Below are 144,179 nucleotides of genomic sequence, written 5' to 3' on the forward strand. Positions count from 1 at the left end.
CACATTGTTATAGTTCCAAAATATAATGATTCAGTCCAGATATTTGTTTACTTAGCATAACTTAATATAGAATTCATTCACTCGACTCATCGCATCAAGACAAACAGAGAAGTCTTTGGATGATTCTCACAAAATAAAAAATTATTCTCAAAATAGATTTAACTAATGAATATTGGCCAATGACCATCAATCAATGAGGCATCAAGATCATTAACGACTTTCATAACTCAATTTGGCAAATACCAATTTATAAAATCACCAATGGGATTTATCTCAACCGGAGATTCATATTCTTTCCGGCCTTCCCATTCAAAATGTTATCGATGATATTGCTTTTGGAGGAAAAAATCTTAAGAATTTGGTTTGTTTATTAATACAAGTATTAGATCGATGTCGGAAGTATAAATTAACGATTAATAGTAAAAAGTCCATTTTTAATATCACGGCAAATTAATTTCTGTAGATCCTGTATGTTACAAGGAAAAAACTTTGTTAATCCCAAGAAAGTATCTGCAATCAAAGAATTTCGCACCCTAGCCACTAGGACTGACCAAAGGTCCTTTATGGGCCTTGTTAATCAATTGGGACAATTCTCAGAAAGAATTGCTTCGCCAAATGGTCCTTAATGTTAACTCTTGAAAGTTAAGAATGAATTTCAATAGACAGTAGATCACACCCTAGTTATTAAAGACGTAAAACTATATTTAGTAAAACCTCCAGCTTCGAGTATGTACGATTGCCAACATCCGACAGTTCTTCAATATGATGCCTAAAGGAAGAATGGGCATGGTGACGTCCTAGTTCAAACACAAAATGATATTTGGAAAAAATAAAGTGCTGTTCTAAATTTCTTTCAACTGCAAAGTCAAGATATGCAATGATAGTACTTGAAGCCCTCACAATTCTCCGGGCAGTTAAACATTGTCATCTTTACCTTATTGCACAGAAACCTTTTACTGGGATAACTAATCATAAGCATCTCTTATCTATTTTTAATTTACAGATACTTAACGACATCGAAAATGTAAAATACAAGTTTATCATATTAGATTAAAAACGTATAACTTAACATAAGAATGGCAGAACTATTCTTGATACTTGATCTCGAGGTCCTTTATTAGCTACAGACGAATCTTCTCTACACACAAATGTTTGTAATGTTCTAAAATCTTCTCAATGAAGACAAAGGAAGGAAACGTCGATCTTTCGCTCGCAAACTTACATAAATCTGCTAAATCTGATGAAAATTATTCAGAATTAAAACGAAATATTAAAAAGATAATTTGACAAATTCAACTTATCCTTACGTAAGACAGTTCTTGAATTTGTTAAATAGTCTCTCTATTGTTGGAAAATTTGTGATCAATGGTAAACAACTGTAAATCCCTCCTACTGAAATTAAGAAACTACTTGACATTGAATTTGCATCGTGTGACCTTCCCAACCGTCTGAACCTCTCCTTCAAGATAATAATGACACATATCCCTTCCAAGAAATATCTGCCTGCTTCTTTTGCATTCCTGGAAGAGAATATTTACTTATGGCAGATTGATGGGCCTCAAGTATTTCTTGAAAAACTAAATTTTCTTCAGAAAATATTTTTCCTTATCATCATCAATCCAATGGGCACACCGAATCTCATATTAAATTAAATTGAACATCCTCCTGTAAAGACCCAAGGTGATTTTCAGGGATAAAACTTTCTTTTAGTATTTTTGGAATTACTAACACTTCACGCGAAGATGGAAAAGCTCCTTTGGAAAACTAAAGCGAATTTTCATTCCATGTCGACACCCTATCCCTGTGTTAACATCTGACTGCATCAATGTCGAAAACTAGGGGAATTTTTTTTGTTTTTTCGATAAACATCTCATACCTTGCAAACTTTACCACTCTTTACATTGATTGTAGTTCAATCACCTCAATCCAAGAGATGGAAGAGTGGTTGCAAAATTTTGATGACTCTTGGACTACGATGTCTAATTCAAAACCTATATTTCAATGCTATTTTTTATAGAAACATAAAGTATATATCTCTGAACTCATCCAATGAGGATGTGATGAGCTCCAGGAATATATATTTAACAAATTAAGGAATAGTCCAATAACAATTACGCAATCTGCGAAATGCACATCATAGGCTTATAATTCAAGACATAACTATGTATAACTGTATGTTATTAAATTTAATATGTATATATTAACCTGATTTTAATCTGTTGTTTATAAATAAGATACTAAGTTGTAGAATAGATCTATTAGAGTATAGATGTACCAATGTAGTATATCTGGTATATCCGAACCTTCCACTATGACTCGACCAGGTAGCACTCTAGAAACTAAAGTACTCTCTAGTTCATCTGTCATAACGTCATATTTAGTCATAAATATTATTCTTTCATTCTTGAGGAAAAAAATCTAAGTATTAAGTAATTACGGGTAAGTATGCTCATAAAAAATGGTGAGTAACACTGAACACTTCTTGGGGAGTTATTTTTATATTATTAAAGCAATTTTTTTTTTGTTCGACGCATTATTACTTTGAACAATGCCAGATACTCCCCCTAGTATACAATAAACTAGTTAAATTTCCCAGTATTAATTATTTAGATCTTATCTTATAATTTTAATGGATAATTAAATTCTCAAATTGGTTTTCCAAAAATTGAAAAACCCTCATTTAGAAATGTTTGTTTCTCAGAAAAAAAAAATAGATATAAGAACACAAATAGGGAAACTATATGTAATGGCTTTAATAGAATAAACTGATGTATCTCTAGGAGCAAAGGCTTTGAAAAAATTATTGAACCAATTAAATGTATGTTAGCATTAAATTATTAAAATAGCTATTTTTGAGCTAAAAATTGCCATAGGAGTCAAAGTACATATTAGTTTATGTAAAAAATTCTGAATGGTTTTCGCTAGATATCTTTGTTGAGCTATTTCTCATAATTAATATATTGCATCAAAAAAAGCTAAAGTATGATGAAGGTTAAGCATACCTTTCAAAAAAGTTAATTTACAATTTTGAATTTGGTGAAGTCAGTTGTGTGATACAGCGTTTGAAAACGTAAGTAAAAAAATAGAAAATTCGTTACATTCTTCAGTATCACTACAGGCAAGGTGAAAAGGCGGAGCAGACTGCCAAAGAAATTGTGTTGTTTATGTACCCAATACAGTATCGAATGCGACAGCAAAGTGATGGTTCCAACGGCTCATTGCGGCATTATAGACATTGAAAATGTCGATGGCAATATCTTCAATTAGACAATCCATTTGTTTGTAAAATACCAAACGGTCATCATTTTAAAGCGTTTTATAACGTTTAACCTGAAAGACCTCTCAAAATGCACATCGAATGCTTCGAAGGCTTTTATCCTTTTTAGACTCGGAGGGCACGGGACTACCTCCGATGCTAAGCAATAGAGTTCGCCATTGGCAATGCAAAGATTCTTATTGTACAGAAGATGACAATTTACGAACCGCTACAGGCCTACGAATTGAGGAGTATATTACTGGTAGCTCCAGCGTGCTATGCAGCTTTATTCCTTAAAATAACTTACCTGGAATAGGAAGATTCTTTGACGATGGCTGGGAAAGAGATAAAATAATTTACAAAACAATAAAAATATTATAAGGGAAATTTAAAAAAAGAATAACAATTCCATATTATGTTTTTAATTTCTCAGTTGTTTTTTTTTTTTTTTTTTAATGTGTCGCAGAAATTTTAATTTTACATTGTGATATGAACTTTACTCTATTTTTACAAACTAATTGAATTTTGTATTTTTATTCAGACTTTACTTTTATATGTACCAACCTTGAATTTTGATGTACTTCAACCCCAAAGCTAAATTTTTTAACTATAATGTCTATTCATATATCTGTATATACGCATTAACTTCGGGTTATATATTCACATAATCAATAGAAACAATTAAAAATATGGAATAAGCCTAAATATGTAAATTTTATTGTCAAAATAAAGCGATAACTTTTTACTTCAAGTATTGAATAGTTAATGCATGAAGTTGTAAATACAAAGTGTCCTTTTAGCGTGCAAGTTTTGTTATTGTTAGTAACCTGAAGAGCCCTATAATCTACATTAATTTAACAAAGTGTGTCTTCTTGTCGATACTTCCTCTTTGAATGTGCTATTTATATATTAGAACTGAATGACTACTTGATCGATGAAATAACAATGTAGTAGTGCGTCTGTGCAGCTTAAGCTCAGCATGTTTCGCCGCCTAATGATTCCGAGCAATGTCAAATACTCTTGGTTCTAGAGGCCGTAAAACGAACCTAGAAAAATTTTGTTCAAGAGAATAGCTCAATACCAATCGTGTTCTCTTCCGAGCTACGTTGTTCCATAAAGAATTATGGAATTTGGTGTTCATCCAACCAGTATGGGAGACTTTTAGAACGATACAGTCTTGTAAAAACGTTTTATTGTTTGAAACAAAGTTAAATCATTATTTTATCAATGCATCTTCGTTTAATATTCTTGCATATTTGCAAACTACAATCGTTTGACGATACAATCCTATTACCAATTGCTAAGTATTGATGCCTTTACCAAAAAGAAGGTCCTTTAAACGAAATAAAGAAGTCAAATATGTAAAATCAGAAATTTATCTCTTAAAATTTGAAAGAGACAGAGTCAAGAAGACGAAATATATATAAATGAAACACATGTTGGCTAAAATTATACGTATGATTGATGTATAAAAACATAATATGGAGGTATAAAAATAAAACTTTGATATATTTTTTTTTTTATTTTAATTCAATTTTCTTAGATGACTCGAATTTATACATAAATAAATTAACCAAATAAAAAAATGATTTTAAAAGCTGGATGGTAGGATTTCAGAATTATCATCGTATGAGAACTCTGAAGTTGAGTCTTTGCATATTGTTTTATTGTATTTAACTGACTCCGAAGGTTGTTGAACGATTTTTTTTTTCAATTAGCTCGAACCTGAGACTCAATGCTGGAATAGGAAAAACAATTATCATGTTACATTATGCCGGTTATTAATCCCTCGAAATGTAAAAGAAGGGTTCAGAAAAAATATAAATAGACGAAGAGAAATAATTATTTCTATGCAACAGATGTTTTGTCTTTTACCTAAAAATCCAAATTTATTATAGTTACATAGGCCATAAATGACAAATTCCTTAGGTAATTAGGGCCAAGACTCAAAAATTATATACTCATTTCAAGAATTTCATCTATTGAAAAGGTGAATTTTAAAAAAAAACAATGATGTTTATGTCTCCAAATTTGTAAACATATTCTTTGACTATTTTTATTATAGTAAGTAAAATAGCAATATAGTGTACCTGAAAATAAATTTAAAAAATTGCTGTCTTAGTTAGATAGAAACTGATAACAACTCATTGTATCGAAAATAATTTTCTTTTTTAATAAAAAATTGAGCTACAAGTCTCAGATTTTGTACACATATTCCCAAACTACTTTAATATAAAAAGATAAAAAAAAGTATGTGTAAAAAAAAATGAAATGTATCCTTACGCATATTTTTATACATAAAGAAGAATAAAAAAGTATGTTACGACGGTGGTCTAAAAAGTTTCTCAACGCAACGTGTAGGTAACAGCACCCGTAAAAAAAGATAGTCACATCTATTTAAGATCTGTTGACAGTCACTCAAAATAGTTTCAGTCATTTTTGACTGCAGTTGTTATGTAACAGTCGTTTGAGGGAGTTAATGTGAGTATGTTTGTGATTTTTTTTTTTTTTTTTTTTTTGTAAATATTTATTTTTCAACATGGTCTCCTTGTTACTCTACACAAGTCTCACTGCAATGATTCCATCTCTGTAGCCCGTCCTGCTTTTAGATTTGATGGGAGAGGTGTACACCACAAAGAGACTACCAAATCCAAATTTGAACGGTAGGTTCCATTCTTCATTCTTTTCAAAGATATCCGAAACTAGAAAGTTCAAGGAATTTTTCACAAAAACTTTATTGTTAAATTGGCATCTTTTTACACTTAAGGTATAAAATAACAACCAAAAATTCGTAGAAATGGCATCCTTTATAACAAACGATCTCGACAGCGTGGTACTCCAGCCTTCTTCGAAAAGAGCTGTCAATCGGTTCACCAGTGTCAAGGGAGCATATTTAATTTAAAAAAATTGTAAAACGTATCAGAAATTAGATTTGAGTGGTCTTTTCTTGATTCCATCAAAACTACAGTGTTTTTTATGTATGGTGATGCTATAGCAAGTAATAGGTTATAGATTATTTAGTGATGAACTACGAGTTCTTTTTCATTACAAAAAATGGAAAAACAATATTCTTCATAAGATATTATCCATTCTTTCGTCCGATAAGTTTTCAATTTTTAAAACATATTCGTCATGAATTGGCACCTTCAATTTACTATTAAAAAAATACAAGTTTTGATATGTTTATAGAGAGAGTTTATGTACTATCAGACCTTATTTATACAGGTACAAATCCATGGTAAATAGCTATAAAGGTGAATATGTGATATTACACATCTGTACCATTTAATTAAAAAGATACCAAAAAGCCCCAAGTTAGCCGTGCAACAGTCTTTAGGTCCATAAACACTGACTTGATCATGAAGTCATGCCGCCTCAACAAAAGATATGTCCTTACAGACAAAATGAAGAGCACTCGAGGTGCAAACGGAAGAAAATTGCTGTATTTTTTTTTTAATGCAATATTCTCACTAACCAGTTATCAAATTAAAAAATTAAAACCTGAATCTGATTGTTTTAATTTAATAATATCAATTCTACCCTCAATTACAGTCTCGTTGCGATCAAGGGAAATACTAGTCTAGAAACAATTAATTTACTTAATATTTATAAAAAGCGAAGTGAACTCCAACGTTCGTAAATAAATATCAATGAAGAATTATATAGTTTTTTTAAATTAAATTATAAATGGAATTTAAATAAGAGCAAAGTTCAGAAGATTAAAAACAGACAATTTTTAACGTTCAACAAGTGTGGAAAACAAGATGTAGGGGGAAATCCTCTCCAGCAACGTAATTGAACCCACAAACATTTTCAAAAAATGAGGCGTTGTAGAATATACAATTAATTCAAGGAACGATACCTACATTTTGAGTAGAGAAAGAGAGAAGAAGATGTTTCATGAAAGCGAAAAACAGAGCTGCACTTTTTTCTTCTTTTACTCTTTCCGCGTCTTTGGAACAAAACTAAGTTGTTTTTAGGATTTTTTCTCTATTTCTACATAGTGCAAAGTATCTTTTCAAACATTCCTTTTTATATCATCAGGGAAATTATATGTGCTATCTATTTTTAACAAAATATATATGTTACATATTTTGAAAGTAACAATTTTTCAGTGTCTATACAACCCCTGGCAGGATCACACTTTTTGACAGAAGAGGAACATTATTTGACATTTGAAAAGTTTTGATATGAACAATTCCATTTAGACAGGTAAGCGTTGTTAATAATATATGAACGTCTTGAGAATCTTCCAAAAAAAGTATACTATAGGGCGAAGAAGTCTTCATATTTCTATGAAAATATTACATTTTTGATATTAGCTTAGAGATTTACGACCAGAGATATATATGAAAATTTGACCAGTTCAGCAGCATTATACCATAAAAACCATAATATTGGCAAATAAATTATCAATTATGTTCAAAGCACTTTTACATAATATTATTTTAATGGATAATTTATAACAGTAATACTCAAACTTTTATTATTATTATTATACGCCATAAACACTTACATTATTTAATATAAAATACGTAGGTAGAGAAATTGTGTTATAAGTAACAGAAATATACATTTTAGTTTAAAATTATTCGCGTCCCGAACAACCTCTGAGTGCGTACTAATTAATAAAACAGGATTAGATGTAATAATTCAAATAAAGATAAAATATGACGACTAAAACGATGATAAATAATAAAACAAATAAAAAATAAAACAGTCTAGAGTCTAAAATTCATATTCAAAACAATTACTTCCCGAATGTTTCATATGATTTAATGATTTCTTTCAAATTGTTCAAATACTTTCCTGATATCTTCGGTAGTATCGTTCCAAATCTGCCCATATTTCCATCCATAACCCAACATATTTGAAATCCTCAACGAGAAGGCCAAGTATCAGCCTGCAGAAGATATTGTATAAAATATTGTTTCCAATTCTTGAACTTCGAGTGGTTGATAGCTGCATAACGGGTTTGCGATAAGGGATTTGGCATTAGATAAAGCCAAATTCAATGCTTTTAAATTATCAGAAGAAGTCCTACTATTTGATACTTCAAAATATATCATTTCTCTTGTTAAATTCGATTCGATGTTTTCTTGCCCGTTGACATTCAATGATATGTCTCCCTTTCAAATCCTAAAATGAAGACAATCAACAAAGGTATGAATTGTAGAATTAAAAGTTCTCCAAAAGTCTTTGTATGGAGCGTCGTAAAAAAATAGGATTTGCTGATATTTGAGGTTGTGCTGTGAACCAATGTCATCGTTTATGTGGAGCAACGAGCCTTGAATTATCTTATGCCAGGGCTTAGGTAAGTCTACAAGATTCATATAATAACCACATAGACTATTAACACTACTTTCTAACTGTTGCTCATAATACATTTCAAATTTGAGAATTTTTATAGAGGAAAACTAAACTTAACTCGTACAAAGAATGAGGATGGTTGTTTATTAATATCATCAACTGTTATAATCTCATAGCGTAAGGCTTGATAATCCAGGAAAAGAGGTCCCACTGTATTTTGGAAGAAATACTTTTTGATATATTTCTAGCGACTTATGTCAAATCAAATATGTTAGATTAGTGATACATATTTTAAACAACTATAATGTACAAATTAATTTTAAACGCAAATTATGTTCTCATATGGATTTGAAGGCCTGTTTTGGCGTTCATTTTACCTATAAGTACTTGAATTATGCTCTGTCATTGATTTTAAAACATTTTAAACATTTACAAAAATAATAATACTAGTGCCGTAAACTTCTTGTAAACAAACTTATGTCATTAAAGCACAGATATTTGTTTAAAAAAATATTTAAACAGTAGTAAATGTAGTAATTTTATAGTTCCCATTGGCATCACTCACGGTAAAAACGGCCTGCATATGTTGACTGTATATTTACCAGCTTTTTGGTAATAATATCAAATTTGGATGAAAATACAAATTAGCCATTCTATTAATGCCAATAAGGCGATTTGGCGTTAAATCTATAAATAGCAAGTATATATATATATATTTGATATGTAGATATTTTTCAGGCTATGATAAAAAAATCAATTAAATAATTTAAAAAATATCTTCAATTTGTTTGTAGCGTGACATATTAGAAAATATCACTCGAAAGTCTACTCTCACAAAGTAAAGTAATTCATATATTGATTAGTTTTGGTCACTATTGATCATTCCATCAATAGATATAAGTTGTCTTGTACATCCAGTAATAAAACTATGCCAAATATTAAGCTAACTTAATCAATCTTTGTGAGCTGCCACTCTAAATAATCATTTATTTTTAGTCTTTTTTTTATATAAAACGATCATTTAGTAAAGTTAAAGTAAAATAGTTAATCCATTTATGTCAATCAACTTTATGTTATCAGAGAAAAATAATTACTGGTATTATTTAAATATTTACTAAAAATGTTACAACAATCTTTGGAATTATTGTAAATTTGACAGGTTATACAACATAGCTATAATGCTTATAAATTGACAAACCCTATAAAATAAACTCACAAAACCCCAAATATAGCTAATTTGGCCGATAAAAAATTTCTCTAATCTCTGTATCAAAAAGAATTTCACAACAAAGTTTCCGAGAAATGATATACTATAATTTATCTTTCAATATTTTGTGAGATGTTGATTCAGTTTTAATTTATTGATGACTGATGTGTCCTCACATAGGATTTGGGTATGTTTATTAGCTTTTATATAAGAAATGATCAATAATGATCGAAAATGGCCACATCCAAAACGTTGAGGGCTTTAATATTTGAGTTATTAAATATTTAAATCTTCTTTTTGTTGACAAAATAGAATCTAGACTTTTAAGGATTTAAACAATAGTTAATAAACGACAGCTTCGGCCGACTTATACATGTAAGTCGACTACAAAAGTTAACTGGCATATGATCGGAATTGAAGATATACTTATATTTTGTAAGTTTGTTATAAATATATTAAATGCCATAGCCATCAACATGACAAACTAAAACCCAAATGATATCTTTATAATATTTTTATCATTCATACATTTGGATTGAAAATGAATCATTTGAACTATAAGAAATATATTATTAATGATGATACAGGTAGGCTATTAAATGAACTTACATTTGAGTACCTATATGCAAAACATCCACAATGTTGAAATACCACTATACCAGCCGAAATATAGACCCATGTTTATATAATACTTACCTACAAAAATATTTCAATTGTATTTTTCAAACAAAATGATGAATTAATAGCTTTTTTATAGTTGAATAAGAACAAAAGTGTACTAGTTAATTCACACCTTTAAAAGTGTCGCTATCAAAGTAATGATAAATTAGAATAAAACTTTTTTGTTATGTATATAAAACATTTTTTGAGGTGAAAACAGAAAGAAAAACTGTGAAATATATAATTTTATCACAATAAATTAGTTTTAAAATAAACCAAAACAAATTTAAACCCAATTTTATTATATGTTGAATACAGGGAACTTTTACGCATGTCAAATATCAAAGTTACTAATTTGATGTGATTGAAACTTAAAATTATTTTTTTTAAGCATCAAATATTCCAAAGTTATTGAAAGGATGGGGTAACAATCCCACATTATAAATTAAAATATATAATTTTTCCTGTTTAAAAGTCCTCTATTACAATATATCTTGCGATTAAATGTTAAGACCTTCAGGAAGAGGAGTCATTTTTGTTCTACAAGCTAATAGTGAGTGTCTTTGCAAATATTGCTTCGACTTCTAAATCATTCTCTCCTCCTCAATTTAAGAGCAATGAGCTAGTTTGACACTTTTAGAGCGATGTCAAGCCTATTGGTAATTATATTCTGCACCATAATCAATAGAGGTTTCACTGGATCAGAGAAATAAAATAGGTGGAACGAAAATTCTACTGCTTCTTCACAGAATAATACCCACGTTCCGTTTTATTTGACTTTCTGGTGTATATGGAGGATGTCACCAGCCTGTACCAAAACCCCTTATGTGACCATGTTGTAAAGATGTTTGAGTGTATTATTTTTGGATTGATTGCTTCTTCTTCCATATTAAGTTTCTTACAGCGTTTTGCCACCAACAAGCTTGGTTGTGATTTCCTTTTTATTTCGGTCATGATTTTTTTTCCTTTCCACTGAACCAGACAAAGAATATCTTGGAGTAGTATATTATCTTGCATGTTGTTGTTGTCTTTTTTGTAAAATGGTGTATATTTCATGTATTGATGCAATTTTTGGATCGACCAATTTGTCCCAGATTTGGAGTTTTTTTAATTTTGTAATATTCAGCGAAATATATCTGTTGGCTTCCTTTGTCTCTGTCTCCACAATTTTTTCGTTATTCTCTTTAATTGCATATTCTTTGGATATCAGCAAAACCACAATGCTAAGGAGAATACATGAGTATGCGTGCCGAAATTTGGGAAATGACGTTTCAAGCTTGTTTTTTAGAGAAGTGACTAATTCTTTTTTAGTTATGTTTAATTTCAATCCTGATGTTCCTTCAAACTCAGCAAGCTCATCTATAACATTTATTCAAGATATTTGTATATCATTTTGTGATCCTGTTGTAAAAATTGTGAGATCATTTGCATATTAATCTATCATAACCTATCATAAATTTGTAGGCCTTTCACGAGATTAATCGATCGATTCTTCAATAAATATCGTTAATGGTAATCAGAAACAACGCATTTGTGAAATCAAGTCTTAAGAAAGAGTCTCTTAGGACACAAGATAGCATACTGATGAATGTAGGAGGAAGACCACTACTGTATAATGGATTATTATGAATTCATGACTAATGGAATCAAAGGCTCTTTCAAAATCGATTAGCAAGGCAGCAAAGTTTATTTGGTTTTACTTGGCTATTTCGATAGCCACTTTAAGGGATCTTGGAATGCCTTCTGCTAGCCGGCTTTTCATAAAGCCCTTCTATCCTTTAGGTATGGACTACATAATAGTTTAAATTAATATTTTAAATTATATTAGTATTAACTATTGCTAATAAACTGCCTTAAACAATCAAGAAGTGTAAATATATAAAATTACAGTAGTTCAAATATACATATACATTAAAGGGCGTATAGAAACAGTTTTCAGCAACTAGTTCATGCCGCCTTTGTAAAATAATTTCCTGGCTTTAGAGCTGAAAGGAGTGCACTGATAAGATAATAAGTTTATATTTATTGATTAAATATTATTAGAAATTTCCTCATTGCTTAATGTACGGTTCTTATTTAAATCTTAAGATAATTATAAATTATGATTTATTTAGATGATATGAGATATTTTGCTGTTTTTGTTTATTTTACAGAAATATGTTTTGAAAAGAGGTGGTATTTCTCAAAAATAGTAACAAAATGGAGTTATAGGCTTTGATTTAATAATATAGATGTCTTACATGAATACTGATAAAACTCCAAGAATAACAAGCAAAAAAAAATATTCTTCAATATAATACCCCTTTGAGTCTTTATTTAAGTATATTCAATACTTTAACAAATTTAATTTGGATATGGGAGAATGAGGTCTAAAAGTATTTTACAAACTAAATGATGATATAAATTATTTGTGTCTAAAAAGACTATGAGCTGTTCTAAAAGAAATAAAAAATATTAATAATACAAGAAGGAGAGAGAATTGACAAGCGAGCCCTAATTAATATCTCCCTAAAAAAATTCCAATTGATCTCACAGAGTGATTATAAACAATATCAATATTTTATATATAATAGTCTTAGTTCTACTCCTTTTTTGTCAAAGACTGGTCCAAGTTCGAACTACGAGTCTGTCTAGGGCTAAGGGAATCTTGGATCTATTTGAGAAGGCAGCATATAACACTCGCTAAACTTTGCTACCATAATAAAACCTATCTTAAAATAGTTAATCGTAGAGGGCATGTCATCACAATCCACTCTGCCATAGACAGGGTAACGTTGAAGGACTCTTTAATACGTCCTTCAAAACTTTACAAGAGTAATGTTTGGATTGGAGAAGCTGTAGCTCTTCCCCCCTCAAAAAATTATGGATTGTTTGCTTTGGTCAGCGGTTAAATAATTTATTTAAGGATTTATCTTCTAAAAAGGTTATTTGACTAAACTATGTAACGGAGGATTTTTTTTTTTTTTTTTCATGAAATAAAAAACCCAAACCAAGTTTATTAATTATCATTTATCTAATAATGTATCTACTAATTGTTGATGTCACTGATTGCAATAACTTATAATGTATATCTAAAGAAATACAGTTAAATATGTGAAACATCAAATTAAGTTTCAATCATAGCATTTCTCGTTCGTCCGGAAATTATAATTTTTCTCTTTTAAAGATTTCTATCTCATTTATTTGTTGGCTAAGGATTCAACTGGTATTAGTTGGAATATGTACATGGCATAACATATTGTACATATACTTTTTGGATATGTGTTTACATACTGCCAATTACTTAAATTGATTTGGATATTGAAACAAATTGTTTGTAGCATGTAAGCAAATATTTGCTTTCGTAAATTTATTTACATCATATAATGGATGAGAGCCAAAATAACAGTTTGATAAATCTATGATAAACATTTGAACACTATTTGATGGATTGATCGGTATGGTATTTTCAATTTTTTTCTTACCATAAGATAAAAAAGGAATAAGTGGAATTTTCTCATACTCGTAAATTCCCTTTAATTTTTTTAAAATCCTAAATTAGTTTTCTCATGTGTACAAGGTGTTCGTTTTTCTAATGTCCTTGAATTGTTCAACTGGAGTTGCACTGATTACGTATAAGTAAAACATTATAGTTTTACAATTACTCCATTTCACCTGGAAATCTTCTTTGAAGTCCATATACATGATTTATATGTGTTTTTCTATGAAAAATTGGGGTGCAAGCCTACACAAATGGAGTTCAGCAGAATATTTTTTCTATGACGTGTAGTCTATTAAGCTACGCAGAACATATGAATTCACATAGACTCTCTGAATAAAGTTACACAAGTTAAATTCCAATTATAAGTTATGAATGTTTCATAATGAAATAATATTTTAAGCTTATATTTTATATTTAATGATCTCCAGAATTGTGGTATGACTATAGGGTAAGAGAATTGGATTTCTTTCTAAGATATCCTAAATTTCAAGTGAAGAATAATCTAAAACAGGAAATAATATTATACTGAGTTATCCTGGTGATTTGAAGGGAATCAATATTAAGCATACAATAATAGTTGAAAAATTCTACCAAATAATCGTAGAAAATGTACTTCTGGAGACATTTGCAAATACGGTGAATATATAAAAAAATATGCACCAACAGAGCGATACATGATTTTACCCATTTTTACAGAAACACTCATCTACTTGCTCAAGGCTCTGTTTACATGACAACTAAAAGCTCAAAAGGGCTAAAACTTTGATGACCCACTGTCAAACAAATAATAGATATATGTGACTTGCTTTAGGTGAAAATTGGAAACTTTTCAGACCATCCTTGTTTAATAAAGTTGTATTAAGATTTCCAGACTCTGATTTAAACTCGTGTGAGACGAAAAAATGGTTGCTTCGTATAAAAAAAGCTAGCATTGCTAACACTCGCGTATTAAATTTTTTTATGCCTTCTCTATGGAGCAGTTTGCACGTAAGAAGTTAAAAAAATAATATTGAGTAAAAATGATAAATATACTTTCTCAACGACTAGAGAAACCAAAGACTGAAGATGGATGAAAACCTTGGAATGTAGACAAAAAGATTTTGATGCTATTGATGTGATGAGGGTAGTTACTGTCACCGAAAAACAATTCAACCAGTCAATTTCCTTTAATGAGGCCTCTTAAGAATCAAATGTATATGATAACCTACAGAAACAAAATGAGTTGTTCTTTTTTCTGCGTGTAATGAACTTACAATAAAAACGAAATTCACAAAAAAAAGTAATATTTTGATATAATATAAGTATCAACCTGTAAATTAGAAGTGTGTATAAATATATATTAATATATGAAATAAAGAGTCAGTCTGTTCTAAGTATTTGAACTGTATTTATTAGATCGTTCTAAACACAACATTGCTCAATTAGTAGGATTGTGAAAATCGAGTTGACGGAAAGATTCCAGAATGCCAACGAAGGGTAAATATGAAGAAGAAAATCGAGGTTTGATAGAGAAGGTCAAAATGATAGAAGGAAATCTAACATTGGTCAATAAAAATAAGAAGGATGATACGACCATGAGAATGATGACGATCTTGATGGAGGAACAAAAGTGAGCTCCTGAAGAGTCCATCAGAAGAGATGAACAGCACTATAAAATGGTGGAAATAATATTTAAAGCATTTAATAGTAAAGATTCTGACAGAGTGGAAGAAGAACCATTGGAGGAAGAAAGTGTCACAAAAATGAATCAAGATATGAAAATACTTATAAAATGTCCACCTCAGCTTGAACAAAACATGAAACATAAAATATGAAATTAAATCTTCTTTTAATTTTCTTTAATAAATCAATGAGACAAAATTAATTAAAATCAGTAGATTTGCTAACAATTGAAGACGACACATTAAAATGGTTAGATTTAAATAGTATCCTTGATGATTTTGCAACGTAGGAAATGCAGACAACAATTATTTGAAAATATTGCAGCTGTATAACGATCATGCGAAAATATCTGTAAGTTTTTCTTGTATTTTATTTATATATTTTTTTCTTCAATGAAGTGTTTTGTAAACTATAAAAATAAAGTGAACGTACATTATTTACATATTTAAGATAAAATTACCTCACATTCTGTCTTTAGCTCACACCCTATTCTCGATAAAACTGGATTTGCGTTAACGATCCAATGGCACGGACTAAATTTATTTATTTTAAAAATAAAGACTTTGCATGATCCCAAATATTTATCCTTCATAGAACCTATGTGACTGACATATTTATGATTGTGATCTTTGTAGCACCTCTCAGTCTTTCTGAAATATTCATTTAATTTCCTTCTGTTAGTAATTTCCGTCCATATACAACAAACATTTCTTGTAACACAATCTTTTTAGGTAGAAAAAGAAGATTGTGAGAACTATGTGAAGATTCAATGTACAATTCAAACGATGTAGAAACCTACTGGAATTGAGAAATTGTACAATATAATTTTTAGAACGTCGTACATTTTTTTTAAACTTTATGTACATCCTGTCATTACTTTTATTTTCACATAAAAACTCTCCTTTTTATTTAGTAAGTCAGTTATTGCCTTCATTTCCTTTTTAAATTCTTATATTTATCACTGCTTATACTTTTACTCCGTTATAATAATATGTATGTACTAAACAAGAAAAATATTTTGATAGTATCCCCATTATGATTTGTACTAATTTTATAAGTAGTTTTTTTAGATTTCATAATCCCTTTTTAAGTGTATATCTTCACTACAAAGTAAAATATGTCTTTGAGATTTCAACTGTTTTATGTACTGATAGACGATGATATAATAATTGTAAAATAGCTTCTTGCTTTTTAAATATTCAAGGAATTTGGAAATATACATATATTTTAGTTTTATAATTTACTAAAATGATTTTATTACTTTATGTATTACGAAACATCAAAAATATCATATTTCAATAAGTTCACTTTTGGTTTCCATGTTGTAGGTTCTTATAAACTATTATTGATTATCAACTATAACAAAGATAAAAACACAAATTGAAAACTGATATAAAAAATTTTTATATACTCAAAATTTACAATATAAACAATTTCTTTTTTTTTTCTATTTGCTTATGTGTTTTTTTACATTACAATTATGGCAACAAGAATAAAAAATACTCTGAGATACCACAAATATACAAGGTAAAAAAAAATCGAAGGATAAAAAAAAGACAGAGCTGTTAAGTAAGCGTTCATCCCTTTTTTTATAAAGTCCGATTGATCGTTAAGAGACAATGTAAAAAAAACGAAAAATTAATACAAAACCCTGCATTAATGTGAAGTAAAAAAACATAAACATAATTTTATAGTATTCTTTCCTCTTATCTACCACCTTTTTGCTCTACCCCTCCGTCCGTCCATTCTCCTGATCCAATCGAAGCTACCTTATATGTGTAATATATTAGAACACGGATCGACTACTTTATATATTTTTTGAAACTGCCCGGGGTCCCCTATCTGGATCGCATAAAGGATTGAATGGACGCTCACAACCCCAACTTGCAATTTTTCTGGAATTTTATTGCCAGCTCGACGTCACTATGAGCCAGTCTAGGAATCTAGCTTCACCCAGTTTCCTTGGTGAACACACCTGTTCATGGTTTCTCTAATATTTTGAATCTTAGAACACTTGCAAAACTATATGGTAAATTACTTTAAGACAATATATAAATGTTGATTGACCATCACAGAATTGGAAAAATCATTGTATAAAATGTTTTTTTTTATTTTTTGGACTAGTATAAAAAACTATATATCAAGGTGATTTTTTTATTGTAGTTTTTTTAAAGTAAAAAATCTATAATAATTTTAAATAATACAAAAAAAAAAATGAGTACTTGTAAAGTAAAAAATTTCATTTTAAATAGAGGCCGGTTGAAGATTAATAAGTGCACTTTTTTTTGTCAAGTGGAAGCAAGTAAATGCCTTATTTAATGCGTACATTGCTTGTTTCTCTTTTTTATTTGAAAAAATATGACTTATAGTATCTATCAAAAGTGCAACAACCATTTCACATTAATTTTTAGAAGGATAAATACGTCGAGGTTGTGTCTGAATATTATTGTAATTCCACAATAGCAGCAAATAAGAAGAGTAAATAGGAAAACATATACAAGTAACACAAAATATATTACAAACATAAAAATGGACAACTTTTTTGTTTGTCAGCTGTCGATTGAACTACTCGTGTCGTTTATCAGTGCTCGGAACTATAAATTGTTGAAATCAAATTGAATTTTGTTAGGAGATTCCCCTACTCTCAAACAAGGAGTATTTGACAAGAATGGCTTAATTGGAAAATTACGATAATTTAATTTTGAACTATTTCTCATATCTCATTTTGGTTGAAAAGTTGAGAGGCACATCATTGAAGAACATTTTTATAGATACAACTTGTATAATTTCAATTTATCTCACCAACTTTTGAATTTTAGGTTTTTTGTTCTTTTTCGAAATACTTTTCCCCGGCAACATTACTGGCGGTATCAAAATGGGTAAACCATATTTTGTGTTTGGTTGATTATAATAGTAAAACACTTTATAATTGGGGATTGGCTGCAGGTATTTTTTTCTCCAAGACGAATAACTGAGTGTAATTGAGCCTTAAATCAAGTTAGAATCAGGACGAGGATAGAGAAGCTAGTTGTCACGAATTTCTTTTTTCGGCATATTATTGAACTTTTAGAAGTGATGGAAAATGTTTTTAAACGGATTAAAATAAAGTAGACGGCACTGTCCATACTACTTCTACTTAAATGAATGCAAACAAATATGTTTTATACCAGTCCACAAAAAAAATCTTTAAAATTATAATAGCACTTGAAAATGTGATCACAAATATCCCATAATATTTTTCTTATAAAGTTTTATGTGCTTATATTTGATAAAGGATCATCCAAACCTGAGAAAATACAATTAAAGTATAAAAAAACCACCATATTTTAAGGGTACTGTTAAAAAATAAATGAAGTCTTGGTCTTTCAATTGCTTTCACGCTAAAGGAACTTATTTTGGTATAAATGAAAATGGATTTTTTTCTTCTTCTAAATAGTTTGATATTCTGGAAGGTCTAGTTATTCTGCAATATTTATTAGATTTTTTTTAAAGATGTTGGTTTTTTAGCTATTAAATTGCATTTTCTTAGAACTAGATAATCGCAGATCAAATATAAGCACATATTTGAAATCAATATAAAATTTTGCGTAAATAAATTAACTTTTAAATCAATGACTGACTTTCTCATAACCAAAAGTTGCCTGAAAGATACACAAGAAAAGGCTTGAACTCAATTTGCGTTCGATCCCAGGTGATTCCTAGAAAGAAAGAAATATATAAAAATACTTGATGTATATGGATTTCACAAAAAGTTTCCTAGTTTAGATGGAGTAATTGTAATACTATAATGTTTACTTATACTGAATCAGTGCAACTCTATCTAGCTAATTAAAGGAAAATTAAAAAAAAAAAAAAAAAAGGGTTTTGAAAAATTTCAAATTGAAAACTCTTAAAAGTTAGATTTAACAGGAAAAACTAATTAAAGATTTGCGATCAACTGTTCAAGTGTCAAAAATCACTTAGAACGGAAATTTCTCCGTATTAAGCAATTATTTTGAATTGAAGGATAACAGTTTTGTGGTCTCTATTATGTATATTCAATAATGTTAGCAATAATAAATTATAAGAAATTTTCTTAAAATATGCGAGTGACAAAAAAAAGCATTGTTTACATATAATATATTAGTTTGTTTACAAAACGATCTGGAATGAAGCTGTTTTGTGGGAAATAGTACGAATGCTTAATAATATTGTTTAACATATTTATTATTTGTAAATACAAATACAATATTATTTTTAAGGCATAAGAAAAATGGATCAATAACCAATATACAGAAGTGGGCAAATGTATCCGTACAATGTTTTCTGCTAAGTTTTAATAATAATAGATAGATTTTTTAAAACAAAATGAAATTTAACTATAAGTTGTTTTTTCATTCAATATGAGTCCACCTCAGCATTTAATACCAACTGTAAACAGGACTTAGAGGCTAAGAAGGCCTTTATTACATCTTTTTTGTTGATGAGGGCCATGTTCCTCTTCAGAGAGAGCTTCAAGGATCTCAAGGAGCTATGGGGATGGTTGTTTACCTTCTATCTAATCTCTCACAACAAATTAAAAATAACACAGGTTAATTTCAGGGCTATTGGAAGCCTACTTATCAGCTTTGATGACGAATTGATAGTGGCTGTCGAGGTAATGCATGGCAGTTTTGGTAACATGACAAGGCACTGAGTCTTGAATCCACAAGAATCTTGTATCTGGAGCGTATGTGGATTCCATCCATGGGATTATGACATTTTTAAGATGTTTCAAGTACTCTATAGAAGTCAATTTGAGACGGTTGTCAAAAATGTGAACCGGTATGACATTCCCGTTACTGATGATTAAACCAAACATTATTATCTTGGTCTTCATCACAGGAGGAACATTACTTCTGTCCTCTGCCTGCCAAAGGTTATTATTTGGCTTGTAAGAAGGGTTCAATGTGAAGTTTGACTCATCAATGAATAGCTTTATGATGCCTGGATTTGATTTTCAAATTTGGCAAAGATTCTTGCCTCTTAGCAACCTGATGTCCTTCATCTTCGTGGTAAGAAGATGACGCCTTCCCTTGATGAATGACTTCTAGGTAGGGTCGTCAACTATAGATCCAGCCACCTTCCTCTTACAAATAGATCTCCACGAACCATGAATAGCCATTGAGACGCCAGGATTTGCTTTGAAAGACCTCTTGAGACCAGTCAGGAAATGGCAAGTCCACTTTTTGGCTTTGTTGAGCCACATAAGGAATGAAAAGGCCCATTTCCCGCCTTTTGTCGCTTGCAGACTTCGTATATAGTCCTCCTGGCATATTTTGTTACTTTTAGGATTGCAAAGGTGATAGCATTCTACTATCACACGAGCTCACAAGGACGCAGACATATGCCTTCTGAACAGTGTTCTGTGGTAGACACAGCTCGAAGAAAACCGAAGCCATACATTGTTAAGCCAATGGACGGAACTAACTTCTACTATTGAAAGACCCATGCAGGAAACCACAAAGTTACCAAGGCACGAGTTGTCGTCGGGGATGGAATCAACTGGAAAAAATCAAGAAAGTCACAAAAAATTATGCACTATCTATTTTTGTAATGTGACACGCAACGAACGGTCTCTCTGAACTGAGTCTGTTTTTGTATTTTGAAAATATTGTGCATGACCCAAAACCATCATATATATATTTGTATACTTTATTTATAATTGAGTTAAGATATTAATAGTTACATAAAGCAGCTACGTATTTTTGCTACTTTTAGTATTTGGAGTGTTTATTGTAGTACACATCCAACATTATAGCAATATACAATCAATGTGGTTGTGATGTTTTTGTGTATTAAGTTACATATTTATGCACAATTTGAAGATTTAATACAATATTTTTAATGAGATTAGTGTATCATTTTTTTTTGTATAATATCTATGGCATTTCCCATTTAAAGTAAGCAATATTGAGAATGCATTTTTCCTAATGATACTGTTATACGTATTTTTACTTACATATACCCATGCTTAAGTGTATGGAATATTATTATTTTTTGCAATTTAATATGGCAACAACTTTTTAATCCTGCAATTAAATTGATAAATTTAAATTTCTCAAAATTTATTTTGTTTTCTATAATACTCAATTATAATTTAATACTAAAGTCGAATTGTCACAGGTCCAGAAAATGAAAATACACGTTTCAAATGAGAAAACATTTCGTAGACTTGTAATATATTGATAAATTTGCAAGGATAACATACCCGCTATATCAATTAATATTTAGCAAACATATATAGCAGCGAATAGATGTTTCACTTAAGTGTCACAAAATTAATTAATTAACCATATTCAATACTCATGTAATATATACATTAATTATTAACTACTTATCATTATTGTTTTGTAATATTTTTCTTAGTGGTAACATTGAGTTCTAGGTATATAATAATATAAGTTACACATATATGTATATATATATGATAGTGTAACTGAGTTTTAATATTAATGAATAGCTATCTTGGTATGATCTGAATAGTGTTGTGTTTTACATATTTAGCAGTCTCTTCCAATTCAGTCTTAGTTCAGTCCTTCAAAATTTTAAAGTTTGGTCCCCATTGGCGTAACTCAACATTATTTTTACATTGATAAACGAGTTCTAGTACCGACAGCCTAAATACCGACAGTTTAAAATACAAGTTCTAAGAAAGGACTGAACTGGAACAAATAAATTAGGACAATACAACACTAGATCTAGGTTGGAGAAAAAGTAATTTCATATTTACCGCCCCATTTTTGTTACTAAATATATTTTGTTAATGTTTGGCCACATTGGATCATATGATAAGGCATTGCAAAGTTGTGAGTGTATGATACAAACGTTTTTGGTGCAGTATTGCGCTTGTCCGGTTCAGTCGTGAATTATGGAGTATTGAGTTATCAAAGGAAGAAATTCGTCATATATTACGTTTTACTTCCTGAAAGGGAAAAAATCATCGAAAGTGACAAAAAAATGCTTGATATATACCGGAATATTCGTTCTGGAGTAAGATCTTTCTCTCACATACTCCTCACTACTTGATCCTTTACTGTAAATATATCCACCATTCAACGGATAAATACAAAATACAACTCAAATAAGAATATTTTTCCGAACAACTGCGCCCTTTGAAGCTGGGAATCGAACCAAAGCAGCCAGCATTGGTGAATAGGAGAAAACAAGACATCATCAGTACAACATCAGGCTGCACGTATCTTTGATGACTCACTAGAAGCTCTGGGTGTTCTAATGCATCGATCTTACAGTCCAGACCTGTGTGAAAATTGTTTTTCCAATTTTTTCCCACCTGGGACAAGGTCTTCTACGAGAAGGGCATTATGGAGTTGGATTCTCGTGGATAACAAGTTATCAAATATAATTGGGCATATTTGAATTAAATCGGGTGTTTGTAACATTTCTTATAAAGCATTGAAATAAAGTGAAAATATGTCTCGGAAAACAAGACACTTTTTTTGTGAGTGTTAAGGATATCGATTCCCTTTTTTCAATATGTATATATAGTGATACACATATGACTGTTTGTGTATTTTTATCTTCTCTGCCTATATTTTTATTTATTCCAACACATAAAAACGAATAGTCATACTAAAATCAGTTTATATGTATACATAAAATAAATGGATTGCTAGACAGACTACCAGTGTCAGTCACTCTTCCCATAAGACCAACGATTATGGGAATAAAGTACACGAATGAGAGAGCCATCCGGCAGCTATATTGAAACACAAATATATTTTAATCTGCTTCAGCAATCGAGCATCTTGCATATAATGCAAAAAAAAAAAAATCCAAGGTAATAATAATACCAGGAGAATAGGGATTTAATTTTTAAGAACGAAGTGTTAGACAAGTGAAAATTTGCAACTTTTCACTATTCTAGTTATCACAGAGTTTAATTATTTAATTAAAAACATTTAGTTTGCTTGGTATCAACTAAATTTGATTTAAAACAGCTTCTGCATTATCAACAGTTGATATTCTGAGTATACTTTCTCATATATTTGTGGATTGATAGTTTGGTTGAAAGTCTGTCCATGACTCATTCTTTTAGGTTCAGTATAGTATGATTTATTTATAAGAATTTTCTAAGGTCCTAACCGTGGTAAAAAACTGTGGAACAAAATTAAAACTGCTGGCTGAAATTTGAGCAGAATTATATATATATTATAGAAACTATCCAGTTGCAGGATTTTCAGACCGAAACCTTACACAATTACTATCTTTTGAGAATTTATTTAAAATCTTAAAAAGGTAAGTGTAATCTTTAAAAAGTTATTAATATAACAATCAATGTTAAATCCTGTCAGATATTGTCGTAAGTATCATGATATTATCCTGGTAAAATAATACTTTAATGTGTATATTTTGTCAGTTTTTTTTATAATATCTTGCCAAGCTAGTATCTGTATTATGAATTAAATGGATAATTGGGCAACAATTATAAAAAGTTTTGCATATGTCTAAATATCAATACCCTTATAAAGCCCAATAAAGCCTTTTGTTTTATCTTTCAAGAATAAAAGTTGGAGATAAAATGAAGATATTCCTTTTATCAACAACCTTATAGGTAGAAAAGTGGAAAATTTACTTTATAAAATAGTATATTCTAGACGTAGGCTGATAAATCGGATACAAGTCGAAAACCCGATATATCGAGTAGAATATCCAATATCTGCATTGTGTGCGTGTTCAAAAAGTTCTCAGATGCTTGATACTTGCACAATTTGGTAGGTAAGGAAGCCTTAATGGACGGAGTACTCATACTTAGATAAATAAATTAATGCATGTAATATGACTTATGTACATCTTAAAAGAGCTCGACGCTATGTTTGACTCTCTCGTCATTACACTTGACAAAAAATCCAAATTAAGATTAATTCATTTATGGTATACGGGTACATCTAACCCAAATATAAGAAATTGAGCGGTCAAATTAAATTCATATTTCGATAATTTAATGCATAAACAATTATTTACAACACAAACAAAAAAAAACTGACTTCTATAGATTACGTACAAATTAAGAAAATGACACATGAACGTGGTCGAAAAATTCTACACCGTCACCAATTCCGTAACACTGGAGAGGAAGAAAGGGCCTGTCAAAAACGGGAAAACTGGATCAGGATGAGTTAAAGAAACCCGCTCAGGTCAATACCCTCAAGTCTATGAGGGTCATGGAAGAGATCTTGGGGTTCCAAACCAGAATTTTCGGAGATTTATAAAAAAAAGTGTGTAGAAAGAGCCGTGTGAGGGTAGGGAGACTAGTTTTGATATCAGTAATAAATTAAACACATCTCTTCCGTAGCAAAACTCTTTTGAACTCCTTTTTGTAACACTCTGGCACCCCTACAACCCTGATACTAACCACATAGACTACATTTATGGGTGCACATCGAGGGGAAGGAATGAAGTGTACGTCATACAAACACCGAGGCCCTCGAACCCACTTTCATACAGCAATAAGACGCCCTGATAGAGGACTACATCTTTAATGGGTGCCCGGCCTTCATCCGCCGCCTGAAAGTTATCATTACCTCTAAGGGTGGTTACATTAATGATTAAGAGAGCTCAGACACACATCTATTCATAGTATTAATTTTTTTTAAATTCTATAGTTCATTAGTAAATTATATGGTATCTTGTTGATGCTTAAAATTCAAGGTCTTTAGATTTTAATGAACCAATCGGTATCTTTATGACATTTTACAAGTATTTCTGTTGATATTTCTAATCTTATTAGTGTGGTTATCAATGATCTAGAGAATTCGAACTATATACTGCCAAGCTGTGATCAAATTCTTACTGTTACTAAATATAGTGCATTCAAACAGTTGCTGACAATATAACGTAATTGAAGGGATACAAACTATTTTCAGATATTTATCTGTCTATTTCTTGTGGAATGGTTGTTAAATAATAGAATGAAGATGTCACTATTTAATAGCCTACATATTATGCGTTCAGTATGATATTGCATCAATGTCAGAAAGTAAATGAAAATATACGAGTATATAATTCAAATCAAGACAAGACGTTAAAAGCCTTTGAAAAGTTACTCATTCATTTTGTTCGGATTAATTTTCTAATATAAATCATAAATTTATTTACAAACATAAAAATGAAGCCTCAGAAATTGATTTTACTCTCTTACTTCCACAATGTTAAATGAACCATTAATTATATCTCATATTCTACTATTAAAATTGATATATTGTCATAACTTGATGAAATTCTTTTTCGTAGAATTTATTCACTTTTGAAGGAAAGATTAAAAGCTCGTGGTTTGTAACGACTAAAATGAAAAGTAGTCTATGGAAATAAAGATTTGCCAAATTTTTCTATTTTTTCCAAGAGCAAAACATAAATTAGATTTATTCTTTCTTATGCAAAAAAAACCAATAAAGCATTAAGAGCAATTCATTCGTAAAACAATCTTTTTCTATTTTTCATTTAGTGTGCATGTAACTTTATAGAAAGCTAATTTTATTTTATTTTCATTCAAGAATTAAAACTTTTTAGGAATTGAATCAAACTTCTACAATTTTATTTCGTATCTATTTCGTTATTTAGTGAATAACATAATTCATTTTTGTACATGTATCTGTTCTATATTTTGAAGGGTATTTTCTTATTATCCAAAAAAAAAAGTGCTTATACATCTGTATCTATTTATTACAAATCATACTATACCTCGTTATTGAGCTCATTTCTCGAAAAGCTTTCAAAATATAAAAACTTCAAAGAAAAAAAACCCTATTTATTTGGTGCAAGTAGCTATGTTTGTCATGATGACGAATAACTTCTTAGTAGCGCATAACTATTATTCATGTTCAAGTCTTGTATCCACTCTCAACCTCAACTGTGGAAAGGGAAAATAAAAATTTGAGAAAACACATGGTGGCTAGCTTTCTAAATTTTTCTTATTGCCGACTATTAACAATTATGAGTGGATTTATTATTCAGATATTATCATGGAATGAGAAATATTTGGTTCACAATATACATTGATTTATAAAAATAAATTCTGGAATTTCAGATTGGACCAAGTATACGGTACAATTTCAAATTTCCACAGACAATATCAAATTTTATTATCCGTGCAAAAGACTGCAGTTTTAAAATCAACTCTACCCAGCACACTTTTGCTGATTGGACAGTTTTGAGAGTAGTCAAATATTTTATACAATACAACGTTTGTGTGACAGAAGAGATGTTTACTAACTTAATAAAGGTAAATATATTAATTGGAGCTTATTGGAGAAATAAAAATACTTATCTTGCTCACAAAGCCGTGGAGTTTGCTTCATTAAACATTAAATCTTTGATTGCAAAAAAAATTACCATTGACTCTCCTTTACTTGTGGAAGAATTAAGAGCTATAATGATAAGCACAGCTGCTCGATATTTAGAACTTTCCATCAAAATCCCTCTGTCATTATCGTCGTCGTGGGCATGGGCTGGATATATCATCAAATTTCTTCCTTCGAGGTCTGTCAAATATTTTAATCTCATCAAGTCAAGTATAAGAAGACGTCGTCGTTTTTATTAACATTAACTGGTGTGTAGGCATTTTTTGAATATTATATCAGGTTATTTTACTTTAGGACATAAATATGTTTTTTGAAACGTAATTGTTCTGTTGCTTTTTATTTATTTGATCTACTTTTTATCCTTATGTGTATTTATTATTTATACTGTTTGTATTGTTGAATATATAAAAAAATACTTTAACAAAAAAATACTAATTTCACTGTCATACCCTTTTAAAGTTCGTAATCCGTAGAGTCAAACAACACGGTGTTACCCCGCTAACAAAAAAATATACATTGTATTTTGTTTTCAGCTATTTTTGCTTTTATAAAAAAAATTACGGATCGATTTTGATCAAACTTTGCACTAAGATTATATATGGTCACAGTAAAAGGCCATTACATTTTTAAGAGGTCAATGTCCAAGGTCAAGATCACACCAAAAAATGACCATAGGCGGAATTTTTTTCTCTACCAAATGCCCATTCTTATTTTAATCATAAAACAACTCTCAAAATTCATTTTTGTATTATTTTAGACACACGGTTTAAATCTGTGAAGAGGTAAATTCTTCAAAACTTTGAAAAGCGGTAAAGCCCTCCAAACGAGCACATTTTATTTTTCACTATTTCCATAATTTGTATAAAATTACGCAAATTTTAATGCCCCTTGTGTTTGCATAGGTCAAAAAAATACATTAACGGAACACCCTGACATACATATATGTATGTATTATGTATTACTTAAGTATTTATTTTAGAGAATATTATAGGAGAACGGGTGAGGGTTCTATCAAAATTCGTATTGGTGTTATATTTATATAAAACTACTAAATGAAAAAATAAACTACTTTATTAGAGCTACAAAAGTAGAAGAAAATATACACTAAAATATTTATTCATTTTTTAGTTAAACTTAATCCATTGGCAGTACAGGAAATCAATTTTGAATCAAAGTGGAGTAGTGTTTAATTAATAGTACCATACGAGTTGTAATATAATTTGCCAGTCTATAAGTTTTAAAAAAAATTGTTAATCCTGAAAATTTGAAAAATGTTTGAAAGGAGAACAGCTTAGCTCTCAAAATGATATATTAGATTCTTTATAAACAGCTTATGATAAAGCCACAAAGGAAATACACAGAAATTTACCTGAGTAAATTAAAAGGACATATATAGGAATTACCCCACTATCAATCTATTCTGAGTCCAAACATGGACTTACACCAGTAAGTCCCAATGAATTATCACAGTTATTTTTGTCCTTAAGGAAGCACATTCAAAAGAGATAACTTTATAATAAGATATTATCTCCTTAAAAGTTAAAGAATAAATATAACAGGTTTGGAAAAAATTACATATATTGCAAACCACAATAGTTTTACACGCAATTTAAATCTATAATCAAGTCGCATGATTAAATACTAACATTATTTACTTTGTGCATAAGGTTGAAGTATCATTTATTACAGATAGCTATATGCAAGCAACAACAAAAGACTTTATATTCAAATATGTGCTTTTTAAAGTGCGTCCTGTTGTTCACTTAGTGTGAAATGTAGATGCAGCGGCATAAAGAAGTAAATTGTGTGTTTGTAAATTATCAATGCAACGAGAAAAAAAAAAATATTTATTCTCAATCTTGCAAAATAGTCAAATGTTTTCTAATGCATGGAAAAATAAATTGCAATTTATTCAACTCTATATTAAAAATAAGATTTTATTTGATGTTTTTGGATATTAATGTCATGTTGCATTATAAAAATTTGGTTTCCAAACTTTTTATTGTATTGTGATGAAAATGAAATTATGTTCTATAAATTTTTTATGTTTAAATTTCATTTTGTAGTTGTAATTTAATCTGTGAATTATTTTCGAATAAAGTTAAAAATTGGCTATACATTTTTTTTTTTTTTGCAAAATAACAGAAAAAAAACTACTAGTTGTTGTCAAACTTTGAAATACCTGAAAATGTCAATTTTTTATTTGTATGAATCAAATTATTCAAAATATCTTTTGTAAAAAAATAAAACCATCATATTGATAAATGTTCACGTCGGAGTTGTAAAGATACAGATAAAGAGTTGTAAAGATGTGAGTGTATGTATACTAGAAACACTTTTTGCATAGTATTTCGTTTGACAGGTTCAATCGCGTTTTGCATAAAGTATGGAGGTAGAAATTAGTCATATTATATATTTTTACTAACTGTAAGGGAAAAACTCGTCGAATGCCACCAAGAAAATTTTGCAATGTATACAGGGCCGATACTCTTTCGTTTCGTGTTGCACAACAGTGTTTCGAGCGATTTCCCTGCTCAATTCAGTCCTCCACTGTAAACAACTCAACCGTTTGAAGCTGGCGATCGAACAGAAGCAGCCAACATTGATGAATAGGAGACAACAAGACATCATCAGTACAACCACAGGCTGCACACATCTATGATGACGCACCAGAAGCTCTGGGAGCTCAATTGGGAAGCTCTTATGGATCACCCTTCATTCCAAACATGGCAACAAGTGACTACCACCTGTTCCTGTCTATGACCAATGCGCTTGGGAGTAAAAATTTGGCATCAATAACATTTAAAAAATTCTGCCAATAGGGACAAAGGCTTCTAAGAGAAGGGCATTATGAAATTGGATTCTCATGGGCAATAAATTATAGAACAGAACGGGGCATATTTGACATAAATTGGATGATTCTAACCCTTCTTATAAAGCATTGAAATAAAGAGAAAAATACGGAATTTATTTTTTCCAATGTATTATTTAAAAAATATTGTATCTTACATATACTCATATTTGAAGGCTTAAAAAAATGTTACTTTAAATGTAACAACGACTTGCTGTAATCGACCTATATCCAGTTTCTTCTAATAAATAGAACTAAAAAAAGTTTAGATCATAACTCAAGGCTAATATATAGATACATATAGATTACATAGGCTTAGGGTCAAGGACAAACACCACAATAAAATGAAAGTTCTAAAAATATTCCTCCGACCAGAGATGGATTTTCTAAGGTTATTATTATTTTTTTTTTTTGAAAAATGAGGATTGGCAAATAAATAATTGTTTCAAACAATATATTTCATTATAGATCTAAATTCTACTCTGATAAAAAAAAATATTATTGTCTAATTCCAAATTCAACTTTTCTTTGATAATCATTTTTTATTATGTTCGTGGCATATTCACAAAATTTTTGGAACAATATCAGCCATTTTGAATCCTAAGATAATTACTTTGAACAAAATACTTAATTTTGGAAAAATAAACATTATTTTCCTTGTTTTTCAAATGAATTCCCCAAAATCGATTGTTTCCTTACTTTTTTTTCAAAAACTGTAACATTAAAGAAAAAAAGACGTCTAACCCTTTCATCTGTGACAAACAAATTAAAAAATCAAGCAGTTTTCGACATGTGTACCAACATTATGAAAAAATAAATTTACAAATTGAATTCGAAATTGAAAATAGTGGTATCTCATTTATTTGACATCGTAAAGGCAAATATGTGAGTTCAAATTGTAGTAAAACCCCTTTTCCACATAATTCCTGGCCATTTAAAAGTTTTTTATATACACAACTCTACATAAAAAGGGGGAATCATCGTTAAATATCCTTCCTTTATTACAAACAGAAAAACATTATAAAGTTTATTGCGGGTTTTTTCTACTTACTTTTTATAGCTAACAAACTTTTTTTTATTTTGAAAGATGGCGGTTGGAGTATTTTATTAATTTGTCGGTACTTATATACATATACCCTTTCAAAATTAAATGTAAATAATCTTAGAATTGTTTTGAAGGGTGAAAATCTCTTAAGACTTAAATGTATCTTAAATATATCCAATGTGCTTATTTATACAGGGTGTACAAGTATCTATGCCGGTACTTGGGGTTCCTTAGCTAGCTGTTTATTTATTTTTTATTATTTTTTTTTTGTTAAATATATTTTTCAAATCAGCAACAGTTGAAGAAAAAAGGAATCAATAGACAGATTCGTTGTTCCAAATATTTGGAATAACCACAGAGCTATCCTTGGATTCCGCGGCAAGAGCGACAACCTGGACAGGCTACAGATTAAGATGAATCCCTTGATCAGTATGGTTACCAATGTGTTACCTTAGACGTGGCAGCAGGACTCAGCTTCCTGGTACAACCCAAAAAAAAAAAGTCTCAAATAGCTCCAAGACGATTTTGAAGACTTCTTCTCACCGGACTTTTGGCCTCCAAACTCCCTGGATCCGCGTCCAATTAATTCTTTTTGTGTGGTTTGTAATCAAACCACCATCCAACTGAACCTCCTATAACACCAAAGACGAACTATTAGTCGGATCAAGAAGGAATTCTTAGATTTGCCAATGGACCAAGTGACAAATGTCTGCTCACAGTATCGGCCCCGTATAGTGACTGTAATTGTGGCTGGAGGTAATTGTGTTAAATAAAATGAACCATAATCTATCAAGCTTTCAGTATCTGATTTTATTTCTTTAATTTGGTCTGAGAGGAAATGGTGTTTGAAAAAATCCTTTTTGAACCGTGTATAGTGTTGTTCTTTATTCTAAATTGGAAAATATTTTTCTATAATTCAATTTCCGAGCTCTTAGAAAAAAAAATTATATAAAAAAAGTTAAGGTATATTTTCAAAATAACATAAGATAACCTGGTGTTCCCCTTCCTTTCTTACGTTTGTATTCTTCTTCATTTTTTTATCTTATCATCCAATAATCGTAATAAACATATCAAGGAACTTATGAAAGGTGGCAATTTGATTTTAAATAGAAAAATAAAAGAGATAAAAGAATTCACATAGTATAAATATGATTTTTTCTATAGATACCTGCAGTATATATAAAATATATTTTTGATATACTTATATCTAGAATAAATTTAGAAAAAGTTTTGTTAGAGTAAAGCATGATATTTGTAAATTGAGTGCTTTTTACTCTAAATGGGTCATACAAAATCCATATTTGTAATAGATAGGGATAGGATAGGGAAATACCCTTATATTTCATTTCCAAGTCAAGCCTCAAATCTTTGTTCCCAATTTATTTTATGAAGTCCTTGAATAGAGTCCAGCTCAATTCTTCAAATATATTTTGAGCTCAGTTATAGTATACAAGCTTTTGAGTAAAAAGTCTAGCCGCAAATCTTATCTATCGAGTCCAAGTCATGCCTCGAGATTTTGATAACAAGATCAATATGTATTGTAACTTTTCAAAATCGAGTCTCAATTCTTGGCTCACAAGTTCTATTTATTGTAAATCCTTAAATATTTTTGTGAAGCTCAGTTTCAATCATTAAATCTATTTTGAATTATTCTCAAGTTCTTGGTTATCATATAAGATCCACAGTGGTATAAGCTGAACAAGAGTTTCCCGTACACTAACTTTCAAATCCAAGTCGAGTCTTGGATCTAAAATGTTCAGTCAAAGTAAAGTCTTAAGTCTTTGATTGTCCAATCGTCGAATCATAAGTTTTCCAAATTTGGACTTAACTCCAAAACGAATTTTGACTCTAAATACCTATCTATGTTGATTGATAAACTTTTATAAAAATTGATGATTTAAAAAAAGTCAAAATTGATCTGAGTAGGGTAATAATCTATTAAATATTTGATTTGTGTCAAATTGAGGTCGAAACTGCTTCTTCAAGAACCATCCAATTGATTCAAACTTAACAAATGAATCAATAACATTACAAATATAATATTTTGAAAAAAGATTGATGGTGGATTTGCTCCCATATTTACATACAAGGTTAGTCATTGGCAATATTCTACGGACATTTTTTCCACTTAACCCTGTCTGTATCTTTTGTATATTTTCTATCAGAGAAAAACACAATATTATGAATTAGTATTTAGTAAGTGTCAAAGACAATACATCATAGTTTCAGTCATAACTTAAAAAATGTATGTATCAATATCGACGGCTGCCATATCTGTTAAGATTAATTGGTCTTTCTTGAACAAATGTGTTTCATTTTTTTTACTGGTACTATTAAAGTAATTATTTAATATCACCGCATAAGCTAATTTCTAATTAGTTTTGTTTTGAATGTATTAAAAAATTAACAAATCAACTTAAAATATATTTTTCATCAATCATAATTTATTTTGTATTAAAGGTAAATTTTGCCTAATAAATATTAGGAACATATCAATCTTTGCTTAGAAACGATCCTGATATGAGCCAAATACTTTATAATGAAGATTCCTTATTACTGTTTCTTCCTATTCAAAGATAAGATATTAGGTATAGCCATCATATATAAGAATTAATGATGCTCGAAGAATAAATGGACACATCTATTTATTGGCCTAACAAAAAATTATTTGTAATACCGATATAAAAAATATGACTATCCCATATAATAAATACATGGTCAAAAAGTAAAACAATAATAAATATAATGATAATTTATAATAGAATATAAGTTTTTACATGCCAAGTCAACTTTACACTGAATGGTTTGGCTTAGGATATACTGGACTCATGAACCTATAATGACATTTATAATTTATTTAGCCCAATTTATTTAATATCATTAATTATAAGGATATACTTTTCCACAAATACATAAATGTAAATACTTTTCTTTCGTTCATTATATCTAAAAATCTTATTTTCAATATATTTTTTTCATATTTATACTTATATTGTGAATTTTATTATTTTATCCTTCATTGAAAATAATGCAAATAAATTAATGGGGAACATAATGCTTTTAGTGAAATTGATAATATTTTGTATTGAAAGTAAGTTCCATTTTTGGGTCTATGACATCTTCTTCTCTACAGTATGTCTAAGCTCAACTTTAGCAAGATTCTCCAGAAATTACAAGTAGTAAGAGAATAACACTTTATATACAGTGTCTTTCAGGTAAATTCGAACCACCTTTAACTGTATCCTGATCAATAATGGAAGCTAGTAGAGGTTTGAAATTTTATTTACTGGATCTAATAATACAAAAGAAAAAAATCATTCAATGTGTCTACCATCATCACCAATCATTTACTCTATACCAGGCCTAGAGGGTTTGCAGCCCTTGACCACGACCGCAGAGTAGACTTTTTCTCAGTACCTGAAGATGAAGCCCTTAAAGGAGTCGATGCTGTTGTGTGAATTTATATAGACTTTCCTCTCTAACTCGCCCTAAAAGAAGTAATCCATGGGTTTATTATGGGGAGTTAGAGGGCCAGGTTTGGGGATCCCAAAATGGCACGTTCTCTTCTTTCAACAGATTTGGGTCTTGCGGCCTTGTGAGAGGGGGCAAAGTCTTGATGAAACCGGAATTCGTAACCATTGGCATCAGCTTTCATCAAAGGTATCACTAGGTGATCCAGGAGCTCACAGTACCTGTCGGCACCCACCCTCTCATTTTGCGCAAAGAAGATGGGAGCATGACACTGCCGTTGTTCCCAATAATCATGAGGTTTATTATTCTGGTAGGAAACTTGATTAAAGACGTAAGGGAAATTAGATCTCTCTATGGCCAACCATCTGTCGATGGGGATATTGAGGGATCTGTCAACTGTCCATTGTTTCTGATCTGAATATAAGATAATTTGTTTACCATGGGACTTCAAATCCTCTAGTAATTTTCACCCGTGTGCCTTCTTTTTGCCTGAAAGGTTACTTCTTTTATAAATGTGGTATGACTTTATCCTCAGGTCAGTGATTATTGCCCTGGAGAATGTTGCACGGCTTAATTGAGACTTTTTGGCAAAAATGTTAGTTGTTAGAGTCCCAGGAGATGACTTCAAGGAACGTTTCAGACCTACGAGGAATATGGAAGTGCGTTTCTATCAGTCTGTGACTTGTGGGATTTCCTTGACTGTACTCTTAGGATATCCGAGCATCCCTCTTGATATACACTTATGCCCCGCACAAGCTTATTCAATGATGGATTTCCTCCGGATCTCCTTTATTGAAAATACTTGTATTGAAGTCATAGTTGCCCAACCAACTTAAAGCTAAGTCTCCAGTTCTCAATTTAAAGTTGAAATAAAATGCGAATTAAATGCTTAACTCATTTCCACGTCAATAAGTACTGGTACTTTATTTTTTCAACAATTTAAGGTAATGGTTCCCTTGAATGTACTATGAACATATTACTTATAAGAGCTGTTTGACTCATGAAATTTATTAAACTGTATATATTACTTTGGTTGAGAATGCCAGATCGTTGTATTGTTACTAGATGTAAAACAGGTCATCCAGGTTACGAAAAACTTGAAATTATATTAGACATGCATATGCTCCCAATTAAATTTGAAGGAGCAAGAAATGGATAAACGTCATCAAAAAAGTTACTAGCAATTAGTTTTATCCTGGAAATACAAAAGAACTTTTAAACTGATTTTTTTCTAAATATGGGATAGAGGTGGGTAGTCTCTATCCATAATCAGAAATTGCTTATAAACAAGTGTGACCATAAGCTTAAAACCTTTTTAAATTTTATATATTGAGTGATAAATTGATCGTAGAGAAAAACACACAAACTAAAAAATTAAAAAATTTACAAAAATTGTACTCTATATTTTTTAAATTATTCAATATAACACCCTTCCTTATTGACTACTTCCTTTAAACGTGATTAAAATGCTTCACATGCTGCAAACCCGGATCTGTTTGGGGATTTGAGGCATGAAATAGCTGTAATGGACTTTCAACACTCAAGAGGATACATTTCCAGTCATCTGCAGTCCAGTGTTTCCGCTCATGACAGAATTGAAGCAGCCCCTTCCTTTGGTTTTCTGAAAGTTTAGGGTGCAGACGAGGTTTGTATGGCAAAGAATTCAAAGAGTGCCTCAGATAGTTGTGGACAGATGACTTGGATATTGGATAGTCCTTACAAGTCAACCTTGCTGCAAGTTTCCCTGTGGATTGCCTCTTTTGGTGAAAGATTTTGAAGTCACCAGTTTGGGAACTTTGCCTTCTGATTTGCAAGGGTTTGCCCACCCTTCTTACACCAATCTCATTGGTCCTGAGAGGAATCCGCAACCTTTGAGCAACGTCTTTCTGGCTTGATCCACCCTCTATCATGCCAACAGCCTTGGCCCTGGTCTCCAAAGAGTGATCTCTCACTATTTCGGATATTTCACTAACAAATGACTACTTCATTAAAATCAATAAAATTTTAAGAATTATTCTCGATGGATATTGGTATATATTTCTGCACAATTTTTGTATAGGAAAGAGAAATAAGACAAAAGATTCTTGACAATAATAGGAATATTTTTTCTTCTCTAAACCATATTTTATACTTTAAAAAAAAGTGTGCAAGATACATATCAACATGCATTCAAAAGAATTTCTAATAAATTTTAATTTCTTAATTTTCCGGGTAACGCTGGGCCTACTTACTTTAGTAGTAGTTATGTAAGCAATTTGGAAGAAACTATATCCTCCAAAAACTTTAATATACATACAATAAATAATCAATATGTATTTGCTGCTGCATATACTCAGCAAATGGAGGGGGAAGACTTCATTTACATTTAATATCTAAAAAAACGCAGATTTAGTTAAAGTTTCCGTAACAGAACAAAGATATTTGCTAGGAAAATACTCTCTGTATTCTCGATATATTTTGCTACAGAAAAGAGGAATCATGTTGCACAAAGTAGTGGAAAATCTTGGAAAAGTAAGATTGGAATACTGATCCAAGAAACATAACCAAAGTGTATGGCACATTATAAATATTTTTTAAATAATAATAGAACCTTATTATTGATCTCTATAATCGAAAAGCTTTCAAAATAGCAAAACTTCAACGAAAAAAAACATTATTACATTAGTGCAAGAAGCTATGTTTGTCATGACAACTAATGTATTGGTTTATTTTTTCTGTTCCACCTGTGGTAAGTGTACCCCATGACTATTCCTCACGTAAAGCTTTTATATTCACTTGTTATATTTATTCCACAATATTTTTTTTATAAATTACTCACATTAGCAATAAGGCAAACAATACTTATTGATAGTTGAAATATAAATATACAATTTATAGATCAATAAAAAACAGGCAAAAGATATTCGGAAAATTAAAAATGCAATGCTTATTAGTCATAAATTATCTCCAATAAAGTTATTCAAGGATGGCAGTTCAATAGATTGAATATATATTTCACACAAGCAAATTGGCAAAGATAAACGAATTAATTGGTTAAAGTATATATTTTCAATATATATTCTCGAATAAAGTTACATAAAAATATGACCCTAACACGTGCAAAACTTATTTATACTTGGCAATATGATTTTTTTTTTTTTTTTTCCTAAGGTACTTTTGTTATTTTTTTAATTCTTGAGAAGGGAAGTATAAAATGTGTTTGCTCATGAATGATGATGATAACTGTACGTAGTCCTTGTTGAACTTAAAACAGAATTGAAGATCTACATCGGAGTAATTTCTGTCTATGTTTTTGATGATAGGGAATATGGGTGTGTTTATTTCCTTACTCTTATAGCTGCTCGAAGCTAATCAGGACATGCTGCCCACCTCCAAAACATTGTTGAATATTCAGAGTTAAAATATCACTTTATGGTTTTTATATATTTTTACCTACCACCAGACGATATTTTATAAGATCTTGTTCATGTCATTTCTATGGATTACAATTTTATAGAGAGAATACAGCTTAGAGATTAGAAAAGGAAAAATGGTTAGTGCGTGTGATTTCTGTGAATGAACTTTTATCACAATGATAACTCAATGGTACTCTCGCTTTAAACTATTTTGCCTAAGGATACTATGGTGAAAGCCCTTTTACTGCAGGATATTTTGGCTTAACCAATTTTCCAATAAGGATATGTTCCTTTTATATATAACAAATATGATTTATATGTTGGTGTTGTATATATTTTGATTGAAATAACAAATATGATTTATATGTTGGTGTTGTATATATTTTGATTGAAATTGATGTTTCTTATCAAAAATTTTAAACAAAGTATAGAATTTTTATTACTATAAATAAAACAAAAAAATAGTTTTTTGTTGGAATGAATAATGATGAAATTATGCACCAGAATTCAAATTCATACTTTCTTAAACTAAACTTGAGTTATCACTCCATACTGCATCCGTGTATCCGGCCGAATAATGATGGCTTAAACTACTCCTCTTATCTAATATACCTAGATTACAATTCACCTCATTTAACTGCAAAAATCCTTGAATGTTGGTTTGAGCGACTAAATTTGATGTATAACTAATACCATTCATAAAGATTAAATTTGTTTCTTTTACAATGTCTTTATCCCCGGAAAGTATTGGATATTCTTGCATAGCTTAGTAGTAAAGATGACTATTAAATCGCTAAATAATTAATTATTGATCCAAAACTACCACTTTATACGTTTTATCAGAAACAGAAAGAAGGCAGAAGCGAGGCGATTTATTTCACTCTGAAACTAACAAAATCCTTCTGTAGTTGAAATTGTTATGGTGAATAGATCACTATTGAACGATACATTAATTAAGGATGCAATTATATCATTGATTCAAGAATTTATCGTCTGAACACTCCATCTATCCCAAGGAGTAAGAGGGAGGTATATTAAAGATGAGGAGACGTTTTGTCAAAGTTTAGCGTAATTTTCCATTTATCCAGTACCTTCGGTTTTTCAAAGTTAAGAAATTAATGCATCACCCAATAAAGAAATAACATCTTACTTTCTAAAATAATCTACAATATGGATTAAGGACAAGAATTTATAACTCGTTAATATGTACATTTTTCATTCTAAACGAAAAATACTTGTAAGTGATGGGTTTTTATGATATGAAGTAAATCAAATCAATAATATTCTACATTATAGACTACTTTATTGATTCTCCTTCTACATAATATATAAAGTTTTTATCTTGTTTTGAACGAGCAACGAATGAATAGGTACATCCAATAAGAATTTTTTGATTTGTCTTATAATGAATTACTACTTTTATCAATGTCCTATGGTTCTCTCTGGCAAATCTTATAATTTACTGTTTATATAAATATAAAATGAATAATATTATATTTCAATCAAACCTGGCTTATTAGTCACATGTGCATTAGATCTCTAAACAACCCTATCCAGAGATTTCATAATATAAAAAAAACTGTAGTAACTGGTCCATTAAAATCTGAACACTTTCAAAATCTTAAACTTCAACAAGATATAATTTATTATTTAAACATAGAATTTCAACAAAATAAATATTATAAATAAATGTGCGTTCGAGCTCTCTTAATAATTAATGTAGCCGCCCATAGCGACAATGATGGTTTCCAGGAGGAGGCTGAAGCCTTGTCACCCACTGCAGATGTATTCATCTGTCATGGCGTTCAAGTACTGGCTGACAGTTGCTTTGAGGATCTCGGTGTTTTCATTAGAGACATTGCAAGCCTTCCCTTCGACATGAACCCAAAAGAGGTAGTCAAAAGGGTTGGCATCAGGGCTGTAGGGGGCCAAAAGTGTAAAAAAAAAAGAGTTTAAAAAAACTCAAATGAATCATTCAAAAGAGTTTCTTTCATTTCTGGTGTCAAAAGTGGACTCTTCACCCTCACGGGGCTCTTTACACCCACTTTTTTGATAGCCCTCAAAAAAGGCTGGTGTGAAACGGCGAGTTGTGTTGTGTAATTATTTTTTTTCCTTTAATAGATCAAAATATAAATTAATTTAAATTACTCATCCTCCATAAATTTTTGAATTAGTAAGTTTTCAGACTTCAATTGACTACTGGATATTGAGCATGTTTATGTATCTCCAGCAGGCAGTCCCACTAACTATTACTTGGCCTCTGAATATAAGCCTATCTTTAACAAATCTGTAAGTAAAAGAATTTTAGAGGATTTTTTTTCCAAAAATTCGCAGTAATGTAAGAAATCGTAATAAGTAATTTATTGTTGTTCCCAACAATTTACTAAAGTGAAGTGGTATTCCCACAACTTATAATCCTTAAAAAAGTATCAACATTTATTAAATGTCGAATACAACTTTGGATGTGTCACATCGACAACGGATACAGAGATATAATTTCTATCTAAAAAAACTACAATACCAGCACTCTCATTTAGCCCAGTTCATGAACATCATTTACATAACAGTGGAAATTCGTGTGTTTGAATAATTTTGAACTAGTTTGAAATTAATTAATGTTTGTAGTAGTTTTAGAATTTTGAATGAATTAATTTGAATTCATCATGAATGGATGGAATACATAGCTACTGCACGATTAAATAATATTATAAGATATATCTTTTATTGAAATATATGGAGGTTTCTTGTACAAAATAACTGAATGTTTATACGAAGATATATTTTAAGAATTGGCGTCGTTTACTGATCACTTGTTCTAAAATGGGTCGCTATACTTGAAAAAATAAGAAACACTCATCTAGAGTAATTACTTTTGACTCCATTCATCGTTTCTAGCAATTAGCTTATTCAAATTGTGCCTCCCGAGAGATCTCGGTCTTCTTAAGTTGGCTTTCTACATTTTATATTGTTCTGAGGCTTACAACCCCCATCTGATTTTGTAAAATTGGACAAAGGAGAAAGAATTAAATAAAATAAATTATTTGTTTGCCATAAACTTCTTATCTATTTATCTCAAAATTTAATAAAGCAAACTGCACTTAATTCAAAGCTTAATGTTTCAGCTATCAAATGGCATTCTATTTTATTAGGTAAGATTATTATAAAGGGGTTAAAAATAGGAAAACTCCAAGGGGCAAAATTTACTCTGTGTTTTTTATAATAATAACAGCGACCCTATAAATTCAGATCATGACTCTTATTATTAACTAATTAATAATAGAGATGTTAAAAATTTTGTAATTCTAGTGAGCGTGAATAAAAAAAAGTATACGTTGGAATCTTTGAGAGACGACATGTTTTCTGACAAAAGTCACTATATAAACTACAAAGTCGGTCTGAAAAATATACAGCGTCAATGTGAAGGCTGATAAATACATTTAAGACCATATTATGTACAATAACAATCGTGCAAGTTGCAGATTAAATGAGCAATTGCGCAAGTTACCATTTGTACGTCCTAAACCCCATTATTTAATTACAACATTAATTTTTTTAATCACCAAATAGTAGTAGATACTCTCATTTCATTTTGGTCCATATAAATTACTTATTTATAATATGTTTATTTTTAAGTCTTGGAAATTTTGATAGTCATGTTATCTAGCGCGCCAAAAAGTTTGTTGCAGTTAGTAATTTATCTCAAAAAAGTCAAAAATTGCACCAATAATTTATAAAAGGTTGATAAAATACTCCATGTTTGCATAATTATCATCAAAATTACTATGAATACTTCATCTTTTTCATAGTTGAAACTCGTAAATATAATTTCAAATAATTATGAAGTGAAGGCATAAAAATATATTTTCAGAAGGACTAATTCACATATATTTATAATTTATCTATGTATTAAATGCGAATGTATGTATGTTTGTCAAGGAATCGTACCCAAACCAAAAAATGAATTTTGTTGATATTTTCATGTAGGTTCTTAAGGCTCCAGCGATTGCTCTGGAAATTTTTTTTTGTTTGGCCTTAAAGGCTACGGTGGCCTTTAAATAGAATTTTTTTATTTACCAATTTATTGAAAAACGAACGACTATTTTATATAAAGCAGAAAGTAAATGGGGTATAATTATTCTCGCTACATGTTGGTTTGGATCTAAGCACACTTTTTTTTAAATAAATTATCCGTTTTAGTGAAGAAAAACAAAGAAGATAGATTAGGACGAAGGATTTATCTCAATAATGAGAAATAGGCTCGAAGATAAATTTAACTTGAATATTTTTTTCTTCTCTAAACATAATAATCAGTGGTGTAAATCCAGTTAATTTGTTAGCTGGCCTGTTCCTTATGGGGGAAATCTTCCCTTTATAGTGGGTGTATTCTTTATTTGCATTTTTGAAAGGAAAAATCAAAATTTTCTTATGTTATTTTTTCTTCTTTATGCAACATAGGATAGCTAACGAAAAAAAAACTTAAAAAATACTTTTTAAAGGTTAGAATAATGTCTATCATAAACAATTTATTTAATATAATGATTAGTAAAATATTAATCCTTATTAATGAAATACAGTTTTTGTACCTTTTCTTCAAAATTTGAATAAGATATGCTACCTAAAGATGATAATTTAGAAAAATGGAATTTTGTATATGTATTTTTTATACCTTATGACCACTTTTCCACAAGAAATTGAAATCGAAATTCGAAAAACAGTATAAAAAGAAACCGCCCTATTCTACATACATTATACTTTATCCCTGATACGTTTAAGAAGGACAAAAAGACTATATAAAATTGTATGACACATCTTTTTCTACCCTTTCTCCTTTCTTAAACCATGATAAATGTATCTGCAATGTTGATAAATGGATTTGCTTTATTTAAGTTTGCAGTCTTCTAATATGTTTTTATTTTATTTCTTATGTGAAACATAACTATGTACTCGTATATAGGTGGAGTTATGTATTCTCTAGTGGTTTTCTAAGAAAGATACACATACATGCATATCTATGTCCATACTTATTTTGTACGATTATATTAAAATGTTATTCATATATTTTTAATTCTTGCAATCATCTCCCTTAGTTCTTTATGCGTCAAAATATGCATAATTGATTGAGTAGAAGAATATTTGATCTACTGCATTTTAAAAAAAAATCTACCTTAATCTTTTTTTATATATATTACGTTGATTGAAATGTCTGTTAGTTAATCAATTTAAAGTTATGTTTATATTTTGTTTAGTTATCTTAATGGACATAAGAATATTTTTGAGAAATACATTTTTTTTTCTTGCCCATTCCAATATGTATACTTTTTTTAATTTTATCTAAGTATCTAAATGAGTCTTTATAAAGTTTAATAATGAAAGGGAATTTAAAATTTAATACAGCAACAACGAGTAATCCAAAAAAATTATTAAAAACTTAACAAAATGAAAAAAAAATATTTTGAAAATAAAATAATCAGAGTTTCAATCTCATTAATAAAGAAAAATTGTTTGTATGATTATAGGAAAACGAGTCAATTTTTGAATACTTGTGTTTATAGAATAGAAAGTATATACAGGGTGCACTATACACTGTACATGTATAATATATAGGGTGCCATATGATGCAAATCATTTAAACAAATTTTGATCAAATTAATAACAATGTAGTCGTATTATTGAAATATTGCAGGCGTATGTATATGGAATCGAACGTGTATACAGGGTCCACACTATATAGTACTCCATTAATCAAAAAAATATTTTTGGCATATGTAAGAAGTAGAAATGTACATTCTGTAAAAAAGTACCGGGAATTGTTAAATAAAAACAAATTTCACGTTTAATCATTAAAATTTATTTTGTTTCCTTTAAAGTATTCTCCAATGGAAGCAATACACTTATGCCAACATTTTTCAAGTCCTCCAAATATTTTTTATAGGCACTTTTTGGAATGGCCTTTACCTCCTTCCTCAAATTGTGTTTAATGGATTCATAAGGCTCAGAACAGGTTCCACGGAGTGAATATGGTGGTTGATCCATGGTATTTATTACCTGTTTAGCTTTAAATTTGCGAAGGTGCGTTATCATCGGTAAAATTCAAAAAAAAAATCCATAGTTCGGGCCTTTTTTGACAGATTTTCTCTCGCAATCTCCTTAGTACGCCCAAATAGTACTCCTTATTGACAGTTTATCTCTTTGGAGCGAATTCGTGATGCGCCACACAGCAGATAACTAATGATGTTTATCCTGCAAATTCTTTAGCTGGCCCTCTTTTGGAATTGGTTTTGTGAAGAATAATTTTTCTTTTCCTTAGCAGTTGTCATCATTATTTAATTCCTGAGTAGGGAAGTTCTTTTTTTTACTATTGAGCATGTATGTGTGATCATATAAGACGGAGAGTAAACTTGAGGAGTTGTTGCAAAGTTTTAATTAAAAGTTTTTGTTGGACTCACAGTATAATTAGGGATTGACATCGGAGTAATTCTGAGTTATGTCCTTATTTATTTCCGTCTACTACTTCTGCCTTTTCATAGATAATTGTAGCTGATCTGATAAAAAGTCAAGAACGTTATTCTTTCTCTCCTCCAAAACATTATTTAATTTGTCACGGTTACCATGTTGAAGTTCGTTTTATTTTTTTAGCATGCCCATTATAGACACAATTTCCATCACAAGCAATATCACTATTGATATATTTGTAATTTATGAACTTAAATAGGGAAAATTTAAAAAATCATGAAGTTTTTTTCTAAACATTAAAATTATTTTTTTGGTAAATTTATTTATTTTATCTCATTAGAATAATAAATATTATTATTATTTTAATTCCTTAAGACATTTATTACACTATTGCTTTATTTCAATTTTTTTTTTTCATTTAAATACTATTTTACTAATAAAAAAAAGACCAAATTGGCCATAGTTGGTAAAAAATGTAAAGGAAAAACGAAATTCAATTTTTTGTACGAAAGGAAATTGACACGTAGCTCCATTTTATGATTTTTTTATATAGCATTACTTTTTATCAGACTTAACTTTCAACATAAACACTATGAATAACCTCTATTATTACCCAATTAAGCACTTCATTAAATTTTTATTCTATAGACGTCAAGTCTTAAATAAACAAAATCCTGAATGAACCCTTTATATAAATATAGTTATGCATAAATAAGGTGCACAAACTATTTCTGCCACGGAAAGAATTTTTATTTTTCAAATGTAATTTTCTCTACAGCCAGTTATCATATTAAAAAAATTACAATTACTATTTGAAAACTTAATGTGTTCTTATTTACGTTATTTAATCAAAACACCTCAAGCCTCAATTACAGTCTCTATACGAGGCCGAAAGTGCAAGCAGGCCTTCACCACTTGGTCCCTTGGCAAATCCTGGAATTTCTTCTTTTTCAGAGTAAGAAGTTCGTCTTTGGTGTTGTATGGGGTTCGGTAAGGTTGTCCTTCGATCGAACCCAACACAAAAAAAATCAATCAGATTAAGATCTGGTGATATGAAGTCCTCGAAATCGTCTTGAAGACACTTGAGACTTTTTTTCGATCTGGTAAGGAGCAAAGCCCTTTAGAGGCTTCAAATTCCCTCTTAACCTTTCAAAAAAACGGAGTCCCAGAGTTAAATCAATTCGTATGTTGTTGCTCCGGGCTCAGATTCCAAGGAGAGCTCCGTGCCTTTTTCAAATATTTTGGACATCAAATTCGTCAATTTATTCCACTTTTTTCCAACTGTTGAAGGTTTGAACAAGATATCTAACAAAAAAAAGTCAGCTGCCTAGGTGACCGTGTATGCCTAAGTGTGCATGCTAAATTAGCATCATAGATACTTTGCTCACCCTACATATATTCATTCTCATGAATGGTTTTTATTAGAATATATTTCTTACCCAAAGCCAATTATTTAATTAAAGTATTGGTTGTATTAACGAAACAAAAATATAAACAATTCAACTAGGCTACTATTTTAATAACCGACCAATATATGGAGCATAATTTGAAGATTAAACGTGCTTTATCAGCGATAAAAGAATTTAATTTGTTCACGTAAAAATAATTTACATTTTATGGTTTCTAGAACAATTATACTTAAACAATATTGTCAACTTTGAAATTATACTACGTATATGAATTATTTAGTCATTTAAATTATTACTTGAATTATTTTAGCCATTGTTTCGTTATTTATAGGTATGTAATTTTAATTTAATACAACCAATGGTTTAGTTAAACTATTGGTTTTTGGGTAAGAAATAAATGTTAGAATTATGATAATTATTGTTTCAGGAAAATAGGCTTAAAATAACAAGATTAGTTTAACTTGATGAGCATTACACCTCGAAAAACATTAAATTCTTCAAAGCTGAGTCCATCAAAAGTGATAGATTCAGTTTGAAGCCCAATTAATCATATTCAAAGTCATGTACTATTCTTTTGGAAAATGGTTTTCCACAAATTGATCTAAATAGTACAAGAAAAATTGACTGAGGGGGAAAATTACCCGAAGGAAATTTAAACAAAGCAAAATATTGTCACCAAAAAGTATAATTTGAAGTTAGTATTAAACATAAAAAGTTACTTATAACTAAATGTATGAAACTCTTAAAATTACATAAAATTAACGAAAATTTGTCTTAAAGACAATTTATTTTTTTTGAAAATTTAAAGATGATTAAAATTCATATTTATCTTTAACCTCGGACAAAAAATTTCACATCTTTATTTTCATTCACAAACTCATAAAGGAGACCAAAAGTTTCACCATTATATTTTGGATTCTTAAAAAAAATATGTGAATGAAAAAAAACGAAGCTTAATATATCTGAGTCTTGATAGTTCTTTAGTTCCAAAATCTACATACTTTAACATTTTACGTGTTTCAAAATTTTAGTAATTATTTATTTCTATTTTCCCTTAATACATACATATTGTAACAAACGAATGTGCCCTTTAAAAAAATGATAAATCCCTGTGGAATAATTTGGAGACTATCTATTTAAGTATTTGAAATACTTAAATATGTTTTGAAAGCTTTTTGGAGAATTGAAACGATGGTATTAAAAAAGAGACTTTGAGTATATAATAATACAGCATTTGGTATTTTGACCGGATTTCCCTGTAAAACTAAACAATTTAAAATTGGAAAAATGAACTCTCAATTATTTATTCAGATTCCAAATACTAAAACTATAGAAAAATAAATTTTTGGAAACGTATAAAATTTTATTGAAAGTGGGCTTTGGCTTATGCGTTCCACTTCCGTCAGTTTTCCTCGAACATTTCTACATTTTTATCGGCCTCAGAAGGACACATTTTGTGATGGTAGATTAAAAATATATTTCGCTAATTTATATAAGCATAAAGTTTTTTTGAACAATTCGTGGAAATAAATAATATTCATGGGCCTCAGAATTACACATTTTGGGATGGTAGATTAAAAATATATTTTGCTAATTTATATAAACATAAGGTTTTTTTGAATAATTTGTGAAAATAAATAATATTCATTATATTATTGTTCTTACTTTCTCAGCTTGACTAATTTATTTAAGAGTAATAACATATTTTTAATGCAATAAAGGTAAATTGATGAAGGTTTTTTGATTGAGTAATATTTTTGATTAATTACATACATTAATCATCGTTATCTATCTTTATCGATGTGGGATATAGTGGCATTATAACTCAAGTAGCTGTACTGTTGTAGTAATATAAAGTTATAAAATCTGGCAAATGCGAAAAAGAGAAAAATTACTAAAACTTTGACAATTGGGTTATGAGTAGTGTTGTATAGGTCCTTATTTGGAACCGAAGACCGCTGTCCAGTAAAGTCCCCCTTGTCGGTCCTTAAAGAACGTAAACTCGATCCCTCACGACGTCAATCAGGTTGTTTTTCCTTTTTTTTTTTAATTCATCCCTTATATAATACCATAAATTATATGACTTAGTAACAATATCTTACGTCCGTATTTTGTTGTATTATAATGAAAAAAATAATTTTTTTTTAAATATATGAGCAATAACCTTAGTACATCTTTTTATATATCTTATTTGGCTTAATAAACACTCAATATTTTATGAAAATTCAAAGAACTGTCAATTACGGAATTGTCCCCAAGATCGACAGTCCAAAGGACCGATGGGACCGGTCTTAAGACTGGACTAGACTGTACAGAATAAATAAGGACTAACATAACATTAGTTCTGAATAAGTTTCACGTCCAAAATAGTTTATGAAATAATTAAGATAATGAAAGCTTAGAAACTTTGAAAATGGAAATTTGTTGATAAAAAATTTGGTAAAAACTTTTTTACAATTTTGCAAAAAAATAAATACTTGCATGTATTTGAATTGTTAAGAGAAACACAAAACTACCAATATTTTTTTTCGTCCTTGCACAAACAAAATAGTCAAGGAAAATAATGTCGTCGATAAAATATCCCTAAATAACTGGTAATTTTTGGAAATACCGCTAAATGTATGTAATAAAATGTTCCAGAAATTCAAAATACTTTATTTTAATTTTGAAGATTCAAATTTTATTTCCAAAATACCTCGTTTTGTTGCATTTCTTATTAAAAATTGATGAAAAAAGTGAATAAAGTAAAAGAATTGGAATATTATTCAAATAATAACAGATATTCACATATAAACATCAAGTTTTATAAGTGGAATATATATACAAACGCATTTTCATACAAATTTCTTAAATTTTTATTTTATCTAAGAATCCAATATTCCATTAGAATTCCATTTTTTTGCATCAGAAAAAAAAGGAAGTACAATTTATACTGATCTCTTTTTTTACACATAACATTTTTAATTTCGAATAAATTTAGGAAAATTTGATATCATATACAGGGAGCAAGGGTCAAATTGTCTCCAAAATATTTTTCTACAAAATATACATTTTTTACCTTTTTTATTGAAAATCAAAACTATGACGAGCATATAGGTAAAGAGTAGCCATTCATTCGATATAATCACCATTGGCGTCAATAACGGCCTCAATACGGCCTCTGAACCGGCCGCAGGCTCTTCTGACCATCTCATTGTCCATGTTGCCGAATATCCTGGAGTCCATCCTACTGGCCTTGGTGCAATGGGGATGTCTATTGGTTTGTCTCTCGACATAGCCCCAGACAAAATAGTCCAAAGGATTAAGGTCGGGAGAGTTAGGAGGTCACAAATCCTTGGTTACGACGTCATAACAGTTCTCGGTTAACCACTGCATGGAGATTTTGGACACATGCTAGGGTGCTGAGTCCTGTTGCCACACCCAGGGCCTGTCTCCGGCCACCCCTTGGATCCAGGGCAGAACCACCTTCTCCATAACATCCAGGTAGACCTCTGTATTGACCTGTAGACCCGTTTCAAACATGTGGGGAGACATAACATGACCTTCACTGCTGACTACCCCGAACACCATGACCATTGCAGGGAACTTGGTCTTCATTACCTTCCTCACATGGCTGGTGCAGGTGGCAATCCACCTGTTGTTTTGCTTGTTGACCTTCTGATCTTGACAGAAATTATTTTCATTAGAGAAAAACCACAGCATCCCGGGCTGCTGTGGGTGCTTAACCATGTTGAGCAATTTTGTTGACTTCATCAGCCTGTTGTCCTTTGCCTTCTGGGTCAAGATCTGGCCCACCTGCATCTTGTAGCTCCTGCAACTTAAATCCTCAGATACACAGTCCCTTATTGTTTTCTCATGGCAGCTTAGATCCCTCGCCATGGTCTTCATGGACCTGGTAGGGTCATCCTCAACCATCTTCTTGACCTTGTCGACAAAGTCGGTGTCTCTGACTTTCCTGTCGGCGCCTTCCTCCTTGGGTGCCCTCTTTATGGTGGCATCAACATCCTAGGTGTCCTCTAGCTTCTTACCGATACGCTGAACAGTCCGTAAATTCACTCCTAAGGTTGAAGCAATCGTTGAATTGGAGATTTCACCTCCATTATTAACCAATGCCATGACTACGGTGGTCCTCAAAAGCTCCTTGTTCCACTTATAGCTCTTTATCTTTTCATATGATGACGGCATGATGCTAACTGAACTACGTATCGTCAGCTGACGAGAATAGCTTTCCTATTTGGTAACCGGTTTTTTATTTGGTAATGTCGTCTTCAAGTTATCAAGGTTTAAAGTAGGCAACAATTTGATCCCCGCTCCCTGTGGCTGTTTTTTGAAACGTGATTCACTTTTTGATTTATAACTCAACCCTCTGTATAGTCTCCCTTGAGCTACAAAAAAATAAACTTTTGTGTTGTGGTTGTAGAAGTAGCCCTCCTTATATAACCTATCCCCTTCCAAAATGGGCACCACTGTCTTAGCCTAACCAGGTACTAAAGATGTATCTATGCAAAATGTTACCCTTCTACATCCAACGGTGTGGTACCCATACAGGAAACACAAATTGTATTTTACATATATACGGATAATCATAATTAATAACAAAATATTACTTTACAAAAGAACACTCAATAATTTTCTTTCATCAAACGAACAATATTTTATTGCTTGGAAATTATTTTAGTATAGCTAAGACAGATTATCAAATATTGTTTTATATTGTATTAACAATTGCTTTTATCAAACCAGGAATTTTTGACAGGGTTGATTTTATCTTGTTATAATTTTTTTTTTTTTTTTTTCAATTTTTCAAGTGTAAACTTTAAACGATAGGTTTTATGGGAATATATATTTGATGAAATAATGTGATAATAGTGCTTGTCACAACTTTTATACAGTAAGTAAGCCCTCGGCCCTAATAATTGCCCCAGTAAGAGGAATAAAACCCTTGCAGACATTGACTATGTAGTTAAACTCGAGGTTGGTACACTCCTTTTTGATTGAAGCCTCTAGAAACTGGACACTCCTGTGAGGATGTGCATATAGCCTCCCGTCCAGGCGCACCTAAATAGAGTTTGCGTCTGGAGATGAGGGTGGCCTTGTTGATGTCCCAAAAGTCCTTAAAGTTGTCTCGCCAGAAGGATTGGGTCCTAGCGGTGCAATGACACGGAGCTTCATCTTGAGTGAAAACATAGTTTTCCGAAATCTTTTCTCTGACTCCACAACGCCCAAGACTATGGTTCTGGCTAGATATTTTTTTCTGAAGATATGTTCGGTTGTAATGTAACGTCTGTTCTGTTTATTTACAGTGGCATTAACGGCAAAAAAACATTCTTCAAAAAAGAGCTAAACTTTGCCCGAATTTTTTTTGACCTTGACAATCTTCTTTGTTTCTTTCCAACCGTTTCAGCTTGTTTTGTTCGGAGATATGATGTTTTGCTGTTCTCCTTTGTGACTTTGCACCAATGTCAACGGATTGAAAATAATAAATATATACTACTATAGATGACCATCCATGTATATATGGGACACAACTCTTTTTCTCTTTTTTTTTCTTTTTTTTTTTGAACAACTAAACACTTTTTCTTATCTTTTATTATTAGTACATAGAATATTTATTCAGTAGAAGAAGGAATTGAATGAAAACTATCGTTTAATGAATGCCCTTAAAGAATTAAAAGATTTTTTTTTATTAATATTATCAGAATATATTATATCTTTTAATTCCTTAATATATTCTTTATACAGGGCGCGGCAACAAAATTACCTTCTTTAAGGTTTAGAACTAGTAGTAGTATGGGTAGTGTTTCATTCTTGAGGCAAAATTACAAAACTTTCATGAATATACCGTCACTTATTATCATGTATCGAAGTACTGAGGAACGTACGTTTGCTGTCGAAAATAAATATTCCCAAAAAATGATCTGAAAAAATATTTTATTAAACTAATGGCATTCTAACTCCAAATTTTTTGTTTCTGCAATTTATGAAAATCAATTAATTTCCCCAATTTACAGTAGGTACATAAAAAATAGCTTTGGCGAATTGTCCGCTTACAACCAATAGGTTAAAACCCAGTTCTCCACGTCTTATTCAATTTATATATTTTTGTAAATTATATTAAAGTCATATGCTTTTTTGGGCAATACATTCATAAAAAGTATTAACTCAAAAACTCATTGTTAATAAAAGTACCTGATACTCAAATTAAAAAATTAAGTAAATTTTCATGTGAGCTCATTTAATACATTAAATCATACAGTTTTAGGAGCTATAAAGAATTTTTTCTATTACGATTAGTTTATACAAGAAATCCCTGTTTTAAAGTGGGATCAAAAGGAGCTGACATAAAAAAATAGTTGAATGACTTAACTCAATGGGCAAATGAAATTATTCTTTTGAACTCAATGTGCGTTGGTTCTATACTAGGTAATTCCTAGAAAAGTCAATATACTTCATGTATATTGACTTCATCAACAATTGGAGTCGGATGAAGTTAATGTATTACTATAATGTTTACTAATACTTGATGAGTGCAACTCCATTTGACCAATTAAAGGAAGATTAAAAAAATTATTCATATTAAACAGTAGATAATTTTTTATCTATTCTACTTCTATAGAAAACTCAGCAATTCTCAGAATTTTATTTCTTTCTTGTTGGAATTGATAGCTAACAAGCAAATATTAAAATTTAATACAACTTTATGAGAATAAACATTCCATTGGAAAACTAAAAAAGTTTGAATCATTTATTAAGAGCAATAAAAATGGTCCATGAGATTTTTTTCTTTTATAAAACATAGTATATATTTATGAAATTCATTACGAAGTAATATTGTAAAAATATTTATGTAATCATATTTACAGGTATAATAGATGATAATTGCCGTAATGTCGTCAGTAAAGGTACATTATGGTGATATCTCACTTCAAGAACATTCATTTTATCATCAAGGCTTCGGCATATTGAGGTTATTATTATGAGAATCCAATCCAAGTATTTGAGGTAAGTTTCTAAAAGTGTGAACAAAATTTTATTATCCAACAAAAATTGTTAAATGACAATAGTTAACAGATTTTCATTTTTTTTTTTTTTTGCCATTGGGTTCATTTGGTGAGAACTTATTTGCTATAATGTCGAAAAACAAGGGAAAAAATTTCTGGTTTGTTGCCTACAAAGTACTTTTTGGAAAAAAGTTTTTACAATATCTACAGGGTTTATTATTAGTTTTCTTCTAAACTATCACAAGGTACACAAGCTATCTGAGACACGAAAATGATTTTTTTTTCAAACACAATTTTCTCTCCAAACATTTATCAGATTTAAAAAAATAAAGCTTGATAAATTCTAATTTATTTGATACAATAAAACTCCCTCCAGCCTCAATTACAGTCTCTATACTAGGCTAAAACTGCGACAAGATCTTTGCCACTTAGCCCCTTGGCAAATCCTGGAATTCCTTCTCGATCTGACTGATAAATATGTCGTTGGTGTTGCAGGGGATTCGGTTGGTTTGTTGTTCCATCGCGCCCATACAAAAAAAAATCAATCAGATTCAGATCCTTATTTTTTATATTTCTAATCCCATGAAGAATAATTGATTAGACTTTTTGATAAAGTAATATTTTTGATTAATTATATTTATTAATCATCGTTATACATATATAAAGAAGGGACATGTAGTTGAAATCATATTATGACTCAAGTAAATGTACTATTAATTTTATATAAAATTAAAAAATCAGGCAAACACAAACACGAAGGAGAAAAATTACTAAAACTACGTGTATTGAGTTCTCAGGAAGTTTCCTGTTTACTAGTCTAAGGAGTAATTAAAGCAATGAAGCTTAATTTCCAACTTTATTTCGAAATGTGGCGATAAGCTGAGTCCTACTACCATATGTTTGGCCTCCCATTGGTAACCATTTCCATCCACGGCTTCATCTTGGTCTCTAGCACGTCCAGGTAGGCATCAGTATTGTTGCTCCCTGTGCAGATTCCAGGGAGCGCTCCGAGCCTTTTTTACAAATGTTTAGAATAACAAATTCGTCAATTGGTTCCATAATTTTCCAACTGGTGCATGTTTGAACAAGCTATCTAACAAAACCCAAAATCAACTGTCTAAGGTCTTGTTTTTGCACAAGAGAGCACACCAAAGTGGTGATATGCGTAGGTTGCACCCTTTGTATTTAAAAGAAAACCGCATAAATATGGTTTTTAGGACCATATTTCCATGTGCATTGAAGGCCACAAAATCCTGAATTTTGGGTTATTAAGATATGTTCATCATTTTTAAGGTAAAAACAATCCAAAGAGAGTATTTCCATCTTAGAATAATTTTTTATTACTATTTTACTTCAATAAGTTATGAAAAATAACTTGATTTGTATTCAGCAAAATACAGCAGAATATTTGTAAAAAAAAAAGTTTATTTTTTTTTAAATTAGGCATGAAATAAGTTTGAAATATGGAATCTATTTCATTTTATATATATATATATATTGGATATGTGTTTGAACCCATCTTTATCAATAGATTCTGCTTCTAGCATGTACTCCGTATGGAATAGTAATATTATTTTCATTTTTATACTTTATTCTTTAATGAAGTAAATATAAAAACTTATTCTGCAGTATTCAGCTTTTGGATTTTGAGTTTTTTGAATATATTAAAAAAAGGAAAATAAAGAAGGATAAAAGATTGTTGTAAACGCTTTTGGAATTATAAATGGGCTTGATTTTAGCTCTACTTCCTATTCGGATCCAATGATCTTTTAATGGAGTTCTACACATTCAAACACACGCTTACACTACGCTATTTATAATGTTATACTATATTGTAAGTACCTACAAAATTCATTTTAATTCTTTCTTCTTTCAGAATAGCCCAGAAATGTCAGTCCATTCCTTAGGGAAAAGTGTCAAAATTTTAAGTGCCTTGACTCCTATTATGTCATTGATGTCATTTATCTGTTTTCTTATCGCATTCATCTCTCCATATTGGATCTTTGTAGAAGAGAAATTTCCGAACAAAAATCGAACTGTCCTTTTTGGTCCCAATGCTTCAATTGAATACTTTCAAAGGAACAGCTATGGAGGGCTATGGACAATTTGTTCTTCCTCTTGTAAGTTGACCTATGTTACTCTACATAAATTATATTTATTTAAACAATTAAAGTTTTTTTATTGCGAGACTTTGTGAAATACCTTACCACACATTACACGAGATATATCTAAAAATGAACAGTTAACCAATTCTGTCCATCTGTTGCACAATGTTTTAATTTAATAAAACAAATATTTACAGCGTCATTTAATTGCTGTTCTACAAATCAACGCTCTGGGCATTAAAAGAGGCACGACTAGACAAATTAAGAGCTGACAAAAAATTAATCAAGACTTTCAAAAAGAAAAGGAAATGTTAGTAGAAACGTATTGTATTTGTGAATTTTGGCATATTAACGTGTATTTATTTAGCTGCTGATAGAAAGTGTGTAGTATATTTTCATTTTCGTGAAATAAAGCTGTAATTAATGAATCTTTGAAATTATTAATGACGTCAGAGGAAGAAAATTAAAATTATAAGTTTTTATTTCTTTTTGTAGTCGATTCGCTCATAGAAGATTGGTCTAGGTTTATAATACTCCTTATTCCAAATTATTATTTTTATTTATTCTTGAATTTGGCTACTATTATTCACTTATTATGGAAATTAGAGCGAGGAATTGATTTGATAACTTCCCTAAATTAATTCGCTCAGCGTAAAGATGGTAGCACACTTAAATAAAACTAGTGACATTTGTCTACTATCTGTTGACAGTTACTCACCAAAGTTTCAGCCATTTTGGACTGGAATTTGTTATTTAAAAGTCCTTTGAGTGAGTTGATGTGCGTGACTGTGAGAAAATTGACAAAATTGATTATCATTAATTATATATATTTTACTAAGTATAAGCTTATAGTAGATTCAAAAAATAGCAGACACATAAAGGCTTGTCGTATTCAAATTTGACTTTTCTAAGTCAATCCAACTCGTAGTGATTGAACCAAAAACAAAAAGTGTCTCGTAAACAATTATTTTGTCGAAAAAACGCCGAGTACTATTTGGACGGGTTACAAAGACGGGAGCATTGCTGGGAGAAGTATGTAAACTTACAAGAAGACTATGTACAAAAATAAAAATTCAGAAAAAATGTCTTGCATCTTTGTTAGGTCGGAAACTTTTCTGAACATCCTAGTATTTTATTTATGTGCCCAATTTCTTGGTATGGCACTTCCTTAGTTTCTAAGTTATTAACAAATTAAGGAGTTAATTATTATTGTTTAAAAGAATGTTCTTACTATTTAATTACCCCAACAATGGATATGAATAAGAGAGATGCATTAGTGTAAAATGTCTGATTTTGAATAAAATATATCTTGTTTGATAATAATTCAATAAGTTAGAAAAATTTTTAAACTATAAAGTCTTCAAATTTAAATATTCATACCTTCAACTAATATTTTTGATTACGAATTAACTGGTATAAAATTTACAGGATGTCCAAGCTATCTGTGTTGCAAAAAAGATTTTTTTTTTTTCAAACGCAATTTTATTCCCAACCAGTTATCAAATTTATAAAAAAACAGATTCTGAAAGCTTGATCGATACAGATTGATTTTATTCAATAAGATCACCTCCAGCCTCATTTAAAATCTCTATATGAGGCCGAAAACACGAACAAGCCTTCACCACTTGGTCCTATAAAAATCCTGCAATTCCTTCTTGATCCAACTGATAAGTTCGTGTTTGGTGTTGCAGGGAGGTTGGTTGGTTTTTTATTTCATCGTGCCCAGATACAAAGTCTATTGGATTCAGATTCGGTGAGTTTGGAGAACAAAAGTCCAGCAAGATGAAGTCATCAAAATGGTATTGAAGACATTTGAGACTCTTTATTTATGTTGCATAAAAATTATCCCTTGATACCTCAAATTCCCTTCTAACCTTACGAACAAACGTCTTAATGAGTCGTAGAGTTTCAACAGATATCATGCTGTGCCTTTTCCAAATATTTAAAACAACGAATTCATTTATTGATTTCATTTTTTTTCTTCAAATGCTACAGATTTAAACAACCTATGTACACACGTTTACCGAGGATAGGACCCGAAAGTGACGTTATATATAGGTCGTGCACCCTGTAATGATAAAAAAAAGTGTTCTAATTGTTCCCTGTTGATTATAGTAAAAGTATCATATGTAACAACTGCTAAAGGCAATTAAATTTAATGGTGCTAAAATATTAATTATAAGGATGGGGTTGCGAAATACCTCAGGGAACAGACACTTTAGGATTTATAGGCTAGTAAACCGTACACATACACCCATACAAAAAAAATCTTCAACCTCTACCAATATCTTCTAACTTTTATTTTCTTTATTTTATTTTACATAGTATCTCATGGACATTCTAATTAAATAAAGATATATTTTATCTAATCATAATGTAATGTATTATTGATATTATTTCAATATCAATAAATTAAATTTTTATCTTAGCTATATTAGCAGTTCCCCAAATACATTTTATCGTATAGTTTTATAGGTGTATTTCTTCTTACAAAGTATAAAATTATTTTAATGTTGTATATGTACATATTGGACTTAAAATACTTTTTACGTCTTCAAAATTCATGGGAGTTGTATTGAATTGAAAAAGGATTCAGATTATTAATTAAGAAAATCCTATATAATTATTATGGATGTAGCATTCCTAAATTTTAACCTCCCATTCGATTCCGTCATAAACCTTAAAAATGCGTCTGAATTGAATGGAAAAGTCCTTTCATAGAACAATATTTGTAAAGTGAGGTCATTATCAGTTAAGTAAGGTCCTGCAGTGTTTAAAAGAATAATTAATACTTTAATTAGATCTAAGTTAAGAACTAAGTCTAGCTACTTCCGTGCATAGAATATACTTTACATTTTACTTAACTAATTGCATAGGAACTTTACAATAATATTAATTATAATAAAAGATTTTAGAGGGTACTTTAAAAAATTATTGCTTTTAAAGGACAATTTAAAGAAAGGGGATCAATTTCAAGTTCTATATGAAAGCTGATAAATTATAATTATTTAAAATTGAAACAAATTAAATTTCATTTTGATTTATATACTATGGATAATTGATCAATACTATATTCATTTATTTTTCTATACTGTTTTAGATATGAACCATGAGCTGACGTGTCGTTATATTGAATACTTTTCTTCGCGATCATATGAACCAGATCCATATGACTCATCCCTTGTCATACCATGTAAGTTCATTTCATAGCTAAGAAAGTAAATCAGGTCAAGTATAATGACGAAGAAGGAGGAGCTATGTGTCTTCAACCTCTAGAAAACTTAAGGATATTGAATAATAGATGGACTTTCATATGCAATATGTAAAGTTGTAAAAATTGGGAGTATTTTTTTGGATGTTGGTAATCTGTAAACATTTATAGTATTAATTATTATTTCTAGAGTATCTAATTCGGAAGGTTCGTTTTAATGTATTTTTTGAAAAGAATTATTATAAAACTTCGTGATCTGAATGTCGATATATTAAAGCATAAACAAATTTGTCACAAAACAAAGCTGAGCTCTCCTGATTACGTACAAGTCGAGAAAATGAACCTTGAACGTAATCGACGAACTGCCATTTGCGCACCCCAATCTGTTGGGCGTCTCCAATACCACCGTCTACGCCGTCAGTAAGTCTGAAATGTTAAAAAGGAAGAAGGGCTCTGTCAAAAAGGCTAAGCTGGAGTAAAAGCAAACAGCCCAGGCCAATCCATATATGTCCATGAGGAACCATGCAAGAGATCTCGGGGTTTCGCAACAGACCTTCCTGAGAGCTATCAAAAACGTGGGTGGAAAGAGTACTGTGTGGGTGAAAAACACCTTTTGAAAACAACGACGAAAGAAACGAAGCCCTCAACCCCACAGTCAACCTGTACTAGGATGTCATGACGGAGGACTACATCCATGACGGGTTCCAGGCCTTCTGTGCTCCCCTGGAAGCAATAATTACCGCTAAGGGTGGTCATATCAATGATTTAGAGAGCTCAGACACACATATATTTATAGTATTATTTTTGTTAAAATTCCATTGTTAATTAATTAACTATATTTGGTTAAAGTTTAAAATTGAAAGTGTTTAGATCTTATGTGACCACTTGGTATATAATTTGCCATTTTATAGATATGTAATAACATGTAATAATTTATTTTAAGCCTTGTGCTACTTATATTTTATGTTATAAATATTGGTTGTTACTATAGAAGTTACATTAAAATGAAAATGCAGGGATTTCATTGGCCATAATTCTAAATCCACAAAAAAATAAGGAAAATATAACAATGCAAATTATCTTTACCATACGCTAATGGTAAATTGCATATAAAATACAAATAATTTAAATTAAATAGATACTTTACATTAAAAAATGTATAAAATTTGTTATGCAGTGCCAATTGAAAAGGATAAATTTTCAAGTAATAACAATATTTGTTTTTGAAAAAAAAGATCAAAAACTATCGAAATCATTATGTATAGCTCTATTCTATGGACGGTAATACTTAGAAACATTTCTCTCCTCAGTGAGATTCGAGCCATGATGACATTGCTTGTGTGTGTAGACAAAGGTTTCAACTAATAAATGGGCTTTTATAAATAACATTGTAAGGTTTAAGGTCCTTTTGGACTCACCTCTCCCTCCCTGCTTTGTGCACGTTTAAAAAAATTCATATTCTAGTAAAAACAAGGTCATTTCATATTTTAAAACAAGGAAATTTTTTGTAAAAATGAATCTTTTGAAATTTTGCCACCGAGATATGAAACATTTTCACATTGCAGCGTATAAGTAAGTTTTTGTTTAACCCGTACTCTCCATTTCGTTACCAATATTGTTTATTGATATATTCGTAAATTCTAAGCATACTCACTCGTGAACTTTTTTTTTTTTAGAACAATATTATATGTTATATTTTTTATTGTTCCTTTAATTGGTAGGGAAGATATTTGACTGATGAAGTATATGTAAACATATTAGTACAAAAATTACTTCTATCTGATCTAGAAATCTTCTTTGAAGTCATTATACATTGCCTTCTCTAGGAAAGACCAGGGCGCAAACCTTCGCACATTGAACCAAGAGAATGATGTATCCTGAGAGAGTTTTGCAATGAAGTACCAGCTGCGGGGGAAAAATATTTACCCTTCGTTTTTGCTATATAAATCAAGGTTTTTGCGAATGTGGTAAAATTATTCTGGTCAAATACTAAAAATAAACAGAAAAAGAAAATGCCATCTGAATGTGACCAACGATTTTTGGTCCACACACTTTTGGACACTGGCAATAAACACATAAAGATTGCCATGTTAACATGGGTCCAGACCAACTACCCGAACATGAACGTGGTGTTCCAGTAGGATGGTAAGCCTACACATACGTCCAAAAAGGGCCAGAAGTGGTTGGAGGACAACTTGCCTTTCTGCCCACAGAAAATGTGGCCCCTACTCCCCAGATGACAACCCATTGGACTTCACTTTTTGGATACATGTTAAGTCCCAGGCCTGCACCGTCTGTCAGCCAAATATCAACAATCTAAAAGACGCCGTCAACCAGCACTGGGATTACATGTCTGAGGACAACATCTGAAATGGTTGCAAGGCCTTCAATGGCCACCTGAAAGCCATCATTGCTGCCAAGGGGAGCTACATCGCTGATTAGGGTAGCCAAGACATCATATTAGTTATTTTTGTATTTTACCTTGTTAGAAGCTAGTTGCTGAAATACAACATTATAAAGATCTAGATTGAAAGTATAAGATTTTTTCACCACACCCGGTATGCCATCATAATTGTTCAAGTCTTGAAAAGAGAGCATCTATGTTTAAAGTGTAAACACGAAGGAGTGTGCTCTTGAATGATGGAGAGTATCACAGATGATTTGTTAAAGAGTTATAAGCGTAAGCCACAGATGGAATTGAAGATCGACAATGGAGTATCCTTTCTATGGGACTTGTATTCATTTCCTTTCTTTCATAATTGCTTGCAGTGAATTTATTAAAACCAAATAACAACTAATCCAAGGTCCTCCCAAACATTATTCAAATGGGTAGGGTACCATTTAATTTTTCAGAGTTTTTTTCTTTACAAATACTGGAAGAGCTTAAAATTTACATTCATCTTTATGATTGCTCATATATTCAAATACATAATATATAAATAATTTCATTGAAATAAATGAAAAGAGTTTCATATTTGGTTTAATTCTATATTCAAACATATTTATGAGTAAAATATTTATGAAGCATTCAAAGTTTTATATTAGTAGAGAAAACTGGGAAAAGTTATTTATGTATATAGATATTTTTAGGAACAAATATATGTAGGCGTATGTGGTATGTTCATACAAAAGTATTCTGTATGAAATTTGAAAATCAAAGATGAAATGGATCTTAAATATTCATAACTTTGTAGGGTGAGCTATTTGTAAAACTACAGGCCATTGCAACATTTTGGGTGTTTCAAAATATTACTTTTTTATACATATCAAAGGGTATGGAAGTTAACCTAATTACAGTTATTGAAAGGAGAATAAATAACTTTTCAAAACAAAATTTGTATAAATATTAGTGGTATAAGTAAAATTTGAAAATTAGGGTATTTTGGTAGAATAAACTTAAAAATATTTATTTTCCATAATTTGTCTTTTCAAATAAATTGAAAAGATTTACTTTTACTAGATTGACTAGATTTAATATAAGAATATTTATTTCAATAAATTATTTTTCTTCCCAAAAAAAAAAAACTACTTCCTTTAAAGTGTTTCTTTCTACATCTTATTCATACTTGATTTATGCATTCCTGTATCCAGATATTCTAGAATATATTTTGCCACTAATCTTATATTTTGACCCTGTTTTTCAATGTTCTTCATATTTAGTTTTATACAAAATAATGATTGATACTATATTTTAATCCATATTGAAGAAATAAATAACATGACAACTTTTCCGATCTAGCTGTAATCAAAATTTGAAATAAGTGGGGAAAAACACCCTAATGTACATGTTTCATTATATTCTTCATAAAACCTTAAATCTTTTATTGCGGTACAAGATAATTTTTGACTCAAAATTGTTACAACTTATATCAAACAATTCGTTAGACAAATAAATGAAAGATATTTCATGATATGTTAACTTCGATTGATTGCTTTTGAAGTTTATTCTGAAGAGGAGTTATTTTGAAAGTATTTATTTAACTTAGAAGAAAGGTTTAATCGTAACAAAGTTTTAAAAATGATTAATTTACTCACACTTGAGAATTGAACTATTTTTTTAACTAAACTATTCGTTAGATTTCTTTATAGAAATTATAAGTTATAGCAATCAATTTTGTAAGCTTACCTTTTTATTGACTTTTATTTGATCCACTACGATAGCAAATGTATTACTTTTTCTCTTACGTTATTTCCTTTCATAATAAGTCCACTATATTCAAAATGGTTACAATTTCCTTTACATAGCATTGTCTTTCTTTACATTTGTAATCTTGAAATTGACGTTTGAGTAAACTTGAACTTTTAGCTTGGGGCAAGTAATATTTTTCCTCGTACTCCTAAATACATTCCCGTTTTGTATGCTATTTGAATCAGTGATATTTCTATGATTCATCTGTTTAGTAATTATAATGGTCTTCTCGAACTTTCAGGTACATTATAGATCCTCTTTTCCATTTTTTTTTTTCTCCTTTCATAAGCACTCATTTTTTTAAATAATTCGAAGGATACTAATGATCGTTGATCAAAACTTAGAACTTTAGAATTTAATGGGACAAAAGTAACCAGGATAAAATCAGTGCACAAAAAAATAATCATTTTTCAAGTACCCTAACAGGAATGAAAAAATGTAATTTAACAAACAAAACACTTCGTTTTGTACTTTTTAAAAAGAAACGATTTTGAACTGCAAATTTCCCCACCCATATTTTTATTAATATATTCCTGAAAAGTTGAACAAATGTTGCAACTGCCTTTATTTTACAATTATCTTCACTCTACATTAAACTGTCCCGTTATCAGTGTGATTTTTATTAATAATGGAAATCGATAAACTAATTTTTACAAAGTTTAGAGTATTTCTTGCAATTTTTTATGTTTAAGAGGATTTTAATTTGGTTTTCTTGTTTTATCACAGATAACATGGTCTTTGTTTTTTTTTTATTCAACTACAATAAAATTTTGCTATATAATTTTTAATAGTACAGGAGAACCGGTAATCAATCTGCACATCTTAAAACCCTTAAAATTATTAACACAATAAAATTTTTACAAATAAAACAATGACTAAAATATGAAACGGTACAAGAGATTAAAAAAGGGGGAGCTTAGTCTTACAAATTCCCGGGTTTTTTTTATTGATAAGAAAAATAAAGTGACTTAAATCACGCCAAAAATGACATGAGAGGCTTCAAACTTTGTTAAAGTCAGTTTATATTGTTATTTTTAGCAGAAAAAGTCATTGTAAGGACGAAAAAAATATTAATCGGACAACGGGATAGTCTATTTTATATACTAGAATAGTTATAAGGTAGTCTTAATTAATTACACGGGGAAACATTTAGGGGGAAGGGAAATTTATTTTATACAAATCAAATAAAAACAATAATCGAATTTATGTATGAGTACAAAATCCAAAACTGATCTCAGTTTTTCTCTGTTATCTCCATTCTAATATAGCTGGTATTATAGTAATTCGGAACTGTTAGCGTTCAGAATCATTTTTTAACCTTAAAACCATCCCCAAATTAAAAGTAGGATTAATAAAACTCACATAAAAGTATTTTTATTGATTTTGTATCTTGTTTTGAACTCGATATATTTACATTGGTGAAAAACGATATTCTTCTTTATATCCTTTTAACTTATTTATAATGCATGATGACAAATATTATACCTTATATTATAGAAAAATATTCAAGGTATAATTGAATGTTTGAATTCGGATTCTGAATCCCACGAGGGACGGCGGGAGGAGAATTCATCCAAGGAAAACCACCAGACCTAATCAAGATATAGAGTGGACTCCTTCCTTGAGAATGAGATACCAGGATCGAAAGAATTAAGCGATCCCTTCCCGATAAATAGATAATTTTAATATTTCAAAATGGGATCACTTAAAAAATACGAAATGGAACAAAAATTCTTGGAGATGCATATTTTTAAATAAATCTTTTTTTTTTATTATACATAGAATATTTTTCTCTAATTGAAGCTATGACATTAGTCATCACTATGTATTGTAAATAAGTTAAAGGGTTTACAGAAGAGTGTCGTTTTTTATAATTTTTCAGCCTAAAAATGGAAATAAACCAAATTCAGAAGAAGATACAAAATCAATAAAAACACTATTTAATCATAAAAAACATTATTACATAACTTTGAATTTGGAAATTGTTTTAAGGGTAAAAAATGACTTTGAACGATAATTGTCCCGAATATGTCCGAATTGTCACTATAATCCCAGATATTTTAAAATTCAGATGACTGAGAGAAAAACTGAAATCAATTTAGAATTCGGCCGTCAAAGGTTAATTCATTTTTTGAATTGACTTCATTTGTACAAAATGAGTGTTCCCCCTGTGTTATGTTTGTTTTATAAAAAAAAAGTCCCATTTTTGATCTTCTGTGGATAAATAATTTTGAAATATACGCGTCAATTTTTGTGTTCTGGATGTTTTTCGATATTTATATTTGTGTTGAAGCTTCATTGGCAAAGATCTTTTTAATATGTTCACTTTAACACTCTAATGGTAATTTTCCAATCTGTTAAATATAAGACGTAATGAGAAGGGATGGTGTTATGAGGGTTGAGCAAACTAAAAAATATATATAATCTGTAATTTAATTTTTTCAAATGACCACCATTTAATAAAAATATTTTCTTTATTATTTAAATATGAAATTAAACTATATACTCTCTTCTCTAAAACTGGCACTGAGTGGAGATCAAAGATTTTCTACTTTACTAATTCCTTATGAGGGGTCTGAACATTCATTTTTGACATTTCCCTATTTTGAGGAAAGATGGAGATATTTAATATATATTACATGATGAATAATTATATTTATTTATTTTTAGATTCAATACTCAACTCCGCAGGCTTTATTTTCACAGCTGGTACATTTATGTTCATTGGAGGAATTTTACTTGCAATGGGGAATTTGATGAAAAAACGTAAAATATTGACATTTGTGTCGGGTATCGTATTCATTCTTTCAGGTGAGAGGGAGAAAGCTCTTTTGAATGTAATAAATGATGATTTATATTTATCCACATATACTAGGGGGTATCACGGGATCCCAAAATTGAGCTATCATGCATTTTGATCCCTTAAAACTTGCAAATGGTAAATAAAATCCGTTTAACGAAAAAAAAATCCTAGAGATAAAAATTATTCCCCCCCCCCCTTTTTTTCCGGAAAGGTATGAAGTAAAAAAAATAATTATGGAATAAACTTTTTTTTTTCTTATTTATAAAAAAGCTTCATGTGCTTTTAAAAATGATATTTTTGCTAAAGTTAAATTTCTTACTTCTACAACGAAATAAACTTTGGGCGCCCCGGAGTTAGTGCATTAATAGACGAAAAAGATAAAAATTACTTATGAAAAGGAGAAAAGTCTGCCAATATCTTATTTTTTTTTATTCTATATAAGTTAGTATATAATAATGTGGATAATTATCCTTAATCTTTTATTAATACTGTTTTTAAACATATTATATGTAAATATATCAAACTTGGTACTGACACTTAGTTATAAATTTCCTTAGTTTATCTTTTGATTTTAAAGTTGACAAAAGGTATCCGTTTCTTTGGTTATATCCGTAAACCTTACAAGAAGCCTCTGAAACTAATTTCACTGCCCTTTCTACAAATTGGGAATAGCATGGATATTTATCTTATTTCAAAAGCTCATTCTTTGCTTTCATAAGTTCTTTATCTGACCAATATTGTAATATTGGAGAAACTGAAATTACTATCATAGACCAGACAATCATATTCATAAAATGATTTGATTTATAATTTATTTTATTAGGAATTGGCTATGGGGGTCAAGACTTTGTACAATGCAAATTTACGAACTTCTGAATCTTCATCTACCAATGCTGCTAACAATATATTTTCATGATGAGCGAAGAATGAATTTTGGGATAAAAATTTTTGAACGATAGGTGCCAGATCTTGATCAATACCTCTTGATAGTGACATTGCAAGCTGAAAATCCTTCTAACCGTGATAGCAATTCGGTTGACAATTAATTGCAAACCACATTGGAGCGTAATAGTTTAAGATAAATGTTACCAATTTTAAAAGGTTTTTGCTAGGCTTTTTATTTGATATATAATATTGCAAAATACTTTGGAGGGAAAGTTCAAGCCTCCTTACAATGCCAGATCAAATTCCTACGTTTGTGTTGCAACCATCACATATGATAGCAACTATGGATTCTAAGCTTTCATGATCCTCTAGAATTGATAGTATTTCTCTAGCTTGATCCTCCGCTTTCCCACTTCTTGGTGAAACATGGTCAATGTATTCATGTTAGAGTATTAATAATAACTATATGCTCCTCTTTTTCTGTGTAAAATTTATTTTTTGGTAGGAAGCTGCCATTGCTTCTCTCTTGATGTTCAACGATTTTAACCATTTTGGTAAGGTTGATCTTGCCATCAAAACCAATGCATTTGATTTTCATTGATTCTTCTTTGGTCTTTCCCTTTTCACTTTTTGCCTATCAAGTATATTTGAAGGCACAATTAATTTCATATCTTCTAAAAGAGAATTACATATAGCAGCTACTGCTGTATCTGACAACCCAAAGCTGTCCGACATTATTGGGAGATTAGGGTAACTCCCCATTATGGTCAGATTTTTTTAATTGCCTCACAGATTCTTCTTCAAAGTTCAAGTTCTTATTAGCATTTTCAGGGATTGGGAAATCTTCCAGATCTGAAAAATTTGTTAAGGACTGATTATAAGAATTTTGGCCCATTAGCCGTTTCTCTTCGTTATTTTTACGCTCAATTTGACATTCTTTACTGCTGGCAGTACCAAATTCTTTCTGGAAGTAACACAACCAATATGTCCAAACATCCCCACCCTATTTTTTGATCAATATATGCCACCATTCTTGAAGGGAAATCTTTCTTTGACATTTGCATTTATCTATTGGAAATTTATTATCATAGCATTCAAATGAAGCGATATCAAACATTTCTTCCCACTCATTAACGATCTTTTTGACCACAGGATTACCAGTTTTCAAGCCATTTTTAGAAATCCTGTCAACTTTTTTGTCTATTTTTTGAATTTTACCAGCAACAAAGTATTTGTTCATTGCAGGAATGCTGAATTTCTCCCATATTGATAAAAACTAAATCAGCAGTTGTTAAATAAGCTTCTCTTTTAAACCATTGATCAGGACGAGTTTGATATAAGGCTTGTTTTACCATTAAAAGGGATTTATCTATAAATGGGAGAATTGTTGGATTTAGATAACTGGGCTGACCAAAAAGGAAATGCAGAGTTAAACTTCTTGTAGCGATTGTTGTTTCTGTTTGAATACTACTTTGTGAAAAAGCACTTGCATTGCATTTATAATGAAGTACTCTTGAACAATGGTTCGATTTGAAGTTTTTTTATAAAAGAAACATGTTAATAAGTCTATTTTTCAAAATACAAAGAGGTATAAATAAAGAATGTTAAATTTGGATTCCTTTGTTCCAAATGTACAAAGTACTAAACAACCATTTAGCAGATATGCTATCCACATTATTATATACTAACTTATATAGAATTAAAAAATAAAGATGTTGGCAGAATTTTCTCCTTTTCATAAGTAATTTTTATCTTTTTAGTTTATTTTTGCACTAAATCTGAGGCGTGCAAAGTTTATCTCGCTGTAGAAGGAAGGGATTTAACTTTAGCAAAAAATTGCATATCATGCAAGATCATTTTTTAAATTTTTTTTTCTTCATACAGACACCTTTCCGGACAAAAATCTTTTTTCTTTTTATCTCCGGGATTTTTTTTTTTTTGTAAAACGGATTTTATTTACAATTCGCAACTTTTGAGAGGTCAAAATGTGTGATAGCACAATTTAGGGCTCCCATGATACCCCCTAATATATACTATTAGAAAAATATTTTATTTAATAAAATATAAATTAACCTTTTGACAAAAAAAAATTAATGAACTTTAACAAAAATTGATTTTCGAATGCTCAGAAAATGTTCATTGTAATATTTTATCCTGAAATATGTCATTTTTTAATATGAAGTACGATAAACGCTAAAATTGAGGGGCCAAAGGCTCATTTATTGATCCCTACTTTTTGTGGAAAAAAAATAAAAATAAACAAAGAACATTATTGTGATTATGATGTCCTCAATAACTCTGGGTAGGAAGTTAACCAACACTTTGTTGGCAAACTTTTAGTATTTTGAGTAATAGACAAAATTGTTCTATAAATGTCAAATATCGAACAAGAGAAGTTATGTTGTCGAAATTTGCAAAATATAATCGAAAAATCTTTAGATATGTCAAACTTTGTATTAAAATAATAAAAAACTTTTCAAAATTTAATTTGAAAAAAAGTATCACCTCTATAAAAAAAATCTCTGAGCTAGTCACGGCTCTCTGTGATATTATTTTCTTTTCATCCTGACACACACATTCATTTATGAGTTCAGACCCTCCTAGATGTCTACATAGTATCTATGTCCAAATTATCTTAGTTTGAATTCATTTATATATTAACCTTTATCCTTTTCAGGTCTTTTATTATTCATTGGACAAATCGTATTTATTGCTGTCTTTAAGACAGAAGTAGGCGGAAAACTTGTTCCTAAAACACCGTTGTCTCCTCCACTTGTTTCCTACAAATATGGTTGCTCCTTTACACTTCTTATTCTCTCTTTCCTTCTATCAGAGCTTACAGGAACTTTTGCAATATTCTATTTCATTTATCACTATCAGTATAAATGGTCTTGTAAAGAACTGCCATCGTATAACCACAATAAGTCCAAAACAGATTCTAGTAAATTATCTTTAAACAAGAAGGGAGAGAATAGAAGTGCAACTCCTGGATCCTCTACTCCGAGTACAACTGTAGGTGCAAATAAAACGAATGGTTTCATACCAAATCGTCGTCATAGCTTTGATAATATTAATGAATTAAATCATTCCAATCATCAAATCAGTAATGGTGGTCCAAATTGGAACTTTGATAGAAATAGTAATCAAACAACACCAACAGGAACAACACCTATATCTTCCAGTACCTCTACCAAGGTTCCGACCTCTGTATTGACTTTTGAAGAAGATAACTGTCCTCGACATCGCTCTCAGACGAACAACAGAGGAGCTTGTTTCTGTCATAATAATCAGTGCCCCAATACATTTCCAAATGCAAATGATTATTGCAACCTTTTAACACCAGTCAATTTGAGTCATCGAGATTGGTGGAGCATATATTGGTCTCTGCCTAAAGATCAGAGTGGAAGGATGGTTCATTATCCACAAAATGGTTTAAGAAGACCATTTCCTCAAAGAACGTCTTTTTTTCCACCTATGGAGTCGGATGAGGATGATTCTTTATCACCATCTAGAGTATTAAATTTAGAGGTGAATGTCTCTAAATCACCCCTACCAGGAAAAGGAATTCTGAAACAAACAAAGAAGTTCTTAAACACTTAATATGTTGTTAGGTCAATTGTTGTGTTATACTTTGAAAAATTTAATAATCCATTTATATTTTTATATGTTGATACCTTATGTACTTAAATGACTTATATTATGGCCTATGTATAATTGTATGAACATAAATGTATGTAAGTACTTCTAGTCCTGTTTAAATATTGTTTTGTCTCTTTTTCAATATATGGAAACACAAATTGAAATAAATCTTTATTTCACATTAAAATCTTGATGTGAGTTTGTACACGCCCATTTTTACTCCATTAATTAATTATCCATGAATAGCCATTCTTTTTTTTAAGAGACCAAGGGGGGTTAGGGAAGGGTTAAATTGGCAATGACGAATATACATAAAAGGATATCTATTTTTGACCTAGGTTAAGGTTGTGACTGGTTCTGATTGAGATTTTTAACCGGCTTCTGGTACCCAAACTTTTATGATTCATAAAAAAAAACAAAGAGATTTTCCGGCTCTTAAAAACAAATACCAGTATTGCATAATACTTAATCCTAGTTATAAAAAAAGATTTTTTCGTTAACAACCTTGAACTTTACTTATCTTGATTAGACAGGGCTTTAGTTTTCTCACACGTTGTTACTTTTATTGTATCACACAACTCTTCCCTCTAAAAGAAACAGAGAAAAGGTTAAAAATCGTTGGTAGTTACGAATTATGTACAGTTTAAAGGAAGTAATTATATTTCAACCAATCAACAGTCAGAACATTGATTAGGAGAAAAAAAGCAAAATCATAAACAGCTGACCATATAATAAACTTTATATTTTTGTGTTAGCGAGGTAACGCCATGCTGCGTAGTTTCTTCTTTTTCTTTTTCTAAAATCAGTTTTGCTAAGCTGTAAATAGTTATTGACTATTATTCAATAATAATTTCATAGCTGGAAGAATTGGCTAAGTAACAACTGATTTTGGGCCTTTTTCTGTTTCTTTTCGGAGAAAAGGTTGCAAGATACAATAAAGGTGATAATATATATCCAATATTATTATTAAAATAATTATTATATTAAAAAATTAGTATATTCGAAATGTAGTAACATTATGTTATTTATTGTTTCTTTATCAGTAATCAGTAAAAATAGAACTTTAATCCTGAGTCTATTTTATTTAAGTCTGAACTTTTAGTTAATAGCTTATAAAATTATCAAAATTTATCCAAGTGTTTTGCTCTAATTATTTAAATCTACCCAAATCCGAGAAAATGTGGATCTGTTATATCTTTAGTACCGACATGCAATATTGGAACTCATTACTTTTTACTATTGGAGATATTAAAATTAATTATTAAATCTGCATATACATTCCCAAAACAATAATCATATCCTAGGATAAATTATTATTCCTTTTTTTTTTTAATACAATTTATTTAACAGCTGTGTTACATTCCTCACTAAAATAAACACTTGTTAAACACAAAAATAAAGAATATGATCATAATTCTACAGTTTTAGTTTGGAAAAAAGTTTAACCTATATTTATACATATATTTTATTTGGGGACATCGTTTAAAGCGTAAACAGCCCCTATTGGCCTCTCTTATGTAGGTAGTGTATTGAATCTATAAGTAGAAATTATTTGTATGTGTAACAAGTTTAAGAGGTTCCCCTAGAGTTGAATTGCTTAAAAATTGCATTTTAAAGAGACCGGATAGCTTTTTGTCAAGCTAAAGATCACCTTGAGACAGATGGCAAGTATGTTTATTTTCTCCCATATCTCCTCATTGTCATTATTAGATATGTGAAAAAGGTAGAAATATTTGTCAGGGTAAAAATTACATATGAGTTAATTTTATCAAATATATAGAAACTGTAAGTGACAATTATATTTAGGAATCTCATTTTTGTAGAAAAAAATACGGTGTGGGATTAAAAAAGTAAAATGGTTTTCACTATTGTTTTTTTTTCTTTTTTTAATTATGTTCATGCTTTGAAAGATTGTCTTGATATTAACATTTATTGCTGAATGAAGAATTCCCTCATTCTTTTGGTCTCTTTTTAGATGAGTATTTGCAATAGAAATAAAGTAAAAAAAATAGATAAACGAACTACGCAAATCTTGCAATAATGGCTGACAAATTTAGACTGTTTCATAGAGCAGTGGTAGTAATTTTCAACTCTTTATTGGAAGACATGTAATTGCTCATTCCTACAAATATCCTTGATTGGCAAAAAGTTAGAAGAGAAGAGACAGATAATTAGGAAACTAACTTTAAAGAATCGCTTAAATCAAAATGTATTGGTTTGGATTGACAAGACAAAAGTGATTAGATCTCTTGATGAAAATAAAAAATGTATCTTATCTGTTCCGCTTATATAACGATTCTGAACCCATAAAGATCTCATGAAAGTAGAAGAAAGGACATTGCAATTTGAAAACTTTCCTTGTCATTTGCAGTCCGATGAAAGAGCTGTAAAACTCGTCTGAAAATTCTGAAATTCTGATTCTGAAAAAGTTTATGGATACAATCAGAGAAATGGCTCTATTTTATCAACACTGAAATCGAGAAAATGACTTAAACATTTTAGAACTAAGAAACAATTCAATTAATTTTTTTAACGAAAGAAACAAAAAAAAAACATTATTTCATAATTATACGCCAATATTTTAGAATAAGGATGTTAATATGTAAATGTTTGCTAGAAAAATTATTCTTATGTATGTGTGATTATTTTATATATGAAATACAGTAGTATTTGAATTAAGATCCTGAGAAATAGTATCTTCTTTTTGTAAAAGAGGCAAAAAAAAAATTTTTTTTTTTTTTTTTTTTTTCGATCAAATTTTAAAAGATCACTTTTTTTGTCAAATTCTGCGTGGTTATGCCTTTTATTGCTCTTTGCACCTTTGTAAAATCCCTTGACATTTTTTTTAATTAACATAAGATATTCATTATATGACAATACAAATAATTTTTTATAAATAATTTTTTTATCTGACGCATTTAAAAAAGTTTTACTTCATATGGAAACCTTAACCTTTGAGCGCAAAATGGAAGGGGGGTTCTACCCAGAATCTATTTATCTGGGTACATTTCCATTGTCAAGACGCTACTTTTGCAAGGGTTAAACTTTTCCTATCTCAATCTTCGTTTTGGACTATACCCTCTTATATATGTATATATATTAGGGTGTACCGTAATGGCAAAAGTCGGGAATTTGGTAGTGAGGATACATATATATATTTTTGCATTTTATTCCTTTAACTAAAAAATAGCCATCAAAGGTCCAAAAAAGGGTCCTTCATGGACGCTTTTTGATTTGAAAATCTGTAAAATGTTGAAACAAAGGAAATTTTGATGTTTTTTCTTTAAAATTATAGATTTGAATTCAGTTACAGGATTTTTATTTTTGAAGTATTATAAATTAAACATATATTTTGTAATAATTTTTAAGGAATCGTTCTCTAACTTGTCTCAAGGGATGAGTATTTTAGTTCCAAGCAATGTTTTCAATAAAAAAATATTATTTTTAGATACCGTGTATAACGCACATATATTTAGACGTGTCTCTGCCTTTTTACTAAATAAATCGCCTTGTGTGTTGTTTTTTTTTATAACGAGGGTCTAATATATTATTATTGAATATACTTTTGTTGCTAATTTCTGTAGTGTCCTTAGAGACCTCAAAAAGAAACTCACTAGTAAACATGCTGAGTGCTAGCTTACTCTAAGATACAATCATAAAGAATACAAAAAAGAGAAAAGAAGAAAAGATTAGAAACAAAAGAAAATCCTCTTACTGATATTAATGTAGGATACTTATATTGTAATCACTACATTTATGCCAAATAAGACACACTATTTTACTGATTTATAATTTTGGACTACAAAAATTGTAAATTAAACTTTTTTTAAATAAAGCCTTTTATTTATTATTTCTTAATTTCAAAGTTTAATTTGTTTTTATTTAAGCATATTTTTATATTCTATAACTTTATATTTTCATTATGAATATTTGATCTCTTTTTTTTTCTATAACCTTTCAAAAAAGAAACTATGCATCAATAATTGCTTCTAATTAATTTTTTTGTTTCATTAATAAGGAAAATAAAATGCAATTTTAACTTTACTCTGATATAACCTTCATTTCTCCATAAATTTGAGCTGAAGCGTTGGTTACTTTTTTTACTACAAGTTCACAACTTTGTGTCTGGCATGGTATTTTGAGAAGTCGCGGTAAAGGCGGATTCCAATCAATGATTTTAATGAAATAACACCAAAATTTTGTTTTTTCGACATTTTATAGATTTTCAAATCAAAACCCGTCCGTGAAGGGGCATTTTTTGGACGTTTGATGTTTATTTTCATGTTTATAGGAATAAAATATTAATAAAATTAATCCGGTAATACTAAGCTTCCAACTTTGGTCTTTTCAGTAAAGTTTGAATTTGTAAATAGAGAGGAATGATTAATATAAGCAATAAAATCTTGTAGTTTATCATAATATACTTAATTTTCAGTAAACGCTGCCCGTGATTTTTACCCTTATTACATCTCTACTCATTATGTTGAATCTCTTTTTAATGCCTTTTAAGGTAAACATATTTAATGTATTTCATTTAGTGATCGACCTAGATTGGATCGGTCCTGACATCTGGGATCTTTATTTCTGTCGTTATCATCAGACTACTAAATATACTTACTGTGATTTTAAATAGCAAATGTCTTCTTTTTTTCTAAATTGAGGTTGAGATAGTACTTTATGTATCTAACGTTGATGAAAATTAAATAATATTTAATTAGTTTTCGGCGACCCACTTCCGTTTTGCAACTTGGCCGGGATTTGTTGAAACTTTTTCCGGTCTGTTATTTATGTTTGATTGCTAGACGGAAAAGTTTATCAAATCAAATTTTTGAATTATTAAACACAAATTTATGTGTGTGCCGCTGGGAATCACAGTCAAACCAATTTTCGTGTATATTTTAAAGCTATATAAATGCTTCTGTATTTTTATTTTTTTTGGACTTTAAGTTAGAATACAAAATTAAATAATTTTTTATGTATTAAATAATTAATACAGGATTTTTGACAATAATATCGAATTTGAGCGAACAACAGTTCAGCTTGAATATATTTTCTTCTCTTAAAAAAATAATCTATTTTTTAAAAAAAGTGTGTAAAAAGAATAATATATGAAGCGAAAGAGTTAAAATTTAGTTTTAATTTCTTTATGTTTCAGGCAACGCTGGAATCCCTATTTTAGTCAATCTTTAAATAATGAAAAATCCTTAATAGATATACAAACCTTACTTTTATCACTTTCTCCCCATAAATTATATTGGAGAGTCCGATGAGAGTATTGTTTCAATGTTTAATATATTTTAAGGGTACTTATAATTGAAAATATATTTATAATAAATAAAACACGAGACAAAATTTAATAAATTAAGATGATTAAAAATAAATTTTATAGAAAAATCAAAATTGTTTTTATAAAAAGATCAGTCCATGGAAATGAAAATAATATTAAGGGGCGGCAATATTTTATAAAAATGGAGCCAAAATGTAACTAAAGTCATTCAACAGAAGAAGGTTCACAAATTATGTGCCTGATATAATGGTTATTTGTGTTTTCGAAAACCAGTAAAGGGTTTATCTCACTAACATAAAAACTTGGAATTTATTTTGTTGTCAGCTGTCATTTTTTCTATTTATTTTCTCCTTATGAGTGTTCATATAACATATAAATTATTTTATTTTAATGCTGAAATATAATTAAATTAAGCTCGCAATATCAAAAAAGGTTAATATAAGAAAAAAATGTGTTTCTCATGTTTTTTGTTTCTATAATTGTTCGAAACAAAAACAATATAAATGACTTACACATATGGCAAAATTAACAATTTTTAATTATTTTTTCCCCTGACATGATTTTCAACATATTGATAAAATATTTGCAATAATGGATAAAAAAAGGTGCATCTAAAGATTATGCGACTTTAAAATAACATCACCTCGCTTTCTTTTCCAAGATAGCTTAAAAGAAATAAATAAAAACTATAAATGTGAAATTTAGTTATTTAGCATGTGTACAGAATTAATAAAAACATAGGTATAAAAATGCAATAACGACTTGCATATTCCCCATAGATTTCTTTAGTAGAAAATGCCTTTGATAATACTAAAGAAAATATTTTTTATTAGCTCATGTGAAGTTATAAACTATTCCCAACTACTGTTAAACAATATTTCCGAACTATTTTTCTGTACATTTTTAAAGGAAACTTACAAAATACAATAAATGTAACGACATTTATTTGAAAATACTTTTTTGATTTGTCTGTACGTGGTCGAAGAGAGCATTAAAAAGAGGAAAAACAAAACAACAAAGGACAAAGTTTGACCGAAAGCTTTAAAACAAAATTGTGAACAGAATATTTATCTAAATATTAAATGCAAATGACAGTACTGGTGTGTTTGTGTGTGAGACCATGAATCACGCCTAAAATAATGAATGGATTTTGATGATTTTTTGATTGGCTCTTAAGGGTGAAGAAAGGGTTCTGTTAACAACTTTTTTACCCATCAAGGCCAAAGGGGCCTAAAATAGCATTTTTCTAAGAACATTTTTTTGTTTTTTAAGAAACAAATGACTACTTTTTATTAAGCAAAAAATAAATATCGTGAAGTTTTAAGAAATATTCTAGCTGCATGCGGTTATTACATTTGCTAACTTTTTTTAAAGTTAAACTATATAGTCTGGGAGCCTGCCACGGACGATTTCATCCCATAAGGTACAAAAGGTTTGAGCCCTTGAAATTATCTATGTCACCTACAACAACCCTGTTGCCTCCAGACCCCCCTGAAAATAGCCTCTGGATGGGTTTTTTGAACCATAAGGTACTTGAACAAAACTTGCACCAATGTATAGTACCAATCTTTACATCATAAAAAACTTAGACTTACAAAAAAATTTGGTCGAAAACTTTAGGGCAGATCTCCCAAATGGTATACCAAAAACCGTAAAATTTACATTTTTTTCAGCCCATAAAGATAAATGGACAAAAAAAATTCAATTCATTAGGTCAGATCATCATAAAAACCAAGACTGGCAAAAAGTTTCTGTCAAAAAGTGAGGTCAGACCCGCACCCAAATTGACCCCAAAAAACATTAAATTTACGGCTTATCAAACTATTTTTTTAATTTAGGGGGAAGTCATACTTTTGGTTTCTTTGGTAAATTAATTTTCCGTGTCAGGTATTTGTTGACAGTTTTGGTTTTTTTAACGCCTTAAGATTACTTTGATATTTGATTAAGGTTCTGTCCATGTACCTTATGATTAAAATGACTGTCCAGAGGCTATTTTCAGGGGGGTTTGGAGGCTATACCCAGCAGTGTTTCATTTCGAACCCTTTTTTTTTTGTTTTTTATTGTTGAGGTAACATATTGTTAGTGGTTTATTTATTACTTTTCTTTTCCTGTCGTATTTATTGAGGGAATCATGAATATGCTAAGAGGAGTGTAATCAGTGATTGATATTCATGGTGAACCAGAAATTTATAGAGAGAGAGAGGCAGACGCCCAGGGGATCCCATCAGCCCACCTCTCTTCTCCATAGTAATCAGCCCCCTACAAAAGATGATTGATAAACATCTAGTGGAATCAAAAATTGGAGGGGAAAAGGTTGCCAATCTATTATTTGCAGATGATGTGACGATATTAATGATTGAACAGTCAATTGAGTAGTATTAAAAATGCCTCAACAGAGTCTTTAAATCATTTGAAGAGATATCGGGTTTGAAGATTAATGGCAAAAAGGCTCAAGCGACCAAGAAACTATTCGTAGAGTCCTGTTTGGTAAAAGAAACAACAATATTAGAAAATACCATCACCATGGAAAACGGCACTCTAAAAATATTAAAAATATAGGAAATAAAATAGTATCAAAGATTTTATCAATTAGAAAACATAAGCTCAAAACACTTGACGGACTAAAATATTGGAATACAATGGTAGTTCCAAGCATAACTCGCATTATGAGATGTCTGCCATACAATGAATAATGTGCCAAGAAATAAAATAAGATGGACATCGATTATGTAAAGGTGCCAACATACATAGGAAAAAGGAGATTGCAAATTGAGAAATTGGGAGATGATTTGGGTATGATGGATGTGATGCTTCACTGGAAACTTTTTCTGTTCTCCCGGTATAAGAGAGCATTTTAGGTAATTCTTTCCTGGAAAAATTCTTTGTATGTAGCCTGTAATGGAAACTTCGTGTACACCACTAATCAAAAGCCATGGGAAAGCTTGGTACCAGACACGAAGATCAAGTAGATATATGGTCAGATAATGGAAGCGATGTAACCACTTCAAGGAAATACAGAGTTAAGAATTTAAATAATTTACTGATCTAGAGAAATACGAAGGAACAGGGGCCTAAATAATATCAACGATGTCTTAAACTACAACAAAACTACTATATGGTAATTTTTGTTAAGCATAATGTGCATACATAATTAAAGCATGACTTTGAAATTTTTAATTCCCGGATACCTACCTACGTACTTTGTGCATGGCTCCTTCTTTCAGTAAATAATAATTTCATTTTCAAATTGTACCTTACCTTGTTTCTGAAACTAGTTGATTTTCTTTAAAATGGATACCCACTCTGTGGCTAATTTTAGTCTAATATGTATATCAACCACTCTTTCAGAACTTGAAAATCTATTTGAGGAAGTTTTGAATGTTGAAGCTCTAATATAATTATAAAATTATGTTCACATTCTCTAAAAATACTAATAGAATAAAAATGGTAATTTTAATAACTTTACGATTAATTCAGATACCAAGCTCTACAGAGGATAAAAAGTGAATATTTGCAAATTAGTTAATAATTCCATCAGGTAGTAAGTTCCATTGATGATAATTGATGACTTTAATATGGTGGGTTCATTAGTTCTACAATATTCTTTTAGTACATTTAAAATTCATAAACTCAGCAATACTCAAGAGTTAACAAAAATATTGGCAAATATAATATAAGATTAAAAATTTTAAATTACAAGTTTTTAAGATTATCCATTTATGACTTTCTCAGTAGAAAATAATCATTAAGGCTAGACCTACCTTAAGCTGCTACAGCAAATGTGGTCCAGCGGGTCTTGCACTTCCAATAGATTTCGTACTAGATCGAAAAAAGGTATATGGGTAAAAAAAATTCTAAAAAAAACCGTCATTAAATCAAATATGTACCCAATATAACTAAGAAAAACTACATGAAGAGTTGTCCTTTCCTAAAAAGGTTGATTCAAAACTAAAATAAGGCAGCTGAAAAATATATATATATATTTCAAAAGTCATTTAAAAATGCGGTTTATAAAGAAGTGAAAAACATTTTTACATAAATTCTTATTACATGTAATCTAGACTTCGTGTAATATTTTGCATAGGGTTATGTTAAAGATAAGTGGGATCCTGCATCAACCAGGACCACATTTGGGAAAATGCCATTTATAAAGGGCTACATATAGAAAAGCATAGTTTTTAAAGATAAACAAATTAATAAAATTGCGAAAATATAATGCTTAAACGATTTTTTTACAATGCTAATAAATGGTCTTACCATGTCAAAAATTAAATAATATGGCTCGATAAGAAAACTTCTTAATGATGTTAAATAATTTTAAATCAATTTAAAGTTTCCTGGAGATATGTTGGCCCACTTTTAATAAAGTTGTAAGACAAGATTATTCAATATACCTCAACTATTTAGCCAAATATTTATTCAAGGTGAAGGGCAATCACTCCTAGACTTCGAAGGGATCTGCTTGGTATATACAAAGTGAGTCACATATCCAAAGAATTTTTTTCTCTCAGGATAAGAAGGAGATCATTGAAGGGATGAGAAGAATCTTGACTATCGTGATCAGGACAAATAACACTATTAAACATAATTTCAAACTAAAATTAATATAGCTAAGATTGGTTTAATTGTTTTAAAAACTTCCTTTTTGTATTTTTGCATGTAAAAATAGAACACCTGAGTTTTGATTTTCAAAAAACTCATAAGTATGACCCACCTTATTATACTTGTTACCACAGTCAGTAGTGTAGGAAACATGGGAGTTTACTCACGTTATTACTTTTATTGTATCACGCAACCTTCCTCCGAAAAGAAAAAGGCCAAATGATGTTCTAGTTAGCTAAATACGTCAATTATACCAACTTCTGTTTTTCCCTTAAGTACTCACATACCATCATTATCATATTATCTCTCCACTGTTTTAAAATGAATTGCATTAATATATATTTCATAATATTAAAATCGCACATAGTATTTTATTATATACTGTATTATAATATTGCCTAGGTATAATTTATCAAGAGTGCAACTATACATTTGTATTTTTATTTGGTACCCAAAACTTTTTCATGGGAATAATAATATATATACGACGAGAGATAAATCATAAAATGTAATCTTGTCCTTTTGGAAACGGAGTATATACATATTATAACTTGTTAGTTCGTTTATTTATAGAAAAGACTAAATTAGAAATATCCATGTTGTATCAAATCAAACGAGGGAATCTACAGGAGACAACAAAATACAAAGATATTTTTGTGTTAGCCAGGTAACATTGTGTGCTTTTTTAAATATTAAAATTGTAGGGTTCAAATATCCTTCGCCCCACCCCCAAAATAATTTGTTTTAGTATTTTTTACACACAATTCTTAATATCTTTTTATTAATATTTATAATTAATTCAACAAAATCAAAAATAGAGAAAAAGTATATTTTAAAATTACTTTGAATTTCATTTGAGCTTTAGTGGATTAAATAAGATTTAATAATTTTCTGATGTATATGCAAATAATAGAAATAACTGATCTTAAGGTAATCTTCAAATTAAATTGATGATTAAATGATTTACAAAAATAAGTCATTACCACTTTATTTTCTTTGATAGTTTCCATAAAATAAAAAACAAATAATGTCAATAAGATTGTATAGAAATATTTATAAGGAACACATAGCAAAAAATACTTTTAAAAGAGCTAAAATTATTTTCCATTTTCTTATATTTTAAAATAAATTTTAGAACAACAGTTCAATTCTCCAACAAATGAAACACAGTGATATCAAGAGATTTGAGTTATTTTACAAGGTCAAAGGAAAAAAATGTATATTTCAAATTGCTCCCTTTCATATGAAAACACTTCGAATGCCCTTAATAATTACTACATATTATGATTAATCACAGACGCGGTAATTAAGATTAACGCAAATTGTTTCAAAGTCAACATATGTATTTAATTTTAAAGTACAAATCTATTAAAATGAATAACAAAATTATGTGAAAATTCAAGGATTTCCTCACACAATTTTCTCTTAATTAGTTCTAATTTAATTAACATTATATAGATTTTAAAAATTTTAAAGGTATATTTCTTATAATAAAGCCATAAAAAATAAAGGATAAAAATATATTATATTTGATTTTCTAAAAAATAAGATTCGAAACTAAATTCCCACTAGAGCCCGTTTTTTTAAATTTCTAAACATATATAAAAATTCCAAAGTCCCCACACATTTATCTTGGCCAAGGTCCTACTAAAACGAAAACCAGCCATTGCCTCAGTTATTATACTTATTAGTTCCATGAATAGAATTTGAGCACCGAGCAATTTTTTTCGTACAGAGATATGCAATAATTAAGGCTGGTCTTCAGTAAACGTCATGTATTTTTCATAATTTGGTTTTATAATTAAGTGAATTTTTCGATTGGATACTTTTTCTAAATGTATAGTTAAACAATCTACTATACTATTATTTTTTTCTTAAGAACGCTTTTTAAATTCAAGTTATTATGATTGAAAGTAATCCAAGCGCTGAAAAAGTGCCAATAATCAATATATATATATATATATGTATAACTAATGATTATTTAAACATAAATGTATTGCCTTAATGGGACCATTTATAACTGTCCAAAATTATTGTATAACTGATTATTTAATTTTTTTTTAATTAACATCAATATTACTTAATTTTTCAAGAAATGGTCTTGACGACTAACAGATCTATCATCATTTATTTTCTACTTTTTTTTTTAATATTCCTACTTAATTCTGTAAAGCACAATATTAATGTTATTTTATTTTTTTGATTATATTTTTTAAATGACCCCTTTGTCCAGTTATATTGATATATGCTCCATAAAACTTTTTTTAGTATAAAAAACAAAGATATTTAAAGATCGTGAATAAACTTTGAAGTAAACTTCTTTATATAAACTTGTAAAAAATTGTTCAAAAGGAAAATGTATTAAAAGTAACATAGGGTGCAGCTCTAAACCGAAAATGAAGATAAGATTTAACAAAAGAAAATATGGTGTCCAGTACTTTTGGCAAAATTACTTTAAGGTGAATTGGCTTATGCAAAATAGTTTAAGGTGAAAGTACCTATCACCGAAAAATATACCAATGGTATATATATTCTGGATTTGTCTATATTATGACAAATATGCATTATAATATTTCCTATAAATTATATTTCATGAGATAAGGAGGTTATTGACTTTATTCAGTGTTGTTATTTGACAACGCAAGACAATACAATTGTCCTTATATATACAGATGACATATTATTTTAATAAATTAACCTTTTTACATAAATAATTGAATGAGATATCTTGTTATTTTTGGTGTAATTAAAATAAATCTTTCTCTGCAGATCTGCACGGGGATATTGTAATGTTGTATTTATTAGTTGATTAACATATTTAAAAAAAGGTTTTTCACATCAAAAATTAAAACTAATTAAACAAACAAAATCCCCCCAAAAAAAACACCATCAAGTATACACATATTTATAAATAAAGATACACACATAAAAAAAGTTCTCAGATTACATGTCTCGTTTTCCATTCACAAAGTTACTCAAACGATAAGCGTTCCATTCATATTGAACCTCTCAGGCACTTTGTGGGATCTCATGAGGAGTCTGTCCAAACCAATAGGCATTCAAGAATCGTTACTTGTTGTTGCTTAAAGAATAAATAGGACTGTAGTGATTAAATACTCTATTTTACAGTCTTATCTTTGTGTAGCCCGTTACAAGCCAATCTCCATTCATTATTTCTTAATCGTTATAATCCTTCAAAAATTTAGTGGTTATGTGAAATAAGTAACTTTTGTACTTTTAGAAAATGGTAGAATAGATATTTAGAAGTGGACTTAAAGAATGTGCAGTCCCTCTCTGTATCTTCAACTTTCGATTTATTCATAAAAAGGTTGAAGTTGTCATTCTGTAGCAAAACCTCTTTGGTGAAAAATATTTTTTTTTCTGAGTATATCTTCTGACAGTTTACTCAATAAACGACAGAAGCATATACGTAAAAAATCTGCTAGGGAACCTACAATTAAGCTTTCTATGGTTTTTTTGCTGATACTTGGAAGAGCTATGTTTTATAATACCATGTAGCCTGTAGCCTGGGGGAGGGGGGCTATAAAACCTTTGTATTGTGCGACTTATTTCTTTATTTTTTTTCGCTACACAATTTTCTAAATGTTGAGAGTCCTGATACCTAGCAGAATTCATCTTTAGTATTTAATCTAAGTTCAGTTACTCGTTTACACTCAGCGTAGGAATAATGATGTCCACAATTGATTTCCATGAATTGGTCATTTGATTCCAGTAAGAACTTAAGAATATTCGAAAAATTAAGCAGCTCTGCAGGACCTATTAATATTATTTCGTTGAGTGGAAACCCCGTATTCCTTTTAAAATTGTCTTTCAAGCATTTCCCCCGAAAAACGAACAACTTCTGGATCTAATCAGCCATGTGAGGTTATAAGATTTCCACACAGTTTGTTATTTTTTATACCTATGTCCTACGATGAAATTGAAGTATACTTAATGCTCTTTGAAAGATAAGGTTGCTTTAAACTCCATATTAATTTTCCCTGGCTGATCAGTATCTTTTCTTTAATTTTCTCTGAATACAGAGTATACCTAATTAAGTTGAATATTTGGGGTATTGCAATAGTATTCAATATTTTAATCCTATCTAAGATATTTATATGGTGTCATATGGTTATTTACCACGACGTAGTACTAGAAATAGATTCTAGAACTCTCTCTGTGTTAGTGTTGATGCCGATCGCTCCATCCTCTTTTGTTACTCAGACTCCAGGAAGAGTTGATCTACTGGAGAACTTCAATAACGGAAAACGTCTCTTCAATGGCACTTAAAGTGAAAATAAGACTTCAGTCTGTTGACCACTAGACCTGAAGGCTCTGAAAATGATTCCAGTGTCTCAAATACTACTCTCAAATACGAATTTACGTCTCCCAAAGAACCTGTGCAGTATACAGTTAAGTCATTTGGGTCAAAGAGAGTAATAGTTGTCATTTAAGTTGTAGATATGGAAAATATGGTTTAAGGCTATAAGGAAGAGAGTTGCAAATAAGAGATCTCCTTGCTGGTATCCCCGACTTATCGAAAGAATATTTGCCTCACAAAGAGCTAATTTTAGAAGAAGACTATCTTAATATAGCAGCCACCATGTTAATCATTTTCAGGGAAAAGCCAAATCTTTTTAGCTGAAACAGTATAAATAGAGTGGAAGGCATTCTGAAAGTTCACCATCTAAACTGAAAAGTCCCTCCTACTCGCATTATTCATATCCATAACATCTTGGATGTGTCAGGAGGAAGACGAGAATATTGCATACAGTTTCCGCTTGTCTTACTTCATAAAGCACTTTTGGGATTCTAGTGTAACGGAGGGGAGTGCCAGGACGTTTCTATTCTTGATCATTGAATCTTGATACTAAGAAGGGTAATCGGTCTATAATTTAGTATATTCCGTTTTTCTTTCTCCTTCTTTAGTATAAGATATAAAACCCAATCTCTAATATTCTTTGGAATAGAACCTAAGCTCCAAATCTCTTTGTAAGCAGCTTCTAAGATGAGACATAGACAAGCAGTAAATGATGACTGGGTGCTACATGTGATAATTTCTGAAAGAAACACTTTTGGGAAAAGTCAAGGAAGAGAACTCCAAGATAACTGTTGAGCTCTTTCAAAATAAACAAAAATTAGAACTGGGCAAAAAAAAAAAAAACTCCAAATTGTACGAAGAAAATTTGATTAAAATTAATTTTATTCAACATTATGTGAATTTTACAACAAGATGTGCCTACCCCTCTATGAAAAATATTATCTTTTTCAAAGTCAAACAAAAATTATTATATATACAGGGTGAGGCCTCAAAAATTAGAATCTACTTCGAGGCTGTCAAGCTTCAGTTCTAAAAGTCTGGGAATTTTGTACTTGTCGTCATACGAAAGAACTGACAAAAACATCAATTTGATTTTGTTTGAATGCAATCAAAAATGTTTGATCAACAAGCAAAACAGCAGAGGGTGAGCGATCTCCTCCACGCACAAATCGATCTTCAGAAGAAGATCTTCACAGTAGACGCTGCTCTGAATAGAGAAATGATCGCTTATAACTGAATCAAAAGCTTAGGTCGAAGGAAACTTCAGGACCAAACATCCAGCTCAGGTCATGGTCCATGGAGTTGTGGCGTCCGGCAGCAGCAAGATGCCTCCCTACTACTTCAAGACTAGCGAGAAAGTCAAAACGAAAATCTACCACAAGTCCTCCTGTACCATATTTTGCCATAGTTAAAGAGCAAGTTCCCCAGGGATAACTTTGTGTTTACTCAAGAAGACGCCTCGGCACACACGTCCAAGATGGTGCAGGATTTCGGCAAGGAGAACATGGCCGCTTTCTGGCCAGTGGGATTATACTTTTCGTCCCCACCCTACGTGAACCTCCTGGACTTTGCTATTTGGTGCTTCTTGGAGGCTAGACAAACAAGATTTATCAACCGAATATCAATGCCTTGATGGTCGTGATTACGGAGAAGTGGAATAACTTGTGCTCGAATATCATTAAGGTCAGTTGAACTTCTGTTCGTCCCCGTATTGAAGCTAAGATTCGAAATGGAGGGTTGCATATTGAATAAAACGTGTAAAAGATTGTTGAATCTATCAACTTTTGGTTCAAAAGATTGCCATAAAAATGGCAAAAAATATGTAGAAATGAAAACAGCTTTTAAAATTTTATAATTTTTGAGTCCTCAACCTGTTTATAGAGTGTTAGGGTTCTTGATTATTTTTTACAATTTTTGGTTTAAGATCTAATTATTGATTTTGACAATTTAATTCAATCTAATTGTGAAATTTCAAGATTAATGGATATGTAAGTAATGAAATAAAAAGAAATATTGTCAAAACTATTTCATAAATACACTCCAATTATGGAGGATAGTTTAGGTACTAATGTATGAATCAGAGTGCATATATTCTGCACTCAAGTGAGATATCAGAAAAGCACTTGCGACAGATACAGATGAAAGTGTGTAGTTAGGATTTTAAGCTTCCTTTCTATTTCTTTCTCTTCGATATAGAAATGAGTTTACAGAATTAGAAACTAGAGCATATGTATTAAATGTGTATTAAAATCTGCCAACTGTCTGTTCACCGGTTAATTATTACTTGTTGCTAGATTAATTAATCATGGTTTTAAGACATTCGTATTTTATTGTTTTTTCAACGGATTCAAGGCATGTTACCATGCTCTATTTTTTATTGTTTCGTCAATGTCTTCAAGAAGTTTCTGCAAAATAAAATTATCTTCTTACTGCAATTATATTCTCTTAGAGAGTTTTATTTAGTATCACTGAATGAATAAAAATGTAATTACGTACTGAAATCTTTTGAAGATGGATATGAAAATGATTATTTTTCAGAACACAAAGACTTGATTTTGTTTTACTTAAAAGACAAATACATACTTTTATAATATTATATAGTAACATAACTACAAGTTTACTGACCAAATGTTGCTTTTGTTTTATTCAATCGGGTCCATTATGTAATTGACAATAACACAGGTCAACATAGAATTTCACCAAAAATAGTTTTGGGTGTATTTTACAGCATCTTTGACTCTAATTCTAAATCTGTCTTGCAGTAAATTAAAAAAATTGATAAGGCCTCCTTATAAAAATTTATCCTTTACTTAAATGATATTTAAAAAAAAATTAAAAACAAGTCTCAAAATTTGTCCACATATCCTCCTGTAATTTGTCTAAAATATATTGTCCTTCTCCATAACATGAATATGGCATCCGTTCCTATTACTCATTTTCTCCATTTACAAGAGACATATGGAAATACTTCTAAAAACAAACAAATATGACAATTATCAATGGAACATCTGTGGATATCTCCAAATTACAGGAATGTTTATGGGTATGCAATCAGTATTACTGAATTTTGTTCTTTCCTATGTCTATTGGACAGTCTTACCACAATGGAGCATTAAACCAGAAAGGACATCCATCTTAGTTTTACATATTTCTCGGGGACAAACAGTGTCCATTTTGTCCCATTAGTGGATCTCCAAAAAATCATTCTACTTCCTCCCCACATTAAAGTTGGTTTAACGAAGAATTTTGTAAAAAAAAATTGGTGAAGTAGCTAAAAGAGACCTAATTGAGTATAACGCTTCTGATTGGGCATTCTCCTGTTGTTTGGTATTGACTACGTTATTCTTTAACGCAAGAGACGGTTTTCTGTATAATGCCATAATTACGTTCCACTTGTCCATTTCCTTTCGGATTGTAAGGAGTGGTCTTACTGGAAGCGATGCCATTTAGGGTAAGGAAATCTTTTATACTTGAAATATGTTCCTCTATCAGAATGAATGTACGACGATAATCCAGATACTGGAAACAGATCACCAAGACACTTTATTACGGCAGATGCTGAGAGATCCGAGAAGGGGTAACCAAAGGGGAAACGGGAGTATTCATCAGTAACAGTGAGCATATACTTGTTTTTGTTCGAACAGGGCACCAGACCACCCTTAAAATCAAAAGTCATTCTTTTGAATGGTTGGGTAGCTTTGATTAAAGTATTTGGTTGTTCTTCATAAAATTTAGGATTAAGCTCCTAATATTCTAAGCAACTTTGAGTCATTTTCATTATGTCTTCGATTGAGTAAGGAAAGTATCCCGGCTCTTACAAAATGAGCGAATCTAGTTATATCGGGTTGTCATAGATTTTAATGTAGAATTTTCATGGTATATTGATTAAGTGTACTATAACTACAGATTCTAGATAGGTTGTCACCAACTAAGTTTTTCTTAATTGCTGGGGGAATCATTTAGTCAACGAAACAAGCTAATTCTAATCTCCATCTCGGTATGTCATCGTTCCTTACTTTATTAGACTGTTGTTAATCGAACATAAAAGAAATACTTTGTTGGTCGTCGAAAAGGTTAAAAGATACACATATATAAACAACCTCCCCTTTCTCAGAGCTTCTACAATGGTGCAGACTTCTATTTCTATGTAAGAGTGCCTTATTTTGGGAGTAGAAAGTGTTCAGTAGAAGAAGGCAAAAGTTCTTCTTTCTAGGGTGAGAGTGGCTACGATGGCGTGATTTGAGCCATCAGTTTTACGGTGAGGCTCTTAGCAGGACCGCCGGCCTTGCTTGTCTACATTGATACTTCTAATTTAATCGTTTCAAAAGCAGAAATTTGTTCCTCAGACAAAAGAAAAGCTTAGACATTGATGAGAAGCTGGACCTCTTTGCTTCCTTCCCCAATAACACAATCCAGAAGCTTTTATATATATATATATTTTTTTTTTTGCTGAGAACAATCTATGTATATACAATTTAGCGTCAAAGAGTACTTATTTATAACTCGGAGATAAGCTTCCAAATTCTGATCGTGTTCTTCTTGACTATTTCTACAGACAGTTACATCGTCAAATATATGCATGTATCTTTTTGATTCGTTCTTAATGTTGTAACCAAATATAGTCTTTATTGAACTATATCCACAATCTATAGTTATTTCATAATAACAACTATAAACAAGCGTAATTTATATAAATAAGTACAACCTCTATTTCATATCCAGCACATGGTTCCCAAAATTTACTACTCTTCTTTTATCTAGCTAACATTATATTTGCATATTATTATAAATAACAAACGGAACAATTACAAATATTTATCACACTTCATTAATAATGAAGTCTATTGTCAATATGTAACTATTCATTGTATAACTAGGTAACGGTTTTTTGAAGTTGCTACCTAGCCTCTCAATAAGTGGAATAGTTTTCATTAGTGTCCCGAATTAGTAATTGCAGCATCTTGGTTGTAACTTTAAATAAAGACATTGATTATAATGATTTCTTTTTTGTAAAAAAAACAAAAAAAAAAAAAAAAAAAACTTGACATGTAGTCGTAGTATATTGAGTTATCATTAGTGATGGAAATTGTGTGTATAATGATTATGTTAGAAAAAGAAAACCAAAATCAGCATGGTAACCCTAACAATTAGAGAAATGTTTGGGAAGCGATTACTTCCAATCAACTGTGACATTGAAGGTTAATACTTATACTATAAAACCTAAGGTTTATTTCAGTTTCCTTAATGTTTTGATCCTCAGGGTAAATTTTCTCCTATATTTTTTTCTGGCAAAGGTTATATTTCAGGTTACTTGGAAGTTAAATTTGGTATAGGATGATGCATTTCCAGAAAAACTTTGACATAGGTGGAAATGTTGGAGGACAGATTTGCATATTTAAAAAAAAATCTTTCTTGCTATCACTTGTAGCTGTGAGAAATAATGATGTTCAATATATATTTTTCCCCTTTTTGTGTCACATCCAATAAAGGCTAGGATACAGTGTTGTGTTCTTCTTTTTTTTTTTTTTTTTTTTTTTTATTACAATTTCAAAATTCACATTATGGTCTCGCGTACTAAAGTAAAGCCTGTGAAGAATATGGCGATCTCTCGAAAATGAGCTTGCAGCCATGTATTTGGGATTGCACATGGTCACTCATTTTATTTATTTTAATCCCGTGGTGATATCAAGAATCCTCTTTTGGACTGATTCCACGGTGGCGTAGCATTGGCTACAAAAGGAACCGTGTGTTTGGGAAGCATATGTTGCTAATAGAACTCAAAAGATGAAGGATAATATGTCAAGTAATTTGTGAGCACACTTTTCCAGTCAAGAAACCCCAACTTCCATAAATCCACAGAAGAGATATACAATCACCCTAGGGGGCCCATATGTCTCTTAATGCCTTAGTTTTGATTTAAAAAAAGCTCCATTTTCTGATTATTCAATACATTTTCATCTAAGCTTCCAACAACAGAAAAAATATTACTACACTTTTTCGAATCTTAAAGCTGCCTTTTAAATTAATTTTTTTAAATTAACGAACCAAATATTCAGCCTCCTTCTCCGAGTTGGCTCCTGATCATTGACGTATATATAATTATTTACCACATCAAGAATATGTTTCAATACACCAAGCCTCCTGTCATTCAAATTCAACTGTTTGTTATGTCTAAATTAAATAATGTTATAAAAATAATATCTATAAAAATACTCCGCAAATTTCTTTGATATTCTGGAACAGGCAGATGATTGTACATTTTCTCAATATCTGCAACGATTTCAATTGGATATAAATACCAGCGGTATAAAATGTCCAGAAGGTTATGTTGAATTTTTGGCCACACAGTCAAATAATCTTTTAAAAATTTACCATTACTAGATTTCGCTGATGTAAAAAATACTATACTAAGTTTGATGTTACTTGAAGATATTTTATTACTCCTTTATGGGGTAATAACATTAATCCTCTCGAGTATTAACTTTAATTGGAGGAACTATTTCCATAAAACCGTTGATAAAATTATCTTCCATTGCTTCTACATACATACTCCAATAATTAAGATATTTTCGAAACTTAGCTTCTATATTTTCTTTAAGACTATAATAGGAGTTAAAAATAAATTCAACAGAGACTAGAATTGTTGGGAGTGGAGCCTCAATGACACCTTTCATGTTAATAGTGACTTGACTATCAAAAATCTTCTGGGCTTTAGACTCCGACTTAAATATATGGGTTTCAAATGATGCAGCAACACTCTCCATCTTGTAAAATTCGGAAATGTTTGGTATACCATCTACCACTGAGATATGAAGAACCTTACTTCCCTGATTTTTGTTGGTTTTTTTATAGTATTTTCTATCACTGAGCCTCCCCCCTTCCCTAATTTAACACAACATAACCTATAATGCTATGCGAATTACTCTTCAATATTTCCAAGTTTAATCCGAATGGCATCCAAGAACCTAGGGAGCATATCAATCCTAATTAAAACGTCAAAATTAGAAGGCAACCCAATACTACTTCCCAATTTTAAATAATTCAAATGAGACCATTTAAATATATCTACTGGTACAGCGTAAGTATTATCTGATATTTTCTCTACTTCAAAATCCGAAATAGGAATCAAAGAATTATCAATCTCATAACGATTATAGCTTTTTGCAGACTCGGGATCTGAACGTTCTTGCTCAGTTAGAAGATATCAAACTTATCTGTGAGCCTCCGTCAATCACGACTCATACAGAAGCAGAAAGTACAATATTAACGACCATCATTCTAGCTGACATTAAAATTGAAGAATTAGTTGGATTTACATGTGCAACTCCCATACTAGACAATGACCAATTAGAGATCCTTTTTGACAACCACGGATTATGTTCGACATAGAGCAAATAAGATGTCTTTTTTACAGTATTTACAGAAGTCAAACTGACAACCATCATATATGTGATCTGTATGAAGACAATTTTAAAAATTTGTTAGAAAGTATAATCATAAGACGTTATTTTAAAGATTTACTCTTAAATGAATTACATTATGAGACTCCAATCTCATTAAATGAGTGGCTGGTAATGTCTTCCCCAGTCATAAAAACCACTTTAAACGAGAAGCAGTATTAATTAAAGTTTTACTAGTACTTTACGCGGGCAGGTCTTGCAATTCCAACATACCTATAGGAATGGATAAACTCATAGGGAAGCCAATCTCCATTTTTGACGCTTTTAGGAAGGACGGCTCTCGCTGAGTTCGTATAAAGCTTAACGACGGACCAGGGAGTTCTGTATAGATTTGAGATAGCTTTTCTTCGTTACTTACATATGTATTACATAAATAAACAAGATTTTTTTTAACCAGTATCAATTTATTCTGGTTTTTAATTAATAACAATACAAAATCAGTAGAAGTATTTAAGTACATAGAAAAATATAATGACGATATAAATTTTCCAAAAATAATAAAACAACACAAAAAAAAAAAGAGACAAAATAATTAAAAACACCAGTTCATTAAAATTTTAAATAATTTCTTGCAATGTTTAAAATACATGCACCAATTTCCATTTTCATTGCTTTGATTGCATACACACAGTACTGTAATTTCATGACTTTGCATGTCATCCTTGCGCAGGGCCATGCTAATCTTCTCTGTATCGTTCCAATTTTAGTAAATGTATCTTGGACTGAATGAATCCATATTCACTCTAATCAAAAACAAAAAAATACATTACCAAAAGAACATTCTGGAACACAAAAAAAAAAAATATATATTTATTAATAGTACACTGACTCATAAAACTTTACTTTTAGATGAATATCAATGCTGATCATCATGTTCAGCCTCATTTTACTACTATTTCCGATTTTCCGTAAACTTATCAATGATACAATAAGAAGAATCTTTATAGCTAAAGAGATGTTCCTATCCTTCTCTCAATGTTCTTGGGAGTTTATTTTCTATAGTTTGTATAATGATTACGTCATTTATTTATAAATAACTTCAGATATGATACACTGTCACAAAATTGACTGAAATCTCTAGGTTTACTACTCCTAGGGCTCACAATCAGATTGAGGCTTGGGATTATGTGATTAAATTGACAAAAAACATATTTAACGGGCAAATTAAGGAATTTAAAGTTTTTTCTTGAGTTGTTAGACAGATGCCTAATTAATTTTGAATGTGCCTTAAATAGTAGACCCCTAGTGCCTTTATCATGCATATCTGGTTTTGACCCCTTCAATCCTAATATGGAAATTCAACATTGTCGATGTACCAGGTAGTTTTGGACAAAATATCTACGCTCCAAATTCTAGATAGAGAAAAATTAGAATTTCACTCCAATCTATAGTACCTCCATGATCAATAGTGGAGGTGGTAGTAGATAAATCCACAAAGAAAGGGGATGAAGTAATAGGGCATCCATAGTGCCCTTTAGGGATAGTTATAATTGTTAATGGAGGTAAAGATGGGCTTGTTAGAAGCGTTCTTACCAAAGCTTCTAATGGTCGAGCATTGACACGGCCAGTATGTAAGATTGCTTTGGTTATGCCTTACAAATGAATATTGAGTTAATTAATTGGTAATGAATATTCATTTTACGACTAATCTATTCATAGGGGGAATGTTAATTCCGCTCTTCTCTCCAGTGTATACACACACAACTTTTATATTTTCCTGTTAATATATACCTATTACTATAAATTAATTCAATAATGTCATGTTAGAGATGCATTAAAGACACGTGTTGTCGAGTATAATTAAATATTATTGTGTTTTAATTACTTTGTTCCATATTGTTGGGTGGTATTTCATGTGGAAACAACGTTTTTATCAATGTAGATAAATGCACTAGTATATTTATGTCATTTGTATATTTTTCCGTTTCACTGTTCCCATCTAATCTCAGAAATCCCGAAAGCAATCCTCATATCTTTTTTATTAAGGCTCATAAACACTTATATTATAATATAAAATATGTAGGTAGAGGAATAGAGTTATAAATAATATAAATAACCATTTTAGCCAAATTATTCCCCTCCCGAATAACCTTTCAGTAAGTGCTGATACATGGTAATAAAAAAATTCGGGGAATTAATAAAGCATAATTACATGTACTAAAGCCAATAAAAATAGAATATGACTAGTAAAACAAACATGAATAATACAACATTAAAAAAAAACGAGTCAAGAGTCTAAAATTCACATTCAAAGCAATTATTTCACAAGAGATTTATAAGACCTAATAATTATTTTCAAAGTGAACAAATATCCTGATGATATTTTCGGGTTGTATCGTTCCGAATTCGCTCTATAACCCAACACATTTGGAATCTTCAATGAGAAAGCTGAGTATCTCAATGCAGTAAATATTGTAAAAAAATTATTTGCAATTATTCAGCTTCCAGTGGTTGATTGGTGCGTAACTTGTTCGCAATAAGGGTTTTAGTATTATACAAACCATAATCCAATGCCTTAATATTATCAGATGAAGCTCTATTATTTGATACACCAAACAATATCATCGCTTTTATTCAATTAGATTCGATGTTTTTTTGCCCGTTGATATTCAATGATATGCCTCCCTTTGAAATCCAAACATGAAGACAATCAACAAAGGTATGAATGGTATAATTAAAATTTATCATAGTCTTTTCATGGAGCGTCGTAAAAAATAAGATTTGCCGATATTTAAAGTTGTGCTGTGAACCCTTTGTCATCGTTTATGTGGAGAAGCGAGTCTTGAATTTTCTTGTGCCAGGGTTTAGGTAAGTCTAAAATATTCATGTAGTAATCGCAGACAACTTCCTAACTGTTACTCATAAAACATTTGCAAATGCCAGGGAGATGGAGGAATGTGGTATTTTGCGAATCTTTTCAGAGGTTATTTCCTCCAGGATTTTGGAAGAAATATTTTTTTTATTTATGTATTCAGCTGAATAATGTAAATCGTTGTATTGGACTCATATATAGACAAACCATACGATGAGCAACGCCCCATGATGTGGATATTTTTCGAATAGCTTCATTAGATAGAATAGTTCCCATCATAAAATTTTTTGTAGAGAGCTGTATCTGTATCTGAGCTCTCCATTCATTTTTTTATTAACTGGCGAGAGGCCTGTGTCCTTGATTGATCTCTTGGACCCAGAACCTGTCCTAACAACTGGCTTATTTTTCCTTCAGAGGTTTTAAATTTTTGGGGGACAAAGAAGTATTTTCTTCCAAATTACAAACTTTAGCTTCCTCTTTTTCCGGAGGCTGTGGGTTTTCCTCACTCAACCCCGAACGAGACAGTTGTTCACCGACTATTTCAATTGGAGAAATTATGCTGAACTTGAACTTTTCACTTCTTTTACTTCAATTTCACCCTCATTATCATTAATATTCCCTGTCGTATTGTCTTCTGTATACCGGTCTTCTACAATTGAAGTATTTGGTTCAGAACTCTCTTCGTTATTCTAGACTTTTTCAATTCCATTTTCTTTTGGCTTTACGGATTCCTCGTTGTTGTTTTTTTCGGGATTTTCCTTACTAGCAAGTTGTTTTATACAATCCAACTATCTTAAAAAATTATTTCAATAAGTTTTAGAAAAATTTCCAGTCTTGTAACATTTTGCAAAAGTTTTAGGGAGACCCGCATAGCTCATTCTTGTCTTGAACCTCATATTGGTATGAACCCTGGCAATCCACGTTTAGAGATCAAGCTGAAATAAAAGTTCAAATTTCTAAGACCTTTTATTCTACCATCCTTAAAGACACTACCTTTATCATGGTTGACGATAGTTCTCTACTTTTAAAAAACAAAATCTATTTCATCTTCCCTCACATCCTATGATTATTTTCTCATATACTATTGGATTCCCGGACGTATCCTTCGTTTGACCTTTCACTTTCAGGTTCCTAACAGTTCCTTTTATGGCATTACAACTTTCGACCGCCTTTCTTATAATAAATTCATCTTTGACGTGAGAGATACCCACTCCAATGTTAAGATCTTTATTCAGTACAATAACGACAATACTTCGAGAACCTAGGTATACATGGATTCCAAGAAGAATAGAATGATCACGTTTAAGTGTTATGTTTTCTACTTCTATGTCGATAGGTCGCATAGGCAAACAATCAACCAATATTAGCATATGATCAATTTTATTTTTACTCTTTATAGATTTTGCAGTAAGAGGTTTTTTAAAGTGTTAAGATAGTTAAATTGGGATTGATTCCCACTTGAAGATTCGTTCATTATTATCTTATACTTTATAAAAGAAAAGAGAAATAAAACGCAGGTCTTCAAAGTTCATTTTTAATCTTGTGTTCAGGTTAAAGCATTAAACCAAGTAGCGAAAAGAGGACCCACGTGATTAACAGCTAAAAAATATTTTGGTGCACAGAAACTTTTTTTTCTCAGCTAGAGGTACTGTTTAGTTATTATTCCGAGATATAATTAGGAGTTATGTTTTTATCAAATAACTTAATTAGGATTTATTGTAATCTAATATATTTTAATTTTTAGAAGATACTTATTTGAGGTCCAGAAGACGGACTTACCTTAGCTAGAGAAGATCTTTATAATATGGATTTTTGTTAAGCCATTAATGACAATGAATTAATTAAAATGTGTTAAAACTCTTTTTCTCTTGGGTAGGATATTCAAATAAGAAAAAATAAAGGAATAAATAATTTGTTCTTTCCCTATAGCAATTTTAGAGTGTGAAGTTTGCGTGTTTCATCAATCATCACTCTTTATTAATATATACCAGTCTACGTTAGTAATAAAAATAACAGAGTGACGGTATATGAAAAAAACTGCTCCACAATTGTATCTCCTCAGGCTAACTGTCTCATTTCGTTAATAGGTTTAAGGCTTTAGTTCAGGTGATTGATGCTTAAAACAGTCCTTAACTGATGATCACTAAGATCAGTACTGAACACTTCTAAAACACACTTCAACAAACACATATAATTTTATTAAAGGAATAGAGACGGTTTTTAATATTAAAAATGAAATCTATTTGTTTTTATAATCCTTATTTTATATAGTTATATTTTATAATACTTCTGAGAGTAGGGGTGTAAATGTTTATATAACCTAGGTATATTACTTTTACCAATGTTACTAAACTGATTACATAATTTTTATAAACGGAAGGCACGGATAAATTTCATATTTATAATATCTTCTGCGTGCTTATGATGAGATATTTGCATTTGTGCACAAAATGTAAAAATGTATATCAATACAGGGTGCAAGGTAAATCGTGAACTTTTTAATAAGAAACAAATAAGGTATGAATTAAATGAGTACAACATTGAGGATTTATGACAGGATTCTTTATAAATATATTGATATCTTTCAACCATGCCACCATGGCCTCCATCTCGGACTCGAAACAGCACTTTTTGATGAAGACTTTGGATTTGGCTGTCCACTCCTGCTGGATAGAGGTCTTGAGATTATCCAAATTCAGCATACTGCTTCCTCGACTCTGGATTTTTGGTAATTGTAGTGTCCACGTCCTTGATAATCCATATTTTTCGGAGTCTAAAGCTGCAACGGGACATCTCAAGGCTCTAAACTGAAGCCACCTTGCTTTTGATCTTCCAAAAGGATCCTACGACCTTCATGATCTCCTCAACATTCACTCGGGCGTGAAGCAAATCAGACACACTTTCCCTTTTCGGCTCCATACTGACAACTGTTAATCTTTGAAAGTTTTTATATTTTTTATAAACCGGAAAAGTTCATAATTTTTATAACGCAACTTAGTTGTTTTTTTAAATACTCACTCAACAGTAGTCCAGGTGAAACGGATAACAAAAGATGTATATGATCTGGGCTTATACTTCCGCTAACTATATTTACATATAGGGACTGCCCAAGGCTTGCTTTTCCAGCTTGTTTAGAAGGATTTTGCTTTACTCAATCCAAAGTCTTCCAATCCTGACCGGGAGTTATCTTATAGGCATTAAGATAAAGTTTTGCTTCACGACGCGGTGTATGGTGGCCTGGCTGCTGTCAAATTCACGAGCGGGGCCATTGATGGTCACCTTTTTGCCTCTTCTTCCTACAAAGGGGACGCTAACTGCGTACAGTTGTTACACAGTAGTGTGGTTACAGCCCAGCACTTTAGAGATCTCTGATCGTGATCTTCTACGCCCAGATAGCTCTAGAATTGCAGCTCTGGGTTGCTCCATGTTTTTGGTTATAACGGCTCTTATTTCTCGGTTTACTTTACTTATTTTTTGTTTACTTTTTCTTTAAACAATTTTTTACAATCTGTTTTGTAGTGATAAACAGCGAAATATAACAAATAGGTCAAAGGTGCGATACGTAAAGAAGTGTTGCTTTTTAGACAGAGGGATCTTAATGAGGTCTACACTAGAGAAGATGATTGCTCATTTTTTTAAATCTCAAATATGACACTTTCAATTTGTGTTTTATAACTTTTGTTTTTTAGATAACTTACACAGAAATGTTTCCAGACATTTGATTCAGTGACTTGTTGTTCTTTTATAGATATACAATTCTACTTAAATAAATTGGATTACATTTCTATGTATACTTGTTTATTTTGTAGGAAATATATGTTATTTCCAAAATATAATATCTTAATAGTTATGATGGCATTGAGGAGATACAGTAATAACTACAACCATAGCATCATTTTGTTGAGCCTTAAGGCTTAATGTAAGCCATATAGCTTAGTCAATTCCTATAACGAGGGCTTATTACTTTTCTTTATTACTACTCAATAATACATCTATATACTTTTCTCTTGAAACGATACATGGTTGTGGATTATAAGTTATAATTAGGCTTGACCCGTTCATCCGTTCTTTTTCGAATTATTTTCGTTCGGACGCTTATTCGTAAATTACATTTCCCTTTATTCAATAATATTTGGGCAAAAGAAAGGACAATCACTCAAATTAATTTGCCCATATAAACTTTTTTCCTCTCGAATCTCACTTTTGATATAAAAATTTTTCCTTCATTACGTATGCAATTTATTTTGCATAACTGATATATATTGTTTAACTTGTCTTTACCCTTTGCCTCAGCAGCCCGTGGAGGGCATATTTACAAAATAATGATTCCAATTAAATTTATTTTTTTGAAAAAAATTATTTACATAGAGTTCTGACATATTTTTATAAAATTTACTTATCTTTCACATCTTACAAAAGCATTACAATGATATTTTTAACAATAAATATGTATATTATTAAATGATCAAAATTCTCCTTAAATTAATTTCACATGATAAAAACCAAATTATTTTCTGATTAAAATTATATTGTTTTTTTAAAGCATTAATATGAGTTATTTATTATAGAACTGGGGAAAATTTAAAAAAAAAAGCTTATTCTTTCGCTTTTTATTTAAATGGAACATATGTCTATCAATTTGTCATTAGATAATATGAACATTTTCTTTGAAATAATGCATACATGTTTCAATTAATAGCTCAGGCTATAAAAGTTCAATAGTATTACATATTCTTATAATTTTTTGGTAACTAGAAGGGGAGTAAATTGATAAATTAGTAGATTAAGGCGCTTCCAAACTCTACCATCATTCCTTACAATGAAAACATTTTTTTTTTTTTTTTTTTTTTTTTTTCAAATGATTGAGTGAGCGATAACATATGGAATATTACGCTACTTCTTAAGTTGTAATCTTTCATTTCTGCTTATATCCACCTTTGTTTGAAATGAAACATATTAAATTGAGGAAAAAGTAATTTCGTATTTTGGGTTATATTTCAATGATATAAAGAAGTTTTAAAATCATCCGATTTTAAATCTATAACATAAAACCAAATTATGATCAAATTTATAAGAACTAATTCCTATTTGACCATTTGAAGCTGGCAATCGAAGAGAAGCGGTGGTCAGCATTAGCGAAGAGAAGAGGTATTAATTCCACGATATATATTTTAAGTGAGGACTAAAATCTTATAAATATTAAATGTTAATATCTATGTTTGTGTATATGTTTGTCTTTCAATCACGACCAAACTAATGGATGGATTTTCCTGAAATTTTTAATTTTGTTTCTGGTAACAATTTTTTGGCTTTTCAAGGCCATAGTGGCATTTAAATTCTATTTAATAACACTTTATCTATACAATGTGAGAGCTGGGTTGTATTTTGTATATTATAAGTGTTCTTTAATGCTCAAGGAAGCAGCGGTTGAAGAATTTAACCTGTCTCAGGGACCAGCAGTTCATATAGACAACTCATTGGTGTGGGTGGATTCTAGCATATTACATGGGGCTATTGGTACTTAGAAATGCGGTCTTTACCCTTTGCCTCAGCAGCCCGTGGAGGGCATATTTACAAAATAATGATTCCAATTAAATTTATTTTTTTGAAAAAAATTATTTACATAGAGTTCTGACATATTTTTATAAAATTTACTTATCTTTCACACCTTACAAAAGCATTACCGTTTAAACTATCTTTAGGCCCAGTACTTCAGTTGTAAAATGTGAGAGCTGGGGTGTATTTTGGGATATTAAGAGGGTTTTTGATTCTCGGGGAAGGAGAGACGGAGAAGTTTAACTCGCCTCGGTCGCAGCAGTTCATCTGCACAAACCGTGGGCTGGTATGTATAATATAATATTAGAAGGGTTCCTTGGTACCAAGAAACAAGGCTGTAGAAGAGTTTAAAGTGTATTTTGCCCTTGCAATTCATCTGTACAACCTGAGAGGCAGGATACACTTTGGGATATTAGTAGGTTTAATTTAATTTATACCATTGATATTGGATTACAAAAAAGACGACCATTGCTTATACAATAGAAATTTTAGTATAGAAAATAGAAATAGTATATTATTTGGTAAAATAGGTGAAATAATAATTTGGAAGCTATTTATTTGCTTATTTTGACTATAAAATTAGCATAGTTAGGATTATCCGATTTGGATGGTTACAAACACGGGGTAATCTTCAGTTCCTGGATAGTGGAATAAATGCTCAAATACCGGTCCCATTCCACAATTTTCACTATTTAATCGACATTTTCCACGTCCATATAACCATAAAAGAATCGTTGGAACTACCACGATGCTTTTGCATTCGATACTATATTAGGTCCATAAACAGCACAATTGGTTATGGCCGCATACTCCCTCTTTTCACCTTGGTCGTAGTGATACTGAAGAATATATCAAATTTTCTCTTTATTTACTTCCATTTTGGAACGCTGTAACATACAAATGGCTTCATCAAGCACAAAACTCTAAATGAGTTTTTTTAAGTGTACGCTTAACCTTTAAGCATACTTTGAACTTTTTTAAATACAATATATTAATCGGGAGGTATAGCTCACTAAAAACATTTAGGGAAAAACACTCATAAGTTTTTACTTACCCTAATATATAAAATTCAGAGTGGGTTGTATTTTATGGGTGTCCCCGCCGTTTGGCCTAGGAGGCTGAAACTTTGTATGGGTGCCACTTTTGAACCTATTCAACCGGAAGGAGGAGATATTTCCCAGGAATTTTCTGAAGAATTATTCCCTGAGAAAAATTCTACGATTCTGGGAGAGACCCCTTTGGAGGTACCGTATAGTACATAAAATATGAATACATAATTATTTGAGGCTTTCATAAATTATTCATGGTAAAGAAATATAGTATTATTATTAACTATCTTGTACTCATATAATTAATATAAAAAAAATCAGTTTCATAAACATGTTCGAATATTTAGCGAATGGCGTTGACAGTTTTAATAGGATTCGTCATACATACAATATCTTTTCAATTTAGAGAGAAGAGATGGAAAAAAAGAAAATGCAAACTATTAAAGATGCATAATTGAATATGCATGTATTGTATACATTTACAAAAATGCATTTATTCTACATAATTCGATTTGTAACTTTTAAGTGAGTTCTTCAAAATATTACTTTCATTATTTCTTCTACTTCTTTTATATTTATAGTAGATCACTTAAAAGTTTTTTACCTTGATTAAAAAAAAATTCTTCTTGATAGATTGGATGATCTATAGATATCCAATCATTCCATTTATCATCACTTTGTTACCTTTATAATATATCACAACACTTCTCCCCAAAAGAAACAGAAAAAGGATCAAAATTAGTGGGTAGTTAGACAATTTTTCCCCAACTATTGGACTATACTTCATTTAACAATAACCGGATTTTAATAAATATTTTACGACCTATAATTGCATTTTTGAAGGAATTATAATCTTCTATGGTATTGCTGTTTGAATAAAAAAACATAAAATGTATATAGCTTCAAAACGAAACATAAAAACATCTCATTGTAAGCAGTTTACTTTTTAAAAAATTGAGTTAAAAAGTTGACAAGTTGCAACTTTGATCAATGTCGCCAAAGAGACAACAATGATCAGCCGTTTTATGCTACTAGAGTTAAGTCCTTGAGATATTTAAGTAAACTCTTCCTATTTCAAAGGCACGGGGAACTCAGTATCGAACGTGTTCGAGGGCTAAATTAATCGACAGAAACAGTAATAAAAGTTGCAGTATTTTCAGGACCAAATTATCCAGCATCAGTAATGATGAAATGTGTTGTTACACTAAATGACATCAATCTGGTTTGATGAAGAATGCAAATGACTAAGATTGATGATTTTGGAGAAAATGGAGCTCCCTTACCACTCAGTAGTCACAAAATCTATTTGTTTATTCCAAAAGTACAGATATTCTGCTCATACGACCAAGATTTTTCATAAGTGAAGGACTAAGAAATAAAAATTTGTTTTAAATAACTTATTAAACTGCTATATATTTTCGGCAAATACAATTCAGAGACAGTCAAATACGTCATAGTAATTTTGAAAATCTCATGTAATTTGTCAACAAGGGATGTATAAAGTTATAAAAAAACTATATCGTTAAAGTTTGTAGGACTCTCCGGCTTCGTCTGGAGGTCATTATTGAGGCCAATGGAAGTCAGTTTAATTATTAATGATGATTTATATATGTCGAATAATTTTTTGTAAAAAAAAAACTGTTTAAAACTTCATCAAGCTGAATTAGGAATAAGGATTAACTTAATTGTGAAGTCTATAAAGATTTTTTTTTAAAATTCAGTTATTGAATTGATCCTTGTTATAACAAAATTTCAAACAATCAACGTTCAGAACACTAATCAGGAGAAGAGAAGCTAAAGACTCGACAATAAAGGATATAGTAAATTCTTCTGTCATTGGGATAAAACTATTACTTGTACTTATTTTCTCTCCTGTTAAGTCTGTATTTATTGAAACACACATAAGAAACGAATTGTATACATAAAAGGAAATTTACATTTAACTTAAAATTAGTTTCCCTTTTATAAAACCTTTATTTTATTAATTAACTTCATCCAAATTTTGAAAAATCCATAAGTAAAATAATAAAATAAAGAGAAGGAAAAAACATGTGCATAAAAAAATTAATAATAAAATAATCTCCTAAAAAATCCTAAAACTGAATGAAAATAATATTGGAATTTTGAGAATTGTCAGGAGAATGGAGTATTTCTCACTGCCTCATTAATTAATACGACTTTTGGTTTCATGACTTCCCATTATTTTCCCCGTTATTAACTTATTAGCTGTGAATGCTTTAGAACTGGTCATCGCAGCAATAATACCCTTTTATTCATTAGAACTTGTATTGCACTTCTTTGAAAACAGACAACTAAATTTTTTTAGATTTTTTTTTTGGTATAATTGAGGCATGAGCTTACAGATTTTTTATATTTTCACACCAGCCCAAATCAACAGGAAATCAATTATATTAATGCAAAGGTACAATTTCTCTATGAATAAATTTAGAAGCACAATAACACCTTAGGCTAAGGCTTTTACTTTAATACTGTATCTAATATGCCCACAAATTAAATTTTTTTAAAGATAATAAGTTGAAATATAGATGTAGTGAGGTACAAAAAAAGCCTTTAGTATATTTGTCTCGCATTGTAACAGTTATCACTGCGGGGAGCGATCATACAAATTGAAAATTTCTAATGTTTAAAGTAATTTGCCTTACCGTAAATACTTTTTTAAACTAATAAAATAAGAAAATTCGGATAAAAAATTATGTATATACAAAAGATTTTGTAATAAACCCTTACGCACCCTGGGGGATCATATCGTTTGTATGTATTTGAGAAGGTCCTAATAATTACTCTATAGTTGGCATAATAATAAGTTGTCCATTAAAATCTGAAGACTTTAAATTTTAATCTACAATAAGATATAATTTATGAATAAAAATGGAAGTTTAACAAATTAAATACTAAAAGAAGACGTGTGTCTGAGCTCTCTCAATCGTTAATATAGTCTCCCTTAGCAGCAATTATGGCTTCCAAGCGGGTGTGGAAGGCTTGGCATCCGCTGCGGATGTACTCTTCTATCATGGCGTCCCAGCGCTGTTCGACAGTAGCTTTGATGGCCTAAGTATCTAGATGAAAAACACTGCAAACCTTCTGCTCAACATGTATCCAAAGGTTTTAAATAAATGGGGTTGACATCAGGTCTGTAGGTGGGCCAAAAGTGTCAAAAAAGAGTTCAAAAGAACTCAAAAGACTTATTCAAAAGATTCTTGTAACGGAAGAGATGGGTTTCTTTCATTGCTGGTGTCAAAAGTGACTCTACACTCTCACAAGGCTCTTTTCATCATTAACTCTATATTTTTAAAACATATACAAGTACAATACAGAGGACACATGAATTACCAAGATATCAACGGATATGTGTGTAAATTGTGTTTGTTTCCTTCATCTCATAGCTGCTTACAGCTAATCTAATGAAACCTCCTAACATCCAAGCTTTTCTGTTCCAAAACATTATTCCAGATTACCATGACCGTTTTTTTATATCAAAAATCCTTACAAATGACAACCCTACTCTTTTTTTGGGGGGGATATTTGGTACAAGTTCCAACTTGTATAAGTTGCAAACAAAAAATGACATGAATATTTTTTTATGTGGATTAACAATAATTAGAAAGAGGAGAATTGATGGATGATCGATATATTAATGTTGTAATTTTTACTATTTTTATACAAATTACCGACATAAAATTATTATGTCGCACATTATAAAGTTCAATTGCCCACAGATATATTACTTATGTAACCATGTAATTTTGTATACATGGTTATACATTAATATGTGGCAATTAGAACGACCAATATTTGAATTAAATAATGCATTTAAGTCGAAGAAATCGCTACTTGCAAAATTTGAATAACTTAAACAGATATTGTAACTTTTATAGAACATGTCACGGGTAAAAAGTAATATCGTATTTTCCCCTTTATTTCCATGCTTTATAAGAAGTATTATAATTCTCCAATTTAAACCAAATATGCCCTGTTCGATTTAGTTGCCAATGAGAATCCAACTTCCTCATGCCCTTCTTGCAGTAGCCTGTGGCCCTATTGGCAAAAAGCTCAGACGCACATTTTTCACAGGCCAATATTGAGACCAAATTTCCTGTGGCCATGGACAAGAATAGGTGGTAGTTATTTGGCCCGGACTGTAGGGTGGATGCATAAGAACTTCCTATCCGATATCACAGAGCTTCTGGTGCGTCATCCAATAGATGTGCGACCTGGCGTTGTCTTAATAAAACACAATTCCCTTCCTTTTTACCAATGCTGACCGCTTCTGTTCAATCGCTACCTACAAACAGTCGAGTTGTTCACAGTAGAGAGCAGCTTTTTTTTTTAGTTTACAGGCACATAGTAGATAATTCCCTGCCAATCCTGCCAAGCACACAGTAACACCTTGACTTAAGTGATCTGTTATTCAATCCCAAGCACACTCTACTAAAGAAATTGATCGATTTTTGTTACAATACATGCAATTTTTATAATAGTGTTAGTTTTGTACGTTGAGACCTACATTCTATATGCACGATAATTCACGACTGACCCAACCAAGCGCAATAATGGCAGAAAAGCGTTTGTGGTATACACCTCACACCTTTATAACACTTTATCGAATGATCCGATATGATCAATAATGAACAAGATATACTTAGTCAAATTAAAGGCAGGAAATACAAAATTAATTTTTATAGAATAGATATATTTAATATAGGTAATAATATAAGAAGACCCCCCATGATGAAAGCTAACAATGCCTCTCCTCATATGAATTTAATCAAGATGTTGTTAATAAATTTTGTTACAAAGCAGCCAATGAGATTTTGTGGGATGTATCCTTATAATAAATACGGCATATAAATTATATGTAAATAACCCAAATAAAAGGTGTGTTCATAGTTTAGTTTATTATTATTTTCAGTTGTTGAGCATTTATCAAAGAAATGAGTTTTTGTATGAGGGAAGATTATATATTGCAATTTATTTAATGGTGACAAAGGAGGGGAATGAAGAGAATCGTTGCCAGTAGTTTAATCATGTACATACATTACTCGATTGAGTTACTTATAGTTATATTTAAAATTCTTCATTCTCGTATTCAATAACATTACATATTTTTAGATATATAAATAAAACAAAGTTTGTCTGTCGGTGGGAATATTTGTCAATATTTTATTTTTTAGTGTACGCTTAATATCTCAGAAGAAAGTGACCGATTTATGTAGGAAAATATATATAGCAACGTTTATTTTTATCAAAAGCTCGACCAGACATATTAAAAGAGAAAATAAAAGCTAATATCGTTTTTTATTATTTAAGCAATGTTTGTTTCTCTGTTTTTCGGTCCTGAACAACTTGTCCTTATAACTTGTATAAACATATACAATAAGTTCTGAAGTATTTAAGTGGAATCAAATGCATCTCTTATAACTTATTATATAAGTTTATGATACATTACAAATTAACATATAAAAATCTGAGTGACAATAAAAATGGACTTGTTTTATTTTTTTGTTTTTAGGGCAAATTATCTATTAAATGGATTTTAAAGTGGATTGATATCTTCGAAATATAGCAAATCTAAAATAGAGTAGGAAGTGCGTATGCCAAAACTTTAGAAGCCTCTAAATCCTGAGTCGGAGGACAAAAAGGCTTACATTTTGGATTTTTGAGTTTTTATCTAATATTGAAATATGTGTCATATTTGAAAAGAAATCGAAAGTGGCGATGTTTTAGAGTGATTGATTTGGCTTGGAATGACACAAAAATAAGGGACATAGCATAATCTACTGATAAAACAAATACTAATCAATAAGCACTATCGGTCTATGTTCGGTTTGGATCCTGTAGTAGAGTTTGTTCTATACAAAAAATTGTTCCTTATCTAAAAAAAATGTTTTTTTATGTTATGCATTACCTTTTTTTTAGGGACCGAAATTTTTTTTCAAAAAAAAGAAGAAGATAGGTTTCGGACCGAGTCAGAACACTACTTCATACATATTGAATTTGTATATACATAAATACATATCTTATCTAATATATCAATATATTGTTTATTGTATATTGTTTGTGTAGTTATTTAAAGATGGTTATTTATGTTCTAATCGTTATAATTGAATAAAAAAATACATTTCTAATAATACATATATATGTATGATCATGTTAATTTATGTAAGTTCAATTATTATAAGAATAACAATAGCCCAAACAAATTATGTTCATGAAGAATAAAGAAAACAAAGGGTCATTAATTAGAGTTCTAAAAAATATGACTTTAGACGAGCAAGATACAATTTGTAGTTGCAACCTACAAAAAAAGTATTTTAATTTTCTAATGCTGTTTTCAGAATTATTTAATTTTTGATGAGAAGATTGTAGCGTATTTTCCGTATATTCCGTGATCCAATGGATCTCCTCTCATATTCTCTTCATATTGATTTATATTATTAAATACGTCTATTTGTATATTTTATTGAGTACATCACACACATCTTTAACTATAAATACACTTATGTAAGGGTAGTGTGATATCTTTATTCCTTGTATAATATACTCCCATAAATTCTCCTCCACGTCTCTCTCTCTTTTCTTCTCTCGGGTGTTCTGTATCTCTTTTGAATGGTTTGCTCTTATTTCACCTCGTCAGACACAGCAGAAACATCTAATCTCCTCGATGCTCAACGTCTCCAGGAACATGTTCTACGCTGTGAGTAAGTCTGAAACGTGGGAGAGAAAGAAGAACTCTTTCAAAAAAAGCCAAACTGGAGCCAGAGGAGTTAAAAAACAGCCCAGGTCAATCCCCTCTAGTCTGTGAGGGTCCATGCAAGAAATCTTGAGGCAACACATTAGACTGTTAAGTCAACTATCAAAAAAGTGGATGGAAAGAGCCTTTTGATGGTGGAGAGGCCGTTTTTGACACCACCAATGAAATAAATCCATCTCCTCCGTTTCAAGTCTCTTTTGAATGAGTTTTGAACACGTCTTTTGAGTTCTTTTAAACACTTTTTTGACACTTTTGGCCCTCCTACTGCCCTGATGCCAATCCCCTTGGCTATACCTTTGGGTACATGTCGAGGGATGGTCTACAGTGCTATTCATGCAAATACTAAGGCCATCAAAGCCACAGTCAGCCAGCACTGGGACTCCAAGACAAAAATCTGTATCCAACGGGGGTTGCCAGGCCATCCTCGACTACCTTTAAGCCATTATTGCCGCTTAGGGAGGCTACATTAATAATTAAGAGATGAAAGACACACATCTATTTATAATATAATTTTGTTGAAATACTATTGTTCACTAATTAAATTTATCTGGTAGAAGTTTAAAGTTCAAAGTGTTCAAATTTTAATGGACCACTTGTTAGCTACTTCTAGCTAATTTAATATAAAATAATCACATCTAAGCTGCTTCCCTACAAAAATATTCTTCAAAGTTACCATGTTCATTTTCATAAAGTAAAAAATTACATACCCACAGGGCCCACATATTTTACAGTTCTATTAATGATTATGAATATTGTTTCAACCATAAGCACAACACTGTCCTTCATTATATGGAGAGTCAATGCTTCTAATTATTATACAAAACTGTCCACATTTATTTTAAAAAAACTAAAAATGCATTCAGTTTTTGCTTAGTTTTGTACAAATTAATGAGTAGTCATTAGAAGGAAAGCGAAGAACAATTTGGCACTTGAAGACATTTGCATTCATTCAACAAATTATTCTGATTAAAAATAAAAAAACAAAAATATTTCTTATGGATATATTTGTTGGCTATTTTCATAGTTTGATTATTATTTATGAGAACAATTTGTCTGTAGTACTGCTTTGTGTACAATACACAAGTATTAAATATCCACAAGCCTCCATGTTACTAGCTCAATGTGTTTTATTATTTATCGCTTTATATACATGTTCAAAGCTCTTTCTTATATTTTAGAATGGGTTATAATATTTTCTACATTTATCACTTATAAGTTGATGTTCCATGAAGATAGGTGGGGTAAAATTTGAACATCCTTTCTTTTATGTTTAGGATTTATCCTGTCTTCTACAAAGTAATTTAAGACTAAATTTCTTTAATATTGACTTGTAATCAATATATAATCATCGGTTTAAAAATACATCAGTCACAGAAAAAGACAGAGAGTAACATTGTTGATTTAGTAGGGAGTAATAAGGTTAAGTCTTTAAAGTATTCAAACTAGAATTGAGGAACGTAGCGAAGAAAATTCTATCTATGTCCTTGCTAAATACCAGGGGCATCTGCAGGGGGTGAACAAGAGGGGCTGTATTCCCCCTTAAAAAATTGTTGCTTTTTTCTAGAAAATTTAATATTTGAAATTTTTACTATTTCAAATAAAATTTTTGTAATTTTTACATACCATAAATATTTCGAGAATATCTATAGATTTTTGAAATTTTTTACCAAAAAATTTAATTCATATGAAAAAAAATTCCTTTAAAATTAATTTTATCGGTTTTCCTCCAAAAGAAAATATAATCTTGCAGACACCCCTGGATACAGGGTTTTATTTGTGTTTACTTTTTTTCCTCTCATGGCTATGGTATCTAATTTAATAACAACTTAGCTCACAAAATTATTCATATTGCCACGATTACTAATGCTCATTCTTGCAAGAATTTTAACATTCCGTCAATACATATTTTAAACAAAGCTTTGTAACTCTACATAAAGAGTCATCGTTCCTGTTTCATGAATCATTGCAATGCTCCTAAGTAAATAATGATTTACTAAAATTGTATAACTTCATTGAATATTCATATGCTATAGTTTAAGCCTAAGACACTCTTGTTAAAATAGAATATTCATATATACTAGTATCCATATTCGTATTTCGTATATCTGCATTAAATATACTCTCTTGATCTTTCTATACTTCTAAAGAAGTATAAGTTCAAAGAAAAATAGGTAAAATATTGAAACAACATAGAAAAATATAAGGGGCACTTTCAAATGAGCATGAAGTTATAGTTGTATCAAATATTATGTATTCAAATGTTATGACTCCCTTCTTCTTACCTACGTAAGAAGGGATGAGGAAGAAAATGAAGAAGTTTTTCTTTTCTCCCGTGGAAAAGCGCAGCATTTTTACATTTAACACTTATATCAATTATTTACATTTTATTATAAAACCATTTTATTTATGTGTATTTTAGACCTCAGAACAATTTTTAGAACCTAGTTATAATTAATATTCTCTATTCCTTCCTATGCTGCACTGTGAGGATGTTACAATGAGCCAATCCGAGGGACTAAATCTCACATGAAAGTTTCTCCAAACTTCTTCCTCCGCCATCTTAAGGATCGGGGTAATTTTTATACATTGGTAGAATGAATGACAAGAGGTTTGCAATTCTTTTTAGCAAAAATAACCATTACTATCCTAAGGATCTTCCCAGGACTTGTTTGTACAAATATAGGACGTCCCCCAATCTGTACCTCAGTCATTTTTTACGTGTGTCAGTGAATGGGTTCTTTCAAATGACGTTTGGATCTGCATGTTCCATGCCATTGCTAATACCATGCCGTTCAAACCTTCGCCTTGTGATTGATTAAGGGCCCTTCTCTTCATGACCAATATTAAAAGTCGAAGCTTGCCTTGTTAGGAACAACTTCTAATGCGTGTTTGTATTTTTTTTTTTTTTTCAGAGTTATAATTGTAAGTCCATGTTGAGCTCGGATTATAATTGAAGATCGACATCGGAGTAATCTTTGCTTTTGTGTAATCCTCCCCCTATCATAATAGCTGGTTCTTGCTGATATAATAAAGGTAATGACAGCGAAGCATCTGTAATCCCAAAACATTATTCATATTGTCAGGGTGACCATGTCAATTTTTGGTTTCTTTTTTTCACATGCCCAAAATATGTACGATTTTCGTCACTACAAATTGGAAATATCCATTTTTTGACGCACAACTAGAATTACTTTCAATGGAATATTGAAAATATAATTATTATCTCGTTATAGTATGCATGAAAATTGCTGAAATCCCACTGAGGGTGAAACCACGCCTGAAAGAATTTAATAAAACAACGATGACTAGTGATGTCCAAATTGTGCTGATAAAATTTATTTGCATTTTGGGCTCTTACTAGGATTTTCTTGGTATTTTTAACCTTTATTTGTATTTCCCGCAATTTTTATTTTATAGATGTTCAGTTATTAGAGTAATGGTAGGATTGAATACTAATATTGAAAGAAGAAGTGGAAAGGATGAATCCATATTTCCCTTGAAAAATGAAGGGATAAGTACTCGGATATTCAAAAATATATAATAACCATCTTGCCACCAAAGCTATTTAGATTGTTTACAATCCATTTTTTCTCTATAAATATATACAGGCATCCAGTAGAATTTCTTTTCAATATATTTACATTTATTCGAAGTGGGCTATCTTTTTATATTGACCATGCCTAAGATGGTGGAACCCTCCGTGATATATTCAACTATAATAGGACTTGTCTTTGTTTGAAAATTAATCATGCCTAAATTTTTCAATTGTTTTTACGACAAAATAATTGATTTAAATTATGAATAATTCGTATTTATGAAGCAAAAATTTATCAAAGTTAAGCGCTGAATTTTTTTTTAAATTCTGTAATAATGAATTATAATGTACAAAAAAGGAAATCAATAAATCAAAAAAAAAAATTCGTAAATAAGTTTTTATATATTTTTACACCAAGATTTTATTGTTTATTTCTTCAATAAAATTGAACACAAATCAATATTGTCAATAATATTGTAAATATTTATTATATTGAAAGCAGTATTACCTTTTTGAAGATAATTTATTTACTTTGATGTTGAATATTGGGTTTTTTTCTTTATCCAAAGTTAAATTAAAACTATAATAAGTGTTGGAACAACGTAGCTCAATGTATAAGATGCTCGGAAGAAATTATTCGCTTGAAATCAATGAGGGTAGATTCGTGCCTCGGTCGTTCCTAGGAAAGGAAATTTACTTTATGTATATGAACTTCAAAGACAATTCCTAAGTCATATGGAGTAATTGTAAAACTATAATGTTTAATTATACTAAATCATTGCAACTCCATATGACTAATTAAAAAAAATCTAACAGTACGCAAAAAAAATTAAATCGAAAAATTCTCGAAGGGTATATTTGATTAAAATGCAAGAAATTAGCAGCACGAGTAACGACTTTATAAAAGGTGTTATTTTGTTGACTTGCATAATTCATGAGTAAAATATTTTGCAGCATACTTGTATTCAATTTTTTTAAATATACTCTACCTTGGATTCAAGCATTTTTCAAATCTTGAATAAATATAATATTATCATAAGTTTTTTTTAAATACACATAATTATTTTTTCTTTGTAATTCTGACCTTTTACAACATGACAGAGAAGGATTTTGGAATCTCTATAATTTTTTTTTATTGAACCACAAAGTTTTGAATAACTTTTTATCAATTACTACCAATATTTTGCATAGCCCAGCAATCATTCATCAGATAACGAGTTAATGCCATAACGTTCTTAATAACAAAGGATAGGTACATTGTGTATCATGAAAAACAATAAAACAAACAAATAATAAATTCAGTTGCAGAAAGTTTAAATCAAAATATTAAAGGAGAAAAACAAAGAACAAACAATTGCTATTGATCGAGTTGAAGTTAGAGTAAAAAACTTGAAACACACAAAAGTTTTTATAGATTATATAAATAAGGAAAAATTTTAAAAACTTTTCCATGAACTAGAATATTTATTGAAATATCTTTAAGTTTATGTATAAATAAATTTTTTGAGTGTAATGACATGAGGTTTTTTTTTATTGAATTTAAGAATGATTATTATATTTGATTTGGATGAATGACCTCATGAAAAAAAAATGAATATCCAGGTAAATACGGGATCATCTATATGTATACAAGCCAAGAAAATAAATTAAAACACTGCTCTACTAGATTTCTTAACTGATTTTATTAAAACAATAATAAAGTATTGATTTATGGCATTCAATATGTATAAGTTATACACGATAAAATTGGAGGATGTTCCTGTTGCATTTTTTGAATAATCCATAATTTGTACAAAACTATCATGATGAGCATGTTGAGATGCCGCCTCATTGACAGAGCCCCATTCATAGAACACAGAGCTAGACACTTCGACATTCATAGAGCATTGTAGGCATACGAGATTTGATAAGCTCCAAAGCCTTCATAATGATTATCATCAATTGGGGCAACCCCAGACCCACAAAAGTCACATTTGAATAGTCTTGAGTGAAGCTCTCGAGTAAGTAGAAGACAAATTCAGAATAGATTGCAGACATCTTTGCAACTGTAATCTTAAATATATTTGAGAAATGGAACACTCAACTCCTCTTGGAAATAGGAGCATCCCTGCAATGTTTTTGAGATGTTACATAAATAAAAAAATATTTTAATTTACAAAAAATATCTAAACAAAAGTCAATACAACAGTTTATAAGCACAGTAAGTCAAAAGATAAAATAAATACTTTGTAGTAGTTTATCACATTTTATAAAAATATTCAATAAAATAATCTGGTAGAAAAAAAAGGAATAAAATTATACTACTAAAAAAATAAGGATGGAGATGAAAAGAACAACAATTAAAGATTTAATGCACAAAACTTTTTAAACCGTCCGTGAATACGTATTAGACGGCGAAGAAACGTCATATTTTCTTTCGAACTAGATGAATATTAGTCCCTCGTGTACTTTCACGTTAGATTAGAAGAATTTGGAATTTCTATGGCAAAGACAGAGTATCTCTTACATGTAGAAAATAAGAATAGTTCTAAATTCTTCATTTCAGATAGGGTAGCCTTCTGTCTGCTTCTTTGCTATCCTACTTTTATAGCCCAAGATATCTAACTCTCTGGTGCGAGTTTTTGTAAGAGCACTTTAAATATTTGAAGTGAGCCCGAACAAAAGAACAGCAATCATGAATTTATGTTATTTTAAGCCAAGGTTAAGAGAAATATAAGGTTAAACCATCATGTAATCGGGCTTACTATAATTTTCAATTTGATGTATCGTACCGACTGCTGGGCAAGACATGTAGATTTTGACAAAACACGCTACCACTTATCTACTATGACGTCAATATTAAAAGCGTGGTGGAAGTCCACAGCGATAATTGCACAAAAAGTTCCCTTTTACCTAGAAATTCAATAGCAGACTGTACATTTCTTGAAATGTTGGAAATCTTCCTCCCCTTTAGGAAACCTTCTTTTTCTTTGGCAAATTTGAAATATTAAATTGGTTGTTGTTTACTGGCAAGAACATCTGAAAAAAATGATAACTCTCATTGACGTGCACCGTGATTCGTCTCCAATTGTTGATATCGTTAACAAGCCCCTTTTTAGGGATCAAAAAACTACATGGTCTCTTGTTATGGATTGTGGAAGCTTCCCACAAATTTCCGTAGACTTCCCAAGAAGTAAAAATAAGGAAGTGCTAAATCGATCCGTAAGGACTTCTTGCCACTTCTCCAAGATACTATCCTTTGGGTTAAAAAATTCTAATGAAATGACTTAAATCAAATTCCATGAAAAGTTTGGTCAATATTTGAAGATTAGGGTACCGAAAATTTGAGATATATAGATCTACATTGATATCACCAATTAACAAGAGATGATCAGATTCATTCTTGCAAACGTAAATGATTGGCTCAAAAGAAGGAAAAACATCTAGTATTTGGTCCATATTCATTGACTTAATAGAAACCACCTCTTCCTGTTAAGATAAATATTTTATACCTGTCCCCCGCTATATAATTAATTTACGCACTTGGGATTATTGATAACCTTTGAGATCAAAGAATGATTTTCCTGATGTGTCCCATCTCTTGTGAAAAAGGGATAATAGTTTTTTGGAATACAGAATTGGTACTTCAGTGAGCAAGACTTGGAAGTGGGGGACCTCACATATTTGAAGCAGATAATAACTTTTTTTTTTTTTTCATGAAGTAAATTTTTCAATAGAGAATGTCGGGAAATTTGATCTCTTCCACCCCTCGTATTGAGTGAAAGTATTTTACCGACCTTCATATAAATATTTTGATCCCTAGACATAGGCAGCTTGAAAAAATAATCGATTTTGGTCTGCTTCTTAAAATATATTATTGGTTTATTAGAAAATAAGGTAAAAATAATTATTAGGGAGCTTATTTGGAGTTTGTTCTTTCTGTGGGGAGTCCAGAAGTTGAAGATGACCTCTTTGAAACCAAACCCGACCTCGTCCTAGACTTGAGATTGTGATTTAGTTGGGGTTTTTTTTGGCTTGCATGCAATGCTTGATGAGTCCTCATTATTTTGCTTTGACTTTTTTCTCCGGTCTACCTTTTGAGCACACGAAAATGCAATGATTTGTTCAATTGTATTCGCTGAGGAAAAGTTAAAAGAAGCAATATTCTCTACAATTACCTCAGAGGGGACACTGTTATTTTCATTTTGTAAAATACGATTTTCTTCTTAAGTTGATTCTGTAGTGCATCAATATCGTTTTATTTACATTTATTAATATGACATAGGGATTAGTTTTAGCCATAGTCAATCAATGTACCTTTTTAGCAGAAGTATCTACTTGTATGTATATTTTATTATCATAGTTTTATGTGCATCTTTTAAATAGTAATCCCTGACGAGCATAAGTTATGTGTATGCTTGTGCCTCCAATCCAATCATCTACTTTATTAGTTCTACCTCCAGTCCGTTACTTCCATACTTAGGTAGCGTTTTTGGAATACTACAAGTGGCGACAAAGATAGAAAAATATCAACAAGGCTCACACTAGCGGAGCTGAGATGTGAATGCTGAAACTGAGTTTTTGAGATTGGTTGTATTTCGATTCGGTTAAGCTATTTAATGTGGATGATTCTACGTAATCCCGAGTGGAGGTCCTGAAAAATAAATATAAAGTTATATTCGTCGAGTCGAAAGGAAGTTAATGAGCAGTGGCTCACCTTCTAGACAAAACGCGTCCCCAGTATATTAGAGCCCGTTCAGTCTCCCTAGTACTCTGTGGAAAGGTCGCTTCAGATATTCGAGAGATGGAAAAGCGACTAATTGTCAAGAATGGTCCTCTCCAATTGCTTTTCTTCAAATCAGAAGGAAGGGCTAGGGTTTGTGCCGAATTTACCCAAACTAATTATCTAGTGGTGAACAAGATGTTGCACTCACTCCCTCAACTAGATGAATTGTTTGCAGACCTTTATTAAGCCCGGTTCTTCTCCAAATTGGATTTGGCAACATGTTATGAGCAGTATAAGTTAAAATAAAAATAAAAGGAGTTTTGGTCATTAATATTTAATAGATATACCATATGGTCTTGCCTCGGCTCCTGCGATTGTGTAAACATCTCAAGAGAATTTATTGCAAGGTATTCTTGTAGTGAATATTTACATAGATGATGTCCTCATATTCTCCAAGAGTAAGGTGGAACACTTTCAAATTTGAAATGAAGTATACAGTAGAATCTCGAATACTGGAGGTGGTCTTAAGCCCAGCAAGTGTATCCTTACGGGTGAGGCATTAGCTTATTTAGGGTGTCGCATCTCTCAAAGTGGCTGATTCCTGAATCAGGAATTAATTCGATCGGTACTGTTCCTGCATCTTGTGCTGAGGTTAAATCGTTCTTGTGTCTCGTACAATATTATTGTCATTTTGTACCACATCGATCAACGGAAACTTCTCTTCTTCCCTTCACGAACTGAAGAAATAGGACGTGGTCTTCTCTTAGTTGGAAAAATATAGGTGAGTTTCCAAAATATGAAGTATGCTATAGCTAACTCACCTGTACTCACTCATTATGACCTGTCTCTGACACTGGTATTGTCAACTGATGCCTCACCTTTTGGTCTTGGCCCAGTTGGAAAATGGTATGGAGCGCCTTATGGCGTTTGCTTCAAGAAAGCTATGAAAGAGCAGAGCTAATTATTCCCAAATTGACAAGTCAGCAACTGGAATTATTTATGAAATTATTTGAAAAAGTTTGAACACTCTTTGCTTGGTTGTCAATTCAAATCAAGACGGACCAAAAAACCATTGCATTTTATCCTCAACCCATGTAAAGACTTACCAAGTGTTCTCTCTGCCCGTCTCGCTCAGTTTTTGATGTTGTTTTTTTAGACCTTCCTTAGTTTCTTCACTATTATCTTCCTCACATTTCATTTCCGGTACCTCAGAGGGAACAATGTAATTTTCATCAAGTAAGGGATGTTTTTCTTCAGAAGCATTTTTGTCCATAAATGGACAACATACTACTCAACAGTCAGAAATTATATTCATTTATGAGAGGTACATGTATGGTATATAGCCCTAGTGAATATAGACTGATCTATCGAATCCTGGAATACAGCCATCATAAAAATGATGATATATGACCTGAACATTAGATTGTTTCCCTAGATTTATAGACATTTATGATAGCATCATTAATTTTCATTGGAAATAAGTTTATTTTTAGTTAGACTTTTGATTTCTTTTATACTCAAAAATTAGGCCAAATCCATAAAATCTTGGAAATATTCAAAAGTTCCAAGATAAACATAATTAAATAGCTACTTATAAACAAAAAAAAATAATAATTTATGACCATAAATACATTATTTGCCTCTTTGTATAAATAAAATGAGGCCTTGAAGTATGTTATTTCCAGATACATTTATGTTAAACCTAATGGACCAAAACAATAATCTTCGTTAAGGCATTTTAAAAAATAAGGACATGATTAAAACCAATTACACATATGGATTATAAATTTATCCGATACATATTATGTTTTCTATATTTTTACAAAAATAACTATCTTTTTAAGTTCTATATTTGCGATGCGTGTTGCAATATTTAACATTATAATATAGCCTTTGCATTTTTTAGCATTATATTTTAACTAATATATTTCTAAAAATATTATTTTTTTAAATAGAAAGTATTTTATAGATATATTTTCTATTATTTATGAATTTTTATTTTTTATTCGAGAATTTAATTAATAGTTAGCATGCAAAAGATATTATATTATTAGTTAACATAAAGTATGTTGTTGGTGATACAGGAAAAATTTACACGAGGATAAAAATTGCCTGAGGCGTAATATTGGCAAAAAAACATAAGTGTCAGTTAATTTTGAATATACGATGTTACTTATAACTCAACCTATTAAACTTGTGTGATTGTCTGATATCGACGAATTTTTGTCCAAAGGTCAATTTAGTTTTTTTTAAATGTGTTTGCTTTATTTACTTTTATCATTAAAAGGTATCATTTACAATATTAAGGTTCTTCATTGATTTTTTTTTTTTTTTTTTTTTTGACTAGCATTTGCTTGAAAATAAAAGATGATGGTTAATATTTATATTTATCTTTAACCTTTCACAGAAACAATCTCATCTCCATTTTATTGATAAATTCATGGACAGGACACGTTTTCAACCATTGCATGATAGATTCTTAAAAATAAATGAACTAACATAGGATTATTGGAAATGAAGAAAATACCAAGTTCGATTAAATACAGGAAGAGTTATCTGGCGAAATTGACGTTTCTTGAAGCTGAAGAAAGGGGAAGAAATGAAATGTGTGGAAGACAATGGAGATACACATGAACTCGGAGTCAAAAAATTCGAGTAAGATCGAACTTTGGAGGGATATTATATTATATAAGTATCTTTGTGTAAGTAGGAAGTATGTGTAAATATGTATTAATACATGAAATAAAGAGTCAGTCTGTTCTAAGTGTTTGAAGTGTATTTATTGATATTAATTAAAACGTAACAGGGACCGACATTAACCTTGTTCGTGTATCTGACTGCAGCCACACCAGCATGCACTACTTGGTGAAGCAAGAATTAAACTTGATTGCCTACAAGAGAACTTGTAGTCAGGAGTCGAAGCCTTTGGATCAAGTAAAGCGTGTGATTCGGAGCAAAATCTTCATCAACAAGCATGAGATGCAAGACTTTTGGTCTTCTTAAAGCCCCAACTGTTCTCCTTGGACTTTTGTATTTTTGGTCACCTCAAGGCGCAGCTTTCAGAAGTGCAACATACGACAAAGAACCAACTGAAATCCACATCATCAGTACTTTAGCCAAGCTTTTTAAGGAACTGCTGTGCAATGTTCTGAACCAGGCTGGAGCTTCTTATTAAGGGAAAACATAACTTTTTTTTTTAATTTTCCAAAAAAAAATTTTTAGAGAGGGAAACCTGTATTAAAGGATATTAAATTAGGTCGATACAAGTCGACACAACGCTAATATTAATGAAAGTGCAGTAGCTCCTTAACTTTTTTTTAAATTTATCGATTGAATTCGATCCCTAGTGAATCGAATCTACTCAATCGACTGAAGAAGACACAAGACTGGCTTAAATATATTATGTTAATCATCCAAGGAGTATTCTTCTTGTAACATGAATACATTCTAACCAAACAACGAATCTTTATATTTTTTTCGATCATCATACCAACTGTGAATACAATTATGGGTGAACTTTGATAAAATTAAACCCTATTTGGGTTACATCTATAATCTAAATACGTTGTCAAAATTCTTCTCCCTTAAACCCTTTATAATTATTTTTTTTTAAAGTAAGTACAAAAATTTACTTACAATACATGTGAGGCATATTTCTTGGTATTTTGAATTTTATAAAAATGTTTGACATCTTTTGTTGTCTGTGCATAAAAGTACAAAAAAATCAAAATAATTCAACATATTTTTTTACTTATGATTCTTTGTAAGATCGAACTTTGTATAGTTGTTTCCCTTTATATTACTCATCAATTTATTTATTAAACTTTTACAAAGACGTTATGTATACAAAAAAAAAGTGATTTATTTTTGGAGAAAAAATAAACTATTATTTGTACGGTTAACAATATTTTCGATCTTCTATTTTCTTATAAAGTCATTTATTCTATCATGCATATAACTCTCAATTTTAAATATTTTTGTAGAAACACACCCTTTTTCTACTCTGTCTCTGGTCAGAAAAATTGATTTTGTATTCATTACCATCTCTATTTCTCACGTCTTCTAATAATTGAGAGTGAAATTAGTTCTGTGAGTAAATTTGTAAAATATGTGCTTCTTGCTTATAAAAAAATAATAATAATAATAACCTAAAAATGATACGACTAATCTGAAAAATGATTGAGAGGGGAATAGCTTAACTTTCATGATGTTTAATTAGATTATCTATAAGCTGCTGTTCTTTTATTGTGGAAAAAAGCAAATAAACACAAATTCTACTCCGTATTGATGCAAGGATATGGGCTGGAATTATACTAATGTCGGTAGTGCTGTGTCGGCCCTAATTTATTCATTCCACTCAAGTCTTTGGACAGACCAGTACCGTAAGTCTTTAAGACGGTCGGTCCTTGGGAACGTTCCTTAACTGTCGTTCCTTGCCATTTTCCATAAAAATATCAATGGTTTACTGCAAAAAATATTTCAATCTTCATTATAATACGAAGATTCTATAATTTTTACTTTTTTATATAACTTATTTTATTATATAACGGAATTATTGAAAAAGAAGAAAAAACACACTCAATGACGATACTAAGGATCGTTTTACCTTCTTTAAGGACCAATAAGTGGCATTGTACTGCCGTCCTCTGTCCTAATTAAGGACCGACGTAACACTAAATGTCGCTCAATTCTACTCTGAGTACAACAGGAGCTTACACTCATAACTACTTAACTAATTTTCAAGGATACTTCTTCGTCTTTCATGACCACATGTGCACGTGCTTACTTGTATGTTATATTAATATAAGTTGTTGAATGATTTCAGATGACATTTATGGTTGCATATCTTTAGGGAGTGTTCTACTAAATTTCTTTTGTTAGGTGATCTCAATTCATAATAAATTTTTGTAGTACTCATTTAATATATAATAATTATTTAAAATATTATCCAGATAAATTTTAGATTAAAATTAAAATTGGGTAGAGCTTGTGATAATCCAAGACCTTGACATTTGAAGATAAGGGTTTCTTCAACTAACAAACGTATCATGATAGCACCCTTTTTGTTAGGGGAAAATATCTAAAGTTGAAGTGTCTTGTTGCAAAGAGGTGGATTACTAGACTCGTAAACTGTTTTCCGGATCAAAAAACGACTTGAAGATTGTAAAGGAATTTAAAAAAGTTGGCAGTAGTTATTAGTCATCATCTTCAGTAATACAAATCTTGGACTGTTAATCCAATCTGAAATCTCCAAAATTATCTTTATCTGGTCTTTGATAGTATTTCCAGTATTTCTCATACATGCATATCATGATGTGGTATTAATATATCCTTCATCTGGTTCTCAGCTGATAAACTAATGAGGGATAGAAAAAAAAAAGATTCTTTGGATGATGAAAAAAATATTGATCTTTATGTTAAATTTCAAAAGGTTCATGCATCTACTCATATCACTTAAACAACACTAAATCTCCATTTTGAAATGAAGCAATGTGATCCATAAATTTGCCCGTAACTAACCCAATGGATTCTAGTTTTATATTACAATTTGAATGTAAGGCCTTATTTACCCCAATAGAATATCGATAGATTATTGATCTCAGTAGATACAATTAAGTATAAATTTTATATTGCATAATATATAATACTCGGGGCCTAGTTTTGTTAAAACAGGAACTCGACACAATTGGTGTCACCTACCATGCAAAGTATACAGAGTTCATAGTATCTGTCATCACCCATCCTCTCCTTTGGCTCAAAGAAGATGGGGGGGGATGACACTGTCATTGTCCCCAATGATGAAGCCAAGCGTCATGATGCTGGCCTAAAACTTCGTTTTAAAGACGTGGAGGACATATCTCTCTGTGACCAACAACCAAATGTTCTGGATGATGTGGGATCTGTTAACAGACCATTGTTTCTTAACGGAATAAAAGATGATTCTGTTATGATAGGGCTTCAAATCGTTCGGCAATTTTCTTTCAGGGGTGGCCTTCATTTTGTATGTAAGGATATTTCTTTGTAGAAGTGGTATGAATCCATCCTCAGGTCTGGTTTTATGGCTCTGGAGACTGTAGCAGGGCTTATTTTGCACTATTTGGGGAGAGCGTTAATCGGAGTCCCAGGAGATGACTTCAAGGAACGTTTCAGGCCTACGAGGAATAAGTGAGTACGTTTTTATCACTCCGGGACTTGTAGGTATATTTTCGATATACCCCTTCTCCTTTCAGCCCTTATAGACGTCGTAGACTATGCTTTTTGGATATCTGAGCATCTTCTTGATGTACGATGGGCAGTTTCTCCCGCAAGCAAATTCGATGATGATGTTCCTCCCTCCTGTGATCTCCTACATCGCAAATTCTTATTTTGAATTAAAAGCTGCCAAACCAACCTAAAGCTAAGACTCCATCTCTTACTTAAAAATTGAAATAACCGAGTTAAATGCTTTCCTTATTGTTCAGGATGTAGTTAAAGATGGTCCGGATTTGCACTACATTATGTACATATATTGCACTAAAATGACATTTTGATATTCCTTCTACTTATTTGATAATATATTAAACAATATTATTTCTTTAATCGGTTTCGATGACTTTAAATTGTTAAAAAAACAAAGATTGTGTCATACTCCTTACTTCCAAGAGCATGGAAAAAAGTTAAAAACACAAAAAAAAATGCTCAAAATTAATGTTTTGAGCAAGTTAAATGTATATAATGAGAGTTACAATAACATTAATGATTTGCAAGATTTTGCAACTTATTATTTGCTTGAGAATAAGTACAAATAATAAAAGATAAACATTAATATGCCCTATCTATCATCATCCTCTTAAAGACGATAAATACATGGGTTTTTTTATGATTTAAGCTATAAAAAACAGTTTTGTTTCTGTTCCCTTCATTAAAAGAAAAAACTATTGACAATAGTTATATTTATAATGCGTAGTTGAAAATGTATATATTCCCATTGAAATTATGACATCTAACAACATTCGAATAGGTACTTTGCATTATTTCCTTTTCAATAAAATCATGCTTTTTGACAATCAGTGGCAGTTCTACACGGATGCCTCGGGGCATGTCTTGTAAATATATTCTCTTTGCCACTTTATTGTTAACCTGTTCTGAGAAAATACATATTATTGGACAACCAAATCCCGACAAATGAATTTATTTGTTCTACCACAACAGACGATAGACTCAGTGGTCTTGGTGTTCTGAGCATAGATTCAAGTGGGTCCAAAGCTCTGGATCCTGTTGTATTTATTGACTGTTTGTTGAATAGCACAATCGTATAACTGTTTAAGAAAACCTTGTTTACTTTGCTTTCAAATTTTTTCATGTATATTTGTTCACTGACTCCTCTTTGGCTATTTTATTTTAAAGTTTTTTTATTTAATTTTGACCCAGCAATACAAAGGTAATTGATCTTCACAAAATTTTAAACTTCAAAGAACCCTAAGTAAAATAGATAAGAAATAAAACAATAGGTAGAACTTTGATTTAACAAAGCTAGTATATGTGTTTTATAAAAATAATATGAAATTAATCAGGCAGTAAAAGAAGACCAGTGAAATGTACATGAGAAGGCTCGTCAAATTAATGAAATTTTCCAATGTTTTTACTAAAGAAGGCGTGAGGCTACTACTGCTTTGTTTATGTTGATAAATTGATAATAGGAGATCTGTTATTATGCAGTCCAACTTCATATTTTCAACCACTGCTGGGTCCATCACGATGAGACAGTCGCTCTCCGAGATCATCCTTCCAAAAGTACTGAACACTAAAATGTCTGCTGCCTTACAGAGGACTCATCCTAGGGCAACTATTGAATATATGGCGAGCAGATGGTACAATATTTCCCCAACAGGTTCATGGTCTTATTATTTGTACATAAGGATATTGTAGATAATTAATAGCAAAAATACTTTAGAGTAAAAAAAAAAAAAAAACAGTTATAATAAAATGAAACCCATCAAGACAGGAACACTTAATTGGCTTTGGAGAGTCTAAAGAACATGAGCGAGTGGCCTGGATAGTAATAGTAAAATCATCTCTCGAGAAGGTGGGCCCAATCCGCACTAAACCAGTTTGGAAGAACTTAATTACTTGGCAAAGTAAAGGAGGAGAGATGAATCTGGGATATATTAAAGATGATGAGTTTCTTCTATTTTATTTATTATTTGATCCTTGTTGTCACGCATAAAATATCAATATTTATGTTGTTATTTTTCTCCCTAATAAGATTTTTACCTACATCAAATATTATATATAATAACGTATTTGCATTATTACAAATTATACATGTAAATACGTTTCTATTCCAAGTTTTTTTTGTATATGTCTCTGTATCCCTCATCTGGCCAAAAAAAAAAAGAACTTCTTCAGAACAATGGTAAATGTACATTGTACATGCAAGCGTTCCTTTTTTTATAATAATGCTTTTTAACCCGCACATCTCGTGCATAGTCTATTAATTTATGCTTTTCATGTACCGAGTGGTCCATTAAAATCTGAACACTAAAAAGCTCAGATTTGTTTATTTTTCTTGCTAATTGTTTATGCTTTAATATATCGAAATATGAAATAAATTTCAATCACTCAACCTTAACCAATTATTGAATTAGTAAACGTTTAGATTTCAATGGACCATCTCGTATGTATTGTGTTTATTTTTTAAAGAAATATAATAAGATAAACGAAGCAACAATGAAATAATATTCTTTTAAACTTATTTTTCCATTGAAATATCAAACATGGAAAACTCATTCTTAAGGGGCTTATTTTCTTTCCTCAATCTCATTTACTCCAATAATTAAAATAACTTTGCAAATGTAATCAATATAAATTTAATTTTTCTATATAGACCATTTTTATAGCTTTTTTAAATAATGTTCACATCCTTACTATCCAATGTAATTAGGCATTTTTCACTTATATAAGTAAATACAGGGTGTCCACAATAAACTGGAACTATCTTAAAATTCAACCTGATTGATAAAAATGGAATTTGTAGTGTATTTGTTAATATGAAAAAGTTAGACATGATATTAAACAATAAATTTATTCAACATACCCTCCCTCAGCAGCCACCATCTTCTCCATCCTGCCCCTAAAGGATTTGCATGCCCTGATGACTTCCGCGGAATCGACAGCATTCCACTCCCTCGTAATGGAGCCCTTCAGGGCCACGATGCCCTTGTGGCTTACCTTGCAAACCTCCCCTCCAACTTCGTCTACCAGTAGTAATCATACGGATTGAGGTCGGGTGAGTTGGAGGGCCAGGTGTTGCGATCCCAGAAAGTGATGTCGTTGGAGTTGAAGAGGTTAGTGGTCCTCATGGCGATGTGTGCGGGCGCTGAGTCTTGTTGGAATATGAACTCCCTCCCAGCGGCCGTATCCTTCATCCAGGGAATGACGAACTCCTCCATGACTTCGCAGTACCTTATTGCGTTAACCCTTTCCTTGGGATTTAAGAAGAAAGGAGACATCACCTCACCGGTGCTGCAGATGACACCCAGGGTCATCACGGAGGCTGGGAACTTTGTGTTGAAGACTGCAAGGACCTCTTCTCTCTCCTTGGCAAGCTACCTCTCATTCTGGACGTTGTAGCTTCTGTCGACAGTCCAGTTCTTCTCGTCGGAGAAGAAGATGACTCTTCCGCCATGGCTCTTCAAGTCATTGAGGAGACGCATGCCGTTGGTGAGCCTGGTGGCCTTCATGGATGCCGTGAGGATGTGTTGTTTGGCCATTAGGTATGACCTGTACCCGAGGTCCTCATTCACATCCTTGGAGACCAGCTGCTTGCTCACTCCACAGTTCTTGGCCAACCTGGACGAGGAAGTCCCTGGCGAAGCCTTGATGGACTTCCGGAGGCCTTCAAGGAAGCGGGGAGTGCAGATTCGGTCACTTCTCATGTTGTAAGCCTTGTGGCAGACCTTCCTCTCAACCTCCTAGGCATTGAAGACCAGGTACACCGTGGTCTTGGGATAGTTAAGAAGCTTGTAGATAGCAGAGAGCTTGTGTCCCGCGCAAGCCAATGCGAGGATGGCGTCTCTCATTGCTTGTTCCATGATGACTATTGTTTGTTGTCAAAACAATTGTGGTGGAAGTTATAGTGTATTGTTCACACAACCTTTTATATTAGTATGATTTAACCCCGAATATCCACATTATGGATCTGGATGAAGTTTAAAGTAGTTCCAATTTATGGTGGACAACCTGTAGTACTTTTTGGTCTACCGAGTAGAAAAAAAAGGAACTATACTTATAAAAAAAGCTTAAGGGATTTGAAGTGATCTCGATGGTAAATCCTGCCCCAAAAGGAAATAGGACTACAAAAGTCCTTGTTGGGAAATCGATTTAAGCAGGATAATCATGAATCACTTCATGAGAAGAAGATCCTGGAATCAATGGTATAAAAGGACTCCAAGACAGGATTTGAAAGACATTGATTATTGGAAAAAACTTGAAATCTCCAAGGTTCTACTTAAAAAGCTTAAGAAAAATGCCCTCATATTGCCCGGATCTGTTATCCTTTGATTAACATTTCTGTGGGTGTATGCAGAGAATGTTTTCAAAAATTTCATTAACTTCTAAGCAACAACTCAAGTCGGCCATCATGAATGCCTGAGTTAACCTGGATGGTAACTTCATTAATATTAGAAGCAAGAGCTTCAAGTCAATGCTGGAAGTCGTTATTGGCAATGACAGTATGAATATTTTGTAATATTACATGTTTAATTTATAATTTAATAACGTTATAGATATTTTTCATAATTCATAATCAAGGGCTACACAGACAAATGATAATTGGTACAAGCCTCATGATGAACTCTCTCCTAGAGATAATAATCACATGGGTTCAGGTCTGGGGTGTTTGAATGACAAAAATCCGGACTCCAAAAGTGAGTACATTTTGTACCCAATACATCCAGCACTTTTTTGGCCTTTTGGGCAGGTATACCGTCTTGTTGAAAGGTGTAATTTCGTCCTTTGGATACTCCAACCATCCAGTGGATTAAAATAAAAATTGAAAAATTAGAACCAGTACATTGCCTATACCATATCTGTCCGAAGTCAACCGAGCCTGCCAAAGCTTCTGAAGCCGTGTGGCCGAGGTTATCAAGAAATAGAAATGGTTCTATCCCAACTATTACGTTCGTTATAATCTTTTAAAGATTTTCCCAATTTATCTGTATTCCCCTGTATTTAAGGGCTTATTTAATATAAATAAATAAAACTTGGGAAACGGACCCTTATTGGAATTTTATTCCAAAAATGAGTAAATACTGTGATTTTTTTTTAAGATCTGTATTTTACAATATATAATTTAAAAAAAAGACATTATAATAAATTAAGAAATTAAATTTAGTAAAAATATACATAAAAATTGTAGTTTAATTTTAGTTCCCAAAGACAAAGGCCTCTAAAGTAAGAAAAGTAAAATAAAAATCTATGCCATATATAAACATTAAAAAATAAGATTAGCAAAAAACCCCAACAACAAAGACTGTGACTTTCTTTATAAATTGAGTAAGATATACCGGAATAAACTGTTACAACCTTAAATATAAAGATTAATTTAGATTCAAAAATAAAACGGGTTAGTTGGATAAATATATACACAAAAATAATAGCTATAAATTATGTTTGAAGTCTTTAAGGGTTGTAATGAACATAAAAGATATCTAAATATGTGATTTACAAAAGGTACAATCATAAATTATAAAAAAAAAAATCTCATTTTATACTTTAAATGTAGTAATGTAATTTAAATATACTGTATGTTAGTAGAATAATTTTAATGAATAAAATTGTATTCCTACATAATGAAGTAGTTAAACGTAGACATACAAGTACTTTTTATTGACGTCTGCTACATACACCTTTGATTTTTGATAAAGTTTAAATTTTACATCATTGCTCCGTATTTTGTATCGGTTAAATTAAGTTTAAATTAATTTACCTAAGAATTAGAAAAAAATATGTTCATTAATTTATGCAATATTTTGGCACATATTTTGAGAAAATGCCACAAGTTAACAAAGAATATTTTTGATTGGCCCCATAACTTACATAATTTGAATAGTCGGTGGGAACCTGGCAAGCGGGGCCAAAAGGGGCTCAGCCCTCCTTAAAACTAGTATTTTAGATGTTGCCATATAATTTTGGGTAATTGCAAGATATATATGAAGAAAGTAGTGATGGAACGATTAATCAGAGTTGGGAATCGGAGAATCCAGTATTTTTATGGAATTGGGATCGACATCGGGAAAATAATGTTTAGTTTGCGATTCCGATTCTTATTTATTAATGGTAGTATTAAACTCTATTTATTTATGAAAAAAATAGCCCCTCCCCCCCAACTTAGGGAATTTTTTCTTTTTACTAGAAAATTTATCATTTAAAATTTAATTTAATTTTTCCAAAAAACTTTTAATTTTCAGTAAATAACTTTGAATTTTCAGTAAATAACTTTGAATTTTTGAAGTTTTTGTCCAAAAAATTTAATATTTGAACTCTTTTTTTTTAATTTTAAATTAGAAATTTAATTTTCGAAATTTTTTTTCCAAAATATTTCTTTTCTTTTAAAAACAGTTGAGGATTTTTGAAATCTTCAATCTAAACTTTTTTTTTTGAACAACTGTTGATGTTGGAAATTTTTCACAAAAAATTTAAATTTTTGTGAATAGCTGTCGATTTTTGAATTTTTGTTCCCAAAAATATAATTTTTTCAGAATAACCAAGGGTTTTTGAAATTTTTCACAAAAAAATAATCTTTTGTGAATAAGTGTAGATTTTTGAAAATAAATATATTTCAAATTGTATGTTTGAATTTTTGGACTTATTTTTCAAAAAAATTCTAAAACCAAGCCATTCCAAAAATATAATTATGTGGTCGCCTCTTTAAATATGTTTAAGGGTTTCTCTGGGAAAGCTGAGCAATGTTGTCACTGCCGAAGAGTGAAAATGGCATTGGTAAAAATAGGTGATAGAAATATCCTTCAATTACTTTTATGATTCCCCAAGAAAACTCCTAGTCATCAAGTTTTTCACAACTCATAACTTTTCATTCCTGACTCACATATGGATTGACTTTTTTTTCCCCCGTACATAAAATATATGTCAACTTTTCCCAAAAAGAAATAAAAAGTATAAATTTAATACGTTACCTTGTTCATTATTATCAAATAATGTTATTGTTTTTTGTTATTTTTCGGGACCCCTTTTAAAAAAAGGTAGTTTTTCAAGAGACCCTCAAAATTTGTTGCTTAATTTAATATCTTATAAAAAAATATAATACAACTATTTGAATTATTGTATTATCTATAATTTTCTAAATTATAATTATAAATAAAAAATTTAATTTCAATAAACGATATTATAATTAACATGGAGGAATGAAAATATTATTAAATTGTTGACAACTAGAATAATGAAATATTACAATGTAAAAATGTAAGAAGAATCAATGAAATACATATGTCAAGGTTGATGAAGATAGTTCTTCTTTAAGGAAATATGTACTCAACAAGACAATAAAATAATGAATTGACTCAACATGCTCTTGATATCTTGTACAAAAATGATTTTTTTTAAATAAAATACACAAAGTGAGAATATAATATAATACTTGGATATTTTATACATATAAAAATAGAACTGTAAATTTAGGTAAAATTCTATGCACGTACATTTATTAAAAAAAAAGTTGTGCATTAAAAAAATATTATCTAAAAAAAAGAAGGAATATTGTCCTCCTTATTCGTTCTAAGCAAGAGGCAATATTGATTTCTTTTTAATGAAGGATATATATAGTGATAAAAATCGTATGTATAAAGAGCATGTCAAAAAAATAAACCGAAAATCAACACGGAAACAATCCAATCCTCATTTGAACGTCAATACAATTTTGGAAAGACATACTCGTGCTTCCTCTGTGGGAAAAAGAAGTATCCGGATACAGATCTTTCCCCTGTAAAAGAAAAGAAACAGTCAAGGAGCTCTGAGTCTGGTGCTTCTTGATAGTTGGTGGACCACTCCTGTTATCACTTTATTTATTTTTTACATTATAATAAATTGAAACTATCAAACAAAAAAATACAGACTCAAATTTTGGACTCCTTTCCTGATGAAATTTCCAAGCAATAGAATAATTTCTTTAAATACGAGAGGGGTTAAAGATAGAAGATCTAGACATGCAGTAATAACTCACTTCATGTCAATGGATCCTGACATCGTTTGTCTTCAGGATATTAAATCAGAGATATCTTCTTCTTGCTATAATAACTGTCCCATTTGCTTACCTAAAAGATTTGATTGTTTCTTTAATGGAAATGGATCTAATACCGGGCCGTGCAAAATTATTTACCGATGATGTAAATATACTTTTTAAGAGGTTTTGTGGCAACCAATCTGATTGTTTCGTATTTTTACTGTTAAAATAAACAAAAATCCTTCCTGTGAGAGCGTAACAACTTCCACACGTGAGATCATGTCCAATCAGGAAACAAAGAGGATCGAAATTGCAGCCCTCCTCCGAACAGGTGTGCCTCATAACAACATTAAGGAACAGCCTGGGGTCTCGTTGAAGACAATTTACAACTTTTCCAAGGGTTTGGAGGCTGGGGGTGATCTCAAGCATTCCCCTGGGGCTGGCAGGAAGCCCACTGTCTCAGTAAGGCAAGTAAAGGCAGTGTTCAAGAGGACTCCAAACAGGTCCATTGCCAACATGGCCAGAAAGATGGAAACGTCAAGATCAACTGTTTCAAGGGCATTAAAAAGGGCTGGAGGAAAGTCCCGAGGCGTACTGAACGCCCTCTGCTAACTGAACGTCAGCGAGAAGTCAGACTTGAGTGTGCCAAGAAAATCTTGAATGATATCAAGAGCTCATCTGGACGCATCATCATTTTTTCAGATGAGAAAAATTTTACCGTGGTCGATCCTGTTTTCAATTATGAAATGACCGTGTTGTGAGCTTTGGAGATGTACAAGATAAGCACCGCTATGTGGTAACAACAAAATACCCTGCTTCGGTGATGATTTTGGGACTCGTGGCCTCCAATGGGAAGGCCATGAAGCCGGTATGGTTCCCCACTGGCTACAGATTAACAGTGGAGGATTATGTGAAGATTCTGGCGTCCAAGGTCCTTCCGTGGATTAAATCCATAGTCGGCAACTCTCTTTGGGTTTTTCATCAAGATGGAGCACCCGCCCACGCTTCCAAGAAAGCTCAGGAGTGGCTCAAGGACAACATGAACTTTTGGCCCAAGGACTACTGGCCCTCTCGGAGCCCAGATCTGAACCCACTAGACTTCTCTATCTAGGCGCACGTGGAGACCAAGGTCTGCAAAAAACGACACAAGAACATAAATGCCTTAAAGGCTGCTTTCAACCAGGCCTGGGCCTCCATGGACGCTGATTACATCCAGCAAGTCTGTGGCAGCTTCAGACGTCGCCTGACCAGTGTCATTGAGTCAAATGGTGGCTACATTGATTAAATTTGATCACAAACTATTTTATTATTCTAAAAATGTATGAATAAATTGTTTCTCAAGTCATTCGAAATGTCATTATTGTCCTCGATATGTTTTGAACAAATATCGGTAAATAATTCTGCACGGCCCGGTAGAGGAGACTTGACTCTTACTTCAAAGAAAACCAAAAATGTGCCCTTTGTAAAAGAGTTCTCCTACAAAAGGGATTGGTATAAAATTCGAATTGCTTTAAATGGGATGAGTTTCAGTCTAATAAATGCCTACGGGCCGAATGAAAGTTCTACTTCGTTTTTTCAAGCAATTTTTAATAACCAAATAAAGGATTCAACTCCCTTTTGTTGGGTGTTTAAATGTTGATCTCCATAATTCTAATTCACACTATCCAAGCCTTACTACTTTACAAAATATAATTCTTAAGTTCCATCTTGTTGATTTCACAAAAAATTCAGTCCGTAAGAAAGTATTTCTTGAAGGAGAGGAAATCAGTGTTCCAGAATTAAATTGGATTTGACTTCTCCTACCTTGACTCATATGGCAAAAAAACCTTTTATAAGCCTGATCATAAATTGATTTGGATGGAATTACACAGACCTTATAAAACTTCTCAATTAAGGTTACCAAAATGGTTGATAGAAGACGATAAATACAAAACGAAATTAAAAACTGAATTGCTGGGAGGTTTTAATGACTCTTTTTCGTCCAACCAAGTGACTCAAAGGCTCATGTAAATAATTCATTCAACGACTTTACGGTTTCTTTTGAAAATAGGCAGGAAATAATGTCATACGGTAGTCAAGTGGATAATTTTCTCAATAACGGATCAATTTTTGCACGCACGTATTTTGCAGATTCTCTTAATTTTTTTAGAACTGTAGAAATTGGTAAGACCAAAATGAAAGAAAAAGTTAAGTTAGAAGGGTCTGCGTGCAGAAGACTTAAGAATTTTTTTAAGAAAGACAGATTTTCTGCCCCCGATGTAAAAAAATTATTCACGAATGATAAATTGTAACTAAACCGGTAGATGTGTTAGACTACATTTCCAAAACATTGTTGGCACAAAAAGAGGTCACTTTCCGAAAAGAAAGGTAATTTCCACTGTGCAAGGTGAATATATATTCTCCATGTGAAGTCGTTCCGTATCTTCTAAAAATTGGACTTCCTATGGAAAAGTTTGGACTACTACCCAAATCACAGACAAAAGGAAGAACTGCATCGATTCCGAAAAAAGAAGATGGGATAAACTATAGCAATTGGAGACCAATAACTGTTCTCAATGAATCATATAAGATTCTCTCTTGAGTATTTGCTAAAAAAATGCAACCAATTCTCAACAAAAAAATTGGGATTAAACAAAAAGGATTTTTAAAGAATAGGAAAATTTCCGATGTTTCGTGCAATATTCAAGCTCCAATTGACACAGTGGATAGTAGGAAGAAGTTTGGAGCAATAATAGCAATAGACTTCTGCAATGCTATCGACTCTATTTCAAATAGGTAAATTCTTAGATCTGTACAAAAGTTTCTTCTGAAATATTTTTTTTAACTCCGTACGCGCCTTGCTATATTACGGCACTTCAACGATCTCATTGTCTGGACTAGAAAGCCAGCCAATTATCTTAAAAAAGAGCTGTCGACAGGGATGCCCTCGGCTCCACTTCTTTTCATAGCAGCAATCAAAGAACTCGTTTTAGATGTTACAAAGAAGTACAGATGATTTGGGATTAGCTTTGAGGGATCTCAGTATATTATTGATTTGTATACAGATGATGTAACTTTAACCGTTAACAAAAGAATTTCTTTTTGGAAAAGATTCGACCTTCAAAAAAGAGTTGACTTTTATAACAATTTGGTAGTACCTTTAATTTTATATAAGGCTACAGCAAGTCCACAATTAGCTGAAAAAGCTATTCGTGAAGAAGACAAATGACTGAATGGTTTGTTTTATAAGAATTATATCGAAGCCATGAAAAGACCTAAATCTCATACGGTGGTGGCGTAGCCCAACTATCTCGTATTGTCCCAAAAATTTGCTCCAAAATTTTTGTGTATATTTCAAGAAATAAAGTAGTAGAATGGAGAATAAGTGTAACAAACCGAGAACTGTACATTTGTCTTATGATGGAAAATGAGTCATATTAATACAGCCTTCAAAATTACAAATATAGTGTAATCGATCATATAAATGGTACAATGGCATTTTAAACATTTATTTTTCTTGTATTTTTAAAAGTTTCTAACTATTCTGTTGTTGCAAAATAAATAAATTTCTATACGACATTACCACCTTCAAAATTTATTTATGCACAATATGAAAGTACTTTGTCTCAATTTTTAAGCTCTCTTTTTTTTCAATAATTATCATTTATTGTCTGAAGAGCGGGTGAAGATACTCATTTACTCGAACTATTATACAATTCAACAGCAGGTATTTAAAAGTATCATCTTTTGCAAAAAACTGTACTTTGTAATTCCTGAATTTTCCATTCAATTCTTTTGATGTTTAAGAAGGTTTTGTTGTTTTATTAATATATCATGTTTTATTATATCACAAATTTTGGTGTAAGTTATAACATAAACAGTACGAAAAATAGGCGGGGAATTACTTTCCTTAATGTTGAAGATAAATACATAATTTTGGTATCCAAATCTCTTTTTTACTATAATGTTAATCAAGTCCTAAAAGAAAAAATTGGTTTTAATTTTTTTTTAACATACCTACCCAGGGTTTTGTTACCTACTGGTTATCATTTCCATTCAAATGACTACATTAATATGATTACCTTTAACATTAGAAAGACGGTAGTATGAAAATTACATTTTCAGACCACCGGTATCCAAAATGATCCCACCAAAGTAACAAATATATGCGGAAAATTAATGGTATAATGTTTTCATATTTTCTGATTCATATAGTTTTAATAAAAGTATAAACGTTCTACAAAGCATCAAAAGAATTAATTAATCCATGTCTTGTTACTTTTTAATTAATATCAATAAATACATTTCAAACACTTAGAACAACAGACTGACTTTACCAGGCTTAATCTTTTGGTGCACCTCTCACGGTCAACTGGTACATAGTAGAGCGGTTACAGCCAAGTACTTAAGAGATCTGGGATGGTGATATTCCATATGCAGATAGCTCAATAATTGCCGCTCTGCGTTGCTCCTTATTTTTAGTTATGAAGCTCTTATTTATAGGATTAGCTTTGCTTATTTTTGTTAATAGTTACTTAAGAACAAAGTCGCGCCATTAAAAAAAGTGTTACATTTTAGAAGGAGAGGCTTATGTTAGGTTGAATGTATCTCTTCGATAGCGGGAGTACCCGGCGTTGCTTGGAGTTATTAGGCTTCCACAAACCGACAAAGTTTACTTTCATACTATAGATACTCTATTTTTTTTTCTTTTTCAATATGACCCACTGAGCTTTAGTTGCAAAATTTATATTTCTTAGATCAAGTAGTCATGCATTTCTAAGTGCACACTCAAATCAGTTATTGAACAACATCAATACATACTAACAAACTTTTTTTTTTTAATTAATATATGTTTAGATTTATACTTAGTTGGATATTACTTATCTACTGTTTAACTACAATTACGGCGATTTGTTTTTAACTCTAATAACACAATAGATCTTAATTAATGTGAAATCGACCATTTTGTTACAAAACTGTTATAAATGCCTAAATTGTTTCCTCAGATATTATAAAAACTTTATTAGAAATTATAATTGATTAGTAGTTCACGTCTTTTTGTGGTTGCAACTTGAAAATGTGTTTTTTATTTTATTTTCCAAAGTTGTTATCATTATTATTTTATTTTTGAAGAGAGAACATCTAAGTATACAAAAATCACAGAGATTTGAAAGAGAAAGAGTAACAATAATGATTTCTTACAGAATTATAAGTGTAAGTCCTTGTTGGGCTCGGAGTAGAATAGAGGATCGACATCGGAGTCATTCATACATATATCAATTATAGAAACGGAGTTGGGATTAGCTCCTTCATCTCATTGCGGCTTGCAGCTAACTTAATGAAACGTCATGATAGTGAAAATGCTCTCTCTTAAACATTCTTCTAATTGTAAAGGTTCATTTTCAGTTTCTTTTTTTATAGCATACTGGCAGATCATAGTATTTTCAACTATGGCAATGCTCTTAGTAATTATTCCTCCATATTTTGAAACCTCTAATGTATCAGTGAGCAAGGAGCACTATAGTTCCTACTGATATCTTTCAGCAGATATCTCAAAGTTACCATATTTTTATGACATTCTCTCAATCACTGTTTTTACGCTCACTTGAATATGGATAATTAAAAACCCTGTAGTAATGATATGTTACTGTTTACCTATATAATCTATGCAACTCCATCGAAGAAAGAAAGGGAGGGAGGAACATAATGTTTTGGAGTAGAGGAGCATGTCTACCATGACGGCTTATTAGCTAACTACATCCAGCTAGTCTCTTTTCCTTTTGACGTTCCTTGAAATTAGAAGAGAGGAGATAAACACAAATACAATTCCTTATCTAGCAAGGACATAGGCCGAAATTAATTAAAATCAATTGTTATTATTAGTGTATGATTTATCTCCATTACAATCTTCATTTTTCATTATTAATGACTCATTAAGCTTTTTGTAATAGTTTATTTTTACTCTAACATAACCCATTTTCCCAAGGCAAACTAAGTACAAAACTCAATATTTTAGCAAAATTCAACTCTCTTAGGGAGAGAACATAGTCTCCTTCAACCATGATACAATTTTTCCATGAACATAGTCTCCTTCAACCATGATATAATTTTTTTCTTAATAAAATGTTTCGTCCATTGTGACATACCTACACAATAACTCCGATATATTGCGGAGAAACAGCTCCGAACAACGTTCCAAGGTTCTCGACACGTTGCAGTTTTTGGTCGACTGTGAATAAACGTGGCAACCACTTTGAGAATGCATTTCTCATACACAACTTTTTATACAAATCCTTAAGATGTCAGCTATCTCGTGCACCTTCATTTTACGATCGGACAAAATTATTTTGTGGACTTTTTTATGTTTTCAGAAACAGATGCAGAATTTGGGCGACCAGAGCGTTCAGTATTATTGATGACTTTAAGCCACATTTAAACTCAGCATACCAACGTTGTTGCACAGCCGCTTTCAATGGAACAGAGTTCGGATAACCCTTATCAAGCCAAAGTTTTGCCTTATTGTTATTTTATTATTTTTTTTTTCATCAAAAAGCAGTGATAATCAATACACTAAATTTGTTTGAATCCAGAAGTATCAGCCGCTCCGTCAATGTAGCTTGTAAGTAAATATTGCAATTGTCATTTGATATGTTTCGTTTGAAGGCTGGTACTACGCACAAAGATATAGATGTAGCAATAGTGGCACCATCTCTGAGAAAGAGTCGGTACTTATTGAATAATATATCTGACAATGACAATACATTGTTTATGTCAATGTATAACAAAGATTTTGAGGAGCTTTTGTTTAACGACATCATTTTGAAATATACAAATATTTACATACATATAAATATAATATGTATGTAAATATTGTGATACAACATAATGTTATTTAAAGTTTATACACATAATAAATCCCTTTCTTTTGTCACTGAGTGAAGTCCTCATGTTAAAAATAATGAACTTTACATCTAAGTATGTACAAACATATGTTCAGAAACGACTTATGCTTAGTAGTTCATGTCCCCTACCTTTTATATCAAATACTGTAACGTAGGATTTAAAGTAATAGTAAAAATAAAATAATTGAAAAGAATTTACTTACTACTATATCATTTCCTTCCAATTTTAGAGGAAAGGTTGCGAGATACAGTAAATAAACGATATATTTTCGTAAAGTTTTACTGCAATCATATAGAAGTAATAAAATGCCACTGTAGAAACTATTTTGAATATTGTCATTTGAAACAGCGTTCATTTATTTTATCAAGATCGATTCTTGGCGAAGAAAAATTTAGAGTAATTTTTTTTTAATTTATTCAATGTTATAAGTCAAATTCAACGCAAAACAAGTAATACATGTTCTATCTCGAGTTATAAAAACTTCCACTTCCGATTTTTTTCGGGAAAAGAAAAGGAAAAAACGGACATATCAAAACGAAATCGAAAAATTATTTAATTCTAGCTCTTTATTTACTCGAACCTTTACGGCAGCTACTGTTAATTCATTGAGAATAGCAGAAATAGCAGAGAAGGAGATGAATGAAAAAAATATGGATGAGAGTTATCCAAACAAAAGACTGAAAAATTAGTCCAGACAAAAAAAATACTCAGCACCTCAGCTGAGATAAAAAAATTTATTACTAATGGTAAAGTAATTACAAGCCCAAAAGATTAAATTAAAGTATTTTAATTCAGGATTTCAATCAGTAGTCAAAACTGAGAGGATTTTTCCCCCTAAAAGACGTGGATATGGCCTGAATGATAACATATATTCATTTGAAAATATTAAGAATTTCATCATGAAAAAGTTTAAAGCTAACTAAGCGGCCGGCCCAGATCTTTTACTACCATTTAAAAAGAACGACAAAAGGTTTTATTGTTCCTAAACCCTGGCATCTTAAAATGACTTTTATTAAAACAACAGATGAAGCTCAACCTATTTGTGAATACTATTTAAATTTTTTAGGACTTCGAGAAAATTGAAGAAAAATAATTTTATATTCCTTTATGTATATTTTGGATGGTAGGAATTTCATATCTCTGCCAATTGTATCCAATTTTATAAACCATGCAAAGATTGTAGGAAATTTTTTAAAAATATACTGTATCCCTTTGTGGATTGCAGAACTGTCAAAATTCCGCAAAGATTCGTTGCCATCGACATTCAGGGTCTGGAAAATGGACGTTTTAATTTAATCAAAAATGATCTAGTTAGAAGAGAAAAAGCAAGTCGTGAAGAGTCCATCAGAAGAGATGAAAAACACCGAGAAATGGTGGACGAATTTTTAAAGCATTTAATTGCAAAAATTCTGACAAAATAGAAGAACGACCTTTGAAGGAAAAGTGTCACAAAAATAAACCAAGAAATTAAAATACTTTTAAAATCTCTAACTTAGCTTTAAAAAAACATAGAATATAAAGATTTTGTAAATTGGAAGACTCTATGGGATAATTATGGATTAGCTCTTGGATTTGAGGATCAGAATGAAATAAAGAAAAAGTCAGTTTCTAAGTCATTGTGTTGTCCGGAAATGCTGAATAAGATAGAACATGCGATGTCAATTGAAATGGATGGAAGAATTCTTAGAAGAAATCATGGATCTAAATAAAAATTGCCTTTAATAAAAAATTAATGTGGCATTGGAACGGGTCAAGTTAGTGGGGAAAAACAGAGTGGAGATTAGTGCTTCGATTAATTTTAGACGGCTTTTTGTTGCCATTAAAGAAATACTGCATATGGGGAAATGTCATTTTAAGACTGGATATGAACACTAATTATAATTGAAAATATATAGTGAAGAAGAAAAACAATAGTTGTTGTCTAAATCACCTGAATTGTGACTTTTAGAAGTTTTATCCATTTACCGAAGCAAAGAAAAGGGTATAATCCAGGATAAGGATTTAGCAAGAAAACCAAGGTCGATACCAAGTATAAAAACAAATTATAAAATGGAGCAGATAACAGAAACTCAAAGATATTCTTATTGTGGAAGAAATTATCATAGAAATGAAAAAAATGTCCCATATGTCCTGAATATGGGAAGGAATGTTTCAAATGTAAAAAAAAAATATGTCATTTTAAATTAATGTGTAAATCAAAGAGATTATTTTTCAAATCTAATGCAGAAAAAGTGAGCTTTAGAGAAGAACGTAGATAATAGAATGGTTTCTCTGGAAGTAATGTGTAGACAAAGAAAAATTAAAAGGATAAGAGCAGTGCTGGATACTAGGGCTTAAATAATTGTTGCCATGATTGATAATATGAAGATTTTAGGATTATGGTCCAAAATGCAAGAAAACAATATTGAAGGACAATTATCAAGTGTCAATCTTACGGGGGGAAAACAAGTAACATTCGTTTTAAATAATACGCAATTACAAGAAGCTATTATTATATGAAGAATGTTACTGAATGATATTTGTCAAGAAGAGTATGCAGAGAGCCTCAGTTAATTTTCCTAATCAGATTCGAATAGCAACATTAAATAATGAAATGAATGAAGATGTGGAGCAAATTAAAAAATGACTGAGGAGAGAATTTGATGATGTTTTTTTATAATGGACAAAAGTTAGAACCAATGAAAATGTTTTTAAAAGATTGTTATATACCTTGTGTAATTCATTCTGCAGAAACAACAAAAGTTGAGAACAGATTAAGGGCCACAGTTTAATGCTCAAGAAATTAAGGAGTTTTTGAAGAGATGGAGCAAAACAAGGGGACCATCATCTCCTTATTATCCTCAAAGTAACGGTCACACTGAAAGTATAGTCAAAGCAATGAAGGCACTATTAGAAAAAGTAAATGGAAATTATGGGTCAGAAGAGTTTTTTCTTGGATTACTTGAGTTTAGAAATACCCCGAAGATACCCCGAAGATTGATGGAAAATCACTAAATGAAATATAATTGGGTCATAAAGTACAATCTAGCATACCAATACATTGGAGAAGTTGTGATACAACAGTCTGGACTCAATCAGTGGATGAGGAGAGACGTAGAGAAAAGGAAATAAATTATCATAATTTAAATACAAGATTCTTACGTGAGTTAGATGTGGGAACTAATATAATTGTACAAAATTATAGAACTCAGAGATAGTCAGATGTAGGTAAAGTCCTAGAAAAGGGAGCCAATAGAAGCTACTGTGCCCGATTAGAGTCCGAGAAAATATTGTGGAGAAACAAGATATTTGGTACATTTCTATACTTTTTCGACACAAAATGTAAAATAAAATAACTGTTTTCTAGGGAGTATACATAAAAATAATCGTACAAAATTTTAAGGCGTTTTCACAACTCCATATTTTAGTTCGTGCCATTTTTATGGTAAACTTTTGAAACAAGATTAATTCATTCAACAACTTTCTACACTTGTTATAATATATATTCCTCCATTTTGAATGATGACTTCCGTACGAGAACAAAAGCTGGCTTTGATGAAGTCCAAGGACAAGTTTTTCCACTCCTCCGTGATCAAAGCCTTCGAGGCATCGACAAATGGTTGAGGTGTCTTGTTTGTCTCACCCTCGAATGCATTCTAAACATCGAAGTCCAGGGAGTTCACATCACCGGGTGAGGACGAAGGCCAGAACGTAGACTGGTAGACGTGTATACCGGTGTGCCGTCTTGGGTAAACACATAGTTGTCCCTGGGAAACGTGCTCTTCAATCATAGCAAGAACTTGTATCTGAGGACCTTGTAGTAGACGCCCGTGTTGACTTTCTCGTTGACCTTGACCAAGTAGGGAGGCATCTTGCTGCCGTCCTACACCACAACGCCAAGGACCATGACCTGAGCTGAATGTTTGGTCCTGAAGGTTCACTTGACCTGAGCTTTTGATTCAGGCAAGTAGAGATAAATTCTTCTTTTCAGAACAGGATCCATTGTAAGATGTATACACAAAGTGATCGCATATCCTCTACCGTTTTGCTTGTTCTTCAGACATTTTTGATTGCAAAAAATCTAAACAAACATCAAATTGTAGAATTTATCAGTTCCTTCAATAGCACTAACTGCAAAATTTTCAGAGGTTTAGAACTGATACTAGACGGCTTGTAAGTGGATTCTAATTTTTGAGTCCTCACCCTTTATATAGTAAAGTTGTTTGTTTTAATTTAATTCTTGGGAATCAGCAATAGATTTTCTTGTACACGATATAATATTTATGTTTGAGAGAAAATAATAGAAATAAAAGCTTTATCATTAAAAAACTTTAAAAAGATTAGAATAATATAATATAATTTATAAAATTGTTGTTATTCAACTCACGATTTTTTGTATCAGCTTCGATCTTGTATATATAAATGCATGTATATATTTGATGGAATAAATAATGACATAAATTATATACTAAAGAATCTTTTATTTTTAAATATTTAAAGCAATAAAAGTTACAAACAAAGATATAATGTGCATTTTTTGGTAGGAGCGCTTAATTTAATGTATTTATTATGTAACTACTTTGAAAGTAAATTTATGTCATTTTAAAAATTGTCAAAGATAAAAATCCTTAATGTTATAATTAAATTAAAAAGATGAATTAAGTAATGTATTGTAGTCATGAATACATAAATAGGATGGTTTTTATTTCAACTTTTTTTAAATTTTGATTTCAGTTTGTGCGGTAAAATGTCACTGCTCAACAATGTTATAAAAAACATCTCGATCAAAGTTTGAAAAAAGTCAAAAATAATTTATTTTATCTTCTATGGATATTAATAAAACAAAGTTTGTTCCCAAGCATGTGTGTTTGGATTAACTGCGTGACTATTTTTACAGAATTGACACGTTTGTAATAAACAAAAACAGCTCGAGGAGGAGACGGGAGTGATACATATATTACTACTGAATTAAGAGTCTTGTTAATATCAGCTACCTGTTATACATTTTTAGGGGAGAAAATGAATTATTGTTATAAAGAAAATTACCTTTTACATTTAAAGTAGTATTTGTGCATGGGAAATTTTATTATTATGTTTCAATTCCTTTTATTTATCATTTTATTATGTCTTTATAAAAAAATTAGTAGCAATGACAGGAAGAATACTTACTTCTGAGGGAGAAGTTTACACAAACGACTGTTCATTAAATGATGAACAAAAAAAGAAAGAGCATAGGTAACAACCGGTTTTCCTTTTCTAATTTGTATAGGTAGTTTTTAAACTAGGTATATCAACTCTAGATATAAGAAATAGCAATTTTGTAAGGAGTGTGTGAAAACAAAATATCAGTGCTTAATGGACAAGGTGCTCGGGAAAAATTATTCTCTTGAATACAATATGTGTAGAAAGATACTCAGCTGCTCAAATTATGTATATTATCTTCAAAGACAATTCCTAAGTCAAATGGAGTAATTGTAATTACATAATGTTTACTTAAGCTAGGAGGAGGTGTTAAAATCATATTCAATTTAAGCCCCACATTTCAAGTGCAAAATAATATTTAAGTACTCTAAAAAAATGCGCCCATACACCCCAACCCCTACCCCAAAAAAATTACTTTTTCACACGTGAATGTGTATTTTTATAAATTTATTTTCTAAGTAATAAGAAGAAACGAACTTGAATCGTAAAGTTATGTTGTTGAATTTAAAAATCTTAATTAAAGTTCCTTTTTTATAAGGACATAATAATATAATCCTTATTTTTAGTTTTGAAGAAAACAAATTGGAGCCCAACGAAATACTTAATATATTCAAATGATACGGGGGGATAATTTTTTTTTCTTTTTTAGAGTGCTTAAAAGATCATTTTTCAATCGAAAAGTCGGCCTAAAATTTAATTTACTCGTTTTCATTCATTAAACCTCACCCCCCTTCCCCCTACTTATACTTAATCAGTACAAATCCATCTGACCAATTAAAGAAACATTCTAAAGAAGAAGCTCAGTGTATATTAAAAAAGAACAGAAAATGGGAGTGAAAGCAAAATTTGTCAGTCATAAACCATTATTCATTATTTTACATAAAATCATTTTGGTAAACATATAAACAATTATAAATAAATGTTCCATTCTCAAGTCACCCGATGAAGCCAAAAAGGTTAATAACATAAGGAATTTTTGAAACTGTGTTTTTATTAGTCAAACTGAGATTGTAAAAGGATGCAAACTATATGCGGATCATAAAAAAATAATTGATGTTATTCATAGTTTGGTTGTTTGTTTTTTTCAACAGGGTGACTTTAGAAAATAAATAAGCATTTTTTTATATGGAATGTCTAATGTAAAATAACAACTAATTATAACTTTATTTTACTGTTAATTGTAAGTGCATATTTTTTTCTTTTGTTTTTCAAACTTTTCAATGAAATTTTGATAGATTATGTTTTTTTACCATGTTTCAACTTTTTTATTCTAACCTTAATTAAAATTCGGAAAAAATTAAAAAATAAACCAAACTAATGTAAATATGCCGTAATTGTATAAAAAGAGTATTAAATATTACGTCTATTGTATTTAATGGTTTTGAAATAGACCAAAGCACTCAGGCACGACTTTATATACATATATAGAAACTTATAGACATTTAAAGTTTATATCTACAAATAAATCTTTAGATATGAAACCTTTATATTTTATAGGTTATATTAAAGCTAAATTGGTATTTGCTTATTTTACAATATTCTAATTAAGGGTAAGTACTCATTAAACAAGAGCCTAACTATCTTGGAGCCATAGCCAAATGAATACATGGAACATATTGTATTTTTCACCTTCAATTAGTCCTTACATCGAGGAAAAAAGTACAGTAAAGGCATATTACCAACTCTATTGTGCGTGTACACGTATAAATGTATCCTTATATAGGTATAAATAGTAGGACTTGGGTGGTACACTAAACCCACGGTTCGGTACAGTACAATAGTAAAATGTTTTTTGTTTTTTTTTCAAATATACTTAATGTAGTTGTTGTTTTTTTTGATATTTTATTCTTTAATAGTTTATTTTCTGTAAAAATAATATACATAATTTGCTCTTAAACCAGAAGTGATAAAAAATATACACGGTTTATATTTTAATCATGGATTTAGAAATTTGTTTGCAAAAAAATGAGTTGTCTACGTTTTTCAGTAATAAAATAAGACGGATTAGCGTTCACTATATCGTTAGCGGCCGAAAAATTATTTCCCTTGATACAGATGCACCTGTATTTTTGTATCATGGCGCTAACTTGGAAACATTGGGAAAGTTATTTAAATTTTCATTTTTAACTTTATCATTTTGTAAGTCATTATCACTTTTTTCTCATATATAGAAATTATTTATTATATAAAATGATGCTTATTGATTAAAATATTACCTCACTATTTAAATCTATTAATTTCAAAAAAAATAACTAAAATTTTATAATATCAAAATCTTGTATATGTGGTTTCCATATATACATATATATACAGGGTTACCGAGATAAATCCAGAGAAAATTAAAAAGTGTCTTTTTAAATTTGTAGACTAGAAAGAGATGTAAGCAATAAAACAACAATTATTTGTTTTACATTTATGTATTATTTT

General features: G+C 30.7%; 1 protein-coding gene and 1 non-coding gene across 2 annotated transcripts; one reads left to right on the forward strand and one right to left on the reverse strand.

Moving 5' to 3' along the window:
• The first annotated feature begins 7,195 nt into the window (after positions 1 to 7,195).
• On the forward strand, positions 7,196 to 69,559 carry LOC121120792 (uncharacterized). Its single transcript, XM_040715670.2, has 6 exons — positions 7,196 to 7,468; positions 52,403 to 52,541; positions 54,417 to 54,660; positions 57,746 to 57,838; positions 64,716 to 64,856; positions 68,411 to 69,559. Exons 3-6 carry the CDS (start codon positions 54,429 to 54,431, stop codon positions 69,331 to 69,333), a joined length of 1,389 nt encoding a protein of 462 aa, XP_040571604.1. The 5' UTR covers positions 7,196 to 7,468; positions 52,403 to 52,541; positions 54,417 to 54,428; the 3' UTR covers positions 69,334 to 69,559.
• A 22,108-nt stretch (positions 69,560 to 91,667) lies between these two features.
• On the reverse strand, positions 91,668 to 91,776 carry LOC121121142 (U6 spliceosomal RNA). The gene has a single exon (XR_005865353.1). It is a non-coding gene; the product is annotated as a U6 spliceosomal RNA (small nuclear RNA).
• Between the last annotated feature and the right edge of the window lie 52,403 nt (positions 91,777 to 144,179).

The sequence above is a fragment of the Lepeophtheirus salmonis genome, chromosome 6 (assembly GCF_016086655.4).
Source record: "Lepeophtheirus salmonis chromosome 6, UVic_Lsal_1.4, whole genome shotgun sequence".
Taxonomy (NCBI): Eukaryota; Metazoa; Arthropoda; class Copepoda; order Siphonostomatoida; family Caligidae; genus Lepeophtheirus; species Lepeophtheirus salmonis.

Bases quoted from the DNA above. Each gene is read 5' to 3' on its own strand.
- LOC121120792 (XM_040715670.2), top strand. From the start codon at position 54,429: ATGTCAGTCCATTCCTTAGGGAAAAGTGTCAAAATTTTAAGTGCCTTG. The intron at 57,839-64,715 runs GTAAGTTCATTT...ATTTATTTTTAG, and splicing joins CTCATCCCTTGTCATACCAT to ATTCAATACTCAACTCCGCA. The intron at 64,857-68,410 runs GTGAGAGGGAGA...TATCCTTTTCAG, and splicing joins TATCGTATTCATTCTTTCAG to GTCTTTTATTATTCATTGGA.